This window comes from Acomys russatus, chromosome 13 (assembly GCF_903995435.1).
Source record: "Acomys russatus chromosome 13, mAcoRus1.1, whole genome shotgun sequence".
NCBI lineage: Eukaryota > Metazoa > Chordata > Mammalia > Rodentia > Muridae > Acomys > Acomys russatus.
Window position 1 is genome coordinate 40,096,280 of NC_067149.1, and position 131,122 is coordinate 40,227,401.

The following is a 131,122-nucleotide window of genomic DNA, read 5'->3' on the forward strand; positions in this document are numbered from 1 at the left end:
CCCAGGGGAGAGTTTAAGTCTGAGTATATTTTGTAGGCAAGCAAGCTAGATTTTTATACACATTTTTTGAAACAGAGAGTGTTTTTGTGGTTACATTTTTTTTCATACAGTTCAAAATACAGGATGCAAAGTAATAATGTTGTCACTATTCTTGAGTCACCATTCTTAAGTCATTAGCTTGGTATCAGTATGCATGTGCCCTCTTTATCAAAAGTCAATGTTTTCTCATTATGCCAAACATCTGCGTGTCAAGACAGTTTTTTCTTAGTTCTTCTTTTCACCTGAACATCACTATCTGGAGCTTTCTTAAACAGTTTATTTGTAAGTCATAATATAAACTATTAACTGATGATTAATCCTTAGTCATGTTTCTTTGTAACAAGTGGAGCAGAATTTGGTGGTAAACTCTGGGCCTCAATGACCCTTCCTATAGTCCCAAGTCAGGGCATTTCATAGCAACAGAGTCATGTTTGGAAAGTCCTGATATGAGAGTAGGTCAGGAAAAAACAAAGACAGAATATTCCAACACAAATGAGTAAGAAAAAAGGGGGGCTGAAATCTCAGTTACTCCTGGCAGGAACATCAGACCCATTCCAGGAGGTTCTCCCTGGGCTGGGGTTCTTGCCTCGGGTTGTGCAGTAACATTTGTCACACAGACTCCACTGCAGGGGTCCTGGCACACTATGACTAAAAGCAACTTGGGGAGGAAAGGGTGTGTTTAATCTTACAGCTTGCAGCCCATCATCATCCTGGAAAGCCAAGATAAGAACCTGGAGACAAGAACCATGAAGGAGTGCTCCTTACTGGCTTGCCATAATCTGTTCAGCCTGCTTTCTTATTACACCCAGGACCACTAGCGCAGGGGGTGGCATCACCCACAGCAAGATAGGCCCTCTCACATCAATCATCAATTAAGAAAATGCACCACAGTCTTGCCCACAGGCTAATCTGGGGGACCATTTTCTCAACAAGGTTCCCTCTTCTAAAATTATTCTTGCTTGTGTCAAGTTGACATGAAACTGATAGCATACCCTCCATGTTCCTTCACATCATAATGGTATCTTCTCACTCTCCTGTCTGACCTCCACCCCCAAGCATTCTGACTAGTAAATGTCCTCTACAGGCATGAGGGTCAAAGAAAACCAGAGCCTGGTATGGCCAGACCAAACACTGCAGATATTTTTGAGAACCATTACAATGTGTAACAAGACACCTGAGAACCCTTTGGAAAATCTTAAAGCATAGTTTAAATAAGTGGAAATGTATAGCCAAGAAACAAATGCAAGGAGTCAGCAGTTAGAAAGTTACTGGGAGGAAGCCCGGGTGATAGTGGTGGACCCTAGCTACCCAATTTCACAGGGTTATTGCTGAAAGCAGGCTGGGCTGAGACATAAAAATGAGCAGACTCAAGGGGCACAGAGTCTCATTAAGTCAACTCCGGGGCTTCTTTGAGGCAACTGCATTTTGGAAGGAGAAGGCCAAAGGACCTAGATGAGAAGAGGACCTGAAAGAACCTGACACAAATCTGCACAAGTGCAGAGTTTTTGTTGTGACACAGTAGAGCCTGACACACGAAATGGCTTGTGGCCAAAGCAGTTTGAAAAGAGACTACTTTACCTGGCTAGCTGCATAATGGTACAAAAGTGTACACTGTCCATGAAACTACCCAAACGACTCCGGGTGTTGGTTTCCAGTTTGGAAAGAACATGGATAGGCTTTGAAGTCAGGCAGACATGGGTTCAAATCTCAGATCTGCCACCAATAACTGTGTGACACTAACCAAATCATCTCAGTAAGCTTCAGTTTCCCATCCCTTAAATGTCTGCATAACCTTGATATCATTTGGCGGGGGGGGGGGGTCTTTGCAGTCAGAGTCCAAGTAAGGTTTAGCTCTGGCTATCCTAGAACTCTCTCTGGAAACCAAGCTGGCCTCGAACTCAGAGATACCCCTGCCTCTGCTTTGAGTACTGGGATTAAGGGTGTGCCTGGCATAACTTTGATATTTTACAGGGTTGTGAAGACGTAGCTAAAATTATTGCCTATAAAGAACTGAATACAGCCCATGAGCTTAGTAAATGGGTGTCACAGAGTGAGGAGACACTTAATTCCTCAAGACACATTGGTCTTCTGCCAATCCACAACACAGATGGAGTGTGCAGAACCCATAGAATGTCAAAGAAAATGACTCTCAAACATCAACTTAGCTCAGTGGTTCTCAACCATAGAGAATCAACAGGGGAGCTTTCAAAAACATTATCTCCACACCAAGCACAGACCAACCAAATCAGTCTCTCTAGAGCCAGAGATTGGGTCTCTAGGTTTTCAGAAAATAGAGTGGAGAGCCGCTGGTCTGGATCACTCTACTCACTCTGCAGAAGAAACAGGCCCAGGAAGGGAGATGGATTTGATGTTAGTTTTTTTCATACTTCACTTTCATTTTAAGCTATCAGAAGCCCTTGAGAGTTCTGATTCTATCAGTCAAGGCCAATGTCTCTTCTAGCCAACACACTTAATTGTTTTGTCTCTTGTGTCCTCACCCAATCCTCTAGATTGCAGGTAGGGTAAGACTTTGAAGGGTGACAGGCAGATGGGCAAGATGGTAAGGAGTATTTCAGATGAAAGGGATACAGGGTCTCAAGACACCAAAAGTAACACTGAACAATCACAAAGGCTGAGGTTATTCTTGGTACCTCGGCACTATGCGCAATGTTCTCCCAGGAGTAAGGCTCTTCCTGCTACTGACTGCTCCTCTCCTGACATCACAGCCCAGCACTGATCTCCCTTGTACCAGGTGCCCCAAGGCACTCCATTCTCACCCTCCATGGTGTGAGGCTCCATCTTGCTCAAGATCTGCAAGGATTTCTGAACTGCACTTTCTGGGCCCTAACCCCTACTCCCCACCCTCCCATCCTACTACCCAGCTTCACACCAAGCCCCACCCCGCTGTGAAGTAGCTCTTCTAGGATCTTCTCCAGAAGCCTATGCTGTGAGGGAGCGGCACAAACATCACAGTTGTTAGTGGCCCCAGCAACTATGGACAGAGAGCTGTGTCTACTGGACCTGAAGGAGGTAATGGAGCAATGACTGACAACTGTCCTTGGTGGTGTCAACTGAAATGTCAAGCAGAAATTCTCCAAATAATAACATATTTATAATAGCACAGCCATGTCATGGGGATTTGTGTTTCATAGTGAACTGGATGTACACAGATGAGGCCAAGGGAAGGTTTTTTTGTTTGTTTTTTTTTTAATTTATTCTTGTTACATTTCTCTTTTTTATTAATTTATTTATTCTTGTTACATTTCAATGGTTATCCCATCCCTTGTCTCCTCCCATTCTTCCCTCCCTCCCATTTTCCCCTTACTCCCCTCCCCTATGACTGTGACTGAGGGGGACTTCCTCCCCCTTTATATGCTTATAGGGTATCAAGTCTCTTCTTGGTAGCCTGTTAGCCTTCCTCTGAGTGCTACCAGGTCTCCCCCTCCAGGGGACATGGTCAAATATGAGGCACCAGAGTATGTGTGAAAGTAATACCTCACTCTCCACTCAACTGTGGAGAATGTCCTGTCCATTGGCTATATCTGGGTAGGGGTTTGAAGTTTACTGCACATATTGTCCTTGGCTGGTGCCATAGTTTGAGCGGGACCCCTGGGCCCAAATTTGCCTATCATAATGTTCTTCTTGTAGGTTTCTAGGACCCTCTGGATCCTTCTACTTTGCTATTCTCCCATTCTTCTCTCATCTAGAGTCCCAATAGGATGTCCTCCCCTCTGTCCCAGTTTCCTGGCAAGTGAAGGCTTTCGTGGGACATGCCCCTTCGGCTAGTATGCAGATATAAGTGAGTATATACCATTTGAGTCTTTCTGCTTCTGGGTTAACTCACTAATTATGATCATTTCTAGCTCAATCCATTTGTCCACAAATTTCGGGAATTCCTTGTTTTTAATAGCTGAGTAGTATTCCATAGAAGATGCTCCGGCACACAACAAGAAAATTTGTTCAACCATGTTCATAGCAGCCTTATTCATAATAGCCAGAACATGGAAACAGCCTAAGTGTCCCTCAGTAGAAGAATGGATAAAGAAACTGTGGTACATATACACTATGGAATACTACTCAGCTATTAAAAACAAGGAATTCCCGAAATTTGTGGGAAGGTTTTAAAGATGAAAGAGGGAAGATTATGTAAGATACTTGTTACCTACATAGACTTTGAAATTTTCAGAGTGCAGAGTCACTGCATTTGGATTAATTTATTATGTATCAGTAGAAAACTAATACAGGGTGTGGTGGTTTGAAATGTTATGGCACCTACAGACTCGTGTGTGTGAATGCTTGGCCCATGGGAAGTGGCACTATTAAGAGGTGTGGCCTTGTTGGAGGAAGTGTGTCAATGTGCGGGAGGGCTTTGAGGTCTCCTATGCTCAATCTCTGCCCAGTGTGGCACAATCCCTTTCTGCCGCCTGTGGATTAAGATGTAGAACTCTCAGCTCCTTTCCCAGAACCATGTCTGCACACTGCCATGCTTTCACCATGATGACAATGGACTGAACCTCTGAAACTGTAAGCCAGCCCCAATTAAATGTTTTCCTTTATAAGAGTGTCTCTTCATAGCAATGAAACCCTAAGCCACGGGGCTACAGTTATCTAAGAACCAGCCATGAATTACCACATCCAGTCAGAGCGGACACAGACAGAGAACAACTGATATGATGGACAGGGGCAAGCTGTCAGTCATGGGGGAACCCATTCCTAGATAGAGAAGATGATGCTCAGTGAAAACTAATGAGTAAGAGGAGGCTTGGATTCACACCCAGGGCTCTTGGGCAGCAATTTAGTATGCATCAAAAAGGCATCCATATGCATCTAGACTTGCCTGGGGGCAATAATGAGGCACTGTTGAAACTGTTAAGACTCCAGAGTAGAATGAGCAGGATTTGGCAGTCTTTAGAGCAGCAGTTTTCAACATATGGGTCACAACCTCTTTAGAGTCACATATCAGATAACCTGTATATCAGATAGTTATATTACAACCCACAACATAAACAAAATTATAGTTATGAAGTAGCAACAAAATAATTTTATGGTTGGATGGGGTCACCACAACATGAGGAGCAGCATTCAAGTGTCACAGCATTAGGAAGGTTGAGAAGCGATGCACCAGAGGAAGATGAACTTGTGACTTTGGAAGGGGCTCAACCAGAAAAGCATTACAAGTGAGACAGAAAGAGTAGGCCTTAGGCAGCTCTGCTAGCCTGCTGTGACTGACATCCTGAGGTGATCAGCTCAAGAGAAGCTTCATTTGGACTCAGCGTCAGCATCACCTGTCCATGATCAATGGAGTCATACTTTGGGTAGGAGTATGTGATAGAACAACACTGACTTCACAGTGGTCAAGAAACAAAGAAGACAAATCCAGGGTCCCAATGTCTTCTTCAAAGGCACACACCTAACTTCCTCCTACCAGGCCCTACCTCTCAGTTTCCACTGCCTCCCAATAGCACCATAGTGGGGACTAAGCATTTGACCATGAACATTTGGGAAACACCCCAGATCCAGACTATGGCAGTCATTGTGAGAACTGGCTAAAAGCCTATGAAAAGCTGTGGTCTGTTTCTGGTTGCAGTTGTGGAGACAACGTAGTTTGGCCAGGCTGGTTGCCAGGAGGGAAAGCTGGGCATGATGCAGGGAGAGCAAAGGCAAGGGAGAACCCACATGGATGAACCAGAAGCCAGGAGGACAAACAATTTGTGAGCCCTCAGAGAGAAGCCCAGCCGCCTTTCAACACCCTACCTGGGAGAGGGTGGGAAGGCTTGATGATGCAATACTTGGGAACAGTGTGCTGCTTGCTGCACACATAGTATGACAAGAAGGCTAAGGGGAGGTGCAGGCACCATGGGAACATTGGTCTCAGCTATTGCCCTGTGAGGCAGCAGGCTGACAAGAGGCATGAGTGCTCAGTGGGAGCCATCTTCAAAGCCTTCATATCTCAGGTAAATGCCTCTTACAAATCAACCATCACTTGAAGTGTACAGGGAAGGGAAGTGTGGGAAATAAAAATTCTTAGCTAAGTTGATTTAGTCCAAACAAGATCATCCTGACAACACAGATAAAAGTCATAAAGTCAGGATTTAGATATAAGGTTTCTTTGATACGCTTGGTGGAGTGGGCATGGGGTGTCCCCTTAAGATCTCTGTCCCAAACTTGCTCTCTACTTCTGCTGCCGTTTTACAGCATCGTCTCTGACAGTGCCAAGAATCCTTGACTGCCATAAGGTTCCAGCAATCACACTTGGCGTTCAGCACTCAGATCCTACCTGACATCCTTAACACCTTCCTCTTCCACCCTCCACTACAGAGTTTTCTTTCTTTTCTTCTCCTCCTTCTTCTTTCTTCTTTTCGGCTTTCTAAACCTGAAGATGAGACTCTGTGACCCTTGGCTTGTCCCTTCTCTGGATCCCTGGGTTATCCCCATCCAATGCTTGGTTTACTTTCAACTTTTGATGGTGAACTGGTAGCTGCCAAAGTGGTTTATTTAGTCTGTGCATAGTAGAAACAGAATACCATTTACATGGAACTGTGATGTTTCCCTATGGCTTGTGGCTTCCATGTATTGGTCATACTTTAAGAACAGGTTATATGTATTAGGGAAAATATCTGATGTCCCATGAATGGCAGTGAATACTGTAGGAACTGAAACAGACAGATCTCTGTCCTAACAGTGATTTGTCTTTGCCTATACATTTTAACATCCACAGTTTTTGGCCATCAGAATCATGAAAGAGCAATAGTGATTTTCTACTTCTGTGTGTAGCAGGCCCTCAGATCGTAGCACAACTGATGCCATGATGGAAGTACCATTTAGGCCGTGGAACCCAGCACATAGGCAGTGACATCTGCCAAAATGAAAACAAAGACCTAGCCTATCAAAGTCCATAGTCTTGGAATGCCCCTAAATATACTATCCTTGCTTTTTGGCATCTATAGTTCTACTTCTGGCTAACTGTTCTTACTGGGGTGTGTCAATCCAAAATGTGTTTTGTTATTGTTGTTGTTATTGATTATGATGATGATGTTTTGTTTTGTTTTGTTGTTTTTGTGCTTAAAGCTCACTCTGAGAAAGGCTTAAGATGGCACTCAGGTTCCAAGCACCCCATGTAGTTGCCAGCTGTGTCCAAGTGGTCTTCTCTGGCGGATACCTGACTGTGTGTGTGTGTGTCTGTGTGTGTGTGTGTGTGTGTGTGTGTGTGTGTGTGTGTGTGTGTGTCACTTTCCACATCTGTAAAACAGAACTAGCAAAAATTCTTTTAAAGGAAAAAAATCATGAAGTGAGTTCAGCATTGTGCCTGCTTTACACTGTGCAGAACTCTGCAAATATTAGCCTTTATTACTCAACACAAGCCTCTCTGAGAAGGGAGGCAATGGCACTAAATCTCTCCAGCTGAGTCATCATCTTTCACCCTCACCATCCTAATTTTAAATGAACATGTGAGCTGTCCATCACCAGTTTGATGGGGCCTCCCTTGTCAGTTGCCTGTCCTAGTTTTGTCAATCACAGATGTCATCTTCTAAGGCACGTCTCACTAACCCCAGAAGCTCCATGAGAGCTGAGCCTGAGGACGTACCTGAGAGGCTGATGGCACCAGCTGGTGAGTTGCTAGGGAGAAGGAGGCTCATATTTGTACCTGTTGTCACAGCTGTTGACCTTGACCCCAACCCAGGCCCATTCTCCTTGTTCAGCAGTCTAGCAGGAAGCAGCTCAAGGAGATGTCCCTCACCACTATATACTGTCTTTTAAATAACCACAAGTGTCCCAGGAGGGGCTTCAAGAGAACAATTGCCCATTGAGAAAATAAGAGGCCCAAAAATAGAAAGCACCTCACCCCAAAACCACATGATCGATTTTTATATAGCCCAAGTCCCCTTTTTTCCTTACTCTCCCCTGCCCCTATGTGTGTATATATGGTATATGTCAGCATCAGATTACATACCTAGAACAGAGTTGTTAAAAAAAACAAAAAGCAAAAACAACAAAAAATAAAATAAAAACCTCTTACTTGATCAGTATAGGCAGAAAGTTTCCAGCTCAAGTAAAGAGAAGTTTAGACTCAATCATAAAGACAATCAATTTCTAGACTTTAATGTGCAACAATGGGCAATGCTCATAGAAGTCACTGGTATTCCCATGAGCCCATTATTCTATAGCAGCTGGATTAACAGGAGGATGGCCTTTCCAAGATGACTACAGCAATACCTAAATGGCAACATTGTTAAGACTAGGGCAAGATTCCCTTGAAGGCAGCATATGCTCTCAGAGAGCATCCAATATATGGTGCTGCTTCTCCAACAGCCAGAATTCAGGAGTCCAGAAAACTAAAGTAGGAATAGAAGCATCACCACACACTGGTACCCTTAGTGATTTATTACCAAGATCTTTGCTTTCTTCTCCTTGCTGGGTAGTATTCAGAGGGCTGGGCCAGCTGTGGACCTTGTGTTCCATATCGCTGACCTGCCAGGTAAAATGTGTCTATTGGTGCAACAACAGCATGTCTGTCATGGGAGTGACCACATATTTTCTAATTAGATTTGAGGAGGGAATTTATTCCTGGTACTGTAAAACTGATTTAAAAAAAAAAAAAAAAAGCCTGTGGCTGGGGGCTAGAGGGATGACTTGGTGATTAAGAGTCTGCTCCTCAAGAGGACCTGGGTTGAGTTCCCAAGACTCACATGGAAGTTCACAACCATCTTTAACTGCAGTTTCAGGAGATCTGAAACATTCTTCTAGCCTCTTCAGGCACTGTGTGCATGTAGACAATACATAGATATACATGTAAACAACACACACACACACATACACACACACACACACACACACACACACACACACACATATACATCTTTGTTTAAAAGCTTATGGCTGAGGAGGTCATAACCCTTAGTGGGGTAACAGCAGGATTTTTGTATTCTATTTTTAATTAATTTTTGCTAAATGGACATGATGTGTCTGCCAAATGCCTTCTAAATAAGTAAGTTTATGCCCAAAGTTTAGTGCTGCTACCAGTTTTGGTCAGAGATGTGTCTTTTGCTGTGGGCAGTGGTACTACAGAGACTTAACACTGTTTTAAGTACTGAGAATAAGTGATGTCGAATGTTCAGCCATAAATGGAAACATTGTAGAAGTGGGGCTGGAAAGAATGTAAGAGATGAAGAAAAGATAGCGTATTATGGAACACTGCCTTCTAGGCATGGCATGGCCATTGTATCCTGGAACTCACAGCTATGGTTACCTGCACGAGACAGGGCCTAGCAATCAATATCTTGTTATGAAGGGAGTTAGAACTTACAAGGTCTTAACCACACCCCCTGATGACTTGGAGCCAGGAGCTCATGAGGTCCCATCCTTCCTTGAAGATCTATCTATAGGCAATTACTGGTTGCTGGGGGATAGAGAGGTATATACTTCAGTGATGTAGCCAATGGCAAGGGGCTCACACGCCTATAACAACCCTTCACCCATGTTTCTGTAAGCAACTCCAGTGAAGCCCACTAAACCCACTGAACCTATTTTTAAAAACCCAAAAATGACATGAAAGTAGAAGGGGACTAGCTGCAGGAGTGGCGGGGCCAAGAGAGGACAAACAGGTAAATATGTGTCACAATACACTATATATGTGCATGAGCAGTTCACAACGAAGCTCATTGTTATGTATAATTAATGTCTAATACAAAAGAAAAAATGAAGAAGAAGGTTTGTGGGGGGGGGGGGGCAGGGGTTGTTCCTTACCTGTGACCACTCTGCTGGCCGAGAACTCTTCATTCCATAGGAAGGAATGTTTCCATCAAGAAGCACAATGACTCCTTTGAACTGAGAGTCAGAACTGCCACCCAGCACTTCAGGCTATTCTTGCCCCTGAGTCAATAGGCGAAGAAAGAAGTTACTGTAGTGGCTGGGTGACTGACCTGAACTACGGAGGGATGGTGGATGACTCCTCCACAAGGAGGGTTGAGCATGTCAGGAATCCCTTAGCCCTGTCATGTCCTGTGATTAAGATCAGTGGGAAACCACTGCTGGCCTAGGAATGAAGGTTTGGGTCACATCATCAGCTTAGGAGCCATGACCTACTATGGCATTTCCAGAAGGTAAATGGGTAGAAGGTTGCTATAAATAACAGTTACAACTATGTGGGCAGCTACAAAAACAAATACTCTGTCATGGATATTTACTTGTTTTGCTATGAGTATATTTGCATTCTACTTTATACTTACATGTTATATTAAGCAAATTTAAATATATTTGTCTTCTTTATTCTTATGCAACATATTAAATACTATGCAGCATATCTAAGTATTGAGTACTATTAATTATTAAGTTAAAGAGGATATTAATTATTTTATCTTTTCTGGGAAAGAGGTTAGTGGAATTTTCATTGTATTTAGGATAGCTGTATCATGTTTGACAAAATGACCTTACATGGAGCTTATACAGATTCATATAGATGTCAAGTTGACAAGGATAGACCTGTGAATGGTTAATTTGTATCAGGATGACTGGGCCATGAATGTGAGGTGTGACTGGGTAAGAATGAGGGCATGTCTGACCTGGTGGGCTTAGAAGAGCAGTGAGTGGGAATCACCCACTCCACTGAGTACTCAAATAAGCCCAAAAGGTAGAGGAAGGTGGAATACTCCGCTTGCCTGCCTGATAACTGGAGGCTCTGGTCTTTGGATGCCCATGGGCTAGAACAGACCCTATTGGCGGGCTCCCCTTCACTGCTTCAAACTGAGACTACAGTGAGCTCCACTGCTTTCCCCAAGCCTCCAGCTTGCACATGGGACTTTTCAGTTTCTGTAATCATGTAGTCAAAGTTCTTAGAAGTTCACTTCTGAAAAGAAAATGCATGACATACATCTTTCTGGCTCTAGGCCTCTGGAGAACGCTAATAAATTCTCTGAGATAAAGTTTTAAAAGCATTAAAAACATATTAACAGAAATTTTAAAGAAATTGGCTATTAGTCAGTGAAGGAGGGTGTCACCTATATGAGAAGCCAACAAAATAAGCAAACTACTAGTAGCCCCTGATCACAGTCGCGAGAGTCCAGGTTGGCCTAAGGCTGGAGAACCCACAGGTGGGGCTTGATTAGGCCCCTGACCTGAGAAGAAAGGGATGGAGTCCAGGAAGCCTAAAGCAGCTGAAATTTGCAGAAGACAAACACAGAGTGGACATTTCTGCCCAGAAATAAGTCCCAGAGACAAGTACAAGGTCTCTTGTATATCTTTAGGAGAATATTCATCAGGATGCTGGGAAAAGAATAATCTTCAATTAGAGGTAACAGAGGCTACTTTTATGGAGCGGGAAACTGGATGTTTCCACAGCTGAACACAGCCCATTCCCAAGAAAGACTTAAAAAAAAAAAACAACTCAAAATTCACCAGCCATTCAGTGGAAAGGCAAGTCTTACCTCAGTGGTGGTAATAAGCCCCAAACTGAGGTCTGTTCCAGACACACACACACACACACACACACACACACACACACACACACACACACACACACACAAAGCATCTCCAAGCAACATCACTGTGCCCTTGAACAAAGATCAAGGTGATAGGAATACAAAGTATTTGGCATCTGACAAGGTAAAATTCTCAAGACCTGGCATCTGATAAGAAATTACCTAGCAAACAGGGAATCAAGAAGATACCACATATGATGTGGAACTCAATTCTGTGACAGTGAGCCATCCACAGCTACTGCTTAAGCCCACGGTTCCTGAGCCTGTTCTTACTTAGAAGATGCTCAGCCTCAGACATCTGGAGATAGCCCGTTCCTTCTATGGACAGTGGAGAGGAAGAAAACACCCTTCTCAGGGCTGTTAGGTTACCCAGAGATTCCTTGCGGCAAGATACCAGCTTTCACATCCTGCAGGAGACACACTAGACAACTGACATTCCTACCATAAAAAGCTTATGGTGGCAGCCAGTTTAGGAGGTCCTTCCAGAGCCCCTGAGCATCACCCTGACTGAACCTCCAATCTCCATCCTCCAAGTGGAGCAAGGTCATGTCTGCCTGTACCCTGAAGTGTCGGACCAAGGGAGAAGAAATTCACAGAGCCCCCAGCTCAATCCTTCTTTGATCGCTGAGGAAGCTGAAGTCTTGAGCGCCTGTCACCTAAGGTCCTCCTAAGTAAATCTACTTCCATGACATGTAGGAACTCTCTGAAAGAGTACTTCCTGTCCATCTTAAGAGTTAGCCAACCCCTTAGAGCATGAACAAAGGATCTAACTTCTGGGCTTGGAATAGTCATGCCACAAGCAGATGGAAGGTACTGCCTCCTGTCCCCCTCAGAGGCCTCCAAAGGCCAATGTCTAGAGTTCACTATAAGAAAAATGGTACTTTCCTTTCCTGATCCCCTACAGAAGAAAGCAGAGACCCCAAGATCAGGAAGGCAAAAGCAACATATTAGGGAACAGTCTCTCTTGGTGCCCTGGGTGCCCACATGGGCCAGTGGAGGCTCCCACTAGGTTAGGCTAGAATGGTCAGTCTTCAGGGGGAGCAAAGGAAGTCCCTTAAGCAGCCTCTCCTTTGCCTTTGGTGTCAAGTGCTGAGTACATTTTGCTTAATTTGGGAGTTTGTTTTCATATAATGGGAGGTTAGAGCTAAGGACATATCTGTGCCAGAGTGAGTACACACAGGAAGAATGCTGTTGTGGTTTGAATCAATGTCCCAGAGCCTTATATGTTCCCGGCTGGTGGCACTGTTTGGAGGGATTGTATCACCTTTGGGATGTGGGGCTTAGCTGGCAGAGGTAGGACACTAGGAGAAGGCCTTGAAGGTTATATTCACCTCTTAGTTCGGAACTCTGATTCTTGCATATGGTCTAGGTCATGAGAACCGGTCTTGGCTACATATTCTTAGCCCTGTAGTTGAAGCTGAGCCAGTACAATACTTTTCCCATCACAATACAGAATAATAAATAATTTGTTAAAATATTTATAAATGCCAAGTAAATGCCTCTTCCCTTCAGTTGCTTTTGCCAGAGTAATGAGTGCTAAGGCCTGCTCCTTTTGGCATAACTGTAGCCATTTTTGTTTCAGGCCCACCAGCCACATCATCTCAGCTCATTGCTGGTGTAGAAGAATCTCTGTAAAGTCAGGTTGACCATAAACTATGCTTATGTTCAATGAGAAACTCTGTGGCCTTGCTATTCCTAGAAACTCCCCAATTATAAGCCCAGCCGGCCCCAGCTGCCAGGCACACTTTCAAGGTTAGCTAGAACCGCTTATCTAGCTAGCAAAAATAACTTGAGTCAGAGCTGACCGTCTTGTTTTACTATCTGCCTTCACTATATGAGCTAATTGTGGTTTCTGCCTTTATAAGCTAACTCTGAGACACACTCAGTCACAGTTTGACTCCTGAGTACACTGTGTCCCTGACCATGGTCAGTTTTGGGGTGTTACATTCAATAAGCCATATATCTGACTGAGATTGGTGTCTGAGTGGCTTGTGTGGCTTTCTCTGAACCAAAACAATGAGAAAAGTAACTACTACACCCACCAAACATCCTCAGTAAACACCTGGACGCCTATACCCATCAATATCCTAACCACAGTGCTCTCCTGGTTTCACTACAACGTGGTTTCTTTTTTGTTGTTTTTGTTGTGCTTCTTGATTGTTTCTGAGATGAGGTCTCACTGTGTAGCCCTAGAACTCACTATGTATACCAGGCTGACCTGGAACTCAGAAAGATCTAGTTGCCTCTGCCTTCTGAGGGCTAGGATTAAAGGTGTGCACAAGCGCACCTGGTACAAAGCTGTTTAAATTAACTGCCTCCTTGCAGGTCTCCCTACAGAGACCGAGTTCCTCATGGCCCAGACTAGGCCTTAAGGGCCTCTGTATTCCTGGTGTTAAGAAAGGCACATTCTGTAAAGGCCCTAGAAATTGTACTGAACTAAGTGTCAGATCCAAAGCTGTGTGCACAGAGTCCCTGCCCAGGACATTCTATTCTGGAGGATATTACTTGGATGAGCAGCTATCAGGGCCACAGGGAAGGCACATACACTTAATACGGTGACAGTGTCAGACCTCCCCTTCAGCGGGGATTTGTTGAGGACCCTGGAGAAGCCACAGATAAAGATGCCACACAGGTCATTCCAATCTTGGAGCAGAAGGCTTCCTCTAATGGTCACCAGCCTTTATTCTATCATCCCCTATTGAGCTAGCTGAAACTTTTTCAGTGTACCACGCCAGGATTCCTCCTGCCCAAGCCTCCCTGTTCCTGTGCTCACAGGGGTTGAGGCGCCTTCTAAAGGCTCCTCCTGCGCCCTCTATTTTGGTTCTTTGGGACAGAGTCCCAGGCAGTACAAGTAGGCCCTGATACACTACGTTAGAAGGGCGAGTATCACAGGCATATGCCACCAAGCCCCCTCCCCATGTCCTTCACAGACATTCCTCAGTAATCTCTGGACTGTCCAACTCTGTCTTGTTACCGGTTTTTCTCTCCAGACTGAAAGAGTGACAAAGGTTGAGGGAGAATGACTGGGGCTATCAATAAGGGAGCAGGGGGCAATGGCAAAGGGTCTGCGCAGGAGGACCTAAGTGCCCCAGGCCTGTCTATCAAAGAAGCCCAGCAAAGGCTACTTGGCTTCTGTGTCCGTTTGATGTGATTAGAAAATGGGAGATCTCGATTGGGCTTCAAAGCAAATTGCATTATCAGATACTTAAAGTGATCTTGGCTGGCCAACCAGAGAAGGTACTAAAAGTTAGTGCTGCCTGGTCACTCACACCTTGAATGGGCACACTTCTTCAAGAGCTGCTGGGGTGACAGCAGGTACACAAGTCAACACTGACAAAAAGCTGCCAGGCATGACCAGGTGGAAGCCAGGCGTCTCATGGAGAAGTTAAAGTTGAGACAGAATCAAAGTGATCGCTGTGTTATTCGGACTCAAGTTCTTCATGCTTCCTAGAGTTGGGCCATAAACAGGCTTCAGGATTGAAACGTGAGCCTGCACACCTGAGCAGATGACAGAAGACTCATGGAAAGTCACCAGCTGCAGGACAAGGCCAGAGGTGGGACTTGACAAGAGTGACTCGAGAGGCCAAGGAAGCCATGTGTGTACAGCCGTGTCCTGGCCAGGCACACCTTCCTATCTTTGCTCTTCTCTGACAGGTGATGTGTGTGAGAGGAACTGAGACCAAAGGCAGTGCCACTCATCAGTGACCATCAAGTGCTATGGCTCTGACTGAAAACTGATTCAGCATAAGGAACTGAAAAGTTAACAAGCAACTGGGCAATGGTCAGAGAACACCACATACCAACATGATCTCTTTTTGCCTAAAGGAAAATTAAACACGAATTTAGAGTCTAAATGGCTCTGGCAACACCTGCTCCCGACCCTCTATCAATTTTGCCCTTACTTTTTCCATTGCCATATTTTAGTGTTCATTCTCTACCAAGGCCAGGGTTGGGCTGTAGCTCTGTCCCTACCTCCACGCCTGAACAGAACAGGGTGTGAGGCAGAGTTCAGCAACAACCATAAATAATTAACATGGCCAGCTCTGCCCTTATGATTTGTGTCTGAGTTTAATTTCCACAAAGAAAAAAAAATTACAATATTTTCAGTGGACATGGATGGTAATAAAGAGGTCCATTTCACTGGGTCCAGGCTGATCAACATAGAACTATACTGCATAGCCCATTCAAGCCACCTCTTCCTGGAAGCATAAGCTGCTCTAAGGGTCCAGGGTCCAGGTAACATCTATATTGACCCCGATATTAAGGAAGTAGGTACACACACACACACACACACACACACACACACACACACACACACACACACACACACACCTGAGGTTTAAAAAAAGTGTCAATACAGGATGCCAGGGAGACTGGAATAGGCCAGCCTCCAACATGATCCTGTACAATGGGGATCACTAAGAAGCACAATCAAAATGCAGATGATGCTCCTTTGAGTCTCTATAGAAGAAACAGCACATTTGTTGCATAACTGAGTAGGCAGAGTAATGGCTGCCCCAATAATCCTATTCTCCCAGAAGTTGAAAGTATTTTAGGGCCAGAACAAAGGAGAATTGAGGCTGCCTATGAACGGAATTGACATTAAAATAGGGAGACTATTCTGGGTATCTGAGGTGGACCTTAAAGCAATAAATAATAGATCCTATAAAGTGGAAGAGGGAGCTGAAGAAGTTACAGTGAGGTGGTGTGGACCCAAAAGGCTATTTCAGGCTTTAAGGATGAAGGAAGCAACTGTAGCTGTGAGCCTAGGGATGTGAGCAGAGTCCAAAAGCTGTTTGGGGCATGGAAACATTCTCCCCTAAGGCCTCCAGAGGGGATCATGTCCCTGCTCAAACCCTGAGTTTAATCTAGTGTAACTCAGACAGAGGACAGGATACCTGTGTAGTTTTGTAACACTAAGTTAGTGACAATTTATTATAGAAGTAACAGAACACACAGACAACAATCATTAGGTCCCTAATTATTTCTAAGATGGGCAAAGTGGCTGGGTCTAAGAACATAGCCAATAGAGATGATGAAATTAACAAGGAAAGGACCTACAAAAAGCAGAGCTCCAATGGAACATTAAATCAAGGACAGAATCAGAGTGAGTAGTGATTGGAGGAACATCATTCCAGTAAATAGCCTCTTCCATAGCCTTCATCTCAACACCACCTCTCAGTGTTACCCACTGCTGAAACACTGGCACCCTTGCTATGCTGGCTCCCTGAGTAGATAGATGGCTCTTGTCACTAGTTGTTAGAAAATATCTCCACACTAAGCTAAACCAACTGTCAAAACTTCTATTCACTGGCTCTAGTTACATGTTCTTAGAACACTTAACTGCTGTGAAGACATGATGACAAGCAGCACGATGTCTACCTGACATTTCATCTCCTAAGTTCAGTTAGTGCACATGTTAACAGTCCTTTCTCTCCATGCCTCTCTAAGATGAGTCACTCATTCTACACACTGAAGTCCACAGATAGACAGTTTGGGGATATTATTCAACAGTTCCATCCTAAACGTAAGGGCGGGACCAGCCACAGGTACCCACGTGTCAGGCAATAGGCTCCAGAAGGATTTGTCTAGCCCTAAGACCCCAGATTCTGAGATGAGGGAACTTAATTTTGCCATTTTCTGTTCTGGCACTTATTTAGACAAGCCAAGAGTTTTATGATCCAGGTTGGATTTGTGGAGAGTTCTCTGTGGTTTACTGAGTCCCTGCTTGAAAGTGGGCACCCTGAGAAAGGTGGTATTCTACAGTGGCAATCTGAGCTGCCTTCGAAACTTCCAAGCAAACTCACACCCACTCTCTTGTACAAGAGTCCTCCAGGCTGTGGTTTTGGAGCTCTGATGTCTTTCTTCTGCAGACTGTCTTCATATCCGTTTCCTTACCTCAGATTTGGAGTTGGTGTTGCCATTCAACAAGACAGAGCCTAGAGCAGGGGTCGGGGTAGGCTGAAATGCACACTTAAATATAAGGCATAAAATAGCTCTAAAAAGACCCACTAAGAATTGAGAGGCACTGGCTGTCCTCAACGGTGGGCACCCAGGGGTTAGAAAACAGTGGCAGCAGGGAGACTTATGATGAAAGCTCTGGGTTTTATGTATAATGAACATTGAACCTACTGTGTAGATTTAATGCATCAGGAAATAATTCAAGCCACCAATAATGCTTTGGTGTCACATTAAGGAAAAAAATTAAAGCACTTCCCTTTGGTGTCATTTAACCAAGAGAGAGACCAAGTTTGAATTCTCTGCTTCATTCTCATCCTGTTTGTTTATTGTATGAGTGTGAATCTATGCCTGTCTGAAGGCCATCTTACAAATCAGCTGCTGTGTCTGTATTCCTGTGTGCGTGCGCGTGTGTGTCTGTCTGTCTGTCCCTGTGTGTGTGTGTGTGTGTGTGTGTGTGTGTGTGTCTGTCTGTCTGTCTGTCTGTCTGTCCCTAAAAATTAGCTCTGTCTTTATTGAACAGCACAGAACATATCACATGGAAAAGTAATGAGGGATACTTTTCAGAAATACTTTTTTCAGAAATAGTGTTTTACAAAGGATTAAGTCACTGACCCAGATAACACAGTATTACAAATACCTGTATGTTGTGTTCAACATTTACATTGGCTATTCATTTTGTAAGACTGATTTCTGCTTCTATTTTCTGTTTCTAGCAAATGATTATCATAACACATATACATTACTCTGTGTCAAGGGCACGGAAAAGTATATAACTTAGGATAACAACTAGACATTAGCTTGGTTGATTGCATGGGAAATCCAAGGTAAGTAAGGCTGATTGTTACATCTCTCTCTCTCTCTCTCTCTCTCTCTCTCTCTCTCTCTCTCTCTCTCTCTCTCTCTCTCTCTCTCTCTCTCTCTGTCTCTCGTTTTTGCTTTTCAAGAAAGGGTTTCTCTGTGTAGGCCTAGCTGTCTGGAACTTGCTCTATAGACCAGGCTGGCCTCAAACTCAGAGGTCTGCCTATGTTTGCCTCCCAAGTGCTGGGATTGAAAACACCTGGCTACATTATTCTCTTAAAGCAGTGGTTCTCAATTTTCATAATGCTTTGACCCTTAAATACAGTTCTGGTGACATCCAACCATAAAATTATTTTTGTTGCTACTTAACTGTAATATTGCTCCTGTTATGAATCATGATGTAAGTGTGTTTTCAGATGGTCTTAGGCAATCCCTATGAAAGGGTTGTTTAACCCCCAGAGGAGTTGCAATCACTGTCTTAAAGGCAGGTTAGACAAAGGTTGAGTAGAATGCAAAGTAGGACAACAGTCTCAACTCTTAAGTGACCTCAAGGTGTATTGCTAACTCCTGCTGAGAGGTCTAACAAAAGATTCAGTCTTTTAGAATGTAAGGATTATTTTTATCATAATATTGCATGGCCACAGTACTCTTTAGAAATAAATATTTTTAAATTTAAATTAATTAATGTCATTAGGACACTGCTTTCTTCTCTAGAGGGCCAGCACTATTCCATGTACAGCTGGAAGTTCAGTGAAAGCAATTTGATAGCTATCAGGTTCACCTGGGCTTCTCTCTATAACATAGAAATGGGTGGGCATTCTATAAATAAGAAACACCATACAATGAAGACCCCATAGTAAGCACTAACAGTTTCAATAGTACTGCAATAACTAACCCGTGTCCAGATGCAATGTCAGTTCATTCTGACTTTGTTCCTCAATCACATAGCCTTACAAAAACGATTTTTTTTCTCTCTGAATGGAATGGCCACGTCTGTGAAATAACAGCCCTGGACTAGGAAGGCTTTGTGGCTGATATCAAGGTCCAAAATTTTATGACAACTTGAATGTATAGTCAAAAAAGCCAAACAGCAATCCAGACCTCCTTTCCCAGCTCCCCATCACAATCGCCCTAATCCTGCAGACAACCACTTGCCTGTCCTTTGATGAGAATTAAGCAATATGTTCATACCAGAAGAACTCTCTATCCATAGCAAAAATCTCTGCTCTTTGCATCACAAAACCTCCAGAGAAAGGGATGTCAGTGCTGCACATTTCAATGTGACAAAGGCAGTCTGGTCATCTGTTTAACAAAATCCTTGAAGGCACCCAGGAAGATGGAGTAATCACAAGTCATCTTCAAAGATGATTATCTATGTATCAGATATGCAGGTCAACACAAGGGCTCAATGTAAAATGAAGTCCAGCCACAAAGAAATAAGACTATAGGCCAAGTATTCAGTATTTAAATCCAAGACACAAGATATCTTCTACAAAATAAAAAGTACTTCCTATAGGGTAGGTTTTCACTAATGGTCCTTGTACCAGTTTTTAGTTGGCAGGGGGTGTGAATTTTAGAAATATATCTAATTTCATAGACAGAAATGCATTTAGTGTCTCTAAGCTTACAATAAAGATCATAAGAAACCTAAGTGAGGACACACAAAATATATTAAGTATATTGTGTAAGTATGTATTAACGATCTATGATGGTTTAGAGTGGATCACACACGTGGGTGATATTGTTCACATTCAGTAAATCTGGTCATTAAAGTAAAGGAAGACAGAAACTGAGAAAAGGAAAAAAATTCTCCAAAGAGCCCTAGCTCAGATCTCCTTGCTTTCTCTGCAAGTCCTCATTCCATTCTGCTCTGACCCACCCACTCCGCTCAGACGCTAGGCAGAGTACTGGGAACACTCAGGTGAGCGTTAGACCTCACTTCCCAGGTTCTGAATGCTACTGTGTTCTAGACACAACCCCAAACATGGCAGACACAGTAGGAAGCAAGATAGAACCCCTCATGCCACTGACCTGCATTCAGGTAAGGGTAAAAAACAGTAACCAGTAAGCAAAGCAGTGTTTTTAACAGTATAAGTATAAGGAAGGGAACACAGTCAGGAGCAGATGACTACTTGAAGGATGGAGGCAGGTGCAAGGCAGCTTCCTTAAGACAGTGACACTCAAGAGAAGTAGCCAGCCATGTGGGCATCCAGGAGAGAATTCCATAAGGAAACAAGTCAAAGCCCTTAAGGGCCATAGTAACTGTTCGAAGATTCATGCAGCTATGGTCCAATAAGGTGGATGGGGGAATACAACATGGACAAATGGGGGGCATGTGGGAAAGCAATCAAAGAGAAAGGATTGACTGGGCTAAATGTGGGTAGAAAAAGACTAGGTTAGAATGGTGGTCTCCCTGAGCTAGTGGCGCTTTAATGTAGCAGTAGAAGGCTGAAGTAAACTGTGAAGTCTAATCCAATTAGTCCATAGGGTGTGGTAACTAAAGGTAAGAGAAAACAGGAGCTCTAATTAAAACAACAGAGACCCTGATTTAAAAATAAGCAAAGAACTTAAGAGAATACCTCTCCAAAGAAGATCTATAAATGGCCAAGAAGCATATTGGGAGATGCTAATCATTACAGTCATTAAAGGAAAGCAAATGAAACACACAATGAAATTGTCACCTCACACCCAGCAAAATTACTATGGAGCTGCAGAACTGGCTCAAAGGTGGCTGCTTTTACAGAAGACTCAGGTTTAGTTCCTAGTACCCGTGTATGGCGACTCACAACTGCCTCTAACTCCATTTCCAGGGGACTGAATGCCCATTCTGTTCTCCAGGGGCATATATGCATTCCTGTTGCACATATACTGACAAACACAAATAAAATAATTTTAAATTTTTAAGGAGGAGTTGCAGACTAGGCTCTGGAGTATTTTGGTACTCAAGGTTCAGTTTCTATGGTTTGGATTTTGAATGCTGCCCAAAGGCTATGTACAAAGGCTTGGTTCCAACCATGGTGCTATTAGGCAGTTGCAGGAATGTGAGATGAAGCCTAGTAAGTCTGTAGTCATTGGAGCATGGGTGCCCTTGAAAGGGATTGTGGAATACTGGTCCCATCCTTTGTATTCAAGCTTTGTTCTGCCACATGCTTCCTATCTTGATATAGACCCTGACGCAGGGAAACACAAGCCGAGATCAACCTGTATTGTAAAGTGGCTATCTCAGGTATTTGCTTTGGAGATGGAAAGCTGACAAGCACAGGCTGCAGTAAAGAGCAGTGACAGGAAAACTGACTATGAAGGGCCACGGAATTTAAACTGTTTTATAAGGGAGTAAGAACACATTAGATTTTAGATGACAGAGTAAAAATATGATGAGGGTAAAGTAATGAAGGTCTTGGAGGAAAAGATTACTGTTGTCAAGAGGAGGCGGCAGAAGCACTTGGAGGCACTGGTAGACTGAGGATGCAATCTACTAATGAGATTGGTGACCAGGTGGCCTGATACTATATGTAATGAACAGCTTAGGGATGGGCTAGATGGAGGTAGATGCTCAGTCCCCATCAGGGTTATCCTTGCTTACTGAAGGGACTTGAGAAGTCTAAAGTTGGTCAACTGTCCTCACTCTAAACAACTTCTATCTAGAACACAGGACCCTAATGGTCTGTCCATGGAAACACAGCAGCAGCAACTATGCCTTTGGGCAAGTTGTCAACAGTGCCTTGGACCCTCAATCAGGCGTCTGCAGAACTACCAGCCAGGAACTACCCGAGCACCCAGGTCCTTGATTTGTCCGGAGTTGTCGTGGGTGCTTAAGGCCACAAGTTTAATTGTTGAGATTCTCTTCTGGATGAAGACCATGAAGGCATTGATAAGGCATGGCCCGCAGGTGAGAATTGACAGCAATATGTATAGAAGGTCTATCAGGGCAGTAATCAGGGATGTTAACTCGGAAGACCAACTGAATAATTTTTTGAAACCAATTCATACCCTGTTCTCTACTTTAGTGGTCAGTTTTGACTTTAGACAAAGTGTTTCTAATTATCCTGGAATGATTGACATAAAAGTAACATAAACCAAGGAATGTACTTGTTCTAGGAACAAAGAGGCTGAATGTAATTGAGCCAAGTCTTTATTAACCTGTTTACTCAGTTGTCCTGTAACTAAGGTCAAGATGCTGACAGTGGCTATCTCCATTTTTATTACAGTGACTACTAGAATAGGGACAGTTTGTCTCTTTCATGAAGTTGATTGAAGGGCCATGTGAATCCAGCCTATTACATTTTGTTTGTTTTTTGAGACAGGGTTTCTCTGTGTAACAGAGCTGTCGCTGTACTGGACTCACTGGGTAGACCAGGCTGACCTCGAACTCATAGAGATCTGCTTGCCTCTACCTCCTGAATGCTGGGATTAAAGCTGTGCGCCACCAAGCCTGGTGGCCTGCTACATCTTTGTAAGAGACTTGCTGCTTACTGGCCTGCTCGGCCTTTCTTTCTTTTTTCTTTCCTTTTCTTTTTTTTAAAGATTTATTTATTTGTTTATTTATTTATTAGGTATACGGCATTTTGCCTGCTCGTAACACCTACAGGCCGGAAGAGGGCACCAGATTTCATTACAGATGGTTGTGAGCCATCATGTAGTTGCTGGGAATTGAACTCGGGACCTTTGGAAAAGCAGCAGTACTCTTAACCTCTGCGCCATCTCTAAAGCCGCCTGGTTCTGTTTTTGTTTTGTTTTGTTTCTGCTTTCTTATAGAACTCAGATGGCACCACCCACAATAGGCTGGGCTCTCCCTATCAATTACTAATTAAGAAAATACCCTACAGTTAGATCTTATGGTGGCCTTTTCTCAATTGAGGTTCCCTCGTTTCAGATCACTCTAGCTTGTGTCAAGTTGACATAAAACTCTCCAGCACAGGCTGCATGGGTAGTTTTTCTTGCACATTTATAGTCACCATGTTCTTACACAGTATTCATCAAGTGACTGACTATTCATCTCAAGGCCTTTTTTCCCCAAAAGGATGTGAGTCAAAACTACATTAAAAGAAGGGTTCTGGCAACTGAATGTCAGGATTTGGTGAAGTGTCACTGCAGAGGAAACAATAAGGGAAATGACATAACACCAACATAAATTCTAACATAGCTAGCATGTGCCTCTCCAGGGACAACCACCCACTGCCATCCTGCACCCAAAAACAGAATTAAGTCTTGATCATGCTAAGCTTTTAGTGCTCTCTGCTCCTTTATAATGCAAAATCCATTTCTTTGTAAATGCTAATCCAAGTTCCATCTCTCAAAACAAGTTCTCACTATTCAAAGTGAAATAAGGATGGATGAAGAATATGGCCTCACAAAAGAGTGCATGCTGAGCATGTGAGGCCCTGGGCTTGATCCTCAGTATCACAGACAACAGAAAACAAAAACACAAACGCCAGTAGAGTGAAATGAAAAGAATCCGTAAGGTTAGTGTGGCACAACCACTGTTACACTGAAGCTGTCTGGTAGCATCTAGTTTTGCTTTTTGCATGTCCCCTAAAAATTGTAAAGCCACCAACCATGGTGGCATACACCTGTCATCCTAGTATGAGGCAGAAGGGTGATGAGTTTGTTAACAGGCTAGGGTATAAAACACGACCCTGCCTAAAAACCAACACCAAACAAAAAAGCCTTGAGTGTTGTAATCTACATACATATTAGTAATGTATTGGATTTATCTTGCTTTGTTATTTATAAGCTATGACTTTCCTTATTTCTATTGTTAGGTTTGGAACACTCACAGCTTGTATTCCTTTTTATTCTTTTCTTTCTTTTCTTTTTTCTTTCTTTTCTTTTGTGTGTGTGTGTGTGTGTGTGTGTGTGTGTGTGTGTGTGTGTTTTGTTTTGTTTTTTCAAGACATTCTTTGTGTAACTTTGGCTGTCCTAGACTCACTTTGTAGACCAGGCTGGCTTTGAACTCAGAGATCCACCTGCCTCTGCCTCCCAGAGTGCTGAGATTATAAGAGTGTGCCACCCCACCTGACTACTAGCAGTTAGTATTAAGATTATATATGGGTCCTTGTCTTTGGGTGTGAAATAAATCAATATCATTCAAACAACGTTGAGGACTCCAGAATGCATTCATAGTCCAGTCTTTTTGCCCAAGTTCACATATGGTCTAGCATTTGATTTCTAAATTATTTTAAACATTCTATTCTACCCACCTACATTTGTTTAAAATTCGCAACTACTACCCCGACCAATTTCTTGGCTCACAAGTGCCTTTAGCACCCTACTCCTCTTTTGGGCTCCACTTGGTTTCAAGCTTATGTGTTATTCTTCATAAAACTTCTGCTGTACCTTAAAAAAAAAACCTGCTTCTCTCAATACACTGCCTGGCATGGAGAGTAAGTGGACTCACAGAGAACAACGTCCAAACTCTCATTATAAAAACCAGACAAGATCTGACTGGGGGAGGGGGTGTATTTATCTATTTTTGACTTCTAGGCACCAACAGCCAAACTTCTACGATCTTCAAACAGACCTAGGCAAGGATGCCCCTTGAGAGCCCCAACTTCTAGAGCTCTGTGACTAAGTGGATGAGAAGAGTCTTACAACAGATCAAAAGTCAGCCTTCCACCATGCTGTCATCTTTAGTAATTTTGATTTTTGTTTAGCTGGTTGGTTTGTTTGTTTGTTTGTTTGTTTGTTTGAGACAAGGTCTCACTATGTTGCTCTGGCTATCTTGAAACTCACTATGTAGATGAAACTAGCCTCATACTCACAGATATCAGCCTGCCTCTGCCTCTCAAGTGCTGGGATTAAATCCCAAGTTTTTAACCCAGGTAAATCAGTACCAACTAGTAAAAGCAGAAATCAAATGGCTCTTTACACATGTCAAGCATTCAAAATCTTTCTATTTATACTACTCAATTTTTTTTTAAATCCATAGATATTCTTAGGATTCAAGTAGTTATCACTGAAATGCTCCAGGAGCTGAGGCTGCAGCCTGGTGAACCAGTGCTTCCCCAGCATGCCTGAGCCTCTGCACTCCTGGCACTGAAAACTAAAAAGGTCTCTACTTGGCAATGAATTTCACATAGCCTAAAGATACATTTAGCAGAGAAGACTGTTAATAGCCATGTAAGTTAAGGGTGCCCCAAACCAGGTGCTACATAAACGATTCATGATGTGGCGCTTACATGATCCAAACAGAAACGAACAATGCTATGTTGACCCCTACAGGTTCAAGTAGATGCTTGTGAGTTCCAAATTTGGAATCCAGGCAAAACAAATTCCCCCTGATCTCTGGCAGGGCTTCTGTTCAAGCAGAGGCATTTACAGTGGAATACCAGCCTTGCCTGCTGCCTGTTCACTTGGCATCCGGACCAGCTGGGTCTCTTTGGATAGTGTTAGAATAACAACATCTCCAGAATGACCATGTATTCAAGTGCTGTGAACCCAGCTGCTGCCCAAAGCCTGGGTGCAAAGCACGAGTTCTCTAGCTGTCCCTGCCAGAGAGCTAAATATAAAAACCATCAGAGCAGAACACCGCGTCTTTGGATCTTTGTTGGTAGCTCCACAGAGTTCTTTACTTTAGTTTTAGGTGGTCAACTTTTGACAGTTACCAGAAGCACACAGAAAACCTTATGTACTTGCCAAAATCCCCACCTGAGTACTACAATCTGTTCCTTAATATTCATTATTTTAAAACTCAAAGCAAACTTGTATGGAATCTTATAATTCAGTGCTTCCTGTTCTGAAACCTGGCCACATGTTACTCAAAGCTGCTGCTATAGTTATTGTATGTCTGGGACCCAAGGGAAGCAATCACATGTGATAAAGCACAGCACTTCTGTTCAGAATTGTTTGTGACTAGAAAACCCAGAAGTAACCTAAATACCTGAGAATAAAAGAATGTTTGTGCAAAATACAGCACATATTCCACAGAGGAGGTTAGGTGATTTGACTATTGACAACACACTGCGGAATTTATGTGTGTATGTATGCACATACATGTGTTTAAGTGTACCTGAGTAAGTCCTGGAGAAGCCATGTTCTTTCACAATGCCACACCCTTTCCTTTGCTGCACATCTTGTAGCTGTGTTAATTTATGTAATTACCTGATAAATGCTTCTCCTGCTTTCTGGTCTACAACAGGGGCTCTTAGTTTTGTACACAACTTAATACTAATACTTGAAGGAAGGAGACACAAGATACAAATGTTGATGAGGGACACAAAAGGTCCAGGTCAAAGATAAATTGTCATTGTGCCCACTTAGAACACAGTAAGACTACAAGGGCTAGAAGTAGATGCAGCAGGGATTGCAGGCACCTAAGCTAAGTAGGCGCATGTGTACTAGCGCTCTCCCTCCCCCCCCACCCCCCCACCCCCCGTCTCTCTCTCTCCCTGTTGTAGTTATGACAGAGGACAAGATGTAAGGGGAACAGATGCCTAGAAGAATTTGTCAGGAGAGCAGCAACATATTTAGGCATGTACTGGTGTCTGAATTCTGAATGGTGTGAGACCTGATGATACTTGAAAACACTAGGTAAAGGATGTCCTCCTACAAGGTACAAGTGGGAGTTAGGGAGACGGCTCACAGGATATAGGCACTTGCTGTCAAACCTGACAACCTGAATTTGGTCGTCCGGGCACACACATAGTAAAGAACAAACACAGGCGGATCTCTGTGAGTTCAAGGCCACCCTGGCCTACAGAATGATTCTAGGATAGCCAGGGCTACAAACAGAGAAACCCTGTCTCAAAAAATTTAAATAAATAAATAAAATAAAATAAATATCATTAAGTAGTCCTCTGATGTACACATGTAGGGCATGGCATGTGCATGCCCATATACATACATAAATAAATACAATAAAGTCATTTTTAAAATATATGTGTGAAGGAGGGACACAGAGAACTTGTAAAAGTCCTGGTGCTAGTATGGCCTGTCCCCAGCCTTTGACTTTGTCGTCTAGGTTAGTTCTTAGAACAGCATCCTCCTATGTAGTCCAGGCTACCTTAAACACACTGTTCTGCTTCAGCCTCCTAAGTACCCGAGTTACCAGCATGAGTCAGCAAACTTCACTTCCCTGATGGTTATTCTTAGGAATATCTGGCAAACATTAGGGCCCAAATCAAAGGAAGACGATGAAGAGGCAATAAGGAGTGAATCTGACTTTTTCCTCTAAGGTTTGAAATTTCCACTTTTTAAGCCTAAGAGGAAAGAGTGTGCCCCATACAAAGAACTGCTATTTTCTTCTGTTAACTGCTAAGGATTTGATATCTACTGATTTTGCAGTTTCCCTGGTTCCATGAAAACTCAGAGTCAAATTTAGGGTTCATGTGTGGTAACTATCAGTGAAGTGGCCTGGGTAGTTCTTACTCTACAAAGCCAAGGTGCACATTTAAAAGCCCTGTACAAAGCCTTCCCTGCTTTTGTCTGCTCCCTGTGACACCTAAGTCTTTAACCATGTCCTGTCCTGAGCCACTCCTTTGACTTCATGTTTATGAGTGCTTTTCTACTACACCAATGATTCCATATGGAGTAAAAGAAAAGGAGACTACAAAGTAAGAAGGCTGGAAGAGTGGAGCCACCTGGATGTCCTTTCCAACAACCCACCACAGCTCACCAGCATCCATCCATTCACCCAAACCTTATGTATCACTGCTATTATTAGCCAGTATAACCTTTGGCAGTCACCATGAGGACAGTCAGGAGGAATACAGAGTCAATGGCTAGTGAAGGACAGGAAGTTGAGCCAAGATTGAAATTTTACTAAGGATGTTCAATTATGGATCCAACATGGGTACTAGGTTCCCCAATCTTTGCCAAATAGGTACACTTCCCCTTCAGAGGTCATACAGAGGTCATAAATGCAGAGGACACACAGAGCTCATAAATGCAATGCCTGTTAAGTTTTACTTTTCGGGTCAGCACAGACCTCCTTTATGTTATTCTTAATCTTGGTACTAAGATTTTAGCCTAGACCAGTCATTCTCAATTTGTGGCTCCCAATCTGGGGGTCAAGCAACCCTTTCACAGGGTTTACCTAAGACCATTGGAAAACATAGATAGTTACATTACAATTCACAACAGCAGCAAAATTTACAGTTATGAAGTAGCAGTGAAAATGATTTTGTGGTTGGGGTCACCACAATGTGAGGAACTACATTCCTGGGTCACAGCATCGGGAAGGTTGAGAATCACTGGCCTAGACAGTTAGTAGGGTCTTCCAGGCTAAACTGTGCCCCTCCCAGACATACTGTAGGGGTTCTGACAACAAGACTGTATTTAGAGACTCATTAAAGGGGGAAAGTAAAATAAGGTCACAAGGCAAGCTCTGATCCAACATGACCAGAGAGATGAGATAGACACATGTACACAGATGGAAGACCATATAAGGACACTCTGAGAAGGCAGCTGCTACAAGCGAACGAGAGAGGCCTCAGAAGAGACCCTATTGATTTAGCCTTCCAGCCTCTGGAACTGTATGGAAAATCAATGCTCACTGTGATCAGGCAGGACAATGTCTAACAGTAGCCCGGGCCCCTGCCCATATGGTACATTCCTCCAACCCCCTCAGTCATAACAAACAAAACCATTTCCACATTCTGCTCAACTGTCCTTGAGGAATAAACTCTATCTGTCCCACTGAGAATCAGTTTTGGAATATAATGACTGCTGGCCATCATTATAACCGAAGTATTCAGTACGGCGACTGATAGGTTACTATTTGAATTCATACGCCTGGCTTGCTGGCTTGTGTTTCACCTCTCCTTTGCAAAATCCTTTTCCTGCAAATATAACACTAATTGCTTCCAGTTTAATGTATGGCAGATTAGGTCATTTTTAATGTAACATGGCTTTCACTACAGCCTAATATCCGGTAACTCAGAGTTAATCTCTGCTCATTTACCTAAGAGCCACCCACAGACTCAGTGGGTAGTCCTGCTGTCTACTTCAGAAATTCAGGGAACCCATGAGGAAAACCAATGGCAGTCCTAGTGTAAAAACATCCAATTCTTGCCATAATGAGACATCCCCCAACACACACACACACACACACACACACACACACACACACACACACCAGAAGCCCCAAATCACAGCCTAAAACCAATGTCCACAGAGATAATCTCTGGAAAGGGGAAGCCATACACGATTTTCCCAGCACTAATAGACTCATTGTAACATGGCCAAATGTGCTGTCCTGTGTGAAAGCTCCTATGTCTGGTCTGGGCAGTATCTGAGAGGTTGACGGGGGCAGGCAGCTTTGAAATGCCAAACAAAAGCAGGTGAAACTGGGAATTGAAGGCATTTTTCACACAATAGCAAATGTTGTGAGAGATACAATACAAAGATGTATAACCTCTATTCAAATACACACAAGACATTGTTTTAAGAACATTACAAACTGTATATTCATTGACAAAATCCATTTATTTTATTTTTTGTTTGTTTAACAGCTGAGATTCAAAGTGTTAGAGACCTGTGGAAAAATACTAACAGTAATAATTTTTAAGTGCCACTTCAGAAGAATAGATATGTTTCAGTTACTGTGACTGTTACCTTAAATTACAATACTATTTTCCTGACTTTTCAACAATTATAAAACTTACTTTGTGACTTTACATTATAAGTCTACTCTATATGTAAAACACAGGTGTGTCTAACAAACATTCAACTTGGGTACCAACCAGTAACTGCTGGTAGCCTGGCCTCAAGCATTAGGGTGTGTGGATTATGATAAAGCATGCATACTCTTACCGGTTTGCCACTGTCAAGAGAATGAAAAGAAGGTGTTGCTGAGGCTGGTTCCCCAATGGAAAAAAGTTAAAAAATAACCTAAAAACATCCTGAAATAGATTAGTCAAACAAGGCAAACACTCCTGCTAAAGAATATATGCTCTGTGCAAAGCTGGTGAACGTGTTTTTAGGGGAGAAATGTCTTAGAGGAAACAAACAACTGACCAAGAAGGGCAATTTCAGAACTTTTCTTTTTTTCCAAAAAGGCAAAGAAGAATGAAAATAAATTAACTATTAGATTTAGAATTAAAATTCTTCCTTGGATATTGCTAAATATGAGCCTACATATGGCAGTAAAACTACCACAATCAGGTCACTGTACAGAAAAGGTGCAAAAGGCCATACTAATTCCTATTGCGCTTGTTTCTTGGTTCAATTTCGGCATGTTCAGTGGCTCTAGAGCGGCGATTCTGTGGTGGGCTTATTTCTCTGTTTTCATCATTTCTGAAAACAAGAAGAAAAGAAATGAGAAATTATAAAGCAATGGTCATTGTTCTGTGGGAACTCCTGGCATACTAAGTATATTCACATTCATGATGTCACTAAAGCTCACAACTGCTCTCTCTCTAAAGACAGATCTATAATTTGTATTATCATCCTTGTTAAGTATGAGAACAGTGAATTTGCAAAGACCCAAGAAAGAGTCTTTCTCTTAAAGTCCAGTAGCTTTAAAAAGCTGTGTACAGTGCTAACCTGTAATCCCAGCACTTGGGAAGCAGAGGAAGGAAAATCTGAATTTGAGGACAGCCTGGTCTACATTGGGTGTTCCAAGCCATCCTGGAAAAAGGCACAAAACTATATTCAGACCTGGTCTCAAAAAACAAACAGAGCTGGGGCGATAAGGTGATTAAAATCTTGAGTTCCACCCCTAGAACCCAGTGGTGGTTGAAGAAGAATGACCCCTACAGGTTCACATATCTGAATGCTCAGTCAATCAGAGAGTGGCACTAATAGAAAGGATTAGGAGGTGTGGCCTTGTTGGGAAGTGTGTCACTGGGGGTGGGCTTTGAGGTTTCAAAAACCCAAGCCAGCCCAGTGCTGGCTCTTTTCCTGCTGCCTGAAGGTCCAATGTAGAATTCAGCTCCTTCTCCAGCACCATGTCTGCCTAAATGCTGCCATGCTTCCTGCCACGATAACTGACTCAACCTCTGAAACTGTAAGCAGGTCCCAATTAAATGCTGCCTCTTATAAGAGTAGCCATAGTCATGGTCTCTTCACAGCAACAGAAACCCTAACTAAGAAAAACCCACATTAAAAAGCCAAGCACAGTAACCTGTGCTTGTAATCCTAGTACAGGGGAGGTATACAGGTGGCTAGATCCCTGGGCTGGACTCACTGACAGTGGGCCTAACTTACTTAATGAGCTCCAAGCCAGTGAGAAATCCTGTCTCTCTCTCTCTCTGTCTCTGCTTTTCTCGCCCCCCCTTTCTCTGACCAAACAAAACCCAGAGAGAAAATAAGTCCCTCTTCCAAACACAGACAGGCCACACAAATTCCCTCACTTTGGGCAGAGCATCAGATAATGGTGGGTCGGGGGCTGTGCAAGGATAGACTTCTCAGGAATCCTTTCTTTTGATGTTGGGAAGGGAACATACTAGGTCTCTAACATACTAAGCACATATTTTACCATTAATTCTTTTTGTTGTTGTTTGTTTGTTTTGTTGAGATACTTTGACTATGTAGCTCTGTTAGGCTGGCATGAATTCTTAAGTACACAGTAGCAGAACAAAGCAAACACATGAGTCCACATGCACTTGGAAGCCTCATTCCTCTACTGCACTTGGAAGCCTCATTCCTCCACTGCGTGCTCATGAGGAAGCCTGGAATGGGGCAGGAACAGGAGTGCCTACTGAGACAGGAGGAAAGTTTGTCTACCTCCCCGGATGCTTCTCTTCTGTGAAGAATAGGAATACACTCGTCCCTGAGGCTCAGACAAAAATCTCTGTCTCTGATAGAAAAACAAGAGCTGATGATCTTACAGATACTCTAGCCAAGGCAGCTAGAGCAAACACTAAAAACCAACCAGGCCAACTCCCGAACCACGTTAATGGCTAGACAGAAGTAAGCTCTTTTCTAGGCATAAACACTAGTTATCTTAGTCTCTGGCATCCTACACAGTATGTTCAGTCATAGTCTAAAATGAAGACACAAGAAACAAGAAAAAGACCCACTGTCATGCACAAAGCAGTTGATGCAGAGGCCAGTCCACATACTGCACCCACCAGACCACACAACTTCAAAATAATTGTGACCAATACTATGCATTGAGGGTTCTAATAGAAAAGACAGGAAATATCCAGAGAATTTCAGCAGACATAGAAACCGTATGAACAAGTCAAATTGAAACACTGAGAAAGTTCTAAGGAAATATTTCTTCAAAGGACAATTAAGTATAAGATATAAAACTGATAAATGGTTCAGTAAATGTTAAAGATGTGTCAACACAAACCATCCAAATTGGGGCTGTAGATATGGCTCAGTGGTCAAGAATGCTTACTCCAGAACACAGGAGGTACCTCTTAGCCATCTTTAGCTCCAGTTCCAGGGGATTCAATACCCTCTTCACCAGCACACAAATGGTACTCTTTCTCTCTCTCTCTCTCTCTCTCTCTCTCTCTCTCTCTCTCTCTCTCTCTCTCTCTCTCTCTCTCACACACACACACACATGTGTGTGTGTGTATACATACATACATATGTATATGTATACATATATAAATACATATATATTAATCTTTCTTAAAAGCCAAATTGAAACACAAAGGAAAAAAGTGTGTGCTCTTAACTAAAATTCCTGTAGAAGAATTAACTGTGGAAAATAAATTACACAACTGTGAGTATTGTAAAAATAATGACATCAAAACAAAAGACTAAAGATGGTCAACCCCACTCACCCTCCATGAATAAATAACAAACAGAAAACATCTCGATACATATTCAAAGTGCTGAAAATCTTTGGAGACAAGCAGAGAAAAAGGGACATTTCATAGAGAAATGAATAAGACTTACAGTAGACTTCTCATCAGAAACTAGACAGGCCTCGAGGTGATACAGTGATAACTTAAGAAAAACTGTCAAACTAGAATCCACCCCCAGCAAAAACATCTTTCAAAGATGAAAGCTTAGGAAAGACATCACAGACAAAAGCTAAGAGAATTGATGGCTAATAATACATTCAAGAAGTACATAGGAAATATTAAAGGAAGCTTTTTACATCAAATAAACGCCATCGCTAGCTGTAACTCTGGGTCTATTTAACATTTGTAGAAGTAAATATATGACAATGGGACCATTAAAAGCAAGACTGAAATGGAAACACACTGTTGTTGGCCCTCATATACCAAAGAACTGTATCTGAAGGCTTGCTGTGAAAAAGATGCACATCACAAACCCAAGGGCAAGTAATAATTATTTAAGGACAAAGGTAAAACTCATAAGCTAATACCAGATATACAATGAAATTATTTGCCAGTATCTATTTATCCCAAATGGGCTTAGACAGAAGGAAAGGGAAAGAAAAGGTGTTAGGCAAGCAGAAAATGGCCGAAATGGTCGTGCATGGTCATTATTGAACTAGAGGTAAAGGTCAGGGGGCAGAGCACACTTGACTAGATGAACTCGAGCACTGTGTCACCAAACACATGGTCAGGCCTGCCGGTAACCCTAGCATGTGGGAAGTAGAAGCAGGAAGTAAGTTCAACATCATCCTTTGGTACAAAGCAAATAGAATGCCAGCCTGGAACACACTATTTAAAAAAAAAAAAACAAAAAAAAAAAACCTTCTGTCAATAATTACAAATTATATAATTGTAACTGCTGAATCTCCCAATTAAAAGATAGACTACATATTAAAACAGCAATCGTATGCTATGGGTTTATAAAAAGCAATCTAAATATGTCAGAAGCTGGGAAAGGCCTGAAATAACTAAGAGCAAACTATTAAGGTAGCCTGGCAACTTCACAGACACCAGAGAAAGCAATGGGCTTCTGGGGGAAAAAAAGTGCAGTTTGTGTTTCACTGCATGTGTAGAGGCAGAGGACAAGATCTGAGCTGCTCAAGACCCAGTTCCCACAGGGTGACACAGAGAGGTGAGATGACACCAGTATGGACAAACAGCTCATGTGGGAAACTCTGTTGAGTGGTCAGTAATTTGTCAGCTCCTGTTTCTGGACAAAAAGTCTTGCAATGCTACCTTCCACACAAACACCCTGAATACATGAGCAGTCACTGCCTGACTTTTCAGAACAGAGAGAAAAGCAAAACACTTAGACACATGTGTCCCTTCAATACCTGCCCAGTTTCTATACCAGAGTGGCTTCTGTGACCAACTGACAGGAATTGGAATTAATTAATTCTATTTGTTTCACAGAGTGTTTTGTTGTTGGTTTTTTGTTTGGGTTTCTTGGTTTTTTGAGACAGGATTTCTCTGTATAGCTTTGACTGTCCTGGTCTGGCTTTGTAGACCAGGCTGGCCTTGAACTCACAGTGATCCGCCTGCCTCTGCCTCCCAAGTGCTGGGATTAAAGGTGTGCGCCACCACCACCCAGCTTCATAGAGTGTTTAATTAAAAGTACCAGCAGCAGAATGAAAGGAATTTTGCAGTAATAAAATCAAGTATGAGGTCAGGGCCCCAGGCCCAGCAAGTAGAACAGTTCTACAAACCTTCAGGGGCTACCTTAGAAAGCCACATGGACTCATGGTAGTGACTCAAGGTACACCTAAATACCTTCCAGAGGCAAGGCAGTATGAGTCACCTGGGCTAAAGTCAAAGACGAACAATTGGACGGCTCAAACTCCTCTAGAAAGCTCTCCCCAAGTAACAAAAGGCAGCTTCAATCTGGAGAATTTCCCCAGGTGTCTGAAGGCCTCATGATCTACCAGTGTGTTTCTTTGAATTCTTAAAAACTAATAATGATCATCACTAGTGTGTTAGTCATGTTTCTGAGAGGATGGAAAAATTAACACCTAGATTTCATACAAGCAGCACAGTCTGGGGCACTCCCCACAACAGTGCTCCTGAAGAGAAAGTGGCACTTATAACTGCTGGTTTCCCACAAAAATGGCACCAACATCAATTGGGATACACAAGTTGACAATACTTCGTATGATACCACCTAGTTAGTTAGTAAACATCACAATAGTTTCTTACTCAGTTCAAATAACTGAATCCACTCCTGTTTTGTTTTGTTTTTGTAAAGACTGCCTGACCCATCAATATGTCCTGCCTCATCTATACATGCTTCCAGTAAGGTGAGACAACCGAGCAACAATACGAGACTGGAGAAACCAAAGACATCTAGAGGTAATAACATGCTTCTTTGGTGTAAAAAGGGGCAGGATCTCCTGAATAGTTCAGAAGAACGCTAAGATGAATGAAGATCAAACTATGTCCCAAGGCATCTGAGAGAAGGCAGGAAAACCTAAGGTACTTGCAACCATCACGGAGACTCACAATGGTGTTTTTCCAGCGTGAAGAGCCTTCCATGGATTACTCTGAACGTCAGAGTCCACCAGTGTCTCTGTCGACAAGTTCCTCTGTTCAGATGTCAACGTTGTTAGAACCCCTTCCCCACTGACTTGTGGACAAAATCAGTGTGCCCTCTCCCATTAGTTAGAGTGTCACCTCTGATTAAATGATCTCCCACATTGATCCAGTCTTTTTACACAGAAGGGTTAGATGCAGGAGGGATAAAGACATTTTTATAAAATTTACAGAGACTCTATGCTCCCCACTCTTGCCAAGGAGGCTCACAGTAGAGGTTTAGATTCTTCTGATTTAGAACAAGGGCTAAGGGCTGGAGAGATGCCTCAGTGGTTAAGAGCACAGCCTGCTCTTCCAAAGGTCCTGAGTTCAATTCCCGGCAACCACATGATGGTTCACAACCATCTGTGATGTGATATGATGCCCTCTTCCAACCTGCAGGTGTATATGCAGCCAGAGTACTGTATACATAATAAAAATAAATAAATAAATAGAACAAGGACTAGCAATATTTCTATAATGGTCCAAATACTTTGCAAAGGCTTTGACAACTCAGAAAGTCTGCTGCAACTGCTTGACTCTGTTGTAACATGAAACAACAAAGAAACAATGTGAACACATGGGTAAAGGAATGCATGGATATGTTCTTTAAAAAAAAAAAAAATCTTTATTAACAAAGCAGACAGTGGAGCAGATTGGGCTGTGGAAAAAAATAAAGTTTAACCTTGGCTAAACTCCCATCCAGAAGGTATATCAATATAGCCAATACAGGGATGCTGTTTGAAGAAAAAACTATCATGCCCATGAACAGTCAAGCGGGGTTTGTTTGACCTCTGAGGGTTTGTTTTTAAAATATGTATTTTGTGCACCTTTCTGAAGACAGTAGTATTCAGTGATCAGTTCTATCAACACCTTGATCTTGGACTTCTAGCTTCTAGAGCCGTGGAAAAATAAAATTCTATTGTTTAAGCCATCTAGTGTGAGATGGTAGAGATCCGTATGGATACTAAAGACTTTGCCAGCCTCGACCAGGACAGTCCCACTCTGCAATGGGTTATCATAAGCTCAAAGACTGGAAGGGCTCAGCAGGACCTACATATCAAATGGAAATGACATACACAGCACAGCCGGCCTGGTCCCAGGGGCATGTCAGCTTTACACCAGGCCATAGCAGCTACACTACCAGGGAGCATTTTATCCCTCCTCTGCCACCTTATGCATTTATCAAAAGTAATATAACAACAACAAGTGAACCCTAATCTAGAACATACATTTATTTTAAAAGAAGTCTCACATTACCTGATTTAAAGCATTATTAAACAGTAATTACAAAGTGTTAAAAAGACATCTAGCCAGGCGTGGTGGTGCACGCCTTTAATCCCAGCACTCAGGAAGCAGAGGCAGGTGGATCACTGTGAGTTCGAGGCCAACCTCATCTACAAAGCAAGTCCCAGACAACCAAGGCTACAGAGAAACCCTGCCTCGAAAAACCAAAACAAAACAAACCAAAACAAACAAACAAACAAAATCTATAAGATCAATAGGACATAAAAGTGATTCCAGAAACAAATGTATGCACACATATGAAACAGACATGGGTCATCTCTTCAATACCTAGTGATGTAGCAATCAGAAAGCCTTTTGCAAAAAAGAACCACAGTCGTCCCCACTCCTTAAGATATTCATGAAAATATACACGAAATAGATTACAAACTTCTAAGCCATAAAAAAAAAATCTTGGTGATTTTGTTTTGGGAAAAGGATTCCTAAGTAGCACAAAAATAATTAAAATAGATATAATACATTTAATCAAAATTAAAAACTGCACTTTGAGAAATACTACCAAGAAAATGAAAAGGTAAATAAGACAAAAAGATGAGAATGAGCCCCCAGGAGGGTCTGTGCTTTAGTGTGTCTGATGGCCATTCCTGATACAGCACTTTAAAAGAACAGCGATGAGCTAGTGCCTAGAGAACATGCAAGACGCACAGAGCCAGGCTGTAGAAAACTATTCTCTGAGGAAGACAGGAAGACACTGGTGATCGGTGTACTGTTGGCATGCTCACAGTAAGCTACATGGTCCTCTGCCACAATGGGCTGTGATGAGAATAAGTCCAAGTCCATGGCAATAGTTTTATTGTTTGTTTTGTGTGTGGGTAGAGGGGGTATGTATGAAATTTTACTCCGTGTTGCCTGTGGTGGCTTTCCATCCCATCATTTTTCCTTCATGTACCCTCGGACTCTTGTTGCATGTATACACATTCTCAATCATGTCTTCTTGATAAATCGACCTTCTCAAGCATTATAAATGTCCTTGACTCTATTACAGTTTTTACCTCCGAGTTTGTCTTGTCTGACACTATCATTATATTAGCCCTTTTCTATGGCACTATCTTTTTCTATTCCTTTGCTTTCAATGTATTAATGTCTTGGAATTAAAAAGAAAGAACATTCTTTGAAGAGAAAGCAAAGGGCATAGTACATCTTTTTACAATCTGTTCTGCAGTGTCTAATTCTAATTGGGTTGTATAACCCATTCCTATAAGCTTTATAAAGCAGAATTTGCACAGAGCTTTTCTTGTTGTCATTTCTCTATTCTACCATGTCTGTCTTCTTTGGTGTTATCTAGATATTGTCTATTGTAGCATTTTATTCCACTTTGAATTTGTTCTACTTATTTTAAAACACCATCATCACTATTTATTATTTTGGACACAGGGTTTCATGCAGTCCAGGCTGGCCTCAAACTTGATAGGTAACTGAGGATGACCTTGAACTCCTGATGTTACTGTTTAGTATAAAAGACTGCTAACGAGGCAAGGAAAGTGAACTCTGAAAATGGACTCTGGATTTAGTAGGATGGAGGCCTTCAAAGGCTGAGAAGGGAAGATAAAGAAACAAACTGCAAGTTGACATTGTCTGAGGAAGTGGAAAGGAGGATTACTTGTGGCTGCAAAGGCGACCACTACACAGAGAACGAAACGAGAAAGACCCAACTGAAAGGGAGCGACTACCTGGGTAAGAGAAAAGACAAAAGGGAAGTGGCTCCAGACGAGAGGGTAGGAATGAAGCTAAAGAAGAAATTCACTTCAGACACGAGGAAGGATGTTTCTTCTATTTGCTCTAAGATTTTGCTTAGCTCTGTCCAAAATAATGTGGACATATAAACAACGTCTGACAAGTAACCAGTTATTACACCAGGACTCTAGTTCCACAGTGAAACCACACAAACAAAAATAAAGCAGGGGTCTTTGCCTTACACATGGATTGCTATTCTCTTACATCGTAAAACACAAGTGTTTGGATAAAAATAGCTGTGTACAATTCTCCTTTCTCAGGCCCAAGTACACACATTTGTTCAACATGAGAACTCACGTGTGAGATGCTTCCCAGGCTTCCTCTTCCTCCAGAAGATCTCTTATGATGTCCGAACTGGAACTAAAAGGACATGCATCAGCAATGCCACCCCTTGGGAAGTCTGTCCTAATCCAAGCATGAGCACGGGGGATCTGGGGCGGGGAATGGACAAAGTGGCACAAGGGGACACAGAAGGGTAGGCACAACCGCCACATACCTACAAGAAACCTCATCAAATTGGGTCCCTTATATATTCACAAGCTATTATATGCCCACTAAATTTCAAAAAAGCTTAAATAACTCCCTCAACACAAAACCTGAGTCTAGACGGAGCAGTGACATAAGGCTTTTTAATCTCCTACGTCAATCAAAGATTAAAGCACATTTTAATCAGTTCCCAGCACTGTCAAAAGAGAAAAGAGAAAAAAATTGCACTTAAAAAAATAAATTCTAGTGATGAGATTCATAGGAGATAACTCTCTAAGTGGCTTTTAGTCTCTTGGTAACCAACATAAAGTAAAGCACAATGCATGTGAGCAGTGCTAATAATGGAAATGTGTTATAAAAATGTGACCTAGCTTAAAATGCCACACTCTCTAGTGGTGCATGGAAAACAAGGTCATAGAGAGGCATGAATTATCCCTTTAAAAGAAAAATTATTTGAAGGCGTTAGCATCTTGTTCTGATCTAATCAATAAAAATTACTTTAGAAAAGCCATGTGTCCACCAATATCAAACACACTTCTCTAGAAATTCTATGTTGAATGTCATGGGAACCATATAGACATTCAAAAACAAATGTCACTGAGTAGAATGAGGAAAGTAAGGTAAGAAACAGCAGGGTTGAAATATTAAATGCTAATAATGTCTCTAATGATAAACTAATAAATAACAAAAGCTTTAAATTATGACGATTTAAATAAAGTGTCAATGAAGCACCTTCAAAAATTCCTGACATGTCACACCGAAGCAGCCTTTGCCTCTAAGGCCAACAGAAGAGGCCACAGAGATCATCAAATTCAGCTTTGTGCCAGATGTTTCACTCCATGTACTGCTCAAAGTCCTCAGATCCTCAAGGAGCCTCATGCAGGGTCTAGGTGGAGAGGCCCTCCAGTCCCACTGCATGCATCCCCCATACTTCTAACACATTTCCTGGGCATCTGACAACAAGGAGCTCACTGGTAATAACAACTTCAGGTATTTGTGGCTTGAAAAATATCCATAAAGATAAGGAGCAGATGAAATACTTTAGTTGTGTTTATTCATATGGCACTACACACATACGATTTAAAAACTGGTAGCACACACATTGGTAGGATAGGGTCTAGTCCACAGTCAAGTGTCTAATCTACAGATAAACTGAGATTATTCCTTTAGGTACCTGTGTTGGGAACCCCTGACCCATTCAGCCATAGTACCCAAGAATCTACCATTCTTCCTCACTGGGAAATACCCCCTCTCTCTGAAGCTAGATGTTCTCTGGAACAAGGAACACTTCTTCACCAGCCAGTTTCACCCAACACTGATGTGTAACAAACCTTTCCTATTAAACTACTACTGAAATGGAGCTTTTATTAGAAGAGGAAGCAAAGCAGAAAGCCTTTCAGTTCATTTAGCTGATTTCACTAACTTTGTTACTCTCTGGGAGGCAGACCCTAACTGGGGAGGGCTCATGTCCACTGCCATTCCCACAGAAGCAGTTCTAAACCTTTCTGGTCACAAAATCTCAACTCTGGCTCCTCACTATGCAGTAACTGTTTTAATTGAAACAAACAAACAAACCTGCAGCCATTTAACTTTCTCCTCATCTCCTCCTAAGCACTTCCTGGACAAAGTGTCTGTCAGTTATTTCTGGGAGTTGGGAAGATTACTTAACTATATTAGCTAGTGTCATGTGGTCAAAGAAAGAGTAAACTCTGCTTCTTGTCCAATACCTCCTCCACCAAAAACACTTTAAAAGACTTTAAAAAAAAATTTTTTTAAAGGTTACAAAGCATCTGTGATCCAGTAAGTAGGATGATCAGATCTGTCCAGAATCCAGTAGTCTGTCATCAGTTTCCCTAGGTACTTTCAGAACAACCATCAAAGCTATTAGTTTTTTAAAGGAAATATAGTACATGCAGTGCACATGGCATACATTGAGAGGGTTCTGCAATTATGCCTCAGTGGAAACAGATGGCAGATTCACAAAGCATACCAACTTGCTTCCCCCTGCCTTCAATACTGATATTTAGCCAAGATGGCAGCTCCTCACTGTTCTCAATTCTCATTTCTTTCTTTCCAGTACATCTCAGACTCTCATGAGAACAATCACAAAATCTAAAAACTGACTGATACAAAGTCTAGGAAGTGCCAAGTTCACCTGCCAGGAAATTTCGGGGTCTATGCTATACCTACTTCAATTTTGTCACCACTGAATACTAAGAGTTGACAGAATCACACCTGTTGACAGCAATACCAGACAAAACTGTTGAAACCTCTCAAAAATAATGCCTTCACCATGTCCTTCTCAAAAGCCAGATGTCAGAAATTAAGCATACAGTCTCATAATTAGGATTTTTACAAAAGAACTACTGCACATAAGTCAGTGTTACTAAAATTATCCCTCAAAGATTTCTTTCCTGTAGACAGAAGCAATTAGTATTTTTGAAGTCTTAAGTCATCTTAATATGCCTTGAAGATTAAAAAAATTTTCTCCTAAAATACCATTAAGATATCTAAAAAAAAAAATCCTCAGGAGAATTTTAATCACTCATTCTGATACACCTGGGGTCAGAGCATATACAATCCTACATAAATATAACTTTTACATCTAAAGCAGGGAATTTGTACGCAAACTTCAGCATCTCTACTAGCTAGGTTTGGAACACTCGGAAGACTAATTTAAGAAACTGGATAAAAAGAAAGCCTGTCACATGAAAGTCACAGCATGGATACAGAAGAACGCTGAGACTGTGTTCTCTGCTATCACCATCTGACCAGCTAGCATGGACATTATTATACAGATCACATGTGAGAACGTCTAACAATCAATTGTATGAATCTTAAATTCTAAGTTCCTATCCTGGGTTCTGGAAGACTCTAGTAGGCTTAATTTTTCATACCACTTAGACCTTATTTTCAGCTTAAAGTTGAGAAAGTTGAGCTAATGAATTTTTTGAGTGCACACATGCACCTTGGAAGAGCTGAGAATTTCACTCTGCTCTGTGAACATTACTTCTAAAGGAAAAGCTATTTGCATATTCCTTCTCTGCATACAATTGCATCTAACAGTAAAGTTTTACTGCCAAAGTTGAAGAGATGTCACATCTTCCTGCAAAGCTATGATGTAAAGTTATCCTGGGGCAGGGGAGGGGGCACACAGATTTCAGTGTCAGCATTGCTAAAATTGAAGCCTGTTCCTGTCACTGAATGTGCAACCTTAGGCAAGTTCTGAAACCTTTCTAAACCTCAAAACCTGTATCTATAGTGTCAGGATATGTATTTTCCAGGAATATTTTTGAGATGAATCAATACAGCACATTAAATGTTAAGTACAGACATTGGCACATAGTTAAGTGTACAGTCATTGCTGCCTCTACTTTCATAAAAACAGATTTGAGCCTGGATTTTCCAAAATACTGTCAGCAATATTTCAGTTTGCCCCAGGAAACCTGATCACTACATGCACCACTTTAATCTTTGATTCTCCCTGTTTCTATGACACCAGGTGCAAAATCATCAGAGCCTGTTATTTATCTAGCTTGGCAGGTACACAGGGTACTGCCCAGTAGGAAAAACACAAACATTTGCTATAAAAATCCTGTGGATTAAAGATTACTTACAAGTGGAATTTTCTATTTTCTAATAGTTACCTGCTTCCAAGGGTCTTCATTGTGGCAATAATTTGAATGTGGTTGAGGATATACAACATTAAAAAGAAAACAATCTCCTTTAGCACAAATCAAGTGTTTGTTGAAAGGGTATAAAACTTGCCAGACAATGATCTTTCGGTAAACACTGAAACATTAGCATGAATCCTTCCTCAAAGCATGATTTCTAGTAATGTGTTCATAGGGTAAGCCAGTACCTTATGTGTAAAATACTCTAGCAGTGGGCTAGTATTAGCAGTAATATTAACAGCTGTAAGTAGTGATATAATAAAATGGTCATCATTTATAGATTTTTTACGAAAAAAAAAGATCACTCAATGATGACAAAGGTTACCATTTTTATGAGTAACTACTATTATCGACCACGGTGATAATCACTTTATACACACTAACTTTAATTCAGACCTGTTCTAGGTTTCTTACCATTTGTAAGATGGACAAAGGTTCAGAAAAATTAAAGGGGGGCAGGGGCTGAAATACCAACCTCATCTTCTTTCCACCAACCATGTTGCTCCAGATAATGGAAGCAGAAACTCAACTATTCACCTGCAAGGGTTTAACCAGACAACCAATTGCAAGCTTCATAGATAAAATACAGCTAAGCAGAACTTGGTTGAGCTCCCAGAGGTCTATCTAGAAAACTAAGATGGCAAGGCCACAGATGACAGGGAAAAGAAAGAATGTATTTATCCAATCTTACAAAACAACAGGAATGAACTTCATACTTGACTTACAAAGTAGTCCCAATATGTGACCTAGGGAGGCTGGCAAAGCAAACTCAAATTAAATACAACAAATGAGTGAGAGAAATTCAACTACCTTCTATATGTCATATCTTTCTAGGTGCATAGAGCCAATGGCTGAGCTAACTCCTACAATGGAACAAAGACAATGGACTGCCAAGTACATGGACTTTATAGAAGCAAATGAAATTCACAGATTTGATGTGACTATGTCTTGGACAAAAAGACAGCCCAGTGCAGGTACTACCTAGTATAAACATTTTTGAAAGTACAAATGATACTAGAAAATTATTCCATGTTCCTATTTTTATTTGCTTTTTTCTTTTTCTTTATTTTATTGATTGATCAATTGATTGATTGGTTTTCAAGACAAGGTCTCTCTATGTAGCATTGGCTGTCCTAAAACTCTATAGACTAGGCTGGCCTTGAACTCACAAAGATTTGTCAGCCTCTGCCTCTTAAGTGTTGGGATTAAAAATATGCTCTACCACCGCTCAGCTTCTACTCTTTTTTTTTTTTTTTTTTTTTTTTAAATTTTCAAACAACAAAATTCACTCTCTGACTAAACAAAACATTTAGTTTTCAGGACAATTCTAAAGTTCATACATATTGAACCCTTGAAGTTAATATAAAACATCAAACAGGCAATATTAAGTGCATGAAATGTCACATTAGTAACAGTAAAAGCTGAATGTAATGCCAAAACTTCCAAATGTAAAAGGCATTTTAAAGAATGCAATGTCAATATTAATTTACAAAATCTATAAATTACAAAACCTCATCAGTACCTCTGTCTTAATTCACCGCCAGCACCACCAACCTTCATTAGTCAATATATGACACCTAAAGTTTAATGACATTAACATTTTATTTCAAAAGGTCAGGGTGTATACTTTTTAAAAAAAAAATAGGTTTGTTTAAAATACATGATTTAAAATAAAAACATCAAAAAATACCTATCAGGAGCTATAGATGTAGCTAAATTGGTAGACTGCTTCCTTAGAACACAAAAAGCCCAGGGTTTGACCCCTAGCACAGCATAAAGCAGGGATGTTGGTACAAAGCTGTAATCCTAGTATTCATTTAAGTTCAAGGTGCAAGCAGGAAGTTCAAAGTCATCCTCAGCTACACAGCTCAAAGCCCACCTTTTTGTCTCTCACTGCCCCCTCCCCTACACACACACACACACACACACACACACACACACACACACACGGGTCTCAAATCCCATCTACCCTTATAACCAACATGTAACAACTTTTATTAACTTTTCTTATTTTTAAGTATACTTATTCTTCAATAGTGCATTTATTTTTTAGTTTGTTTTATGGGAAATCAAATAAAAAGCACTCAGTATCTTCCCCCAATTTAGAATAAAAGCAGTTGTCAACATTTGCTGCTGCAAATGTTACTGTTTTAGATGATTAACATATCCTAGGAATCTCTTTAACACCTAGCTATATCCATTAGCAATCACACGGTACTTGAGTAGGTGGATGCACTAGTTAATCGACTAGCCTCTAAGAGTGAAAACTTGAGAGCTCCCCAGTGTTCTTCAGTAGCTCCCAGTGTTATATTCTTTTAGATTGATATTATATTGTGTGTGTTGGGGGGGATGATGCGTGTGAGTGCAAGTGCCCACAGAGGTCAGAGGCCTCACTTCCTTGCCTCTGCAGTGCTGAGATTAAAACTACATGGCAGCAGGCCAAGCCAGGCCAGTGTTCTGTTCTTAAGAATTTTGTAATTAAGCCAAGCATAGTGAAGCAGACCTATAATCCTAGCACTTGGAAAGTAGAAGGAGGAGGACCAAGAGCACAAGAAAATTTTCACTATGATTTTGAAGCCAGCCTGGACTACATGAGACCCTGATTTGGGTGTAGGGGAGGAGTGAGACAGGTGAAGCAATGATATAATGGTCAGTGGCGAAGCCTGGGTAGGTTCTGTTGTATGTGGATAGGGTGTACTGGTAGGACACTCACCCAGGTACCAAGTAAAGGTATTTTCAGTTTATGTTTTCAGAGTCCCTTTCCCTTAAATACGGCATCCTAACAGTAATCAATAAATGCACTTGTGTTCTTATAGCTGTACCCTCAAACATTAAGATACTGGTTAGCCTTACAGATGAGAAATGTTTTTAATATGCACTTCTCTTTTGGCAAATCATTATCTTGTGACTTTTGTCCACTCTTCTTTCTAGTTTCCAAACTCCTTTCGTCTTAGTTTCCAGGTATTCAGAAAGTATATCTATGCTTCAGTGTTTTTTCAAAGAGTAAATCTCTATAAATAAAATTATCAACCGTTTTTTATGTCCAAAGTATTTCAACCAAATTATACTATAATTTCTAGAATAAGAACTAGATCTGGCTACCCTAACTGAAATAGTAATTTAATGAAGTTGCCTCCTGCAACAATCAAATCTGTTCCCCTCTTCTGATCCCTAATCTATGCCCTGCCCCTTTCCACATGCAAACAATGTGATGTCTACTTCAAGCCTCTCAGCCATATGGGACATGCCTTCCTCTGGATCCCGCACCAGGAGAGAGATGGCACTCTCACTGTTAGAAGAAAACCATGTTTAATACATGAACAGGTTACTCTTCTTTAAAAACACTACATCTTTCACTCTGTGCTTCCTTTGAAGTTGTGCATGAAACTTCGCATGAAACATGAAAATGATGGGCTGAGGAAACTCAAACTTGCTAGTGTTAATACTTCAAGCATTTGTTTAATTCCACTTCAATACTCTCAAAACTTTATTAATCTGGCCTTAGTGCTTTCAGAGAACTTAAAGAACTGAAAAATTAAAAGCTTTATTATTCATTGGGGTTTGTGAGATTAAGTCACTTCCTGCCTCTTCCAACCGACCCTTACTTGTCAGAAACTGGTGAGGCTTCAAATGTTGCCACTGTCCTCCTGCCCAAGGCAGCAGGCATCTTTTTGTCTACACAGACATTCTCCCTCTCCACTATTCAATGGCCAAGTAGGGAAGCTTGTAACAGCACAGTTGCTAAGCACTGTGCTCTCCCTAGCCCAGTGAGGGTTGGGGAGCTGAAGCCCATGGCAGGCACCGCCAGGCTCCAGCATCACTTTTCTTTCTTTCTTTCTTTCTTTCTTTTTTTATAGTGGCATGCTACCAAAATACTACCATTTTTTAAGTCTGCTGAAGGAAAGAGTTTGAAACAATTAAGAGAAGCACTGCTTTTGGGTCAGTGACTCTTATAAAAGTGATGAGTGTTTTCTTTCTTTTTAAGGAAATCAGAAGACATTAAGTTATTTCCAAATATTGGCGTTCGCTTGACTCTCTGAAAGAATTCAAGTTTCAAATAGAAATATTTGTGTTTATGTTTAGCTTGAACTTTAAACAAAAGCAGTAACTCTAAGATATCAACTACTTGATGTAAAAGAAATTGTCTTTGTTAGGGTTTTATTGCTGTGAAGAGACACCATGACTACAGCAACTTTTGTAAAAAACAACATGCCTCTAGGGTTGGCTTACAGTTGCAGAGGTTTAGTCCATTATCATCATGGTGGGAAGCATGGCAGTGTCCAGGCAGATATGGTACTGGAGAGGAGGTGAGAGTTCTACATCTTGATCTGCAGGCTGCAGAAGAGGACTGTCTTCCACAGTGGGTGGAGCTTGAGCACAGGAGATCTCAAAGCCCGCCCCCACAGTGACAGACTTCCTCCAACAAGGCACACCTACTCCAAAAAAGGCCTCTTTATAGTGCCACTCCCTATGGGCCAAGCATTCAAACACATGAGTCTACAGGCCATTCCTATTCAAACCACTGCAGAAATCAACATAAATTATCCAAATATTGACTATTTCAAATAGGTACCAAACTTCTCTAGTTAAGTGGGCTAAGAAAAAAAGTATAAGGTGTCACTTAGGTTTTTGTTTTGTTTTGAACTATGTGAGGAATGAACATCTCATGCAAGTAACTACCAAGAGAAGGAGATCAACAATAGTTGACAGTGCCTCTCACACCCAGAGAATAATAGAACAAGCAACATTCTAAAGATAAACATTTCCTATCACTGCAGCTTAACTGGATGACAAGTTCCTCTGATAATGGGACTGGAGGGGTCTAGTACAAAGATGCTGCTAAGACTAGTATATGCTCTGTACAGCTAGGCCAGCTGCAATTAAATTCATGCTGTTCTCTTCCTGCGAACACAAATCCAAAAGTGCAAGCAGAAGATGCCAAGGCCAACTACCCTGAAATGTATCAGCATGGACAGAGATTCTAAATCTCAATGACATCACTGGAGCTCAGGTATTAGACACTTACCTTCCTTGGGACTCTGTTCCTTTAAGAAATGAAGCATTAAGACTAAGCCATTAAGGCTGAGAAACACTTAAAGAAATGCTCAACCTCCTTAGTCATCAGGGAAATGCAAATCAAAACAACTCTGAGATTCCATCTTACACCCATCAGAATGGCTAAGATCAAAAATTCAAGTGACACCACATGCTGGCGAGGATGTGGGGAGAGAGGAACACTCCTTCATTGCTGGTGGGAATGCAAACTAGTACAGCCACTTTGGAAAGCTATCTGGTGCTATCTCAGAAAACTAGGAATAGGGCTTCCTCAAGACCCAGCTATTCCACTCTTTGGAATAAACCCAGAAGATGCTCCAGCACACAACAAGAAAATTTGCTCAACCATGTTCATAGCAGCCTTATTCATAATAGCCAGAACACGGAAACAGCCTAAGTGTCCCTCAGTAGAAGAATGGATAAAGAAACTGTGGTACATATGCACTATGGAATTACTACTCAGCTATTAAAAACAAGGAATTCCCAAAATTTGTGGACAAATGGATTGAGCTAGAAATGATCATAATGAGTGAGTTAACCCAGAAGCAGAAAGACTCAAACGGTATATACTCACTTATATCTGCATACTAGCCCAAAGGGCATGTCCCACGAAAGCCTTCACTTACCAGGAAACTGGGACAGGGGGAGGACATCCTATTGGGACTCTAGATGAGAGAAGCATGGGAGAATAGCAAAGTAGAGGGATCCAGAGGGTCCTAGAAACCTACAAGTAGAACATTATGAAAGGCAGATTTGGGTCCAGGGGTCCCGCTCAAACTAAGGCACCAGCCAAGGACAATACAGGCAGTAAACTTTAAATCCCTACCCAGATCTAGCCAACGGACAGAACATTCTCCACAGTTGAGTGGAGAGTGGGGTATGACTTTCACATGAACTCTGGTGCCTCATATTTGACCATGTCCCCTGGAGGGGGAGACCTGGTGGCACTCAGAGGAAGGACAGCAGGTTACCAAGAAGAGACTTGATACCCTATGAGCATATACAGGGGGAGGAAATCCCCCTCAGGAACAGTCATAGGGGAGGGGAATAAGGGGAAAATGGGAGGGAGGGAAGAATGGGAGGATACAAGGGATGGGATAACCATTGAGATGTAACAAGAATAAATTAATAAAAAAAAAAAAAAAAGACTAAGCCATTAAGCTGGGCAAGGTGGCACATGAATGTAATCCCAGCACTCTGGGAAGCAGAAGCAGGCGATCTCTGTGAACTAAAGGCCAAACTAGTCTACAAAGTGAGTCCAGAACAGCCAAGGCTACACAGAGAAACCCTGTTTCGAAAAAAAAAAAAAAAAAAAAAAAAAAAAAAACCCAAAAACAATAAAAAAAAAAAAAAAGAGAGAGAGACTACGCCATTAAATGCATGAAAGAACTATTTCTCCCAAACTACACTTACCCTAAGTTTCCAATAATCTGATATGTTTTAATATCTTAAGTGCAATATGACCTATACTCCCAATAGTTGGTTATAAATAACACTTCAGAATATGCTTAGTACAGAAAAAAAAAAGCATATAATGACATTTTTAAGGCTTCTAAAACTGGCTTCTGCAGAATCAACTAGAAAATATAATAATCCTCTGCAAACGAAAACTATTACCTGTAACGCCTGAATTCCTGAGTTACAAGAGTGGTGTGTCTGGTTACTTGGTAAAATCAATAGAAATGAGCAAAATCAGCGATTTACTATGTAACCATGTTCCAGAATGTATCTGTGTGGGAGGGATAAAGAACAGAGACCGGTGCTAATTAATTCCGCCTTGGCTACTGATGAGGCAGGCACCCAGACAACCATTCCAGGAAGAGATAACAGAGTGCTATCTAGTCATCATTAAGCTAAGGTAAGAACTGAAAGCCAGCTGACTGCAGGGAAGCAGAACCCACAAAGCTGTACTTCACCTAACTTGAACATTCAGTTCTTACCAACCAAGGAAGCAGTAGTGGTCTAAAATGTAGCCAGATGAAAATCCTCACACTGAAATGGGTTAATGGCCAGGGTGGAGTGAATGCATGGGTTGGGCAACCCTCTAGAGAAGCTGCATCAGCTCCTAGATCTCCATCCTTCATCCATGAACGCAGTTACTGTATTTATGACTTCTCAATTTATTTTCTACTTTGAAAACACTTGCATTCTATACTAACCTATACTAACTCACTAACTCACCTCAGGTTCTCAGGGTCTCTAAGATCTTGTAACAGCTGCTTTTCTGATTTAAAAAAGAAGAAATGTGACAGTGAATATAACAACAAAATCCCAAGCAGCCAGTTAAAAACACAAAATTCCAACAGTATAATGTGGTAAATGGCATATTATTTTAGCCATCCCATTTTATACACCAGCACAAGGACAAAGAGATCATGATTTTCAAGTAAACTAGAGTCAGCTGTTAACTGGCCACCACCTTGGGGGCCTGGGAGTATTGATTCAAACAATTACTGCATGTCTTAACAATCAGAAGGAACTAGGAGTTCCTTCAGTCTCTACAACTTTTCTCAAGGTATTCTGAGAGGCACACTCTTAGCTACTCCTTTTTGTTCTTCATTTTTCTCAATGAATAATTAAATTCTGCAACAGTGAAGAAATTGAACTCATTTTTATGAATCAAACTATGCACATGCAGATATATCTTTGGGACATGAATTTCCCAAGTTTGGAAAGTGTTTGATAAACAGCAATGCACTTTTAATAAAAGTTCAGCTTACCCAGCTGTTGGGCAGCAGACTCAGGCCTCACAGGCAGGCGACTGACTGGTTTCAGCACTGCTCACTGCATCACACATGCCCCTCAGCAAGCACGGCTTCAGTTCCTACTTGCTTCCCCATCACACTAGAAATTCAGGTTTTCTCCATTTCTTGCCACCAAAGCTCTGCTTTGCTTGGTAAAGCTTTTGTCATCCTTTGATATTCCAGTCAAGTGTCTAATGTCCCCACAGGTAGATCAGCTGCCCTTCTCCCAACATCCTATATCTCACGTATGAAAACACCAATCACATATTATATTTATCCAATTACCTTTTTCTTAGTCTCTGAGAATGTCTATTCTGGTAAACCTTGACCCATACCTATCATGCACAAATAATATGTTAGGCTTACACACTTGTCTTACTTATTTACACACTTAAATAACTGTCAACTAGATCCCTGAATGAATTAGCTTTTCTGGCAGATTTTATCTTACTCTAAATGTTCAAACTCTAGCTACATGAAAGACTCATGAACAGGATATTAGTGATGGTACTAATGCTTGAGTCTCTCACCTGACTGAACCAAGAGTTGAAAAAGTTGACTGGGGAGCAATGGTGCACATCTGTAATCCCAGCACTCAAAAGAGACTCAAACAAGAAGGTGATCATGAATTCAAGACCAGCCTGTACTACAAGACAAGACCTTGCTTGGAAGGAAAGAAGGAAGGAAGGAAGGAAGGAAGGAAGGAAGGAAGGAAAAGACACAGCACTTGGAGATAACTGAAGCATTTTTTATGCAAGCTTGCGGGCCTGAATTCACATATCCAGAACCCATGTAAAAGCTAGGGATTGCAGCATAATCTGTAATCCCAGCACTGGAAGAGGAGAGACAGGAAAATGCCTGGAGCTGCCTGGTCCAGCCTACTTAGCCAAATCTAAGTTCAATGGGAAACCGTGTCTCAAAACATAAGGTCAACAGCCATAAAGGAAGACACCAGATATCAAGCTCTGTTCTCCCAATGAACAACCATACAACTGTACATGGACCAATGTGCACATTTGCATGTATATACATGGACACATACCACACACACTTAAAAATGATTAAACTCACACAATCATTACCAAAACCCAAAATGACAGCTACCACACCAAAGCCTAGAGAAATGATCAAGTATGACATGACAGCACAAAACAAGTCCTTTGTTGAGCATGGATTCCAGAATGATGGAAATGATAAGAATATTGAATATACAACTAATTAATAAAAGATATAATTTTTAAAGTCTCCTGATCAAAGAAATTAAGGGTCACAGCAACTTCACCAAGGGTATATATGACATGGCAATTTATGGATTTGTACAAATGTTAAGATCTGCTACCTAGGGTTGATGAGAAGGCAAATAAGGCAATACTTTATATAAAATTCAACAAAAGTATTAAAAAATTCCATTAGTGTTTTAGTTTAGGGTTACCATTTCTGTGATGAAACACCATGGCCAAAAGCAACTTGAGGAGGAATAGTTTATTTTACTCACACTTCTATATAACAGTTCATCATCAAAAACAGTGAAAGCAGGAACGCAGAGAGGAAAGAAATCTGGAGGCAGAAGCTGATACAAAGGCCATGGAGGAGTGCTGCTTACTGGCTTGCTCCCCATGGCTTGTTCAGACTGCCTCAGCCCAATCTTATAGAGGCAATCTTAATTGAGATTAAATCTAGTTTGTATCAAGTTGACATTAAACTATCAAGCACAATTAGCCCCCTATCAATTTGTTAAAAACACAGCACTGTAAAGCCACAACTTTTCCTTTTTTGTTTATTCCCAAGAGCACACATTAATATAAACATCACAATATAAAATATTTTATAGCCTCATCAGACTGGGGAGGGGGGGTATGGAAGAAGAGAGTACTTGGAGACACCTGGGAGAGATGACTGGAATTAGGGGTGCATTTGGGGGTGATGTGGAAACCTAGTGCGATGGAAACTCCATGAATTCTATGAGGGTGACCCTAGTAGGTAATATGGAGTCTGAACCCGCCATCTTCTGTAACCAGGCAAGGCTTCCAATGGTAGGGCCTGGACATCAACCCAGACACCATACCCCTGACCTACAATTTATCCTACCTGTGAGTATATAATATATAAAAATAAAAATATATTATATATATAAAATTATATAAAAGGAAAGTACCAAGCATGATGGGACACTTATAATACTAGAACTTAGGAGGCAAGACAGGAAGATCAATGAGTTCCAGACCAACCTGGGCTACAGATCATGTCTCAAAACAAAAACAATTAAAAAAGGAAAACAGAACATTTCAATAACTAAATTCACTATAGTTCTGAAGCAGTGTCCAACTTCTCACAGAAGAAATTGATTTTGATGACTTTAGCTTTCCAATATGAAAAATACTCTGGATATTTGCATGTTAATCCCAATCATGTGGGTGTTAAAAGACACTACTTTAAAAACAACAACAACAAAAAACAAACAAACAAAAAAACCCACCTAGGGTGATGGAGATTGCTTACTGGGTAAAGGTGACTGCTATCAAGTCTGGCGCCTGAGTTCAATCCCTGGAGTCCACATGGTAGAAGGGACGACCAACCAGAACACTGACCTCCTACCTCCACACATGTGCATGCCCATAAACATAAACACATAAACACACATACACAACACACACACATTTTTTTTTAGCAATTTAAAAATAATTAAAATGTAGGCAAGTACAGTGGTGCATGCCTGTAATCCCAGCATTTGGGGAGGCAGGCGGATCTCTGTGACTTCAAGGCCAGCCAGGTCTACAAAACAAGTCCAGGAAAGTGAAAGCTACACAAAGAAACCCTGTCTTGAAAACTAAAGGGAGGTGGGGGGGTGGCGGGGAGAGAAAGAAAGAAGGAAAGAAGCAAGAGAAAAGAAAAAGTAAAATGCTGGAGGTGTGCCTCTGTGGAACAGCATTTGCCTAACATGCACAAAGCCCTGGGCTCAGTTTTTAATACTGAGAATAATGTGCTTTTAACTTAATGGTGGCTTTACAATCAAAGAAAAGTTGCAAAGTACAGAAATCTTCCCATACACCTTACTTCCACTTTCTTCCACAGCTAACACGCTACGTTAGGTCCATCAAATGAAGCAACAGTAATCCATTCTTGTTCTAACTAACGTGCATAGTCAGTCTTTACCTAACAATATCTTTCTGCTGCAGAATTCCATGCAGGTTACATTGCATTTATTTGCCATGTTGAGTTTCTCAGACATTCTTTGGCTTTGATGACTGTGGTGGTTTGAATAGGAATGCCCCACCCCTCTTACTCCCTGACCCCAGATTCATGTGTTTGATGAATGCTTGGCCAGAAGGAGTGGCACTCTTAGGAGGTGTGCCCTTGTTGGATTAAGTATGTCAATGTAGAGGGGAGCTTTGAGGTCTCCTATGCTCAAGCTCCGCCCAGTGTGACCCAGTCCCCTTATGCTGCCTGCGGATCAAGATGTAGAACTCTCAGTTCCTTCTCCAGCACCATGTCTGCCTGACTGATACCAGGCTTCCCGCCATGATAATAATGGACTAAACACCTGAAACTGTAAGCAAGCCCCAATTACATGTTTTCCTTTATAAGGAAATGCCTTGGTCATGGTGTCTCTTCACAACAATAAAGCCCAAACTAAGACAATGAACTTAACATTCTAGAGATTGGTCAAGCATTTTATGAAATGACCCTCAACTGGGGTTCAGTGACTTTTTCCCCCCTCACAATGTCACTTGGGATGTCAGGAGGAAAGCCACAGAGACAGAGTGGCCTTTACATCTCACAGAGCACATGCTATCAAGGTGAACTACTGTGGATGCTGATGTCATCACTTGACTCAGGTGGTGCTTTCCAAGTTTCTACATTATGAGAACAATTCCTTTTCTTCTTTGGAGGAAGGTCCTGAGGAGTAGCCCTCTCTGAAAGTACAGGGTTACATTGCACCTCTGATGGGAAGTATCCAAGTCCATCACTTGCAACCTCTCTACCCACAGTATTCTAGTCTCCTCTTCTGTATTTTTTTATCATTATGGAATGAATGCATAGATGTTTATTTTATGCTTTGGGTTAATCAATACCACAGTATTTATGTTACTGTCTCTCACTTTTTTGGCCACTGAGAACTCTATTGGTTTCTATATTCCCCAGACATATCATCAATTGCTATATTTGTGATATCCTCATCATCTTTCCTCACTCTGTTTCCTTGCTGCTGATTCTTCTTTTTGGACTTCCTTGCTATCTTATGTTATAAAATGCTTTAGGCTTATCTTGCACATTCTAGTACCAGTCCAAGAAACAGAGATTTCTACAACGATCACTGGTTCCTTTTGCTGGACAATGGTATTATACAAACCAAGACATGTACACTAAGTATGCTGATTGACACAGTGGTATGCATGTGAGGAGCCTCATAGCTGACATGACAAGCAAATAAATGTATATACACATGCTAAGCTCATTTATTCAGCCAAATTTATAAATATTTCTTCCTACTGATTTCTATTTCCAGTAAGCCAAACTCAAGCTTTTATTTTAATGTCTCCAACTCTAGTCTAGTACAACATGGCTGGTTTACCCATATTTGTTTGTAAGTTCCCACTACAGCAGAGACATCTTGCTTCACCTTAAAAAACCAGCACTGCAAAAAAATAATACACTAAACTACAGACAAGTAGAATTAAAATACAGTGTTCCAAAATGACAGATTGAGTTAAAAACTAGAAATAGTTATGTTCCATACATCAATACACATTAAACAAAATAAGAATACTTCAAACCATAAAGTAGGATAATAAAGAACGAACCCAGGCCATCGAAGAACTCCTAACCCCACACTGATGCTCATCTACCCAAAGTAGAGAGACTTTTTAAAATTTACACAGGAGTAAACTCCAGTTTCATGATGGATTGTCTTGTATTTGGTTTATGACATGAGATGAAAAAGCACAGTTTCTCATCAACACATTTTCTGTTTTCCACCTGTGGGCCTATTTGGCACAGAGCTTTCTGGATAATCTGTCTGTTTGTCCCCCAAGACTGTCTATAACTTTTTCAACAGCCCACAGGCATCTCTATGCTCCTGTTCCAGGCACGGAGATAGCTGCGAGCCCAAGGAGCTCTGGAATTCCTCATTCATTATTCCCTTCATGTAGGCAGAGACTAAGGCTTGAAAGCCCATCTGTACTCAAAACGTAACAAAGCCAAAACCCCACTCCTACCTTTAGTTAACATCACTACCTACCCTGGGCAGAAGTCCTTTGTGCCCTGTCTGTATCATCCCTTTGGTGTGCCGAGCTTGGCCTCACTGTGCAATGCACTCTGCCCAGGATGAGGGCTGAAAGCAGTAGGGAACAGCTCCAAGTCACAATGACACAAATTCTGTGGCCCTGCATGAGAACTTAGCCAAGTGTTTTAAACCAGTCGTCGGTTCCCTCACAATGAACCCTCAGTCAGACAATGGCATCTGCTTTGATAGCATACACCTAAATGCTGTCTTCCCTTTCCTATCCCATTCACCACTCCCTATATAGAGGAACATCAAACCCTCCTGTCAGGTCTGCTCCTTCAGGGCTAAGCACATACTTCTCTTCAGAGGGAAAATGCTGGGTTACTTGAGGGCTCTACAGTCAAACAGTCAAACAGTTGGGTTAAGTCGGATCTTGCCACTTATTCCTCAGTAGCCTGGCTCCTGGCCATTTCATTTCTGCATCTCCAAGGGGCTAAGATTGCACATCTTAAAGCACTGCCAGTACTAGAATAGCACCCACCGAAGTACACACCGTTCACTGTGTCCTGACCCATTTTGTAGCCTTGACTGGTGTTACAGAACTACTCAAGAGGCTCTGGTTAGGAACACAAAGGCTGTAGATTATGCTTGAGTGCAAAAACTTCCTGAAAGACCCATTAGCTCTGAAACATCACGGGACTCACTCCAGGACTCTGATCCTTTCATCACATTCTCCTGTATTCACCAACCCCAACTACTAGGAATACCCAGTCATTGCCTTGACCTGCGCTGCAAAGTCTGGGTAAAGCCACACCTTATGTTGTCAGGCAACCAACCGCATGGCCCTTGTGGCTATGAGAGAGTACACTGGCTACTAAGAAAGTGCTTCCTGTTCCCTTCACTAAGCAATGTACTTACCTGCCCTTCCTCATGGCCAGATGAATGGCCCAGCCATTTTTTTCCCTTAAGCTATCTCCATTATTTTCCATTTCTCTCAGAAGTTAAAGAGAAGTTAGAATTTAATAACTGACATTTTTTAACAGTGGTAATAAGGTTTGGGGAGAGTTTTGTTTTGTTGCCTTCCACACCACCCCACCCCTCCTGCTCTCAAGTTTCTAAATAGCTCTTTCAGAAATGACTGAAAATGAAAACTTCTATGAAACTAGAAAACACAGGCCAATAGCTAACTAATATTCGGTAAAGGCCCAACACACTGTGCCTATGCTTGTGAGGTATTTTGGTTATAAAGATGCTGGGTCTAACTTAACACCAGAAAAGAAACCACTGTGTGTGTGTGTGTGTGTGTGTGTGTGTGTGTGTGTGTGTGTGTGTGTGTGTGTCCGTGCACACACACATGCGCACAGGAGAATCTCACAGGAGGATTGCTGTGAGTTCATCTAAAACTAGGCCAATGAGATGGTCCTTGCCCTAAGCCTGATGACATAAGTTCTATACCCCTCATCCACATCTAGGAAGTAGTGAACCAACTAGTAATTTGTCCTCTGACCTCAACGTATGTGTGCTTGTTCATGCAAACACAGAGACATACAGACAATTACACACACACACACACACACAGAGAGGTGGGGGAGGGTAGGGGGCAGATCTGTAAAGGTTACAATGTTATTCATTCACCTATTAGTTGACTCAGATTCTTTTATGCCCTATGCTCAGCATCTGTGGGAAGGCTCACCTACCTGAGGTAAGGCAGGTTACAAACCTGACCACACAATCATTCTATTAGCTAATCTTTATGAGCATTAAAAGTCACAACTGCCCATGCTCTTTAATATAATGGCTCAGATAACCATGCACAGCAGGCTCTGACTATATGTTGATCAAATTAATTGGAAACCATATTCATCACCCTATGTAAACTCATGGCTACTACTTTTAAAGATAATTAGTAAAGCATAAATCTGCCTTTTGAGGACTCGTTCTAGATGTAGAAAAATCACTTCACTTACAGTATAACAACCAAAATTCTTTCATTATGGATAAATTTTATTCAGAAGACTTTTAAAATTTTAATGATGTCAAACCTACAAGCCCCCAAACCTTCCAGTTGTTAATAGTCTATCACAGCTATTTGTGTGGGAATCCAAAATGCTTAATGATAGGCAGCACATTGATGGCAGTGTTATTTAACTCATCAGTGTGATTTTGTGAGAACGAATCCATACAAAAAGTCAAAAAATTGAATCCTGCTACAGTAATAGAACTCAGAGACCTCATTTGTACTTTTCTACTCATACCAAAAGATGTCTCTTTCAAATTAAAAAAAAAATTTTTTTTTCAAAATAATGATCTAAAGATTCTTCCAAAAAAAGTATGGCATAACTCACAAATCATTCCTTCATGAAGACAGTGTCCCTTTTCTTTCTAGGGTCATAATCAGCAGCATCTTTTCTTCTAATTTAATCTTCAATAAAAATGCAGTATCCATGGTTTGCCAAGAATCAGTGAACGAAAGAAAGCACTCTTTTCTTGATTAATGAGAATAATAAGCTAATTTATAGAAATTTGGAAAAGTCTCTTGAACTCCCGGAAATCATCTAGCAAGGAACTGTACAACAATCCAAAATTATTAATCTGTTTATCATCTGTTTTCAAGCTGGCAAAAGAAGATCAATATGGTATTGACAAAGTAGGTTCTAAAAGTAGCACTTTACAAGATATCCTAGCAATAAAACCACTTCATTATAACAACTACTTGGACTGGATACACACACTGAATCTTAAGATTTTTCGTAGGAGTCAATCCACCATGTTATATAAGCTTGAATACTGCTCTAGCACAAAGAAAACTAACATCTTCACTCAACATGGTCAACTCTGTGCTGGGTAAGACAGCAAGGCTACAAGGAAGAAAGAAAATTCACATGTTTCTACTCGCAGTAGACACGTGACAAAGAAAAATATTAAAAAATTTAGAACCCATCTATTTACAATTACGCCTAACTGTGCAGGCACATTATAAGCATGCTAGTGTTATTTTGGCCTACTAAATTATAAAACTTTAGTCCTTTATTTGACTTTTCTATTTTTCACAATACACATAATAATATGTAATTTAATTTTTTTTTTTAATTCGAGGCATTGCTACAAATGTTTGTTAATCTGTCAGTGTGCCTTTCTTAAGAATCCATGCATACAATAACCAGAGCACACAATTATCAAAATTAAGAGGTTCAATATTGCTACCATAACAGAATCTGGGGACCTTATTTGTATTTTTCCAATCATACCAAAAGATAGTGTTTCTTTCAAGTTAAAAAATAACTTTTTCAGCCAGATGGTAGTGATGCATGCCTTTAATCCCAGCCTTCAGGAAGCAGGGGGGTCTCTGAGTTCAAGGCCACCCTGGTCCGCAGAGTGAGTTCTAGGACATCCAAGGATACACAGAGAAATCCTGTCTCAAAAAATCAAACCAAAATAAACAAAAAAACTTTTGAAAATAATGACCTAAAGATTCAGATTTACTTGTACATACACACACACACACACACACACACACACACACACACACACACACATAAGCATATAACAAATACAACAATATGGTCATAAAAAGAATAAATTTTTTTTTATAAAAATGCAAGGTATAGGTGTTTGGAGAATGTTTAGTTTGTTACTCAGGCTCTACAGGCCAAACTCCAATCCTCACGACTGCCTAGCAGGGGCTCTTACTTGTTGATCCATCTCTTGAGCCTCAACATAAGTTTTTAATGCCATTTTTGTACTTGTATAAAAAATATAACTAAGCCGTGTATGTGTGTGTGTGTGCAGGCACGCCTTTAATCCCAGCACTCAGGAGGCAGAGGCAGTTGGGTCTCTGAGTTCGAGGCCAGCCTGGTCTACAACGTAAGTCCAGGACAGCCAGTGCTACACAGAGAAACTCTGTCTCAAAAAAAACCATATATATATATGAAAGTGGATAAAATATCCCTAAAACATTTCCATCCCCGCCTCTTCATGTTTGCTAAGCACCTATAAGATTTGCATCTCCCACACAAACTCATGCTCTCTAGGCACCACCAGCAGAGGTACAGCATTCTCAAAAGCACCTGACTGCACGCAGTCTCTAGGGAGTTTATCTGAAGCACTGACCCATTTTGCCAACTTAACTCCTAGGTCTTTCTCAGGCACCTTCTTTTTAAGAGTTTTCTTTTATTAAAGATGTATTTGTTTAGTATATGTCTGTCTACATGAGTTAATGTGCACTGTATGCATTCAGGTGCCTGTGGAGACCAGAGGACATCGGATACACTGGACCTGGAGTAACAGGCAGTTGTGAGCTACCTGATGTGGGTGCTGGGAATCAAATTCAGGTCCTCTATATGAGCAATCGCTCTTATCACTAAGTTACCTCACTGGCCCATAACGGCCATCTTCTATGTGGCCTGAAGATGAGTGTCTACTCAATAGTTGTAATAAGTATCTGAAAACTTGACAGCTAAAACCACACCAACAGTCTTTTGCCATAAGCAAATCATCCATGGTCTATTGCTGCTTGGAAATTTCTTACATTAGCCAGGTGTGGTGGCTCATTCCCTTAATCCCAGTACTTGGGAGGCAGAGGCAGGTGGATCTCTCTGAGTTCAAAGCCAGTCTGGTTATATATTGAGTACCAAAACTACACAGACTCTATCTCAAAAAAAAAAAATCCTTCCACTTATTTTAAGGGACGTGACATGACTATTTTTCCTGTCTGCATGGTTCACTAACAAAAATGTAATGAGTCTCTATAGCTGCATGTTTCTTAACTAGATTCAGCAATGAACTTTTTTTTCGGGTAAATATAGAACTGTTATTTACCTAATGATGAATATACCTCATTAATACTAGATTACACACTGCTGTACAATAACAGTTATTCTCAGTGACCACGGCTGTGTATGTATGTATAGGCACATATACAAGTGCAATGTGCATAAGTGCAGGTGTAATTTATTTTTTAAAAAAGAATTTTTTGAAGTCTGCAAAGATGGGTCAGCAGTTAAGATCATTCACTGTTCTTGCGGAAGACCCAGGTGTGGTTCCCAGGAGCCACAAAGTGGCTCATAACCATCTGTGACTCCAGTTCCAGGGATTCGGGGTTATATTCTGGCTTCCAAAGGTACCAGGCATGCACATAGTACACAGAATTACATAGAGACAAAACATTCTTACACACAAAAATAAATCTTAAAACAAACAAACACACAAACATTAGCCAGGTGCCTGTAATACCAGCACTTGGAAAGGCAGAAGGAGGCAGCTCTCTCTGAGGCCAGCCTGGTCTACAAAGTGAGTCCAAGACAGCCAAAGATACACATAGAAACCCTGTCTCAAAACACAACACAACACAACAAAACAAAACCAAAGCAAAATGAAACTACCAACAACAAAACTCTTCTGAATGGCTGGCTCATTTTAAACTGCAGCATCTACAAACAGTGCCTGGCACGCAGAACTTACATGTTGAATGAATATCACACCAGGCCCTGCTTCGAAAAGACCACAAAGCCCAATCCTAGCATCATTACACTCATTTTCTTCTCAAATGTCTCATACAGGTAACTCCATTTTAACCCTTCCTAAAAATAAAAGGAAGGCATAAGAGTAGGCAGAGAACTATTTATTGTTTATAAGAGTGCCCAGGATGTAGGTCCATTGGAAGGTAAAGAAAGATAAGGCCCGCTCACTACCTTCCTGAGTGGCAGCAGACCCACACATGACTGATGGTACGTGTAGAGAAACGCCTCACCCCTTTCATAAGCAGTGAATTACAACACTTTGGAGTGAGATACCTTTATAACATTGTCTGCTATAGTCTGGATCTTGAATGTGTCCTAAATCACATGTGTTATAGAGAAAATCCCTAGACTGAGACTATTAGGAGGTGGTAGAACCTTTAGGGAGTGTGACCTGATGAAAGGTGCTTAGGTCATTTAAGGGTCACTCAGGGTATCCCACTGAAGGCAATGTGAGACCCCATTTGCCTCTACTTCTTCTCTGACCCCTGCTTTCTTTTTTGATTCCTGTCCATGAGGTGAGTGGTTTTCATCGTATACAGCTCCTATGATATGCTAATTCACTACAGAACCAAAACAATAGAGCCAATTGAACATATATTCAGATTTCTAAATGAATTGTTTATTTTGTTCTTCTCCCCACCCCCCAAAGTTGGGTTTCCCTGGCTGTTCTGAAAATCACTTTGTAGACCAGCTAGCATCAAACTCTCAGAGATCCACCTGCCACTGCTTCCTAAATGCTGATATTAAAGGCGTGCACTACCATGCACAACTGAACATGTTAAAGTAACCTTTTCTATTTATAAGTTGAGTGTTCTGGTATTTTCTTACAGCAACAGAGAGCTAACTCGCACATAAACACATGGTACCACGAAGTTCATTTTACCTTCTCCTCAACCATATTACCTTTACTTTTCTACTAGGCCAAGAAACTACCTGCCTCCTAGTTCTTATGTAGCCCTGACTGGCCTGGAGGGTTCTTCCTCCCTCTGTCCTGAGTACTATGATTAAAGGACTATGCCACCACACTCAGCTTCCAAATACTTAACAAAAGCAGCTTAGGAAGGAAGAAGAAAGAATTTTATTGGCTCATGGTTTAAGGGTGCATTATATTAGGAGGCAAGAATGGCAGAAGCAATTTGTGGCAGCTGTCTCGTTTACTGTCCACTAAGATAAAGGAAAGATATGTTACTGCTCTTCTGCTTCTCAGTCAGTCAGGGTGCAGCATTCAGGAGGTGGTGGAGTGATGGAAAAGAAAGGTAGATCTCTGTGAGTTCGAAGCAAGCCTGGTTTACATAGCAAGTTCCAGGCCAGTCAGGACTATATAGTGAAATCTCACAGAGGAAAAGGGGCTAACTAATACAATCACATTTTAAAAATGTTTTTCCAAAGGCCAGCCATATAGCTCAGCAGTACAGTATCTGCCTACCATGTACAAGGCCCTAGGTAGGTTCAATACCCAGTACTGAAGTAAAAATTATGTATGTAATATTTTCAATTTTCAAAATTGCCCATCACTAAATATATAAATTTTAAAAATCTGAATACCCAGGCATACCAAGAAGCTACGAGATAACACCATGGCCCCGTGCCCAGTCCTCTCACCAGGCGAGGAACAGCAGGATGTGAGTAAGTAGGTTGTGGAGTGGTGCAAGAGAAAGAAGCAAGCAAACAGATGGTGGAGAAATGGAAGATGGGAAAAAAAGCTGAGCGATTTGTGCGCTATAAAGTGAAGCAAAACTGTAGATACAAAGGTGGCTGTTGTTCTTGCTCCTTGGGAAATGGTGAATTACACTGTCCATCGACAGCCAGTAACCAACACAAGTGCCAGTGTGCCTGTGCCTTCTTCCTTTGAGAAAACTGACCACTCTTGTGACTCCCATAGCTGCATACTAGGCCAGGAAGAAGAGCAGACCTGCAGAGTGGAGACCCACAACTGACTGGACATGTCCTGCTGTGTATACTTCTCATCAATGGCCTATGTGCTAATCTTTCTAGTTGGGTGTGGTGGCAGGTCAACCATGAGATTGGATGGATCTATGTTGAATTACAGTTTTACTGTGCTGTGCTTAACTTTGGCCAGAGATTTGTTTCCTTTGGAATCTTCAAGTTGGATAAACATTTGAAGGCATCCAAAGGCCTAGCCTTCCACATGGCCCACCAGCAGTGAGAGCCATTATCATGTGCAAGTACAGAGTGGAGAGATGGGAAAGAAAGAGAAGTGGAACAGTTTGAGCACTATAAAGAGAAGCGGATCTGGAGACTCAAGGTGGAGAGGAACAGCCTGATATAGTAGCCTGTGATGTCACCTGAGGCCCATGTCTGGGTCAGTGACCATGCCACTGCAGAGGTCTGGATTTATGTCCTTGGCCTGTATTACCACCAAAGACCATATGGACATACCCGGTCTGGGCTGCTGCCTGGGACTATGTTGATATCCAAAGGTGATATCCAAAGGCTGTGCAGAGCTGGTGCAGCCCCTCACCGGGTGCAGCACTCAGGAGAATGGGAGCCACCCAAAGGACATAAGCAAGGGAGAGCTAGTCCTGCCTCTCACCTGTTGTGCTGTGGGAGGGAGAAAGGAGGCCTTCTCCCGCCACAACTACAGCAGGCAGGAAAGTCATGAGGGTGGAAGAGCTGCCTCTGCCTCTGCCTCTCACCAGCTGCAGCATTCCAGAAAGTGAGTATCTCCACTGCGCAGCATAATAGAGCTGGAACTGGTAGTGTGGACATGGGTGAGCCAGCCCCAATGGCATGAGAGCAGGAGAGCTGGCTCCGCCCATTGTGGCAGTGGATGAGCTAGCCAGGAGCAGTACTAGAGAACTTGCCCTAGTGGTGAAGGTATGGACGAGCTGGCGGACTAACCAACTCAGCTATCTCCCACCCACGCCCAGATCCAGGGCTTTGAGTTGGCCCACCCCATCTATGAACTGCTGGAGCACATGAAGGGGCTAGTCCTGCAGATCCAAAGCTGCAGAGTCTCCTTGATAATGGGCAACAACAGGATATCCAAAGGAGTCCCTATGACGATCCAGTATTGATGGTATAGCAGAAGCCAGACCTTAAACCAGACCAATGACTCATTGCAATGAACATTTGTAAGATGCGTTGACAAAGGGGGACTGTGGGACACACTGTGACACACTACAGATTCCACAACAAAAAATTGTTTTGTTTTATTTGTTTGTTTGCTTTTTGGTTTTTGGTTTGTTTGGATTTTTTTTTCCTTTTGGGGGAAGGTTGCAAGGGCAAAGGACAGTCTGAAGGGACAGGGAGACGAGTGGGAATGGGGTACATGATGTGAAATTCACAAAAAATAAATTTTTAAAAGACTCCAATCTATCCTATTCATTGAGGTAATTGTTAAAAATTTCTCATTTCTTTGTGCACCATCTTTTGGATCAGCCCCTTGTGTTTTCTTGACTAAAACAAAAAATAAATAAATAAAAATTTAAAAACCCAACTTACTGCCTATCACGTTTGTTCTACCTTGCTCTACCAACTCTAGGGGGAAAAAGAAAATAAAGTCATTTCATGATCACTACAGTACACACACACACACACACACACACACACACACACACACAGACACACACACACACACACACACATTCCAGCTTGTTATCACATGAAGATGACACCCAGCAAATAAATAAATAAAAGAGAACTGACATGGACCATGACTCTATCCTCCAGATCACTGGTTCTTAACCTGTGGGTCACGAGAGCCTGCATGTCAGATATTTACATTACTATTCATAACAGCAACAAAATGACAGTTAGGAAACAATTTGATGGTTAGGGGTCACCACAACACGAGAACTGTATCAAAGGCTGGCAGTATTGGGAAGGTTGAGAACCACTGCTCTCGATGGTTAGTGTTGACATAATCTGGAAATATCTTAGGAGAAAAGCTTCTAGGCACTTCTAAGAGGCTTCATCTTGATTATGTTAACTGAGATGGGAAGACCCACCCTAGAACTGGGCAGGACAATCCCTGGACCTGGGGAGTGCACTCCATGAAAAGAAGAAAGTCAACTGAGCACCAACACTTCTCCTAACTAGTCATATGACCAGCTGCATCAAATTTAAAATAATAATAATAATTTTCTCACCATAAGGGCCTGAACCCCAGAACTGTGAACTGAAATAAGCCCTTTCTCCTTAAAGATGATTTTGTCAAGGTATTTTGTCACAGCAACAGAAAGGTAACTAACTATGAACATAGGCAGCAAAAATGTTAAGAACCAATTTCTACACATTTCTTACCTATTGCATGAATCTGACTCTGAAGAGAGAAGAATATCAGTACAACTGGAAGAATCATCTGGTCTCTCGGGTTCCGACTGCCCTGGGGAGTCCAGCTTTGACTGAGGAAAGTGGTTTGTTACTGAAACAGTATCTGAGAGGCTCACATTATCTTCTTGTGCTAACAAGGAAAAATAAATTTTTTTTAAAATTAAAGAGGACCTTAAAATGTATACCCTATATAAGCCTTTATATTTCTTTAACACTTAACATTGCTATTTCCACTTCAAAAATAGAAGTGAAAAACACTGGTTCTAAAACTATAAAATAGGAAATGACATTTTAAATGCTACTAATTATTTTATATACATACTTAAAAGTTTTCTTTAAAACAGAGATGGGAATGCCTTGTCTATTAGCAGCTTACTAAGGAATAATTGCATATTTCACAGATCAGAGAATACTGGCAAATAAACTTAACAGATTCAATAAAGAAATCATTCTATTTGTCACATGACATGATACTGAACATCTATCAACACTTTTGAACGCTTTCAATAAAATCTATTCACTAAGGAAAACCAATCAGACATAAGAATCGTTCCATTTGAACTGACAAATTTCTATACATATTAAGCCATATTTTTTTCAAAGTTTCTTTTTATACATAAAGATCCACCAACATCTCAGAGTGGTTTGAAAGAATATGACATACAGGCATACCCAAATATCTGAAAATAAAGGCACAAAAATTGCCAGCTGTGCCTGATTGTCTACTGGCTAGATATCTCCCCTTCAACAGTGTCTGCCAACACTATGGGAATTTTTATCTGTGCTATCCTGACAATTCAAAGAATGAATGAATGAATGAATGAATGAACGAATGAATGAATGAAAGAAACAAACTATTATGGCTTTGTTAGCAGAAAAAAATTATTAAATAAGACAAATTATTTAAGAACAAAAGCAAAACTATCTTCCCAAAGTTCATATATTCAAGATTTTCAGAAATGACCCTCAGTGTTTGTTATACAAGGACGGCATTTATCTTCAGGGCAAACTCCTAATGTTACCTGAGCACCAATAAACCATCATAACCAAGGCAGAGCCACACCCTCAGCTGTTCATCAGGGAAAGGAAGGGTATTAGTCAGTGACTTTCCAGAAAGTCCAGAACTTCCTCTTATAAACACACCACAAAGAGGGGAACCAACCACCCAGAAAATTCAATCACTCAGTAGTTGGCGAGAATGCTAGCAGGTAAAGTATTTTAGTCAGGGTTTCTATTGATGTAATGAAACACCATGACCAAAAGGCAAGTTGAAGAGGAAAGGGTTTACTTGGCTTACTCCTCCACAACACTATTCATCACAGAAGGAAGTCAGGACAGAAACTCAAACAGGTCAGGATCCTGGAGGCAAGAGCTGATGCAGAGGCCATGGAGGGGTGCTGCTTACTGGCTAGCTTCTGCTGGCTTGCTCAGCCTGCTTTCTTATAGAACCCAGGACCACCAGCCCAGGAAATGCACCACCCATAATGGGCTGGGCCCTCCCCAGTGATTACTAATTGAGAAAATTCCTTACAGCTGGATCTAATGGAGGCATGTCTTCAACTGTGGCTCCTTCCTCTTTGATGACTCTAGCTTGTATCAAGTTGACACAAAACCAACCAGTACATAAGGGATTAGGGACTCAACTTAAACTTTTACTTTTGCAGTGACTACACTCTTCTCTTTTTCCCCTCTTAAATTAACATAAAGAGGATAAAACCTCAGCAAAGATAAACATCATCCAACAATTTGTGAGCACTAAAAATCAGCTATCTTTCCTATCTGCCCTTACTAACTCTGAAACACAGGGTGTCCAAACAGCCCAAATATGAGGTTCATACAACAGACTTCCCCTAAGACAAGCAACAAAAGCAAGTCAGGTCTCCATTGAGAGTGTATGCCTCTTGTTCATTTACAGGGCAGTTCAATAATTACTCTAAAGGACATCAGTTGCACTCAATGTTAAGACTATACTAAATCCATCTTTTCAATCTGTCTTCCCCATTCACATACTCTGCCTCTTAGGCATCTCTGCTCACCCACGGTAACTTCGCAACATCCATTACTTCTGAAGCCCCAGATGTAATCTCTAAGCACAACCAACCACGTCTATATGAGAGACTGGACTAATAAACAGAAAATGTTCTCATAGTGGGAAATATTGAGTCTGGTTCTTAAGAATTAAACTAGTTTCTAAGAACATTCTCCAACTGCATGAACAAATTCAATTGTTCAAAGATCATGAGGTATAAACTAAGGCAGCATCCACCACCTGAAAGACACCTCAGGAGGTCTGAGGACAGCAATAAGGAGTTCAATACACCTAAAAGTACAAAAAGTTTAGGAAAAATCTAACAAAATAGCTTTAAAAGAAGTACATGAATTGGAATATGTAATATTGCTAAGATGCTAATACTACTCAAAGCTCCCTATACAGTCAATGCAATCCAATATAAAAATCAATAGTGGTTTTTAACAAAAAGAATAATTCATCCTCAAATTCACATGCAATCAAGAAAGTCCTAAATAGCCAAATAATATTAAAAAAGAATACTAAAATCGAACTGCTTCACACTTAATTTCAAAACGAAACTAGTATGGTGTAGGCATAAGACAGACACTCAGATCACTGGAACAGACAGAATAAGGACAAAAAATAAATAAACCTTTATATGGTTAGTTGAATGTTTTTGCTTGTTTTGGCTTATTCTTTCTACTTTTCAAACAGATTCTTGCTCTGTAGGCAAGGATGCCCTCAAACTTGTAATCCTCCTATCCCCAATTCCTGAGGAGTGATGGAACTGTGAACATGTGTCATGCACGCAGCAGATGAGCTGGCTTTTGAGAGACTATTAACAGCATTTTATGGCAAAAGATAAGACTTCAAAACATAATATTGAGAACTGGACATCTACATACAAAAGAATCAAGGTGGACGCCATCTAGTATCATAGATTAAAAAGCAAAGCAAGTTGGCCAAAGCCCTAAAAATAAGTGCTGAAAGCAGAAAACACTAGGAAGAAGTCATAGGGATAGCGTAGTCTGTACAGCAGTGGGTTTGGCAATGACTTCATATATACACCACCAAAAGTACAAGCAATAAATGAAAAAAATAAACTGGACACACAAAAACTTAAACAGTTTCGTGCATAAAAGGCACTATCAAGAAAGCATAACACAATACAAGTGTCTATAAATATTTGCAAATCATATATATACAATGAGGGACTGATATCCACTGTAAGAAACCCTGAAAACTCAGGCAAAACCCAAACACCTAATTAATAAGCAGGGAAAGGACTTGAATATACTCCAAAGCAGAAAAACGATGGCCAGTAAGCACATTTAAGAACACTGACCTTCCTAGAAAAATGAAAGTCACAGCAGGAAGACACACCACTTCCTGCCTAGTAAGATGGCACGATGGCTACTGTGGTTGTCAACCTGACCACATATGGAGTCAACTAAAAGCCTAGGAGCTGGGCACTCCTAGGAGGGATTTTCTTGACCAGATCATTTGAGTTTAGAAGACACACCCTAAATCTAGGCCACACCTCTCTGTCATAAAAAGACAGAGAAAAGGGAAGTTTTTGCTTTTCCCTGCTTGCCCTCACCCTCTCTGTCCAGTTCCAGTTCCTCTACCCTGCTGCTGAGGCATTCCTTAACAGGCATTAGGAACTGTTTCTTTGGCCTTCCAACATAAGCTGAAAACAAGCTGGACTAGTTGGACTGAACAACCACTAAATTCTTGTCCTTTCAGCATTTTTGGACTAGCCAGACCATAGCCTGTAAGCCATTCTAATAAATATCCCCCCCACAACTCCCAGCACACAGGTGTGTGGGTGTGTGTTGTCAGTTCTATTCCTCTAAAGAACGCTGGCTAATACAGAAGGTCTCAAACAACAAAGAAAACTATCAAGTGCAGACATATGTGAAGAAATGAGACACGCACTGACAGTCAGAATGTGCAATGATGCACCATTGTGTACCACGATTTGTTGATTCCTCAAAAGGTTAAACATGAAACTACCACTTGAAACAGAAATTCCACTTAGGGCACTGTCAGATTAGCTTTAACTATCAACTTGACACATATGAAATGAAATAGAACCATATGGAAGAAAGCCTCAATTGAGGAATTCCCTAGATTAGATTGGCCTGTGAGTGTGTCTGTGGAGGACTGTCTTCATTGTTAATTAATGTTAAGATACCTGGCTCAGTGTGGGTAGTAACATCCCTAGGTAGGCAGGCCTGAATTGTGTAAAAGAGCTGGCTGAGTATAAATTAGCCTGAGAGGCCAGTAGCAAGCAGCACTTTCCACAGTTCCTGCTGTACTTCTCTGACTGTGAATGAAGTAAATCTCTTAGTTGGAAGTCATGCTGTATTAAAATAGCAAGCAGACCTGCCTTCAAGTTCCTGGCCCTGACATCCCTCAAGAGACTGTGACCTGGGATTGTAAGCCAAATAAACTCTTTCCTCCTCAGAATTTTTATTTTGGTTTGGTTTGGTTTTATTTATTTATTCATTCATTTATTGGGTCAAAGTTTTTTAATCACAGCAACAGAAATGAAACCAGAACAGACATGTAATAAAAAGAACTGAAAGCAGGGTCTTGAATCAGGCTGATATCTGAGAACTAATGTATACAAAAACATTGTTCACAATAGTCATGAAGGCAAAATAACTAAACAGATGAAATGCTGCACACACACACTAAGGAATACTATTGAAGCCATTAAAAAGGAAAGAAATTTTAACATTTGCTACAATAATGACAGACAATAAAAACATTATGCTTAGAAAAATAACCCAATATAGGAAGACAAATACTGTATAATCTGACTTGCACTAGGTACCCAGAGCAAGCAAATCCATAAATAAACAAAATAGAGATTATCAGGGATATGTGGGAGGGCAGGGAGTGATGTGATGCACCATGTACAGGGTTTGTACTGGGATGCTGAAAGGGTTTGGGGTAGTGGCAGGTGGTTAAACAGTACTGTGAAAGTATTTAACAGCCATGAACTGTGCACTTAAGAGTTAGTAAAAATAAACAGTATGTGCATTTTGTAACAATTAAGAAAAGTAGTAAAGAATTTTTGTGCACCTTCTCCATTAAGATTCTGTTTTTCTGATGGCCCAAAGCCTTAGCAACAGAAATACATTAATCTCAAATTTAAAATTGGATCAAAACTAAGTAGTGCACTGAATCTGTTGGCAAACCAAGTGCATTAGCTTTAGATTCTTCATCACAACACTTCATACAAAGGAAACATCTGAGTTCTGCAACAAAATGATTCTCTTTCTTGGTAAGTTGTCTTAGGATCTTCAGCAGTAAATCTTACAGATAGCAAATATCCTCACACTCAGACAGTCACAGAGCTCGGAGGTGCTTCATACATACAAGGCAGGCAGACGTCTCTTCAGGACATTCTTCCCTTGTTTCCAAAACGAGCAATAAGCTACTTTATAGTCAACAACTGCTACATTAATCATCTAAATATTTCCCCACTTCGAATACTGAATAACTTCAGTAAATTCCATTAGTCTTATATTCTTTTTACAATTAAAAAACAGTGAGGATCAACAAGATGGCTCAGTGAGTAAATTATTCGACACAAGCTGACAACCTGGGTTTGATCACAGGGTGGAAGGACAGAACCAACTCCCACAAGTTGTTCTGTAACATCCTCACATGTGCACAGGTGTATGTACATGCAAGCACAAAATAAGTAAATAAATGTTAAAAAGAAAAAAGAAAAGAAAAGAAATAAAGGAATTCAATAGACTTTTAGCAAGTCTTACCAGGGTATTTAGATGGCAGCTTCTCTGCAGGTCCATTTTTTCTCACTATTGGAGCTTTTGACATTCTGCCAGTTTTCTTGTATCCTTTTTTGGCCTGATCCACCAGAAGCTGGAATTCATTCTGATGCTTTTTACCTGAAATTTGAAAGAACTGTGAGTGTTGAACCATCTACATGACAAACTGAGTACCAGGTGCACACGCTACTCAGCAGCACCACTGGCAGAATCACCTGCACTGAATGCTCAAGACAACAAGGATGTAGAGGAAGCTGCAAAGTCTCTGTGTCTTTCCCTTCCCCCAAAGCAAACATGAATAAATGATATAATTTGCTACTCTAGGTTTTTCCCTCCCAAAACCCTTATTATGGAGAGGCTTGCCACAGAATATTATATACAGATTGACAACCATTTCCTCCCTCCCTCCCATCTTACTTTTTCATTTTGTTTCAGTGAAGCAGGTACTCACTTTGTAGCCAAGAGGGACCTCAAACTCTTAATTCTCCTGCCTCAGCTTCCCAAATGCTGGGGTTTCAGCATGTGCCACCACACTCAGTGACTGATGCTTCCAAAATACACCCAAAAATGACTTTCTAATATTCAAAATGAAGAAGTCTACGAAGACTACGTGGATTACGGTAACTGACACAAAAGCAGAGGCTCAAGGAAAGTAGGCGTATAATAATGTTTTCCTAACTTTGTTGTTTCTCAGCAGAATTCTTTCAACATTTTACATTCTCAGATCGCCAATGTCCCCTCTTAAGATAATCCTGACTTCAAGGTCATCATTTCCTAGATTAACAATACAATCCTAGAGAACCCTCGGTGCTAGAGCACAAAGGTTAGGACATGTTGGAAACATGTTTCCGACAGCTGTCATTGTACCTTACTTACCAGTAACCATGGTTCAAAATACTACTGTCTATAAATGCCTTCAAACTTTAGAAAACTAAAATGCTATGCTATGCTAAACTATGCTGTGCTAAGCTATGCCATGCTATGCTAAGCTATGCTATGCTTTGTTATGCTATGATAAGCTATGCTATGCTATGCTAAGCTATGTTATGCTAAGCTATGCTAAGCTATGCTATGCTATGCTATGCTAAGCTATGCTATGCTGTGCTAAACTGTTATGCTATGCTATGTTGTGCTGTGCTGTGCTGTGCTGTGCTATGCTATGCTATGCTATGCTGTGCTAAACTGTTATGCTATGCTAAGCTATGCTGTGCTGTGCTGTGCTGTGCTATGCTATGCTGTGCTAAACTGTTATGCTATGCTAAGCTATGCTGTGCTGTGCTGTGCTGTGCTATGCTATGCTGTGCTAAACTGTTATGCTATGCTAAGCTATGCTGTGCTGTGCTGTGCTGTGCTGTGCTGTGCTGTGCTATGCTGTGCTAAACTGTTATGCTATGCTAAGCTATGCTGTGCTATGCTGTGCTGTGCTGTGCTATGCTATGCTATGCTATGCTATGCTATGCTAAGCTATGCTATGCTATGCTGTGCTAAACTGTTATGCTATGCTAAGCTATGCTGTGCTGTGCTGTGCTGTGCTGTGCTGTGCTGTGCTATGTTATGCTATGCTACACTACACTATACTGGTGGGAAGAAAATTTTTAAAATCTCCACACATAATCAACAATATACCTTTTAACACTTGGTTTCTTCATTTAGCACAATACAAAGGAATAGGAAGTGCACTGGAATAAGGCTCTATACAGGCGTACCCAGAGCTACCCTTCTGGGATTCCAGCCACTCAGTTCCTGAGCTACAGTCAAACTCTGCAGATTACAGGTAACCAACAGTCATGGAAAACAATTTACTGAAGGCATGTAAAATTCCCTCAGGCCGAGACTCTGCTGAACTGACATTCCCTACCCTACTGTGGGAGAAGCCAGTTTTGCCTCCATGTGCACATTCATTCTCACAGTCCTCATATCCACAAATCTGACTGCTACACTGATTCTCTTTGGTATACCTCAAAACCATCTTCCCAATCTCTAATCAGCTTTTAAAATTCTATTTTTAGTTTAATTTTTATGTACTTATTCTAAGTGTTTTTGAGTGTTTGTATTTATATTCACCACGTGTATACCCAAGGAAGTCAGAAGAGGGTGTCAGATCTCCTGGAACTGGAGTTACAAATGGTCTGAACTGCCATGTGGGTCCTCTTCCAAAATATCAATTGCTCTTAATTGCTGAGCCATTTTGTTAGCTCCTAATAACTCGTTTTTGTTTGTTTTGTTTTTGTGGGGTTTTGTTGTCGTAGCTTGGCTTTTCTAGACAGGGCTTCTCTGTGTAGTCTTGGGTGTCCTGGACTCACTTTGTAGACCAGACTGGCAATAACTGGTTTTAAATCTGTAATAAATCTAATGAGATGAGTAACTTCACCTGCTTCTGAAAAGCTTTCCTTCAGTGCAGTTCACAGCACTGTTATGAAGCATCAAGTGAAAAGGAAGCTGGATTCCTGCATTTGAACACTGGTGAGGATAGTAAGGCATCTATGAGATTGTTTCTAATTCCAGTGTATTTGTCTGCATACAGACTCCACTGAAATCATAAAATATCTGGTAAATTGTAAAATAAAAGACTGAACTTTCAGTAAAAGAATTATTATAAGCTGGGCATAAGGATTACTGGAGAAAATTCAGTTCTTTAGATATGGGTGAAATTCTATGAAAAGTGATTTTTCAAATGAAAGGATTAAAACAAAAGCAAAAATAAAATTATAAACTCAAGATTGCTAGATGCCTGGAATAGTAAAGCATGCCTTTAAAGACAGCACTGGAGACAGAGACAGGCAGATCTCTGTAAGTTTGAGGCCAGCCTGGTCTACATAGTACTAGGCCAGCCAGGGCTACAGATAAAGAAGTAAAACAAAAAATTACAAAAGAAAGCCATCTCTTTGGAAGCAGGTAAGAGTCTACATAGGACACAATCATTTCTTTCCTACCCTATTTAACTCCATGCATTTAAAGAGGATTACCCCATCTACTTCAGCTCCCAGAATGCACCATCATCACTCGGGAGCTGCTAGTAGGCCTTTGGAGTTTAGTTAAGACAAGTATAGGCTTATTATCTTGGTTTCTTTTCCTGTTGGTGTGATAAAATACTGACAAAAACAACTTAGGGAGAAGGGTTTACCCCGGGCAGTTCAGGTGGCAAGAGTTGGAGCAGCTGATCATATTTCATTCACAACTGGGAAGCAAATGAACAATATAGTGCTGCTGCTCAGCTCTCTTTGAACCACTTATAAAACCTAGGATCCATGGGGCTCAGAGTTAGGAGAACTGGCTGTTCCTCTAGAGGACCTGGGTTCAATTCCCACTACCGACATGGTGTCTAAGAACTGTCTGTAACTCCAGTTCCAGGGATTCCTACTTCTGGTCTCTGAAGGTACTGCACACACACATGGTACACAGACACAGATGCAGGAAAAACACTCACACACATAAAAATAAATAAATCTTTCTTTAAATTTTATATCTAGTATTCCAGCCAGATGCCACTCACCATGGGCAGGTCTCCTCATCTCAACACAATCACAATATGCCATGGGCATTGCCAGAGGCCCATCTCCCAGATGAACTTAGATTTTATCAAATTGACAACAGAAACCACAGCCATTTTTCTTTTCTCTCTCTCTCTCTCTCTCTCTCTCTCTCTCTCTCTCTCTCTCTCTCTCTCTCTCTCTCTCTCTCTCTTCTCCAAGCAACCAGGAAAAATAAAATGTGTCTTGTTTGTTCAAAATCCCCTGAAACCTTGTAAGGGCATAGTGACTTATACTCCTAAAGTACTAAATGCTCAAATTTATAGCGTCTTTTTCTCACTTGAATCGAGTACCCCACAGCTAGGCTGGAAACCTAAACAGCAGCCAGCACTCTGGCTCTGGCTCAGTAAGCTCAAGACTGCTGCAGAGAAAACAAATGATGCTGACATGTTATGACTAATACAGTTATTCCCACTCGTCATTTCACTTATCTTAGGGGATCTGCTATTTGGAACACTCTAGAATCTAAAATAAGAGTTTGAATTATATGTCTTGAATTTTCGTCTTAAAAACTTTAAGTGGTTCTGAGGGCTGTAGAAATGGCTTAGCAGTTAACAAAACTGGCTGCTCTTCCAGAAGAACCAGATTTAGTTACTGACCTACCTGGGGCCCACCACCATCCATAACTCCAATTCTAGGGTATCCAACCCCTTCCCCTGACTTATGTGGGTACCAGGCACACATGTGGCACACAGATATACATGCAGGCAAAACACTCATACACATAAAATAAATAACCCTTTAAAATATTAAGTCATTTGACTAGTTGTGGGAGCTAATAAACAAGTCCATGTCCACGAACTCAAAATGATGGTGGCTCATTTTCTGCTTTTCACTCAAACCCTAGCACAGACTCTTTGGGGACTCTCTTTGTTGACCTCACGGAACCAAAAAAATATGGACTTAATTTAAGAGAAACTATTTTCTTTCAAGCCTTGCACTCCTTGCATGTGTATGCGTGTTCTATCTTTCTAGCATTATCATGAAACAACTGTAGCTGTGTGAGAGTTAAAGGCCAAGCCCTAGCTTATGCTCTCACCTCCATCCCTAAGACCACATATATAATCTTTTTAAAACCAACATCATAGCTAGGGGTGGGGGGAACCTAGTAGTTCATGAACTGACTTTTCATTTCTTAATGAAACAGAGGGCAGAACGGAGTATACCAACATGCACCAAAACTGATAAAGGGCAATACAGTTTTGTGAAACTTGTGCCCATAATGTGTATATTTCGTTACTGGTGCTATAAGAAGCACTTCTGGCTATGGATGGGTTGCATTCCAAAAGCCTGAAAGTCACTGAGATAAGTGCCTCTCAACTGAAACAACAAACTTAAAAACAAAAACAAAAAGCCAACTCCTCTGACCCCAACCTGACCTCCAGCTACTTCATTTTTCTACTCTCCCTGATGCAGTAGTACCTTCTTAAAGAGCTATCTACTTTATTAATGGTCTCACTTCTTTCCATTTGTTCTCAACCAAGAGCTTCTGATGCCTCCTCCCATGAAATCATTCTAAAGGAAAGTACACTGTCAAAGTTTGTTGTTGTCAAGCCAGAAAAATCTACTGGCCCTTCATTATTGCCTTTTACATAGCTTTCTAACAACAGGAGCACATGAACTGTGGGACACAATTCATGATTCCATCTGCCTACATTTTCCAATACCACACTTCCAAGTGTTCCTTCCACATTAAGTCTATATTATGACTTTGTGGGCTCTTCTTCCCTTTCTATCATCTACATTCTAAAACAGGGTATTTCAGAGGACAATTGAGCTAAGGATCCCTGAAATTTTTCCTTCAACGACTATGAGGTAACACTTACTGTCATAACCATACTAAGAGGTTATCTGTCCCTTAAAAAAATATTTATTTTATATGTATAGGTGCTTTGCTTCCATTTATGTCTGTGCACTTACATTATGTGCACTTCCTATGGAGGCCAGAAGATCCTCTGAAACTGGAGTTGCAGACTGTGTTAGTCTCCATGTGAGTGCTGGGGATCAAATCTGGGTTTTCTGCAAGAACAAATACTCTTACCCAAATGCCCATTGCTTTAGCCTCTATCTGTCTATCTGTCATTATTATTATTATTTTCTTATTATTATTTAATTTTATTATTGTTATTGTTGTTATTATTATTATTATTATTGTCGTTATTATTATTATTATTATTACAATGACATAATAAATGAATGGTACAACCGCATTATTATTATTATTATTATTATTATTATTATTATTATTATTATTATTACAATGACATAATAAATGAATGGTACAACAGCAGCAGTGGAGAAAATTCCTGGTGCCCTAGCATGCATCAAGGAAATGATGCTGTATTTTTCCCAGTATGCACATACTACTACTATTTAGGAAAAAAAACCAAAAAGACAAAAAGTCAGTTTTACTATCTTGATGGTGTGTGCTATATGGTAGCTAAGTGGCAGGGTACATGCGTAGTATGTGTGATCTCCAGCAACTCTCTCTATATATGAATAGATATGTGACAGACCTACACACATCTCTTCAATGGAACAGTAAAAAAAAAGTAATAATTTATTGGATATTGGCTCTTGAGTAAATGGCATGCCTTTTTAAAATCCTCTGTGGTAAGAAGTTCAAGTAAAGCAGTGCTGAGGCACAGCAAAGCGCTAGGAGAGCTGTGAGCTCAGTCAAGCATTTATTTAACAGGGTACTGTCTGTGTTAGAACTACTGTATGATGAAACATCATGGCCAAAGCAACTTGGGGAGGAAAGGCTTACACTTCCCCATCATTCATCATCCCGGAAGGAAGTCAGAACAGGAACTTATGCAGGGCAGGAACCTAGAGACAAGGGCTGACACAGAGGCCATGAAAGGGTGGCTGCTTAGTGACTTGCTCCTCATGGCTTGCTAGGCCAGCCAGAGGATGGCGTTACCCACTATGGGCGGCGCTTGCCTACATCATTCACTCATTAAGAAAATGCCCTACAGGCTTGCCTAATAGCCTGATCTTATAAAGGCACTCTCTCTATGAGGTTCCCTTCTCCAAGATGACTTTAGCTTGTGTCAAGCTGACATAAAACTAGCCAGCACAGGTACCTTTTTTCCTTTTAGAATTAGGTTCTGGAACATAGATCAGGCTACCCTCAAGCATACAATCTGATTGCTACCATATCTGGCTTAGGATATCATTTTTAAGTGAAAGCACAACAAAACACAGCCATTAGACTTGGATATCTGGTATACATATTCTCAGAAGTGAATGACAGGACAGGAATGTCAAGGAAAATGAATGACAATATTTCCTGTCAGAGAAAGTTAAGACTTTTCAGTAAAGTCTAGATGTGACACTCTGAGCATTAAAGTTTCCTAATGCCTACCTCTTCTGATGAAACTGCTGGTGATACTAAAGAAGGCAATTTGCAAATATTTAGAACTTAACAAGACAATACTTACCAAACAACTAACAAATGATGTTTGTAAGTACATACATATAAAAAGGATCTGCTGAAAGAGGGAAGGCCAGTGAAATTTAATGTAGTATGGTATAGAAAAATAATTTCATCGATATGATTTTAAATTTTGCTTAACTTTTCTGAAATAACATTTATTGTGTTTTAGCATAATAGCTATCCTTTCCTGAAGATTTATTAAACATATCCCAAGATGGCAGCAAGCGGTGTGGGCCTTGTTTAGAAGCCAGAGTAATCAAGTCAGGAAGTTGGGCTGATTTCATAACCAGGAACACCAAGCTTCCCGCCCCAATAGAGCAGGAGAACTCAACAGTTCGACAGAAATAAACTACAGAAAACCTGCGCACCCCTGGACACGGGAAAATCATGGACACCCTAGAGTGCAGACCATCACAGCAGCCGCAGGTGGTGGCTGCCTACGCAGGCAGCTGGGAACGGCAGAGGTGATTGGTGCGTTGTCTGGAAGAACTGAACAATACTAGGTGAGTGGGGTCCGCACAGTGTAGACCACTGACGGATCGGGCCTCCTGGCGGCATCCAACATCCCACAGAGGACCGGAACCTGGTCCCCATACTCTGGACCACAGAATCCACCTGTGAACTGGGAACTGCAGCTGTAAGGAACTCGGTATATGTGTCTGCACTCGGTGCAGTGAAACACCAGAGCTCCTGACCCGGGAAGCTGGTGGATCGGTCTTGAGGCCCGCCCCACCCACCCCGCGCCAAGCGTGCTTGCCCCCCCAGCACTCTCTGTCTCCCTCCCTAACGGATCTGTGGGCCCACTGGCGAAGGGGAACCGAAGAGGGAGGATAGGGGCCTGCCAGTCCAAGGAGGGAACCAGTGCCCACACAGGCGCATTCTGGGTGGGTCCAGCTGGAGCCAGGCAGCCAGCCTCAGCAGACTGAGCCTGCAAAATTGGGCTGATAGAACCCGGCCAGGACAGTCCCCCACGGCCCGTCAGGGACTCCCAGGCTCATAGGAGAAGCTAGACTGCCCTCTGAGGGGTCTGAATTTGTGGCCACAACTCAGTGAGATTCAACCGCCAAAGGTGCTCAATCTAGACTGGTCCGCTATTTAAACTAGTCCAGGCAGAAACCTGACTGCGGGCCACAGCGGTCTGGGCCTGGGCAATTGGGCAGATAAAGCCACAGTTCCTATGGCCCGGCAGGGATTCCCATGCTCGTGGGAGAAGCTGGACTGCCCTGAGGGGTGTGGAAGGGGGTCTGAATTGCGGCCACAAGTGCACAACCTAGAAATGGTCCACTATATAGACTGGTCCTGGCAGGAACCTGACTGCGAGCCACAGCGATCCAAGCCTGGACGATTGGGCAGTTAAAACCTGGCCTGGCCACTCCTCAAGGCCCGGCGGGGTCTCCTACATATTGGGAGAGGCTGGACTGCACCAGAGGTCAGGACAGAAAATTAAACAGCAGCACCCAACACAGCTGGTCTGAATCCCCTCAGCAGCGTGAACGGAATCAGGCAGAAGACTACCTCTGCTGACCCAGTCAGGAGCTTAAGATGTAGAACAAGTCTCCTGGAGCAGAAACCAGATCACCTGCCGGTTCCAGGGAAGAACTCCCTGATCCCCATAGGCAAGAGCACATGACCCATAATCACTCACCAACTACCCACTCTCAATGGCCAGTGAAGGACACCAGAAGCTACCACCCAACATCACAGATAGCAAGATAACTAAAGGACAGCGTAAAAATGCAAACAAACAAAAAAACAAAACAACTCAACATCACCAGATCCCAGTTATCCCCAAAAAAGCAACCCTGAGAACTCAAACACAATCGAAATACAAGAAAATGACATTAAAATCTTAGTAATGAAGATGATAATGGAGGAAAGGAATAAAATCTGTAAACAAATGCAAGAAGATGCAGCCAAACAGGTGGAAGACATAAAAGAGGCCTATAGAGAGGCACTGGAAAAAATTCAGGAAAATATTAACAACCAGATGAAAAAAATCAATAAAGCAGTTCAGGATCTGAAGATGAAAATGGAAAACAGTGATAAAAGCACAGACAGAAGAAAAACGGGAATGAAAGATCTTAGAGAAGAAAGCACGCAACACAGAAGTGAGCTTATCTAACAGAATCCAAGAAATGGAGGAACGAATCTCAGAACTAGGAAGATACAATCGTAGAACTCGAAGCAACCATCAAAGAAAATGCTAAATCTGAACAATTCCTGACACAAAATATCCAAGAAATCAAGGACACCATGAAAAGATGAAACCTGAGAATAATAGGCATCGAGGAAAGAGAAGACACACAACTCCAAGGCCCAGAAAATATCCTCAACAAAATCATAGAAGAAAATTTCCCCAATTTAAAGAAGGAGATGCATATAAACATACAAGAGGCCTACAGAACACCAAATAGAATAGACCAGAAAAGAAAATCTTCCCTCCACATAATAAAAACACAAAATATACAGAACAAAGAAAAAATATTAAAAGCAGCAAGAGAAAAAGGCCGTCTAACATACAATGGCAAACTTATCAGAATTACACCTGACTTCTCAGCAGAGACTATAAAAGCCAGAAGGGCCTGGACAGAGGTCCTGCAAACCCTAAGACACCACAGATGCCAGGCCAGACTACTATACCCAGCAAAACTACCAATAACCATTGACAGAGAAAACAAAATATTCCATGACAAAAACAAATTCTGACAGTTCCTTTCCACAAATCCAGCTTTACAGAAGTTACTAGAACGAAAATTCCACCCCAAAGGGACAAGACACAATCAAAACTACACAGGAAATACATAACTATCACAAAAAGACAATCACACAAACTCTCTATTGTAACCAACACCAAAAATTAATGGACTTAGCAGTTGCATGTCATTAGTATCTCAACATCAATGGTCTCAACTCTCCAATAAAAAGATTTATAAAACACCTCATTTCCCCAGTTATCTTTCTTGTGAAGGCAGGCATCTTCCTTTTCCAATGTGAAAATCAGCTTGACATTAAAGATGTTTACAGGAGAGATGGTTCAGCAGGTAGACATCTGCCAACAAGCCTGACAGCCTGAGTTCAATCCCTGGACCCACATGGTAGACAGAATGCATTTTGTGGCATATGGTCACACCCATGTATACACACTCAGAAAATATACACTAAAAAGTTTTTAAGTCATTTGCAAAAACTAGAACATCCTTCTCATTAATTAAAAAAAATTAAAAAACAAAACAACCACCAGACTTCTCTTGTATTACACACAAAATTTCATAGCTATGTACATGATCTTGACCTGGAAGATTTAAACCCCATAAGAGGCCTTTTTGCCTTGGAATATACCCAGAAGATGCTCCAGCACACAACAAGAACATTTGCTCAACCACGTTCATAGCAGCCTTATTCAGAATAGCCAGAACATGGAAACAGCCTAAGTGTCCCTCAGTAGAAGAATGGATAAAGAAACTGTGGTACATTTACACTATGGAATACTACTCAGCTATTAAAAACAAGGAATTCCCGAAATTTGTGGACAAATGGATTGAGCTAGAAATGATCATAATGAGTGAGTTATCCCAGAAGCAGAAAGAGTTAAATGGTATATACTCACTTATATCTGCATACTAGCCCAAGGGGCATTTCCCATGAAAGTATTCACTCACCAGGAAAGTGGGACAGAGGGGAGGACATCCTATTGGGTCTCTAGGTGAAAAAAGCATGGGAGAATGGGGAAACAGAAGGATCCAGAGGGCCCTAGAAACCTATAAGAAAAACATTATGATGGGCAGATCTGGGCCCAGGTGTCCGGCACAAACTATGGCACCAACCAAGGACAATATGTGCAGTAAACTTCGAACCCCTACCCAGATAGGACGTTCTTCACAGTTGCGTGGAGAGTGGGGTCTGACTTTCACATGAACTCTGGTGCCCCATATTTGACCATGTCCCTGGATGGGGAGGCCTGGTGGCACTCAGAGGAAGGATAGCAGGCTACCAAGAAGGGACTTGATACCCTATAAGCATATACAGGGGGAGGAGGTTCCCTTCAGTCACAGTCTTAGAGGAGGGGAGTAAGGGGAAAATGGGAGGGAGGGAGGAATGGGAGGATACAAGGGATGGGAATAACAATTGAGATGTAATATGAATAAATTAATAAAATTAAAAAATGAAGAAAAAAAGAAACAAACAAACAAAAAGAGGCCCTTTTGACCCTCCAAAGTTAGTTCTGCTATCCAACTTCCAGTCCCTGGTAGCGCCAGCCTGCTGTCACTACATTTTTCTTCCTAGAATTTTATATGAATGGAACAATACTCACCTGTCTACTTAGCTTGGCTTTTCTCAAGCCACAATGCTCCTGAGATTTACCTATAATGCTTCATCGGCCAGACACTCCCTTTACTTTACTGACCAGTCCATTCTATTACACATGGACACACACATGCTGTTTCTAGAAGCTTGCTCATCCTGGCTAGCACCCTTTCACTGAACGCACAATTTCAGTGTTACTTTATTTTATATTTCACAATAGATTAGTGATTAATAAAACTACATCTTTTCAGATTAATGAAACTATCTTTTCATGTGGTTCTATCATTTGAATATCTTCTTTAGAGTCTATTCACATTTTTATCCATTTTATTAATGTGGCACTTACCTCATTACTGAGCTTAAAGAGTTCTTTACATAACGCATTGGTGCTCTGTCAGACCTAAGATTTACAGATACTTTGACTCAATCAATGGTTGTTTAATTTTATTTTATTGAGTTCTTTTTAGAGTAAATGTCTTAATCTCTTGTAATCTGAGGATACACATTCTCTTTTATGGCTCACAGCACTATGAAGGAAATCTGTCATCTTTGATGTACAAGTTTCATTGTTTCCCTTTCAAATCTATATGTTATTTCTCTTTTGATTTACTGCTCTGCCTAGTACACAAACTACACTGCTAAGCGAAAGTGTTGAAGATCAGCATTTATATTCTGTTCAAAATAGAGTAAAGGCTGTCATAATTTCACCATTAAACATTGTCAGTTGTTCTTCATACATATCCTTTATTAAAGAAAATATTTACAAAACATGTATTGATTTAAAAAACAGTTGCAATAAAAAGTATATAAAAATTCTGAAAACTTCAACGATAAAAAAATGAACACACCAAATCCTCCTACCCCCACCCTCCAAGACAGGTTTCCCTGTGTAGCCCTAGCTGTCCTAGATGGAACTCGCTCTGTAGACCAGGCTGGCCTCAAACTCAGAAATCCACCTTCCTCTGCCTCCCAAGTGCTGAGATTAAAAAGTATGCACTGCCACTAGGCAAACACGCCATTTGTTTAAAGAGCAAAAGATTAGCTAACTTATTTTAAAAAACATATATATAGATATAGATAAGTGTGGAAGGACTACAGGCTTTGCCCCAGGTGAAAGCAGTCTTGGCAGGCTTTGCCCCTATGAAACACCAGATACTCTACTGAGATTGACATTGTGATAGACTGAGTGGAGCCATCCTGGGTCCAGAATTCATGAAAAAGAAGGGGGACTCCAGCCAGGCTATTGTGTTTCTAATTGAACATCTATGGGAGGAGGGAGCCAGAGGGATATAGGCCTTTGCACAGAGAGAAAGAGAGAGAGAGAGAGAGAGAGAGAGAGAGAGAGAGAGAGAGAGAGAGACAGGACAGGAGAAGAGAGGAGAAGAGAGGAGAGGAGAGGAGAGGAGAGGAGAGGAGAGGAGAAGGCTCCTGGTTCAGACCACGAGGGTGCGAATCAGACAGGGGAGAGGATCAGCGGGCAGGTCTGGAGACACCAAGAGATCCGTTCTGTGGAGCTATTACTCGGAAGGTTTATTCTTGTTTCCCTTTAACCTTTTTTTCCCTCCTGTATAGGATAGTTGGGTTGTATAATAAAGTCTAATTGTTAAGAAACAAAGCCAACAGATAAGTATATTAAGAGATCTCATCATATAGCATCAAGAAATGACAAAATTAAACAGTAAAAACCTAGATGGACTTATTAAAACATGCTTGTCATCCAGCACTCAGAAAACTGAGGTAGGAGAATCAGAAATTTTAGTGTTAAGGATACAATATGTGACAGACCACACAGAGAGAGAAAAACAAACAAAACAAAACAAAAAACAATACAAAACCAAAAAACCCACAAGAAGCAATGAGAAGAAAAAATAGGAATCTTGAATATATACTCTGAAATAAGGAACTAATAAGAAAGCTTTACACGGTATGATTCCAACCAGTTGGCACTATGGAAAAGCAGAACTGTCAAGACTAAAAATATCAGTAGTTGCCAGAGGTTAGAGGAAGGAAGGGTGCAGGCAGAGCGCAGAGGATTTCTAGGACTGGGAAATGCAGTGCATGATACTGTAATGGTGAACACATGAAAATCCAGACTACAAACACCAATAGTAAACCCTAAGGTCAATCACTGACTTCGAGCTAATACTGTGTAATGCGGGCTCACTAACGGCATCACTCAGGAGCAAGGTGCTAACAGTATAGAAGTTCTATGTGTACAAGAGGAACAAGACTGTGGGAACACACTGTACTTTCAATTCATTTTGCTGTGACTCTGTAACAGCTTTCAAAGGTGGACGTTCCCTCTAAAGATGCTAAAGACCATTAAAGTAGTCTTTGAGTCTACATTTGGGATGAACAAATAAAAGACCCTGGGCCAAAGCCAACTGAAGACCTATTTGTATGGTACATTTTGAAAGAATTGTTGGCTGAGCAGTGGTGGCTCACACCTTTAATCCCAGCACTCTGTGGATCTCTGTGAGTTCAAGGCCTGCCTGGTCTACGGAGTGAGTTCCCGGACAGCTAGGACTACATAGAGAAACCCTGTCTTGATTAAAAAACAAAACAAAACAAAAATAAACTTTTAAAAAATAAGTAAGTAAGTGGTAAAGAGATGGTTCAGCAATTAAGAGTACTGACTACTCTTTTAGAGGAGATGGTTTGACTCCCAGCACTCATATAATGGCTCATAACTATCTGCAACTCCAGTTCTAGGGGATTAGACACCCTCTTCTGGCCTCTGCAGGACCAGGGCTACACATGATACACACAAATACATACAGGCAAAATAGCAAAACATATAAAATATCACAATTAAAATACTACAAAAAAGTAAGCAAAATATGGCAGAGCATATGCAGCTTGAAGAGCCTAAACTGCATATTCCCTGGCTCTAAAGTGATGTGTTAGCTAGTTTTATGTAAATTTAACACAAACTAGAGTCATTCGGGAAGAGAATCTCAATGGGGAAAATAGTCCCACCAGATTGGCCTGTGGGCAAGTGTGGGAAATTTTCTTGATTGATGACTAATATGGGAGGTCCAGCTCACTGAGGGTAGTACCTCTCTTGGGCTGGTGGGCCTGGGTCCTTTTAAAAAGCAGCCTTGTCCTTTCAGACAGCCAGGAGTAATGACTTCTTTCATGGATCTTTGGAGCTGTCTTCACTCCACAGTTCCCTTGTCACTAGTGCTATTCCACAAATTCTGGCTACCATGGCTTTTAAGAACTATAATTTCTGTCTCAATTCAGTGGCATGAACAGGTTCCCCATCATATTACCTGAAAACTGCTAGCACATTATGGTGCTTTCCATTTTTTTTTTTTTTTTTTTTTTTTTTTTTTTTTTCCCCTCTCACATAGTCCTGGGCTAACATCTAAGACAAACATTGACATATATTTCACCAGATCTTTTTTTTTTTTTTAAATGGGGGAAAGTAAGTCAAGTCTGCTATTCCATCTGCTAAGAGTAGGCATATACACTTACTTATTTTTTAACTTTGTTTCTTAAATTATTTATTTTTTTATTTTTTTATTAATTTATTCTTGTTACATCTCAATGGTTATCCCATCCCTTATATCCTCCCATTCTTTCTTCCCTCCCTCCCATTTTCCCCTTATTCCCCTCCCCTATGACTGTTCCTGAGGGGGATTACCTCCTCCTGTATATGCTCATAGGGTATCAAGTCTCTTCTTGGTAACCTGCTGTCCTTCCTCTATGTGCCACCAGGTCTCCCCATCCAGGGGACATGGTCAAATGTGAGGCACCAGAGTATTTTTACATTTTGGAAAAGGAGAAAGTTTTGTGTTGTTTTTGTTTTGTTTTGTTTTTTCCTACATTACTGACCCACGCCCATTACTATAACCTGGTAAGGAAGCTATTACAGGCATTTTGATAAATGAACATGATATGACCATTAAAATGCTTTCTAAATATTATGTTCATGCTTGCTGCCAATTTAGTGGGAGAAGCTACTTTCTGAAGTGGGTGGCAGTTACTGTAGAAAGCATTGAGAGTGACTGTCTACTAAGCAGCTGTAAAAGGGACACCTATACCATAACTGGAATACTCACTGAACCAACATACATTATATGCTGCTTGCTGGCCCTTAACTAGTGTGGTGAAGCAGACTTACATACACAGTACTTAAAAGACTGAATCAGGGATAGTTTGAGGACAGTCTGGGCAACTGAGCAAGACCCAGTCTCAAGAAACAAAGAGACAGAGAAAGAGAGAGGGAGAATGGGAGGGAGAGAGAAGGGTAGGGAGAACGAGAATCAGTCAATACCAAAAGGAATAAGGAATTTCAGTGCTCGTTAAATTTGAGGCTAGCCCAGGAATGCTAGCCTTAAACTCAACCCTCAGCACTGCAAAGATTAAATTAAATTTTAAAAATCAAGGCAGGCAGATCTCTGTGTGTCCAGCCAGGTCTATATGGCAAGCTCTAGAACAGCCAGTGATACACAGAGAGACCCTGTCTCAAAATAAAATAAAATAAAGCCCAATCAACTAAGGAAAGAAATTACAACTATCCATTTAACAAAAACAGTAAAATGTTACCTGGATAAGATACACACAGACAGACCACTTCAGGAAAAGAAAATAATTATGATTGAGAGGATGCTAACAGGAGAAGTAAGCCTATTTTTGACACAAATCTCCGAGGCACAGAAGTGCTGTACCTCCATACAAAGAAGCAGGCCTGGGACATGATGCAGTGCCATCTTCTCATATAAAGCTTTCTGAGAACTCCTATTTGCCAAGTGCTTGGTGATGATGAGCTCAATGGAGAATGTTAGTCACAGATCTTAAAAGGTAGGCACCACATACAAAAGGCTATATCTGAGCAAACACTCCACTAAAACCCAGTCTCTGAAGCAACATTAACAAGATTATTTTGAACATTAACAGCAAACATTTTTTAATTACTTAAGATGTAAAACAGCAACTTAAGTTCTTTACAATAAGAACATGTTTTACAACTTACAATATTTACGGCGAATTTCCTCTATTTCCTTTTCTGTTTGGTCCTTTGTAAAAACCATGACCTTAAAAAAAGAAGAAGAAAAAAAGAAAGGAAGGAAGGGAAAGAAAAGAAAGAATATTTAGAACTCCATCCAAAGTGAAAATGGAAATCAATGCACAAGTTTCAAAATCTCAAATGTGGCTTCTTAAAACAGAGGAAGACAATCTGCTTTCTGAGAAACCTGTATGTTTCCTGACTCTGACTTTCATAAACAGTATTCCATCTTCCTCATCACCTCTTTCTCATCAGCAGATTTTTATTTTTATTAAGAAAAAAATAGGAAAAACAATTCTTTCCTCAAGCCTAGTAGCACCCAAGAAGGAAATCCCACCATGGTTTAACAATTTTACAGTGAACTCTGAGAGGCTGTTTACATAAGTTAGTTATGTGCCTGAGTGTCTATGTGGCATATGTGCAAGTATGTATGGATGTGCATGCATGTACACATACAAAGAGCAGAGAACACTGAGCTCTGCTCTCCACTCTGCCTGTTCTCTTGACACAGGATCGCTCACTGAACCTGGAACTGGCTGGTGAGCAGCAAGCCCCAGCAGTCCTCCTGCCCTGATCCCCACAGCACTGGAGTTACAGGCACACACAGCCATGCCTGTCTTTTTCCATGAGTGCTGGAGATCTGAACTCAAGTTCTCACACTTATACAGCAAGCGAACTTACCTGTGCACCATCTACAGCCCAAGTTATTTACATAATTTGACAAATGTTCATGTTATAATAAGTAGCTTGGCAGTAGTTATAATAGATTTTAGGCTACAGTGAGATTCATTTGTGGAGAGATTTAAAGTTTTAGTTTTTTACATAAATAGAAACATCCCAATAACATACATAAAGTATCTGTACCCAATTCCAAGTAGTTGAGAAAAAGTAAAAATGAAAATACCAAAAATCGAAACACATATAAACCTGTATCTATAAGACAAAAAGGGAAGGAAAAGTACTTCAGGTAATAAATCTTTGACAGTAACAGGCAGTATCATTTCTTCTACCTTTCCTGCATATCTAAGGTTTTCCAAGTAAACTACTAATGGGAAGTATTTGGTAGAGGAAGGCTGCCAGTACAGGGGAGGGGGTGATGAGGTGAATATGAGCAAAATACGATGATATGAATGTATGAAAACACATTGTTTATGTGATAACTAAAAACAACCAAAAAATAAAATCTATTAAGAAAACAAAAAAAATTTCTTAGGCAGTCTCATTTTTCAGTTGAACATGTCATTTCCTCTTTTTGCTTTGAAATTCACAAGAATCTTTCTAATTCTTGAAGTCCATTGTGTCAATTAAAGTGTATTTTTGTATCACAGATTTGTGTTCAGTTTTTGTCAAACTCGATAGCTACATATAGAAGAATAAAAACACATCTATATCCATCACCCTGCACAAAACTCAACTCCAAATGGATCAAGAATCTCGACATAAGACTAGATACTGAATCTTACAAAAGAGAAAGCAGGGCATAGGCTTGAATTCAGCGCACAGGAAAAGAATTTCTAAATAGGACATCTACAATACAGGCACTAAGACCAACAATTAACAACTAAGACCTCATTTATTATGAAGCTAAAAGCTTCTGTACAGCAAAATACACCATCATTCAAAGAAAGTGACAGCCTACAGAATAGGAAATTTGATAGAGTGTTAGTATCTAGAATATATAAAGAACGAAAAAAATCTAAATTCAAAAATGGAGTACAGAATCAAACAATTTTCAAAAGATGAAACACAAATGCCTGAGAAACACTTTTAAATGCTCAACATCCTGAGCCATCAAGGAAATTAAAACTACTTTGACATTTCATCTCACCCCAGTAAGAATGACCAAAATCAGTAAAACAAATGACATCACATGCTGGTGAGGATGCAGGGAAAGGGGAACACTTACTCATTGCTAGTGGGAGTGCAAACCAATACAGTCACTATGGATATCAGTGTGAAGGGTCCTCAAAAAGCTGAAAATCAATTTACCACAAGATCCAGCTACATCGGTCTTGGGTATATATCCAAAAGACTCAACATCCTACAACAGAGATACTGGCTCACCGACGTTTATTGCTGCTCTAGTCATAGTAGCCATAAGCTGCAGATAGCCTAGATGTCCATCAACTGATAAACGGATTATCCAGCTGTTAAGAGATATATGAAATCTATTATTCTCTTAATGGAACATAGCAATAACACACTGCTACACCCACATATAAGAGCATTATCCAACTTTTATCAGAAAATCTTCTTTGTAGTAGATAATAATTAACAAAGAGATTCACAACTGGACAATGTTCAGAGAGAGACTAGACAGCACTCATCCCTATGCAGGATATCTTTATCAAATCTTTCCCCTCAATGTTTAGGGATTTATGAAGAAGAGGTGGAAAGATTTTAAGATAATTCTAAGGAAACAGTGTCTTCTAGACAACAACAGGACTGATACAAATATGAATTCAGAGACTGTGTTAGCATGTACAAGACCTATTCAAGCTTAAACAAGACAAAAATCCCAGCATTGAGAAGGGGAAGTGAACACAAAGTCCCACTCCTAACCAAGAAGCTATGTGCAATTGATACCTGCTCACAAAGGGAGTTAACAGTTTTCTTCAATGGAGTGTCACTGGTTATATTAACCACAGTCCAGGGCAAGTCTCATACCTCGGAGTAGTTGGACAATACAAAATAGACTCCATGCTTCTTTGTTGTTGTTGTTGTTGTTGCTGTTGTTGTTGTGTTTGTGCATTTTGTTGGGTTTTTTTTGCGTTGTTCTATTTTTTGTTTTTTTTTTTTATTGTTTCCTGGTTTTCTTTTGTTGTTGGAGAGAGAAAGAGCATCAAGTTCGGTGTTACAGAGTAGGGAGGAGTTAGGGGAAGAAAAAGAATTGATAAAAATATTTTCTATGAAAAAAAATTAAATAAAACTTTAAAAAATAATATTACATTAGCTGGGAGTACTGGTGCATATTTTTAATTCCCAGTACTTGGGAGGCACAGGCAAGGAGATCTCTGTGAGTTTGAGGCCAGGCCGGGCTAAAAAGTGAAACCTTATCTCAAAAAAAAAATTATAATTATATATAAAGAGGCTGGAAGGAGGAAAAACTGGAAACAGGAAGAAGGAAAAAGAGAAAAAGGATGAGGAGGAAGAAGAGGAGAAAAGATGATAATGAAGATTATATTAATGGGGCTGACAAGAAAGCTCAGAAGTCAAAGGAATTTGCCATTCTTTCAGAAGACCTAAGTTTAGTTCCCAATACCCTTATCAGACAGCTCACAAGTACATCTAATTCCAGTTCCAAGGGACCTAACACCCTTGTCTGGCCTCCACATGCACCCAAACATGCATATGGTATATATACTTAAAGACACACATGTAAATAAAAATATAATCTTAACATGACTCCAACTTAAAAGCAAAACTCTACTTGGAAATATACTTTAATGCTGTAAGTCTATTAAACACAATACTGTCCAAAAACATGAGCTGTAAAGAAATCTTATTACTCTAAATAGCAATATGATCCAATAAATTTTCTACTAAGAAGAATTTACAAAGGCTAGCTTTTAATTTTAAAAGTTCAATTCAACTTTTCTTCCTGCACATCTACTCAAACAGCAAAAGAGATTCAACGTACATTTTCACTGAGTTTACTTGCTTCAAGACGCATCCTGGTCTTCTCCATGTTTTCAATTTCTTGGACTATTTCAGCAGCTATTAAAATAATAAAAAGAGAAAAAAAATCACTTAATCCACTGTTTGATCATCATTCTATGCCTATCTGAGGTTTTTAACAGTAGAATAAGACAAGCAATACATATAAGCAGATTCTGTCTTCTTTTGCAAGTTTTCAAATTAAGTGTAGTGGTTTGGAAGAGAAGTTCTCCACAGTCTTATAAATTTGAGTGCCAGGTCCCTAGTTAGTGGAAACACTTGAGAAGGATTAGGAGGTATGGGCTTCCTGGAGTAGGTGCAGCCTTGTTGGAGGTGTGTCACTCGGGCTGGGCTTTGAGGTTTCAAAACCTACTTGGGCCCACTACCATTCTCTCTGCCTGAAACTTGCACATCAATGTGAGCTCTCAGCTACTGCTCCAGCGCAGTGCTTGCCTGCCAGTCACCATGCCCCCTGCCATGATAGGCATGGATTCACTCTCTGAAACCATAAGCAAGCCTTCTAGTAAGTGCTTCCTATTATAAGTTGCCTTGGTATTGATGTTTCATCAAAACAGTAGAACAGTAACTAAAACAGTACGTTTAGCAATATTTCAAAGCAATCCTTTAAAAGAAAAATGTGGAGTTTTAACATGCAACTCTTCTATGTATCAAAATAAAACTAAGAAATACCATGTCAGGGGCTGGAGAGATGGCTCAGAGGTTAAGAGCACTGATTGCGATTCCAGAGATCCTGAGTTCAATGCCCAGCAACCACATGGTGGCTCACAACCATCTATAATGTGATTTGATACCCTCTTCTGGCCTGCAGGTTTACATGCACGCACTAATGTATATATAATAGATACAAATCTTTTTTAAAAAGAGAGAGAGAGAGAGAGAGAGAGAGAAAGAGAAATACTATGCCATTTTTGTCTTCTCTCCTGAATATTTAAACAGCAATTTTAATGAAACCTGACAATTAATTTACTATTATGAATTAAATTCTTACAGGATATCCAAACTCCAATATATTAAATGTAGTGAAACTTGCCAAGGAGAGAGTAAGATCTGCAAATACCAAGGGAAATGCTCTTGCTTCCAAACCTAGTGTCTGAAGGCAGTTTACAACCACTCATAGCAAGGAGATCAAGAGAATGTCCTGTCACACATTAAATGTCTTTCTTTAAACACAGATTTTTCAAATGCTGTCTTTATGTATCAAAAGTCAGTCGATTAAAGTACATGAGGTACACAGAAAGAACTGACAATCATTTATGCACAATTATATATAAAAAGATATTAAGTCTGGAGTTTACTTCAAAATATTCTAAGGAGAAGTTCTAAATGGTAGAAAGAAAAGCTGCGTTGGCTGATAACTGCTTACATTATAGGACAGATACATGGGGAAACTAGAGTACTTCTTAGTCGATCTCCTTCTATACCCGCCTCTTTCACTCTCTCCTCTATATCCACTTCAAATAAATAATCCTACTAAAGTTTATTTTAAAATTCAAAGCTACTACTTCACTTAAACAAGAGATTTTCTTTTCCAAGCACTGAGATGTATCTGCCACCTTAATATCGAAAAACTGGTAGAAGCAATGTAAACAGTATCATCTATGAGCAAGAACTGCTTAGCTCCTTGTGAGCTTACTGAGTCATGGATAATAGAGAAGCAACAGTATTTACATTCTGTCCCATGCATTAATACAAGCACCATTCTGGCACACACTACAGTTGTAAGAAAATTAAATTAGGGTTGGGTACATGTCAAGAGATTAAGCTGTTTTCAGAAAGACTTCTGATTCTGTTTAGGATGTAGAGAGCTAACAAAAGCTAACATTCACTATAATGACAAGGAAAAGCTAGACAACCATCCAACTACAATTTTGCTTGAATCCATCAGAGTTATAGTCAAATAGCAACTTCATATCTTAAAACCCAAAACAGAGAGCAAGATTGGGAGGGATCATGAGTACCAAGTGACAAAAAGCAATGCCCAGGAGATAAACTGCAATGACCCTGTACCTGAGTGAGATCCTAACTAAACTTTTTGATGGATTGCAAAAGGCCAAGGATGGCTTCCAAGAAAGTGTAAAAATGCTGAGAGGCTCACACACACAGGAGCATCAACTGCAGGCCATTTCTACAGAATACTAGCACTCCCACTTTTCTGCTTCTTGGCACAGTGAGATGGTAGGAATCCCAGCTGCACACTGAGCATCATGAACTCTGCCATGCCTTCCCACTCATGTGTCAGCTCAATGAATGAGCTGAAATAAATCTTCTCTTCCTTAAGTTGCTTCTTCTTGGGCATTTTGTCACACCAACGAGAAAAGTAACTGATAGGGAAAAAGTTAGCATAGAACAAGCTTGGTAGTGGTGGCGCACGCCTTTAATCCCAGTTCTTGGGAGGCAGAAGCAGGTGGGTATCTGTGGGTTAGAGACCAGCCTAGTCTATAGAGCAAGTTCCAAGACAGCCAAGGCTACATAGGGAAACCCAGTCTTGAAAAACCAAACCAATCAATCTCGTACAGAACAAGAAGTCACTGTGATAAAGCAGGCCATGCTGTCCACAGGCCTTTGGAAGTAGCACACAGAAGGACTGTGGAGGAGTGTAAGGCTACAGGCTAGAATCCTAGAATACTCTAGGTACAGACTGATAGGCCACCGTGGTGGGAAAGACGAAGATCAGAATGCTGAAATATAGACAACGAAGACTGTACTCAAGAAGTTTCAGAGGGCAACAAGAGCCCTATGAGGAACTGGAACTAGACTAGAGCCCACTTGTGTCATGCTCTAGCAAAGAATATGACTGCATTCTGCCCATGTCTTGACTATTTCAATGAGGCTGAATTAAAAAATAATAGACTAATTTGTTTGGTGAAGGAAAACTTACAATAGTATAACATTCAGACTATGGCATGGCTACTATTTAATGCATTTATCCTAATTCACAGAAAACAGAACAGAAAAATGTAAAAAATATGCAATTTAAAAAAGAAAGGAACTCAAATCTGGAAGTAGTGGACAGAAATGTACACTGTAGCAGGAAAAGAGACTTAACCATGACAGCACTGGAGCCAGGGATAAACTTGTTGCTACTACCCACTCTTGTAGATCGAGGAGGCAGATGACAGTGGTCAGATGTATGGAGACAACCACTGCTTGGAAAGAAAGGAATTCTGGGATACTGACTATAATCTTGGGTGGCATTTTCATTTTATGAAAATTTATCACACCATGTACTTTTGTTTTTATATCACTCCTGTTTTTAAATGTAAAGCAAATTCTAAATGCTTTCACCTATGAAGAACACCAAAATATATGCATGATCAAGTGAAAAATATATGGAGGATACTGACATTTTTATGAATCAGACCAACTAAGGATGTCTGTTTATATGTAATCATTACAATGGAAGCATCACTAAGTTCTAAGTATTTGCTCAGGTACTGTACTAGATATTTTGGATGCATTCTATCACCTCAACAACATACAGCAGGTAGGATTATCATCCTCATTTTATAGATGAGAAAACTGAAGTACAGAGATGTAAGCTGATCAGTCACAGCATAAAGTAAGAGGAGTGTAGGACTGTAGATCACTCTTTACCACCAATCTCTAGAAAAATACTAAAACAAAACAAAACAAAAACAACAACAACAAAAGAAAATATTTTAATTAAAAATAAAACAAAATTAAAAAACAAAAAACTGGCAACAGTGATTCCTCTGCGAAGGGACCTGGGGCTATGAAACAGCCTAAGAGGAAGACTGCCTTAGCATGGTGTTCTCCAGGTAGCTCTTGAAGGAATTCATTTGTATTCTCTTACCTACAGCCAAAAAGATACTTTCTGTGGTTTATAATCCTGAGCTACACACTTGCTTTATCCAGATGAGCACGGCTATATTACATTACCTGATTTAGGATGCAAAGCATCGCACTGAGCATTATACATGTGCACAAATTCTTGGTGCCTTTTAATAAGCTGCTGTTTGTTTCCTTGAATAGATAAGCCATGCTGCTTCATCTTTTTCTTTAACTCACGGTCAGAGAGCAAGTGATACACAGTTTTGGGCAGTGGCTTCCTTTTGTGAGCAGAACTAAAACAAAGAAACAAGAAAGATCTGAGGATTACTGTGCATTATCAAATATTCTCAAATAAAATAGTGATTTACCATCCCAACACCTGACTTACTAGAGAAATAGTTGAGCCATTGAGATAAAAAAGAAAAGGATAGGGAAAGAGTTTAGTCAGTAAAGTGCTTGCCTCACAAGCATGAGTCTGACCTCTGGTGTCCATATAAAAGGCACCGTAGAGTGCACTAGCTAGCCAGCCTTAACTAGCCAGCAAGGCCAGGCCCTAGTGAGAGACTCAGCACAAGGTAAAACACACTCATGAGTGTGATACCCAGGTTGACCTCGGGCTCCATATGTACACTAACATACGCGCACATCCTTACACAAAACAAGCACACCCAACCCTACTAAAGGTTCAGCTCTACGGGCGATTAGGTGCATAATAAGCAGTTGGCCAAGTGGTCTTTACAACTGCAATCACTTCAAAAGGACAATAGCAAATTAGTAAGAGCGTTCAAAATAAAGTTTTTAAAAGAAAAACAAGGAGAGTTCACAAAAGCTTTATTTTTCAAACTTCAGGGGACCTCAGAACTACCAAGAAAGCTTGTTTTAATGAAGATGCTCAGTCACTTTCTCCACAGCACATGGTGCAGGCCCAAAGTGGAAACTGAAAATGTTTACTTTCCAGTATTTCAAAGCAAATCTGGGTCCAAGTGTCATACCAAGGGCACAATTACAGCCAAGTATAGATAAAACAGTTCTACTCAAACAAGGATCATTCCCTGACTAACTTATCTCTTTTATGTTCTATTAGTGAAGTCTGAAAGCCAAAAATAATTACTTAATTGTATTTTTACAAAATTGTTCTTATAATGGCATCCAACTGGATTCTCCAAGATAGATGATATTATGGTAAAATAAAATCACAGTAAGTAGCAACAACTGAATCACTTTGCAATGTTTATGACAAGCACAAAGGGAGGAGTGATTCATTAAGTCTCTGACTAAAACATTCATTTTATCAAGGTCAGACTATTACATTTACAACTGTGAAAGTCTAATAAATAGCTGTAGTGTTCACTGGCATTCACAATGAAAGCACCACCTGACATCAACTATCTCTATCAAGAATTTGAGGCTATAAAGGCAGAGAAAACATTTCCCCAAGCATGACATGACTCTGATCCTTTCTGTGCTGACTCAATGAAGCTGAATACCATAAGCCAGGGGTCTCAGAAGCGGGACATCAATAGAAAAGAGCTCTGCTCTGAGCCAACTGACTGTTCCATAAAGGTCGGGGTCAGGGTTATCAGTCACACTCAGCAATTCAGCTTTTAGTGTTGTAAAGGAAACTGTAAAGCACAGAGACCCTCCGTGACCAAAGGCCAGGATATGGCTAAGAAGATTGAGCTCCATGGTTCCTAAGTCTCAACAATTTTGTACGGAATGACTTATGAGAACAACAACAAAAACAAACACAACCCTAGGAGTAAAGCAAGTCTAGGAATTATGAACAAACCCTACTCCAGCAGCTGCCTCAAGTGTAGGGCTTCTCAGCACCTCAGCCTACTGAAGAGTAACACAGGATGGGCTAGTTCTACGCTGCCCTGGGGACCAACTGGCAATACTCTCTGTGTATCCAGATTTGGAACACCACTGGACAGAGCTAGAAGTATTAGAAGACTACACAGAGCCATCGAGAGCAGTCCAAACAAGATCATCAGTGCCAGGTTCTCATTCTTCAGGGAGAAAAAGCTCAGCTTTTCTACTTCCAACTCATTTTCTGGGGGAAAACACATGAGGGGGGAAAAAAAGTAGGTCATGAGATACGGATGGCTTAGAAGTCATCCTGGGAGCTATCCACGTATATTATTCCACCCTCCCTTATAAGCAATATATTCATCTAAATTCTGTTCCCTTCAGCAGGCGTGTGGGTGCAGGAAGGCAGTGCTGTGAGCACAGGCTGCCCAGGCTTGCAGTCAAACACAGCGTGTGCTGTGAGTGAGCAGCACTCCCAACACTTCAGCACCAGCCTTTGCAATCTAGAACAGTATAGCCTGCTCCCTGCATCACCCCAAACTGACCCACAAAAACTGGGTCTTAGTAATTAAAACAGTAAGATGCTCCTGCCATTGGAGAGAGCACTTATTGAAGAACACTCTTCAAAGCTGACCAGCCTGAGCCAATCATTCTTTGTCCCACTTTGCAGGCATCACTAAAATCTCCAGCCTCCTCCTCTTTTCCACAGCTCTCTGGAGTCTCATCTCTTGTCTCTGACTTTGCCCCACTTCATTACCTGTGCTACCACTGCTTTTATTTACTATCTGACAATGGCAGAAGATTGAGGACTGCATCCCACTTTAAAAATAAAATCTTCTATATGGGTCCTCTAGTAAAGGGAGCGTAGCTGTCTCTCACATGGACTTTGTTGCCTGCTTTTTTATCACTTCCCCCTGGTAGAACTGCCTTGTAAGGCCACAGGGGAAAAGGATATGCTCAGTCCTGAGGCAACCTGATGAGCTTGGGTGGGGAGTGGGGGGGCTCCCTTTCCTGAGGAATAGGGACAGGGAGGACAGTGGGGCTGGCAGAAGAGGAGGGTGGGAGCTACAACCAGGATATAAAGTGAATGAATAAATAATAAAGAAATTAAAGTCTTCCCTTGACCTTGCTGCCCATGTCTTCCCCCAACTAAATCTCTTTACCATCACCAACTAAAACATGACAGCTATGCTTCCTTTTGTCTCTACAATGCACTGATTCCTAAGGCCCTGCAACTTAACTTCAATTAAAACATCACTCCCTGAACATACAAGTGGACTAGTTTCACATTTGGTGATTTTGATACACAAAGGAGACAAAGTAAAGTAGCACAGAAGTTTGGGTACACTGACCTCACAACTTGTTAGCAATGTCATATCTTGTGTTTTGGAGAGAAAGTCATTATGTTCCATACACATTCTCTGGCAAGGAAGGAGGAAAATAGGAACTTGGGGCTGGAATGTCACTGTGTAGCCTAGGCTAACCTACTTTTCCGTAGTCTATGCTACCCTTGATTCTCCTGTCTCAGCCTCCTGAATGCTAGGATTGCAGGCATATACCACCATACTCAGCTAAAAATGTTCTTCTGTATCATTTTTACAGGGGATCATATATATATAGATCAGACTATTCAGAAAATAATCTTTGAAAACACTCACTAGGTAGTAGGCCTTAGATTTAATTCTCAGTACCATATAAATACAGATAGACAAATATACAATGTTTCATTTAAATTAATATTTAAAATATTAAGCTTTTAATTATCTAATAATTTATTTAAAATACTAAAACATTCTAAGAATTAACAATTTTACATGCTTCAAATTCAAGCTACCCTTGCTTTGTTTCATCAAGGCCTTACCATGATAGTTTGACAATTCTAAAAAGAAAGTGAGTTTAAAAGACAATGAATTCTAAGTTACTAGTTTCTCTAGGTCATAATGTAGCAGCGAGCAGACACTAACCCGCTGCTGACATATGGCAGAGTATGAGATGAAGAAGGAAAAGAGTGAGGAATGGAGAGGTAACCAGCACTAAAGGAAACACCAGGAGCACCAGTCCCAGGACAAAGGAGTCTGGCTGTAAAGCACAGCGGCATCAAGCAGGTCAGTGGTTATGCCCACTCTCTTACCTTCGAAGACTCTCCATCTTCTCTTCACGTGATAAGCAACAGTCTAAATGCTTATTGATATGATTTTCTGGAATACTGACCCCACAAACAGGACAAGACACTGAATTTAAAAAAGAGAGAGACAGACTTTATTGGCCATAGAAAAGGCAAAAATTAACAAGCTGGCATCTTTCAGTAACTAAGAGAAAAGGCAGGATCTCAGCTAATATGGTCTTAAAAACCCCACAAGAACCAGGAGAGTAGCACACTGGTGACTAGTGACTAGCTACTGTGTGGAAAATCACATAATCAAAATCCTAGGCCTAGAGGCTGCAAGTGAGTTTGGGAGTTAGCTAATTAGAAAATGTTTTGGTTATAACTTTTTCTACCAAGGTTTGAGGAAACTATAATGCTGAGTTTCTCCAGGCCCCATCTTACACAGGACAGAAGCAATCTCAACAACTCTATAATGAAGTTACTACTGTGAGTTGTAACTCAAGCTAAGACTTGGCTGGCTCGGTACAATTTGGCTGAACTACTGACCTGGCTCCTGTGCCAGGTACACCATAATAAAGCTGCAGCTTCGTGAAGTTGCAGTGAAGGTAGAGGTATCATAATCCACCATAGGTTAAAAAGCAGTGACCAAAGAAGAGAGGCTTGTGGCACCATAGTCTCCAGGCTCCCTACTCCTACTCTCAACAGAACACAGAGAATTGTATCTTTTTTTTACATGTTATGGTCCATTCTAAGATTTAATTTGAAAAACAAAAAAAAGTTACGAGTTGAAAACATGTCCCTAGGAAACTAAAACTACAACAACAAAATGATAGAATCAATAATCCAGGTTGAAATAATAATTAAAGATCCTTAAGAATACTAACAGACAAATACTAATAAACTAATTCCAGCTTTCTAATAAATACTACTGGCCTTCAACTGTGGGCTGTATGGGTTTGCTAAAGACACACACTCTTAGTAAAAGATGAGATCACAGAGTCTGGTCACAGGTTTTCCAGATAACCCTTCACACCATATGAATTCCAGGCCCAGGATGGCTCCACTCAGTCTGTCACAGGGTATTCATGGGGTGCTCCAAGGGTAAAGCCCGCCAAGACTGCTTCCACCTGTGACAAAGCTTAATCTTTCCCACACCATAAACGTGGCTCTGTCACCATTAGGCCACTCAGCACCACTGCAGCATGAAAACATCAGAGATAATGTCTAAACAAAGAAACAGTATATGTTCCAGTAAACCTATATTTACTAAACAGGTGCCGTATCAGATCAGTTTTCAGTTATTCTGTCAGTCTATAGGTACAACTGTAGGAGAAGTGAGGTAACAAATTGGCTAGAGAGACATTCTGAGAGAACTAGGAAACTAATCAGGGTCACTGACATACTGTCATATGCCAAAGGGTATTAAGCTATAGGCAGAACAGCAAGAGCATGTTCAACCACTGATACAAAACGAAGGCCTCTTTAGGTGTTAGCTGGAACTGGAAGAGGTGAGAGGGTTCCAGGCTAAAAAACAGAAAACTCCCACAAGAAGCACTAACTAATAACAGTTCCATTTTGCAAGAATCATCCTGATTGCTATGCTATGAAAGACAACAAGCCTCTAACCACTGACTGTAACAATGCCTGGGACAAGTGAGGTGAAACCTGGTCTACTCTTTCTTACTCATCAAAAGTGCTGCCTATTATCTCACACCACATGGGTGTGACTTCCTTAAGTATAAGGGCTTATATAAAAATGACTTCCTACCTTTAGTGTCCAGTTTCATGGTGGATGTAGAGGGTGTCACAGGACCATTAGCATCCGAAGGACCAAGTACCGTCTTTGCTATGAGACTTGTCTCTTTAATCTCAGCAGAGGTGTTTATCTCTTTTTGAGGGCTGAATTTCCTGTCATTTTCTTTTCCCAATTCAGATACACAATCACCAGTTTCTCTAACCAGGAACTTATCCATTAACCTGTTCCCCTGTTTGACAGGATGTTTGGTAGCTTCAGCATTATGTACTTTAACAACAACTTTCTTTGAGGTAGAAGACACAGGAGATATGGGTGGTGACTCTAAAGCAAACTGTAACAGGCGAGTCCTTGAAACATAAAAAACAAAAAACAGGTAATTAAGGTGTCAAATTATACATAATAAACTGGTGTCTTCCCGTTTAATTTTTGTTCCTCTGAAACACAGAATTTATGTCACAATCACAACCAAACTAAAGAGTTTCTTTTAAAATAAAAAAATAAAGCAATACATTGGAATGAAAAGGCAACTACTAGGACTTTCAGTATGTTGGGTTCTGGCTGCTGCTATGAGACTTGCTCTACAATGACTAAGTACAACTGGAGAAGTACATGAAGCAACAGTTAGTAGCACTACAGCACAAGCAACACAGAGTGTGGACCCTGGAAGAGGAGAGACACACGAAGTGATCCAACACTGTCCCGAGATCTTCCCCTGGAAGCATTTTCTGGGATTTACATATTGAACTGTATTGAACTGACATCTAAGCAAGAAGCGTGCTCTTACTGTTCAGGGAAAGAGAGCATAATTCTGAGCAAAGGTGACAAGGACTGGGGGACAGGGTGCTTGGCGTGTGGGAGGCACAAGAAAGAAACCTCTCACCCATCTGCAATCATCTCCAGGGTATACAGGGTCTGGTAGGAAACAGACATTGGTAAAAAGATGCCAGAGGCCAGTGTTGGAAAGATAGTCAGCTTAGATCAGGCAAAGTGGAAATACTCTCATGAAGACCATGGGAACTGAGGTGAGATGTCACAGAGACCATACCTTAGGAAAAAAGATCACACTGTGTGCACAGACAGTATGTTCACATAAATGTGCATGCATGAATATGTTTACTTCTGTATGTGTAAAAAATGTGTGCGCGCACACATGTAAAACCAAAATAGAATCTAATACTACACTGAACCAACTCTTAACAGAACACAATAAAGAGCTGGTAATTTAATTGCTTGTCAAAACAAAATGCACTCTTTCAAAGAAAGGTTTTCGCAGCTTCTATAACATTTGGTCCACAACATTCACAAAGAAGAAAGAAAATAACTACTAATCAAGTCATAAATATTTAGGAAAAAGAAGATGTGAGTTTTTATATTATGAATTAGTATTAAATTGTATCAAATGCATTTTATGCACTCATTATATATGTTTATTTTATTTTGCTAATATAGTTACATTAGTTGACTTTTCACTGTATTTTAGATTTTGATGTCTAGGTTTTACTGTTTTGCACAGGTGATATGCCATTGATTCTTTCAACATACTAATGATAATTTTTGCCTCTATTGCACAGTTCAGGTGAATTTAATTCCAACTGGCTCTCTTAGTTCAAGGCATGCCAATAAATACTATGGCAGACAGACAGCAGCAGCAAGACCACAATAAACTATTCTTAGGGCTAAAATTAAAATCAATTAACTTATTCCAGTACCATCTACTGTTGCCAGAGAAGCACGATAGCAAAGCCTATCCTCCTGAAAGCAGGTTTATACAATCTAAGTGAGAAATGCTGATACAATGGAGCCAAGAGGCTAAGAAGACACCTCGGTGGTAGAGATTCCCCAGCATGTGGAGGGCTCAGGGTGTCAGTCCCACACTAGAAAAAAAAAAAAATAGAATAATATAAAATAAAATGCAGCCAAGCATGGGAAGATGAGAAAAGTATTCTTAATAGCTGGTCAGAAAGCCTCACTGAGAAGGTAACTTATGAGAATAGAGTTCAGAGAAAGTGAACCTAAACCAGGTGGACACTGTTCACATGCAAAGAACAGCAAGCACAAAGTCTAGAGTCAGATGCAACTAATATAGTAGAAAAACAAGAAGGCCTGAAACTTAATAAAGGGCAAACATGAAGTCTGAGAGGGAGCAAGATGGTAGAGCAACCAGAGGATTAAATCAGAAAGGACTTGGGCTCCTGTTCCACTAAGATGAAGAAACAACAGTCTGGATGTTAAATGCTCCCTGAAGACCTGAGAGTTAATGGCATTGGTTTGGGGGTTGCTGTGTATCAAATGTAAGATGTAGGTCAAACTGGAGGTCCTTAGGCCACTACAGCATGCCCTAGCACAGGACTGTGGGCCCATTTCTTGTCTCTGTCCCTTACTTGGAATGCAAGCACTTGCTCCAAAACATACTTTTACTATAATGTGCCATCTCAGTAAAGGCATAAGCCACAGGGCCTCCTGTGGTCCTATGGCCCACAATCATCTTTTCTCTTTATAAAGTAAGCCACTTGGGCATTTTATTATAGCACCGTACAACTGCCTAACACAAGGAGCTGACACTAGATAGCTTTACACATAACCTGACTTTTTGCTTTAAAGGAATCACTTTAGTTACTACCATCTATAGTGAGAATTTTGGTTTCTTTAAAAACACAGAAATGTTATGTGAATATGTTTTTGTTTTAATCAGGTATGGGATGTGCAGCTGCTTCAGATTGTCCACAGCAGCTATGATTTGACTTGTGCTCTATGGGGAGCGTGATTTTGCCAGTTAAAAAGAGTTTACATTAGGAACTCTGGAGAATCTTCAGAGGGTATATAAATGCCAGAGCCCTGAAAGACCAGGCGGCTGCTGTTTCCCCCGCAACAACCCCTGCAGTTTGAGTAGAGGAAATTGGATATAATGTTGGCAAAGATCAACCCTGCCTCAAGGAACTCGATGTCCCTTTTCTCTTTTTTTCCTTCTTTCTCTCCTACCTAGTGTTGGTGGGGGTTGGGAGGGGGTGGAAGGGATAAAAGTTGTGTAGGGAGGTAGGAAAAAAAAAAAAAACCAATAAAGTAGCAAAAAAGTCTTGTTACGACCATCAATAAGGACTTTAGGAAGGCCAAAGTAAAGATACAATTAGGAAATGGTCAGTCAAGTAGGATGGCACTGGCTTGAACCAAATTCTAAATGGTAAAGAAATGAAAGATTCAACCTTGGGAAGCATTATGATAGAGCCAGTAGGACTTACTACTGGATCAACAAATTAAGTGGTAATAAAAAAAAAGAGTTTAAGAAAACATCAAGGTCTTTAGCTCAAGTAATTAAAAGGATAGTTTCAGTGCAGGGCTGAGGAGAGAGTAGGTAGGTGCTTGCCATACAAGCCTTGCAGCCTGAGTTTGGGACTCCAGAACTCATGTAAAAGCCAGATGTACTAGCACGAGCATCTGCAATCCCAGAGTGCCCAATGGAGAGATGAGAAGCAGACCAAGGCAAATTCCAGAAGCTCAGGGGCCAGCTAGGCTGCTTATGCAGTGGCAAAGAGATCCTGTCTCAAACAAGGTAGGAAAGCAAAGAATATACTTGATGGCTGCCCTTCGATCTCCATCTACATACCATGGCACACACACATGCCCTACGTACCCCACCCCCCACACACACACACATGAACAAGCACACAATTCATTCACACCCACACCCACACTCTCACACGTACATGCACTAATGCTGCTGTTCAAAGCCACAGCAACTGTCAGAGCAGGTATGGGACAGAGAAGAGCACCAGCGGTCTCCTTTGTGCACGTTCAGCATCAGCAGCTCTTAAGAGGCTCAAGAGTAAATGTGAGATAGACTGCTGATAGGAATCTGGAGTCTGGAAGAGAGGCCTGTTTGAAGACTTAGAAAACATAAAAGCAGATGACATCTAAAACCAAGAAACATTTTATAATTCATATACCATAAAATAAGTTGGGTAAACATGCTTATTTCCAAACTGATGTTTACATTTAAGTGACATTGGTCACTTTCCCTTCATTTCCTTCACCCTTATGAATTCTTATCACAGTGACCTGGCACTGCAGGACCGAACTACATCACCACAGGCCCTCAGATATCTCATGGGCAGATTATGGACTTTTAGAGCTGGAAAGACTATCAGAGAGGAATCAACATCTCATTGTACAGAGTACATAACGTCCCAGGACGTTTCATCGGTCTGCTCCAAGTTATCTAGGAAAGCATAATTAGATCGTAAACACTGACAGAGCCCTGAAACTGTCCACCACATGGCTTCTTGCTCTGAATAAATAACTGTGACTCAGCAAAGTACAGAAAAAGCTTGCCAGCCTGTTAACCACACAAGTAACCTCATCTCTTTAGAATGTGACCAAGAATCAAGACTCACAATATGTCTCTAGATGCATGGGAAGTCAAAAGGTGATATAATGAATTAAGTTACACGACTGAAGTCCTTGAAAATATTTGCTCTGATCTGAAACATGCAAATGGCAGTTTAGAAACAAACTGTTGAAATAGGCAGAGGCCACTAAAGCACATGCTTTTTTCTTTTCTTTACCTTATGTGTCTCAGTGTTTTACCTGCATGTGTCTGTGTACCAAGTATATGCAGAGGCCAGAAAGAAGAGAGCATCGAGTCCCCTGGGAATGGAGTTAAGAGACCTTTGTGAGCCACCATGTGGGTGCTAAGAACCAAACCCCAGTCCACTAAAAGAAATAGCAAGTGCTCTTCCCCTCTGAACCATCTCTCCAGCCCCTACAGCACATTCTTAATAACACCTTAGCGCATCAGTATATAAAATGCAAATGCACAACAATTTTAGGAATCTGGTTTTGGACTACTCTGTACCAAGTACTATCCCAAAGACCTTTATATAAGTGTCATCTGTAACCCATCAACAGCACCATTTACCTTTGAGTAAATCTCAATTGTAATGATAACTAGAGAAGCAGGAGCCCAGAGCCACCTGAATGCAAAGCCAGCATGCTCTAAATGACAGCACAACCAAAGGGGAACTCACATCCTGCTTGTGAGAAGCTAATAGTATCATCTGCTATTTCTGTTATCTAAAATGTTTAATTAGTGCTTTTGTTAATTCTTTGACAATTTTACGCATGTATAAATGTACTTTGACCATATTCGCCTTCCTTACTCTCTATAATACCTCCCACTCCTTTGAGCCCTTCTTCCCAACAAGCTCTGGTCCTACCATCCTGCTTTCATGTCTTTGTTTGTTTGTCTGGAATTCCTTGATCTACTGGATTTATTTAGGGTTACTTACAGGTCTGGAGTTACTTACTGGTGCACAGGCAGCTTACCAATGGCTACATCACTGAAGAAAATGACTCCTCATCCCCTAAGAGCCATCAACTGCCTTGGGAGGGATGATACTAAAATGTGTATATTTTTACATTTGGAATACTAGAAGAAAACTCCAAACTTGGTCAACCCAAACAATTCATAAAACCAATGCCATAGATGGAGACTGGCCTCTATTAAAAAACAAAACACAGTAACACTTTACGGCTGAGGGTAGGAATGATGTTCTCTATACAACACATAACAACAACAAATCTAACTGTTCTTACGTTCAAACAATAACAATGTCTTTTCTAAAACACTGAGTCTCATTCTATAACCAAAGCTAGCCTCCAACTCGTGATCCTCTAGTCATGGTTTCCCGAATGCTAGGATGAAGCTGAGCTACCACACCTGGCTAAGAACATTACTTTAAATTAAAATGAGCCAGAAAATGTGTATTCTTTAAAAATGAACACCAAAGGTCAAAAGAAAATGCTAAAAGAATGTCATCCTTATATCTGAAACCTCTTCAATTATTTCCCATTCTTATTATTCAATTTAGAATATTAAATTTTTAAAAACCCGAATGGCATATAAAATGGTAATGGCAAATGAGAAAGACAAGAAAAAAAATCAACAAGCAATATAAATATCTTACATCATAGTCATAAGATTAAATTTCTTCCCTCATCAATCTTAGCCAGAGTTCAAACAAGTAACGGTATTGACTAGCTTCTATTTCACCCCTAATCATTTTGCAGATGAAGCACCATAACACTGCACATGATGAACATCCAGGAAACCAGCACCTCAAGGACGATGCTAAGAATGGTAATGCCAAGAAGGCAGCATAAGGAGAATGACAAAATCCACTGGGGACCTTCAATACACACAGACACATATAAAATCTTAAAAAACAAAAGCAAATAAACAAAAATGTTGAGGAGATGGCTCAGTCATTAAGCGACTTTGGTGGAAGCAAGAGGACCTAAGTTCAAGCCCCAGGACCCCTATAAAAAGATGGGGCTGGCAGTATACTCGTGCACTGCCAGCACTGACAAGGCAGAGATAGGCAGACCCTTGAAGCTTATTAGCTCGTCAGCCTAAACAAATTTACAAACTTCAAGTCGGTGAGAAACACTCCCCAAAAATGTGGGACGTGATCAAAGAAAGACACCCAATACTGATTTCTGGCTTCCACACCCTCAGACACACATGTAAATGCAGCCACATACACATCATTAACAAATACACATATCACATCCACACATTGCTTAAAAAAACAAAAATAAACCAAAACAAAGACCCTAATACACAAGAGACTTTACAGTAAAAAAAACAATGACTTCAATAGGAGAATCAGAGAAACACAGTTTCTTTGTCTCGAAAAGGACACCATGCTTATGTGGCCTCCCAAAGGAAATGGGTAACCAGGTAGTTACTGGAATGGTACATTAGGATAGTTCAGAGTGCCAAATGTCATCATCTTTATGACACAAACCTATGAATAAATGTGCAATGCTAGTAGAATTCTAAAGACATTTTTAGAAGCAAGGTGAGGTATCTCTAAAAATGTACCAAGTGAAGAAGTCCTATACACGGACATGTGAACTAATAACATGATTAAAACAATGCAAAATATGTTTGGTAAAAACATGCCTTTTTATATCTCTTTGGATGACCGAACTCATATTCACACATTCATGCATTGATAGTTAAAGAGCAAAGCTATATCTGAGAGCCTTATAATGAAGCACTTGCATGTCTCACACAATATACCATACTACACGTGCTGAGTCAATCTAATTAAGCATAGGTTAAAACATAACAAATAAAACCAATTACAAATATGTGTACACAAAAGGGTTAGCATACACAACTGCATAGACCGATAGATATTCTAGCACTATCCACTAACAAGCCCAGGAGGCTAACACCCAGTGGCAATACTAGAACAAGCTCATGTGTGCAGTGGCTATCATCACTTCCCTTCTTCTGCTCCAGTATGAAATAACCCTGAACTCCCTAACTAAAAAGGGCATGGGGAGGAGGGACACACGAAGAACAAAGGCAGTTAGGGGTTAGTCACAAAACTGAATCATACCGTGCAAAATTCATGCTTTTTACCAGTTCATCTAAAAGGCGATTATTTCTCAGGTCTGGCTCTGTTACTGCCTAGAAAAGAAAAACAACAGTTGGAAAGGTCAAAAACAGTAATTAACTTGTCACAATCTTGTTTTTAAAAATGTCTGCCCTGTCCTCCTGGGGCGCTCTGTCCCACTAGTCTTCCAAGAAAACCTCAAAATAAAGTGAATTCATCTCATACTAACACAGAACTTTAGCCAGTGAATCAGGGACCTGCTAACCGGAAGCCTGGTAACAGCTTTCAAAAGTCTGTTAAAACTATCTGCTATTTACTCTGCACCAACTAAGACAAAGCCCAATATGAGCCAGGATTTTTCCTCAAAATTCCAAAACTCTACCTTTCCCCAAATTACTCAGAAACAGATGAGAGAAGCTCTTCTAAGTAGCAACATTGGATGGAGGCATTAAGTGTTCAGAGGGTTAAAAGTAAGAAATTTGAGAATATAAGAGAAACATCCAGTACTACAGCACCACTGTTGTCTGGAATGCCTTGGCACCTCAAAGCATCCTTTTCAAGAGACCCATTGTTTTCTTTACCAGATACGCATATAATTTCCTATTCTATCTCCCTCTCTACCTGTTCTCACCTCAAGAAAAAGTCTCAGAGACAGATAGTACACTTGCTCATGTTTGGTCTGGGCTGATCTGGAAGGGCAGTAAGAGACCAGGGAAGCTTGGGTGAGCCCAGCTGCATCAATCTCTAGCCTCCTCTACAAACATGCACACCAATCCTTCACAAACGAAGAATCCCACCATCTGTTTGCATCCAAAGTAAGAAATTATAAAAAGTTAGGCGGTATATAGGAGTCAAAAAGTATTAGAGCCTTTTACTTCCTAAAGTATATTTTGGGTATCAAAAATCCTAATGAGAATGGAAACAAAACCCAAATCTTTTATGTATACTTAAAAAATCTCTCCCTCTTTGTGGAGATGGCTTCAAATTTGGCAAACCAGCCACCAGGGAAAATGTTCTCATTTCTGCCACAGACAGAATTCTGCCTAAAAATAGGCAAGCTTGGATGCAGGCAGAGTCAATGGCCAATCTCTGCCTAAATGGGTAAGCAAGTCCTCGATAGTTCTTGCCTCACAAATATGTCTGGCAGATATACTGGGCCAGAAGGCTGAAGATGATGCTCCAAAGTTATACAGAGTTTTAGGTGACTGATCAGGCTTTTTTTTTTTTTTTTTTTTTTTTTTTTTTTTTTTTTTTTCCCATTTTGGAAGCTGCTAACCTGCATCTCCGGTTCACTCAGGTAATTAAGTTTTATTCCTTCTCAAGTCTCTGATGGGGTTGAAGACCAGATAGTTTAGTTTTACAATTAAGCTTAGTTGTTTAGGGGGTAAGATATTTTTAGGTCTACATAGATGTTTTAAGTTGACAGAGATGAGATATGATAGATACTGACTTACATTCAGAATTTTAGACTCACCAAGATAGAAAAGATATTTCCTTCAAGGTTGCTAAATACAAATAACCAAAACACTATGAATATAACATTTATGTAATTCTTGATTATTTCATGGTTCTTCCTGTTGTATGTAGTACACCGTATGTATGTGTAAAAAGAAAAGAAAAGAAAAAGAAAGAAAGCAGGCTGCATGCCATGGGGAGAACGCCAGTAACAGCACCCTTCCATGGTCTCTGCATCAGCTCCTGCCTCAAGGTTCCTGCCCTGTTTAAGATCCTGTCCTGACCTCCTTCAGTGATTAGCAGTGGTATGGAAGTGTAAGCCAAATAAACCCTTTCCTCTCCTCTGACCCCCAAAAGAAATCTTTCCTAGAAACGTTCAAATGGTGTAATTTAGTAACTACATATCATCCCATGCATTTTTTTTAAGATGTTATTTATTTATTATGTATACAGTGTTCTGCCTGCATGCCAGAAGAGGGCACCAGATCTTATCATAGATGGCTGTGAGTCACCATGTGGTTGCTGTGAATTGAACTCAGGAACTTTGGAAGAGCAGACAGTGCTCTTAACCTCTGAGTCATCTCTCCAGCCCCATCCCATGCATTTTTATGGACACAAAAAGAAAAAAAAATTTTGCTCTAATCAACAAAATTTAAAGAAATAAATACTTACCACACAACAAGTTGGACACTGAGTTTTATAGGACAAAAATTTTCTTATACAGAGAGAACAATCTGCAAAAAAAAGACAAGATGCAGTATAGAAAGTTATGCTACTGAGTAATACAGGAATCTAACTTTTAACACAATTTTGACTTAAGACTAGAGTACTTCTATCATTGTTTCATTATAATCTTGTTTCTAGTGCCTTCTTGCTCCACAAGTGTCTACACATATAACTAAAAAATACTATTAAGGAAAGACAAGGCCACTAATACACTGACTTTCTAACCTCTCACAACTCTGTGAGCACACACCACTCCTTCTTTGTGAACCACAGAAACACAGAGAAGACCTCGGCTTCTTTTATACATATGCCAGTTACCTAGTATGTCTCTCTTGTAAACAAAATCTCAGAAATGGGATAAATAGACACAACATGTACCCAGGTTATCAAGTGAAAATTTTTATACCCTAACACTGTGATGTCCACCACCCCATGCTTAACAAGCACTTGGGTGGCAGGTGCAAAAACAACACACAGGATGAAGGATTTTTTTTTACCTCAAAGAGTCAACAAGGTGCAGGCAGTGCACTAAATGTTTCACACCCAAGGCAGCATAAAATGAAAACTATCTGGTGTGATAGATGACAGCTTGCTAGTGGCTCCTTTATGCAAAGCCTAAGTTCAGCTGAATTAAAGAGCCTCGTTAAAACCAAATCCATTTAGCTGAGGAAACAAAAACTATGATTTTGGTGGTGCAAGTATTCATAAAGAAGTACTGACAGCTCCAACAACAGAACGCCAAGGAGAAAAAGAAATGGATAGATCTTGGCCAAGTAAAAGACAAAAAAACAGGCTTAGCTCTTCTAGGCATTGCAAAGAAGCTGGAAATGGCCATTCAGTTGCTGAGCAATTCTCCTTAAATCCATCAGAAGCACAAGGTCATCGGCTACACTGCTACCCCTCCCGCAAAAGCCCTAGACAGGCAACACCACAGGGAGGAGAGACACAAGCAGAGAGCACCTCTGGGCATGCGCGTGCGCACACACACACATACACACAAACCTGTTGGAGCCAGTACCAAAGAGAACACCTGAAATGTCAGATAGTTGCTGGACAAATCTGAAAGTTGGTACCAGGAGCAGAATATTGCTCTGACATGCCTGACCACGATGTTTTGGCGAGCAATGTGGAAAACTTTGGAACTTTGGACTTAGAAAAACAGTTGAAGCAGGTGTTTAATGGGCCATCCTGGTAGGAGCATGGAAGACAGTAGTGCTGAGAGCAATGTGGACTACAGAGGCCCAGCTCAAAAGGGTTCACAGGGGAATGATATTAGCAACTGGAATAGAGACCGTTTTTCTTGTGAAATTTTGACAAAGATTATAACTACTTTCCACACTTGTGCTAAAAATGTGCCTCAGGCAAAACTGAAAATAATGGATTATTTTCCTTAGTAGATTTTATGACAGTCAAATAAATATTGACTCTGTCAAGCAGTTCTTAGAAACCACTATTATGCAGGTTTATAATGAAAAAGAACAAGTGGGGTAAAAATACAAAATGGAGTTTAAGAAGAGAAAGAACAGCTGAAAATTTAATGTCAAAGCCAAGGCCAATGCAGAAAGAGATGAGAATATTAAAGAAAGGCCAGTTATCAATAGAATATTGGGAGGGGAGCACTCAGGGCAAGACCACTCCAGCTGAGCTTCCATACTTGTAAAAAGAAAATGTCTGAGGGATTTTCTATAAAAGTAACTTTTATTCTCTCAGCTCAGTTGTTGTCTGGGAGGCTTAAGACCTCCTTCTGCTGGCCTAGGCCTAGCCCTGGAAGCTTCTAGCCTCCATACAATCTAACCTAGGCCTAGAATGTTTTCAGCCTCTGAAACATACTGCTTAATTAGCTCACCTTCACTTATTCTTTCTGAGCTCTGGGCTGGCTGGTTCAACTCAGCTGTTCCAGCTCAAACTCTTCTCCCAGCTGACTTATTTAATCTGGCTTCTTTCTCAGCCCTGAATTGCTCTGCTTGGCCTCAAACTAACTCAGCAATCTGCTCTAATCTTCTGGCTTCTCGTTTTCCAGCTTGTTCCATCTTCGCCTGACTTCTCTTTCTGCAACCCATTCTCTCTATTACTGCCCTGGTAAAACTGCCTCTTAAGTAGCTTCCCTTTCTTCTCTCTTTTCGTAAAAGTTAGGCCTACCCTATTTCTGTCAAATCTTCTCTCATTCATCACCTTTCTGACACTCAATTAGACATCATTTTATTTTCTTTCCTTTTTTAAGATGTATTTATTTATTATTATGTATACAATGCTCTGCCTGCAAGTACACTTGCAGGCCAGAAGAGGGCATCAAATCACATTATAGATGGTTGTGAGCCACCATGTGGTTGCTGGGAATTGGTACTCAGGACCTCTGGAAGAGTAGTCAGTGCTCTTAACCTCTGAGCCATCTCTCCAGCCCTAGACATCATTTTCAAACAAGGATGATTCCTTCCACAAACTAACTTTACCTTTGTTTGGGATTAAAGGTATGTATCATCATGCATGGATTTAAGCTTTTCTTTACCTGATACTTGCTCTTCACCAGGCTGGCTTTGAACTCAGATCTGTTTGCCTGTGTGCTGGATTAAAGGTGTGTTTGTATTCCAGCCAGATCACACAGACTTAGAAGATCTTTGGATGTAATCTCTTGCCAGCCAGATCACATAGACCTAAAAGGCCTTTGGATGTGATCCCCTGGCAGAACAGCCATGTTCTGAATTAACATTCCTCTACAAGTTTTTGCTGCTGAAAGCAAAAAAAGAAAAGCTTCTATAAAAGTAACTGAAGGAGGGGGCCAGGCTGTATCCTGAGTGGGCAATAAAACTTGGCAGTGCTGACCACGTGATTCTTGCTTTCAAGTCATGAAGATACCTGTGGAACCTTCCTCCAGACCTAAAGAGAGCCACTGAGGCATGTGACAGAGGAGTCACAGCATGGAGGCCTGAAACGCTATTGCATTTATCTGTAAAAGTGTGCCTGGATTGTATCAGAGACCCCCAAGATGGATACCTGCCATGTACAGCTGTACACAGGGAGAACTAGCCCAAGAGCAAAGAGTGTTGCAGTCGGCAGAGCTAGTCTGTCCTGCTGGGTTTCAGTCTTGCGCTGGTCCAGTATTTCCTCATTATGCCACCATATGTTAGAATTATGTAATTTGCTTTTTGATTTTGAGTTTACTAGTGGTTACAATTAATACTGCCTTGTGTTTCGAAAGAGACTTTGAACTTTTAAACTGTGTTGAGACTGAAAAACTGGGGGACTTTTGGAGCCAGAGTGGAACATGGTGGTGTGACTAAGAATGGCTTCATAGGCTCACATATTTGAATACTTGGGCTCCACTTGGTGGAACTGATTGGGAAGGACAGAAAGTGTGACCTTGTTGGAGGAGATGTGTCACTAGGGGGTGGACTTTGAAGTATCAAAAGACTCATGCCACTCGCAGTTAGCTCTCTCTGCTTCATGGTTGTATCTCTAGATATGACCTCTCGGCTACTGCTCCAACACTGTGCCTCCCTGCCTGCCTCCCTGCCTGCCTCCCTGCCTGCCTCCCTGCCTCCCTGCCTGCCTGCCTCCCTGCCTGCCTGCCTCCCTGCCTGCCTGCCTCCCTGCCTGCCTGACTGCCTGCCTCCCTGCCTGCCTGCCTGCCTGCCTCCCTACCTGCCCGCCTGCCTGCCTCCCTGCCCACCTGCCTGCCTCTCTACCTGCCTGCCTGCCTACCTGCTTGCCTACCTGCCTGCCTGCCTACCTACCTGCCTGCCTACCTGCCTGCCTGCCTCCCTACCTGCCTGTCTGTCTGCCTGCCTGCCTGCCTCCCTACCTGCCTGTCTGCCTGCCTGTCTGCCTGCCTGCCTGCCTCCCTACCTGCCTGTCTGCCTGCCTGTCTGCCTGCCTGTCTGCCTGCCTGCCTACCTGCCTGCCTGCCTGCCTACCTACCTGCCTCCCTACCTGCCTGCCTGCCTGCCTGTCTGCCTGCCTGTCTGCCTGCCTGCCTGCCTGCCTGCCTGCCTGCCTGCCTGCCTACCTACCTACCTGCCTGCCTCCCTGCCTGCCTCCCTGCCTGCCTGCCTCCCTGCCTGCCTACCTGCCTCCCTGCCTGCCTGTTGCTATGCTTCCCACCATTACTGTCATGGACTCTAACCCTCTGAAACTGTAACCCCTAATAAACTTCTTCTATAAGTTGCCTTGATCATGGTCTTATCACAGCAAGAGAAAATAATTAAGACACACAGTAAGAAGTCTCCCAAACAATATTATAAGTCACAAACCCTAAATATGGCTGCTGAGTTCAGGCATCTACAGGGATAGTTACTGCTTTTATAGTTTCCCAGACCTTACTCTCACTTATATTAATGCAGTGGATTGGGTCATGTTAAAAAAAAAAAAAAAAAAGCATCACTTTAAAGCATACTGATTCAATAAAAATGTAATAATTATTTTTAGCTGATAAGAAAGTACAATCCATCCAACTAAGGACCCGCACTCCAGAATGTCCAGAGTGCAGATCTCTGCAAACCTCTGTAACCCTCTACTGCCATTCTTGCCTGCGGCCACACTTCCCACGGTGATAGTGATAGACTCTTATCTCTCTTGCACAGTAAGCTCACATAAACCCTTCCTTCCATAAGTTGCCTTGGTCACAGGGTTTTACCACAGCAATAGAAAAGTAATGCACTCATAATGGGCCAGCAGTGAGGATTTTGCTTTGTTTTGTTTTTGGTGTGTGTGTGTGTGTGTGTGTGTATGTATGTAGGTAGGTAGGCAGAAACAGTTGCCTGGCTATACACACATGGAAGCCCATGTTGAGTGTCTTCCTCAGTTACCCTCTGTCTTACTTTTGGAGACAAGGTCCTGAAATTCACTGTTGTTACTGTTGTTTTTCCAGTTAGGCTGACTAGAGTGAGCCCCAGGATCTACCTGTCTCTGTCTGCAAGTTCTAAGCTTATAGATGTATACCAGCAATCTTGGCTTTTAAGTGCGTAGTAGGGATCAGAACTCATAACCTCACTTTACCCACTAAACCAATTTGCACAGCCTCAGGTTCTGCATACTAATTCTCAGAACTAGCTTCCAAAGTAAAAATTACTCAACAGACTTTAACACTTAGAGAAATGTTGCACAATAATTACAAACTCATCCACCTCGTAAGTGGCACTCAAGAGCTAAGTGTAGGCATGTTTGCAAGGCCAGTACTTGCCATAATCTTATTATGACTTCACAGAATTTTTTGTCAAAGTCATTTTCCAATAAAACCATCTTTAAGCCAAACTGAATTTATTTTTAACTTTTCAAGACAAATCAACTTGAAAATAAAGGAAAAAAAGATCATAAGTCTAAATATTCAATAAACTAAATGACCTAAATGGCAGGTTCACTAACCTCCACAACCTTAAGTTATTCAAGTACTTAAGAGAGTGGCAGAGTACTTTGCCTAAGCATGTATGAATGTGTGGTTATAGCCCATCGCCCAGCAAATAAGTAAACAAATGAATAAGCTTGTAAAATAAACATTTAAAAATTATTTCTCATAAAGAAGATGAGCAATACTACTGCACAATTGTTTTCAGTATCACACAGCTGCTAAGTGATAAAACGATCTGTAATACTCTTCAATGAGAGAATTCTGAGGGAATCCAGACGGGCCTTAAGTTATCATGGTTTGACTGACAAATTTCCAACTGTACCAGAATGCAAAAACAGTATTCACTTAATAGAAACTGTATTTTACATTTTAATTCTGTCTGTTCTGCTCCCCACATCCTTCCACTAGCAATATGCTGCACAATACTTTTGAAATGCTGGGTAGAGGTAGCAGACACAGCTCCACATCAGCCAGTTGGTTAGGAAGGTAAGTATATTCTACCTTTACTGTGCTACAACTAAAAAATAGGTTAGGTGCATTAACAAGTTAACAATATTTTCAACTCCCAAAAGGTTTACTGGGATATACTGAAAAGCCTCTGGCAGCCGGGCACGGTGGCACACGGCTTTAATTCCAGCACTTAGGAGGCAGAGGCAGGCGGATCGCTTTAAGTTCGAGGCCAGCCTTGTCTACAAAGCAAGTGCAGGACAGCCAAGGCTACACAGAGAAACCCTCTCTCAAAAAACCAAAAAAATTTAAAAAAATAAATAAAAAAGCATCTGCATTCCTATTATTTGAAGTTTAAAATTTAAAATTCTACACCAAGAGATTGAGCCGTCATCTTGCTAAAAACAACACCTTGAAGCTTAACATATTAAAATGCTCAGCAAAAAGCATATATTGTTAACAAAATCTTTATTGCCTAAATTCTATAAAAGGCATATAAAAATATCCAAAGGGGAGGTGGTAGAAAATAGAATAGAATAGAAAAATTGCCATATTCAAGAAAAGGTGATGGCACAGACCTCAAAAGTACAAGACAAAGGAATGAAAGATGAAAAATGAACATGTGAAAGAATCTTCAGCATTAATGAAAACTACCTTGTACTTTTACTAACACAAAACAAAATGTACTTACAGTTGTGAGAGCACTGGGGGATTATCACTGCAATGTTGAAATACTCGAAGCAAATCCCACAGCGCAGCAAGTCATCTATTGTCTGAAATGCAAAAGCACACGTGTATCAGCAAGACCTCAACAGCAGAACCAATGCCTGCTATGCAGCATCGCCTCTATTCCCTAAAATTAATCTATAATACTTATTTGTGGGTGATACATATTCAAAATCTAACTACAGATAAACAAAGGGCCATGACAAATAGGAAAAAAACTCCCCAAAATATTCAAATTTCAGGTTATCCCAGTTGCTTTGGAGAGCTGAAGCTGCAGGCTCCTGTGCCGTACTGTTAGCCCTTCACACAAGGACTCTGCGTTCATGCTCCTCTTCTCTTGTGTTTCTCGCAGACAGTCATCACTTGGTGGAAGATAGCAACAGCCTGTCACCGCACAGCTTAAGAACCAAGTTGTCAAGGACAAAACGTGCAGTCATCATCAAACCCCTACCCATCTAACCAAGGGACAGAACATTCTCCACAGTTAAGTGGAGACTGGGGACTGACTTTCACAGGATCTCTGGTGCCCCATATTTGGCCATGTCCCTTTGTGGGGGAGGCCCAATGGTACTCAGAGGAAGGATAGCGGACTACCAAGAAGAGACTTGATACCCTAGCATCATATTCAGGGGGAGGAGGTCCCCCTCGGTCACAGTCATAGGGAAGGGGATTGGGGTGAAAATGGGAGGGAGGGAGGAACAGGAGGATGTATGGGATGGGATAGAAAATGAGATGTAATATGAATTATTTTATTTTTCAATAAAAATGTGTTTAAAAAAAAAAAAGAACCAAGTTGAAAGCTGGCACAGTAGCGTATGCCTGTAATCCCAGCATTCAGTAAGGAAGAGGCAGGCAGATCTCTGTGTATTGAAGGCCAGCCTGGTCTACAAAGTCCAGGACAGCCAAGGCTACACCAAGAAACAAAACAAAAAACAACAACAAAACAAAACAAAAAGAACCAAGTTGAAAACTGTCTTTCTACTACTGCAATGAAAAACAATGACCAAAAAGCAAGTTGGAAAGTAAAGGGTTTATTCAGCTTACACTTCCTCATCCATCACTGGGGAAGTGAAGACAGGAACTCAAACAGGGCTGGAACCTGGAGGCAGGAGCTGATACAGAGGCCATGAAGGGGTACTGCTTAGTTGCCTGTTTCTCATGGCTTGCTCAGCTTGCTTTCTTCTATAATGCAGGACTACCAGGCCAGGGATGGCCCCACCCACAGTGGGCTAGGCCTTCTGGCATTGCTTACTAACTGAGAAGATGCCTTGCAGCTAGATTCTAGTTGTGGCATTTCCTCAACTGAGGCTCCCTTCCTCTGATGACACAAACCAGCCAGTTAAAAGACTAATAAAGCCAAACATTAAAGAGTCTCTAGCAGGGTATGGTCCCATGCACCTGGAATACCAGCACTACGGAGGCTGAGGTAGAAGTGCAAAACCAGACTAGGCTATATAATGAGACCTTATCCCAAACAAAAATAAATACTAAACTATCCAGTTAAAGCCTTTATTTCACAATGAGGAAACTAGCATCCAGGGTAAGCACACAACACTGGGCTTGAGTCAATCAAGACTGAAATACCCATCCTCTTCTTGGTAGTCCAGTACTTTCTGCATGATACAGCACAGCGCAGCCAAAGGAGAAAGCCTTCAAAACAGCAAGCTGCAGTCAGTGTCAACTTGGACAACAAGATAAACAGAACAGGATTCATTCCTGCAACTTAAATCTTTTGATTTGTTTAAGAAAGGCACTGAGAGTAACTAGGTGGGTTGCTTTATCTCAAGAAACGGAAGCGCGGGAAGCCGAGGAGGTAGCTGAAGGGGACAGTCCTTGTCTAGCATGGAAGTAGCCCTGGCTACCATCCTGAGACACACACACACACACACACACACACACACACACACACACAAAGATAGGAATAAAAATGTAGACATGGCCTGGGAGAGTGACACACGCTTCTCAGCACTTGGGTGGCAGAGGCAGGAGGAACTCTGTGAGTTCAAGACCAAACTGCTGGTCTACATAGTTAGTTTCAGGACAGCCAGGGCTACATAGTGAGATCCTACTCAAAAAAAAAAACTAAGGGAGGAATGGGAGGATACAAGGGATGGGATAAACATTGAGATGTAACAAGAATAAATTAATAAAAAAAAAAAAAAAAAAAAAAAAAAACCTAAAACAAAAGTAGAATATATTCCATATATGAAGAAAATCCTGAAAAGATACAACAAAGTAATAAATCATAGTTACTAAGATCGGGGAATAGGCAATGAGGGGTATGGTAGAAAGGAGATCTTTTTCATTTCATGTATTTCTTGAACCATATGAACTTATTACTTAAAAATTATAGAGGCTAAAGAGTTGGCTAAATAGTTAAGAGGGCCTGGATTGATTACTGGCACCCATATGTAGCTCACGGCCATCCATGACTCCGGTTCCAAGGGATGCAACACACTCTTCTGGCCTCCAAGGACACCGGGCAGGCATACACACATACATGTATGCAAAGCACTCAACACAAAAAATAAATAATTTTTTAGAATAAATAATTTAAATACATGCAAATACCACTATAGTGGCACATGCTTTTAATCCTAGCACTTCAGAGGCAGGAACAGGAGGATCCAAAGCCAGAAGCCAGCTTGGGCTAGATAGCAAGCTCCAAGCCTGCCTGTGTTATGTAGGGAACCTGTCTCAAAAACAAACACAACCCAAAAGTTTTCATTAACAATCCATATGAAATACTATATAGCTATTAAAACCTGCTTGTGCTGGACAGTGGTGATACATGCCTTTAATCCCAGCACTCAGAAGGCAAAAGCCTTCAGATCGCTTTTGAGTTCTAGGCCAGTACGGTCTATAGAGCTAGTTCTGGGACAGCCAGGGCTAGACAAAGAAACCTTGTCTCGAGCAACAACAAAAACCGAAAACAAAGAAAAATCAACTGTCATAGGGAAATGTTCAGCTTATGATAGATACATTGTTTTTAAGAATAAAAGGGGGGCTGGAGAGATGGCTCAAAAGTTAAAGAGCATCCCCTGCTCTTCCAGGGGGTCCTGAGTTCAATTCCCAGCAACGACATGGTGGCTCACAACAATCTATAATGTGATCTAATGCCCTCTTCTGGCCTGCAGGGAGAGAACTGTATACATATTAATAAAAAAATAAATAAAAAATAAAAGACTAGTAAGAGAAAAACCAGCAGTCATGAGACAGAGCTAGTTCAGGGACAGCCAGGGCTACACAAAGAAACCGCCTCAACAAAACAAAATAACAACGAATAATCAGTTGTCATAAGGAAATGTTTAGGTTATAATAGATACATTGTTTTTAAGAAGTAAGGAGGTGGGGGTGGTGGCACACCTTTAATCCCAGCAAGGGGGAGGGGGAACAAAAAAAGAAGGAAGGAAGGAAGGAAGGGAGGGAGGGAGGGACGGAAGGAGGAAGGGAGGGAACAGAGAGAGTCAGGGAGAGAAAAGAAAGGTAGTGAAAAGGTCTGTACTGGGGCAGAGGCAGGAGGGCTACAGAGTGATTCTTGGTCAACAAAACAAAACCATCCACGGGATGAGAGGTGGTGGTACACCCCTTTAATCCTAACATTCAAAATAAATAAACAGGCAAGTGCATCTCTGTGAGTTCAAGGCCAGCCTCCTCTACAGAGCAAGGGTTTCTTTGTGAGGGAGGGAGAGGGAGGGGAGAAGGAGGAGAGGGAGCGGGGAGGGAGGGGAGAGGAAGGGAGGAAGGGAGTGGGAGAGGGGAAGAGAGAATCCATGCCAGTAAATGTGATTTAAGTGAGATAATTCAGTGTGCAATAATTCCTTTGAATGAAAGGCTAAGCTAGGTCCTGATCTGTTTTAAAAAGATGTGAACCAGGGATGAGAGCTCAGGTTGCTGAAGCAGAAAGGCGGATCTCTGAGTTTGAGGCCGGCCTGGTCTACATACCGAACTCCAGGCCAAACAAGGGCTACAGAGTAAAACCTTGTCTCCTTACTAACGAATTAATTAATTAAAAGAGAGATGTGTCATTATGGCGTCAGGCAGGGCACATCAGGGGGCAAACCGACTGCAGGGTGCTAATTCTGGACCTCAGCGAGAAATGGAAAACTACCGTAAGCATCGCGATCCCCTGCTATGCTACACGATTATAAAAACCGTCATCCGATGCAACGTCCACCCAAATCACGCGTGGTGTCACTGTTAACAAAGGAAGTTCTCGGAGGATGAGCTGTCACCAACGTTGACACCGCGTAACAGTGACTTTATCCTGAACGCGCGGCGACTGTAACTGAAACCCAAAACATCCGGTTCGTTAGGGCCGCCACCTTGGGGTTCCCCGCGCGGGGCCGCAGCGCGTTCTCGGTGCGCCTCAGGGGGTTGGAAACTGAGGCCCGGCGTCGCGCGGCAACCCAGGGGGAGGGCCGAGGGGAGGGGAGCGCGCGGCCGTGGCCTAAACGCTCGCACCAGCGCCGTCCGCGCCCCGGCCTTCCCGAGACACTCACCTTCATCACTGCCAACGCCGGAGGCCATCGCGGCTCGGGCAGGGCCTCCATGGTCGCAGTTGACAGGACCGCCAGCTACCGGCCTGCTGCGCGGCTCCACGGCTCGAAATTCCCCGCGCTGCAGCGTCCGTCGACAACGCGCAGCGTTTCGAGGCGAGCGCACGGCATGCTGGGAGCTGTAGTTAACGTGCGTTGGGCGTCCGCGGCTTCGGAAGACCGCAGAGGAAAGAGAGAGTTTCCTGGAGTGGTGCAGGCCTTGGACCCCTTGGACCTCAGCAGACAAGAGGAAGAGTGAAAGATTAAGGGTATCTTGGATCTCTCTTAGAAAATGATTAAACAAAAGATTCCCGAAGATGATTGAATATTAGAAAAAAAGACACTGAGTAATCAAATGAAGTCTAAGCCTTGATAGAGATTTCAAATCGTCTCCTTCAGGTCGTACTCTCTGGATGCTCTAGAGATCTGTTCTGCTCCTTGCAAACAGCTAAAGTCACACTGGTCTCAACTCCTCTTTCTATGAGTGATAGTGGCATCCACCAGAGCCACACAGAGCCTACATGATCTTAATAAGAACTTTTGCTTTAACTGGGGGAAGGCATCAAAGCAGAGTCTTTTTTTTTTTTTTTAACCAGTAGACCTGAAGTGGTTTCTACATGGCGTTATTGATTATTACCCCACAACCTTGATAGCGATTCCAATTCACACAGGAAGGTTGTATATTGCAGGTAGTTGTGGTGCAAGCCCAGATGCTGATTGCCGGTACCGGTTACATTGCGCAGGGACAGCCCGCCGAGTAGTATACTCCTGAACCCAAGTGTCAGTGAGAGGCTTTAGCTGCGCCATATGGGTTTCTAAACGTTGATACTGCTGCATTGCTAGGTCACCCGCTACCTTCACAGTCAACTCTAGTGCAGTATACAAAAGGTTGACAAACTCTGCAATCTTGAACACTCGGGGGCGTTGTCAAAGTGCAAATTCCCAACTGCCCAGTGATGGCCAAAAGGCTAGCACAGGTGCATACTCCTCAAGGCCTGTTTGAGCTTGAATGAGCTAAAACAGAACTATCCATGGGAAGTCCCTGTGAACCCTCGTATTTCACAAAGAATTGTGACAATCTCGGGGCCGGGGGTGGGGGCAGTGACAACTTCTCCAATCCAATGGAACATCTGCTCAAAATCCGCACCTGATCTCTGAGCATTAAGCCAATGCGCTGCTAGTCCCACTCACGTAGTATTTGAGCCCAAGTAATGTCAAGGGTATCCACCATGGTTTCACATGAGGCTCTGAGGAAAATTTTACGGACTTTTGCATTGGTGATGTTCCTGCCACTAGTGATAATGACAACTGCTTGGGAGAACGTCATCAGGTATGTTGCCAGGCCCTCTAGTCTGTGCACGGTGATTCCACCAAGTACTGCATCCAGATTTCCCAGTGATTTGAGCGGAAGGTGATGGTCCCATTAACTGGTTGAACAGGGAATGCTTGTGGCCATGGAGAACCTAACCCATTGACGCTGACCTCGAAGACACCACCCACTCCAGACAAACTGACTCCATCCTCTCCCAGGCTATTGCGGATCAGCTCCATCAACTGGCGATCACACAAAAATGTCCCGGCTCATGGCTCAAGACCCAGTGCTATCATACTCTGTGCCGCTATAACTTCCTGCATGTCATGGTCCCAGACTATGCTTTCTTCTCTGAACATTGTCATCCCCTCTCTTGCTGCCAAGCCTCTGAGAATTGTGCTGAGTTGATAGCCATTAACCGTCAGTGGGATTAATTTGTTCCACCTGCTTCCTGCACCCCCTCTGAGATCCTAGATTCCCTCCAGGAGAAACAGATTGGGTGCAGCCATGATGATGTTTGCACAATGGACACACAAAACTCTCCATTTCACCTTGTAAAGCAGCTACCTGGTGGTTGTGTGGTTTCTACCCAAAGTAGACTCTTACCTCACTGCCCCCCAACACTCTCTCATACCTACTTCCCTATACTGCTAAAATTTTAATGTAAAGTTATATCTGTTCTTCAGAGATAACCACTGTTAATATTGGCACTTAATTCCCAGCTATTTCCCATGCACATGGTTAAATTTTAGCAAAGAGAATTGTATTAAGTCAGTTTAACAGGAACTCACATTCTTTTCATCAAATTCCTCCGACTGCTTGATAGGCCCCTCATTCTCTTCCATCTCCCAGGTGACGTCTCCTCACCCTGACCTGTCTCCAGCAAGAATCCTTTTAGGCTGGTTTAACCAGATCTCCCATTATCTAGAGGAGGAGTCCTGACCCAATATACAGCCAGCCTGGCTATTTGGCTCAGCATTCACGCCCTGCCTTCTGTGGGCCTCCACTTCACTGCGTCTCAGAGACCACAAATTGGTCCAGATGCCACCCACGGCAGAACTTTACAGCTTGCCGTGTCACTGACACCCATGTGACCCATGCATTCACTCATTCAACAAGTATGTTTTGAGGGCTTCTAGATGGGCCAGGCCTGTGAGCTCTCCAGAGAAGTAGGCAGAGGTGCAACTGTTATAGACACTCTACATCTGTCTTTACAGAAAACTGAGACCCAACAGGTTAGGGCTTCATTCTTTCGAGTTTTCTTCATAAAATGACCTATGTAATCTGAGCCGATAAATTTTTCCTAGCCTACACTTACATGTAAATGGTGAAACAGTAGCACGAACAACACTCAGGAGATAGTTTAAATGTCCTTAATATTTATCACAATAATAGCTAACGCATATTAAACCACCTGTATTCTAAGACGTGTGTGTGTTTACATCTATGCACTTATTTGACTTATTATTCAGAAGAAAAGAGAAACAGGTAATTGGCATGGGGCATTTTGCAGATAAGTAGAAGCAGGGTTTGAACTCAGGCTATCTGGCTTCTGACTATATAAACTACCACAGAATAGTCTCATGAAAATCTGGTCAAGACAGCTCTCCCCACTTACATATATAGGAACAGGGTGTCAGAACAGCAACAGGATTCATTCAAGGTCACATTTTGTCAGTGGCAATGCTTAGGCTTAGTCCAGATTTTTTTTTTACTTCAACTAGAGCTCACTAGAGACAGTTTATTGAACAGACAAGGGCACACAGAGCAAAGCCAAGTCTGAGAATCCCAACACACTGGATCTAGCAAGCCAGCAACCAGAAGATCAGTGGAGGATTAGGTGCATGGTGGATTTGTATCAAACAATCAGAAGAGTTCACAAACAAACTCTAGGCTGAGTTGGGTGCTGTTGGCTAGTTGTAGGTATTAGGATTCTGTCCCAGTCTGCCTAGTAACCTGTGATGTCATTGCCTACCTACCGCTAGGCATGGCCCCTGCACAGGAGTATGTAAACGGACAAACCCACCTACCCCTCTCTCTTACTCTCTTGCTCTCTAACCCATCTGTATCTCTCTCCTCCTCCTCTTCCTTCTCCTCCTCCTCTTCCTTCTCCTCCTCCTCCTTCTTCTTCTTCTTCTTCTCTCTCTCTCTCTCTCTCTCTCTCTCTCTCTCTCTCTCTCTCTCTCTCTCTCCCTGCCCCAACCCCAACCCCGTGCCCCCTTCCTTCTCTCCCCATGCTCACATCAGATCTGTTGCCGGGCATCTTAGTTTTTAATCAACACAGTAGGCATACCAGCGGCAGGTGGCTAGGCAAAGATAGGGCAATAACAATAAAGCAAGTGTGAGGTAGGTGTCCCTTTATGCTTTTCATTGGATACTGGATAATAAGGTTAGCAAATGGCTGGAGAGATGAAAAAAATATATGAGAAAAAAAAGAATGGGGAGGGGAGGAAGGGAGGGAGAGAAGAGAAAAGAGGCAGGGATGGGGGTGGGGGTGGGGAGGCACTCCCTTCTCTATGCAGAGCCTCAAGGCCATGCTCCCAGGCCACTCATCTCTGAAGCCATGCCACCATCCTCTCAGTAGGACGGAACGATGGGACAAATCACCAGTGAGCTCACAGTCCCTTGTCTTTTCCCCCCAAGCTCAATGTTTCTCTCCCGCCCTCTTTAGCAACACCCAAAGAGCTAGATACTACTCCAGGTCACCTCTGAGCCTGAGAAGAAACTTCCAGGGGACAAGCAGATTCCAGAAGGCTATCTTGGGCTTGGGACAATACATTGGCACCTGCCCCTTTCTCTCCCTTAACCCTCCAGAGCCATTCTCCTTTAACATGCTGCCATCTGTCTCTGAGAAATTTGTCCTTCTTTTAGATCAATAAAAATCTTTGTGCTTCTTTATTCAGGGGGCAAAAAACAAAATGTTCTGTCTTTTAAAAGAGGATTAGAGTCAGCAGGATATCCCACAACACTTAGTACCAAGTGAAGACCCAGGATAGAGTGGCTCAATAAAGGACAGCACCTAGTGAACTTGAATTTCAGATGCACAGCAAATAATTTTGAGGTATAGTATATCACAAACATTATACATAACATACTTATATATTTTTTTAAAGTCATTCCTTGTTTATGTGAAATTAACTTTTAAACCTGGTCATCTTTGCTTTTATTTGCCAAATCCGACAACCTTAATCAGGGCAGTGCCCTCCCAGGCAAGTGGGGGCCTGCCCTGGATTCCCCCTGGATGTCTCATGGTCCTGGGCAGCTGCCAAAAGCCTCTCTGCATCTTGCATTCCTCTCTGCTCTCCATCCCTCTCCTTCTAAGATCTAATTCGTGCTCTTAAAGAGCTTGGGGCTTTCTTTGCCCCTCCTTCCTTTCTATCTTCCTTCTCTCTCCCTTCCTTTCTGCAAATCTTATTTGTATTGTTGTTTGTCCATGTTTTTTGCAATACCTGGGATCAAACTCAGGGCTGGAGTGAACTAGGCAACCAATCTACCACAGTGCCACATCCTCAGCTCCCCCCTCCACTCTTTTTAAGGTTCAGCTATTTTATGTTTGAGTGTTTTGCCTACATGTCTTTCTGTGCACCGCATGCATGTCTGGTGTTTCAGGAGGCCTGGGATTTGAACCCACATCCTCTGGAAGAGCAGTGAATGCTCTTAACCACCGAACCATCATTCCAAGCCTTTGGTTTTAAGACAAGGTCTAGCTATGAAACCCAGGCTATCTGCTTTTACCTCCTAAGTGCTGATACTCCAAGCTGTAAGCTACCACAAGACCCAGCCTCTCCATTTAGCTAAATGATTCCAGCCCCTGACACCTTTTCCAGGGGCTGAACTAGGAAAGAGAACAAATCAGATGTGGTCGCTGATCTTGAAGAGCTAACACCTTGAGGTCTACAGGGGTGGGGAGTGGAGATTACATTGATGAGGACATACGAAAAGAAAGCAAATGAACACAAATTTTCTAATATGGAAAACTGGTGTGAATACACTAGAAGCCGATAGTTCAGTGAAGAACAGAGGACACCACGGGTTGGATGACTTGGGATGTCTCCTATAGGAGGTAACACGTACACGGTGACTCATTTTGGACAAGATACCAGCAGCATGTTAAAACCTGGGATGCTGCGTTCCTAGCCTTGGCAGCGTATCTGGATTTCAGTGCATGCTAACTCGAGCAACTTGGCAGCGTATCTGGATTTCAGTGCATGCTAACTCGAGCAAGCTTTTGAACCTCTCCGTGCCTCAATTTTGTCCATTTTTCATTGTAAAATGAGCTGATCATAGCATTAGCTTCAAAGGGACTTTTAAGATGTATGCTAATGCATTACAGTGATATTGGGAATTCAAAGACAAAGCAAGCATAGAAAATACACACGACTTTAAAATCTGAGTGATAGTTACAACAAATTATGGTATTCCCTGCATTATTCCAAAATTTTGAAAATTTCCATCAAAATTAGAAAATTTACTGTGCACCATCTTGCAAATGGCCACATGGGGGCAACAGAGTACTACACAAGAGAGGAGCTCAAACAGGATGCAACATGGTCAATCACTCCATCAATCCATAATTCATTTATATCTTGTCTTTTTGTTTAATTGACTTTAATGAGCTTTTCTGAGCAGATAGAAGAAAAAGGATCAGGTAATGGCGGCATCCACCTTTGCTGTCAGGAGGCAGAAGTAAGCAGATCTCTGGGAGTTCAAGACCAGCCTTGAACATAGTGAGACCCTGACAAGAAAGAATGAGAGAAGGAAAAGGAAGGGAAGAAGAAAAAAGAGGAAGAAACACATGCACGCGCGCACACACACACACACACACACACACACACACACACACACACACACACACACACACTCCTGCCTTCCAGAGGCCATGTATGTAGTTCTAGCAAGCCCATGAGAGACAGGTACTGTTACCCTCCCTACTTTAGAAATGAAGGTTTGGGAAGTTAGAGACCTTTCGTCTTCTGAGGTTGCCCCTGAAAAGAGAGACAAGGAAGACTAATAGCCAGAGATCAGGGAGAATTGGAGCAAACCAGTCTTCTGGGGAGGATAAGTCCATTGTGCTCAGGAATGCACACAGCTGTGGTTGGTTGCACAAGAGCAAGCCAGTCAGCATTCCAAATGGAGCAGGAAGGGCTCACTCCTGAGTAGAGCCATGGACAGCTGATAGCTTTGTGAGGGGAGAGAGTCAGTCTTAGTTACAGATGTAACTCCTGGTAAATCAACCATGTCCCAGAGGATGGCCCCACCCAAGAATACAGCACAAACTGGATTTGGTGGGTGGTTTGTTTGTTTCTTTCTTTCTTTCTTGGCTTTTCTTGCAGCTTCTCAGGAAAGAGGGAAGCTAGGACCTAAGCCTAACAGCCAAGCCTCAGAGAGCCATTAGTATGGCTATCCCACTTTAAGAATGTGTTTCTAGAGGTGGGGCTGTTGGTAGGCTCTTCAGGGTTTGTCTGCCTGACATCACAGTTCTAAAGGATACACACACACACATCTATATATGATGTATATAGATGTGTGTGTGTGTGTGTGTGTGTGCGTGTGTGTAATATATATGTATATATATTAGGTATCTTGATATGGTCAAGAAAAATACACTGGAAATCCCAACTCAAGAATGGGCATGTAGGCTGGGTGTGGTGGCTCATGCCCATAATCCCAGCACTCAGGGAGGCAGAAGCAGGCAGATCACTGTTGAGTTTGAGACCAGCCTCCAGGATAGCCAAGGTTACACAGAGAAACCCTGTCTTGGAAAAAAAAGGTACGGGGGGGAGGGGGTGTAATCTGACCATATTAGCTGACCTATCCTCTACTAAATGATTGGTCCACAGAAGCATGTAATTTAAGATTGATCAACCAGAGACAATACTGGGACTTGTAGCCTGAGTTGGGGAAGAGACAGACTTTTTCCTGATAAGGTGGCTAAGTGCTAAGGTTTAAGGCTGGGATTCCTTTGGGCCATCCTTGCCACCCAAGTACTTGGGACAGAGCAGGCTGGGTGAATAGACCATGCGAAGGAAGGAGAATTGAAAGATAAACAGACTTGCTGACATCTTGGGCCTCCCTCACCTCTCTCCTCAGCCTCAATCCACTTCTACCAGTGGGTACTTAGAGGATGCACTGAGCACTGAGCCGGGCATGCTAGGTATCTGTCACTTTGAACAGAGTCCAACTTAATGAACAACTTTGAGGTAGCAAGGACCAAGCTATCGTCAGGGGATATAAGATCTGAGAGCGTCAGTCCAGATAGAATTTACTAGGGGGAAAAAATCTTGTTTCCGTACATGACAGGTGTCTGAAGAGGCCTGAGACAGAAGGGCTGCAGTTTGGCTACACGGGTATGCCCCTGGCTCCCGGAGTGAAGAGTGTGAGTCAATTCCTTGGAGGGGGAGATATGTCTACAGCAATCAGAGGAAGCAAAACTAAGAGACCGGAAGATAATTTTGTTTGTTTGCTTGTTTGGTGTGTGTGTGTGTGTGTGTGTGTGTGTGTGTGTGTGTGTGTGTGTGTGTTTCTTGTTTATCAGTTGCCTATTGGATTAGTTTTGTGGGACAGGGCCTCTCTCAATAACTTAGGCAGGACTAGAGAGCACTGCATAGCCCAGACTGGCCTTGACCTTGAGGGAACCCTCTGCCTCCCTCAGCCTCTCAAGTACGTAGGTTTCAGGTGTGAGCCAGCATCTGGCTACTCCCTTCTTGACACTGCAGGTACAAAGTAGCAGTTCCTTTGTGTCCAGGACCCAGGACTATATTATGCTATAGTCACACTCAACAACACACCCTCTATTCTAAAGACTAGCTAAGGGCTAGAAGCCAAGCTGCTTTTTTCCCCCCTTTGAGACAAGGTCTCAATATGTAGACCAGGCTGGCCTTGAACTTGAGATCCTCCCAATATACCCAAACTTAGCAATAATGTTTTTTACTTTTATTTTTGTTGCAGGATATTCTATCCTATTGTGAACCCCAAGATTGTGGACTGTAGAGCCCTGTTTCTTGTTTGGTGTGGTTGAGCCCTAACACACACCTTTAATCTAAGAACTTTCTATTTATTGTAAGCAGGTGATTAAAGTGTGGTTCAGCCAGCCCTAGTACACGCCTTTAATCCAAGAGCTTTCTATACACAGGATTTAATAAAAATTAACTCTAGGTCAAGAGGCAGAACAAGAAACCAGCTGACAAGGAGTAAAGAGTAGGAGGGACTTTGAGTTGAAGGGTATTTAAGACAGCATGGATAAGAATGGGCTTTTTGAGCTTTGCGTTAGCAAGCTCTTTGGCTTTTAGATTTTTGCCTTTTCCTCCTGGGATGTTAACTGAGCAAACGAGCATTTGGGCTTTTTTCCTCTGAGATGTGAGCTGAGTAGAAAGGTCAGCTGGATGCTTTCTCTGCCTCTCTGAGCTAGCATGTTTTCACTCCAACATCTGGCTCCTGAGTCTTGATTGCTAAAAATGAACAATTTGGGATTCTCATTCTTTAAAACAACAAGTTTCTTTCTTAATTTTATATGTGTGAGTACTTTGCCTGTATGTATGTATGTGTATATGCATGTGTGTGTGTGTATGAATGTATGTATGTTATGTATTTATATATGTGTGTGTGCATGTGTGTGCATGTGTGTGTATGTGTGTGTATGTATATATATATGTTTGTGTGTGCATGCCTGGTACCTATAAAGGTAAGAACCCCGTGGAACTGGAGTTACAGATGGTTATGAACTGTGTAGGTGTTGGGAACCAAACACAGGTCCTCTACAAGAGCAACAAGTGTTCTTAACTGCCCAGCCACCTCTCCAGCCCCTAGCAACAATGCTTTAATAGCAATAAAGAGGATCAATACACCTACTGTACCTCCCAAGGGCTTCTCACTCTCTAAGAATAATTTCAAAATCCTCATCCAGGCTTGAAAGCCCTGCGTACTCCTGCCCCTCCCTAGTCTGTTACATCTTTCTCCATCTGTTCCACCTTCTTTGGATTTTTCCATTTTTCCCACACACCAGGTTCTTTTAATGTTCACTTTCTGTGTATCCCTCCACCTCCAGGCCCATCCTTTGATATGGTGGTCCCATCTGCCTTAGGATCCCTCTTCTCAAAGTGGCAGCCTCAAGCTCTCAGTTTAGAGCTGAGGTCAACATCTGGCCTTCCTCCCACATCCCTGCTGTCCACTTTGTTGACGTCATTGTTTGACTGTGGCAGGTGAGCGCCCGGTGCACAGGCATCTTGATCTGCTTTGCTCATGGCTGTATCTCTGTACCCATAGCGCACACTGCATGTGTGATGGTTAATACCATCAAGGACAAGTCTCGA

The 131,122-nt window shown here is 41.4% G+C and overlaps 1 protein-coding gene across 3 annotated transcripts; it reads right to left on the bottom strand.

Moving 5' to 3' along the window:
- Positions 1 to 29,938: 29,938 nt before the first annotated feature.
- On the bottom strand, positions 29,939 to 121,600 carry Rad18 (RAD18 E3 ubiquitin protein ligase). Of its 3 annotated transcripts, XM_051155030.1 has the most exons (13): positions 121,466 to 121,600; positions 116,929 to 117,010; positions 110,396 to 110,457; positions 108,272 to 108,342; positions 100,878 to 101,212; positions 99,134 to 99,233; positions 95,302 to 95,486; positions 91,364 to 91,440; positions 87,691 to 87,751; positions 71,421 to 71,555; positions 65,589 to 65,748; positions 38,918 to 38,980; positions 29,939 to 30,506 (listed from the first exon to the last, which is right to left on the bottom strand). In XM_051155030.1, the coding sequence occupies exons 1-13, from the start codon at positions 121,514 to 121,516 to the stop codon at positions 30,407 to 30,409; spliced, it is 1,482 nt and encodes a 493-aa protein (XP_051010987.1). In that variant the 5' UTR covers positions 121,517 to 121,600; the 3' UTR covers positions 29,939 to 30,406. The 3 variants fall into 3 exon arrangements, with proteins under 3 accessions (XP_051010987.1, XP_051010988.1, XP_051010989.1); XM_051155031.1 differs by lacking the exon at positions 38,918 to 38,980; XM_051155032.1 differs by lacking the exons at positions 116,929 to 117,010; positions 121,466 to 121,600 and having other exon boundaries at positions 108,295 to 108,342; positions 110,396 to 110,440.
- Positions 121,601 to 131,122: the final 9,522 nt, after the last annotated feature.

Coding starts and splice junctions, on each gene's coding strand:
- Rad18 (XM_051155030.1), bottom strand. CDS start 121,516: ATGGAGGCCCTGCCCGAGCCGCGATGGCCTCCGGCGTTGGCAGTGATG. Junction 38,981..65,588: donor GAGTCAGATTCATGCAATAG/GTAAGAAATGTG, acceptor ATGTCCTTTTAG/TTCCAGTTCGGACATCATAA. Junction 30,507..38,917: donor GCCTGGGAAGCATCTCACAC/GTGAGTTCTCAT, acceptor TCTTGTTTTCAG/AAATGATGAAAACAGAGAAA.